Consider the following 108,311-nt stretch of genomic DNA (forward strand, 5'->3'; position numbering starts at 1 on the left):
CCATTATCCAGATGCTTGCATCTCCAATTTTATCCTTAGAATAGATTCCTAACAGTTGGATTTTGGGTCAATGGATATGAATATTTAAAACATCTTTTGCATAATTTGCAAGATACTTTCCAGAAAGTTTGTACATGTTTATAATACTATTATGAGCATACCCATATTATAATACTAACGCTATACTTAAATATTAACATAAAATAAGATCTCCACTTTTACAGATGACAAATGATACCTTGATCTTTTCATTTATGTCTCCTTAAATTACTTATGGAAGACAGTCCGATTTAGGTTTTTCACTGATAACTGGCTTCTGTGAGAGGAAAGGATTCTAGGAGTGCCAATGGGAAGACCCAACCACAAGGCAGGTGAGAGATGATAGTGATTTGAACTCGGGATACAGCATGGCAGAAGAGAGAAGTGGGAGACTTGCCTACGGAGGTCATGGTGGGGCACGAGAGGGAGGGAGGAATCCCATATGCCCCTCCTCAGGTCCAGGTTTGATGGGCTCGGGGGAAGAGAAAGCTGGATGTGGTGGGGAGGATCTAGGGAGGAGCAGGGTTGGGGTGGGGAGGACTGAGGGATCAGCAGAACCTAGATAAGTATTCAGAGGGTGAGCAGAAAGACTGTTGGGCATCTCTCACTCCAGGTGGCCTTTTCTTCCCTGGACCTCAGTTTCCCTGTTTATAAAGTGGGTATGTCACTGACTTGTCCTGAGGAACTCAAGGGTGGGTTTAGAAGCATTTAACTGTTTAATTGTTTTTCCAAATTGTCTTTTTTCTCTTTTGCTATGTTAAGGAGATGCAATTACCACCCTTAACCAGACCAAACCTCACCACAAGAGCTACGCCTATGACCTTTGCCTTATTTTTAATGCTAAGATCTCTCCAGGAGGAGTTTAGGCCTTATTCCTGCAGTGTGTGTGGAAGCATGTTTTCCAGCTGAGCCTGTGCAAGCGAATACCCACCTCTCCCTTTTGATTATTCATTCTGCATCCGAAATAAAAAGTCCCTGCTTCCCTTTGTTCAGGGACGCCATGACTTTGGAAATGATTCCACATGGTCTCCTATTTGCTGCAAATACATCTTACTTTGTGAGACAACTACTTCTGGTGGACAGTCTGATTTAACTTGCCAGGAGGCAAATCCACTTTGGTTTCGGTAACAGGTACAGGAGGTGGACCAAAGGGTTCCTTTGAGATAGACCAGTTTTGCCCCCTAGTACTCAGTGTTGTGACCTCAGCAGTGAAGGAGAAGCCTCATGCCCTCCATGAGGAATCTGGGAGCAGTCACAGATGTGCCATATTCCAGCCCAGCACCCACCTAGCAACTTCTCCTCCAGCACCTGTGCAGGCAGGAGATGAGTTCCTCTGGCAGGTCTCATAGTGCATCCCATCAGCAGGGCCTGGCAACCAGCCTTCTCTTGGATCCCTGGAAGTGCCTGCTAATTGCATTCCTCCCTGACACTCTGCTAATTGCATTCCTCCTGATGGCTCTTCCTTCTGACCCTGCTGGAATTATTGAGGCAGCTCATTCACTTGAGGACCTGGACTCCAGTCCACCACCTGGCTAACCCTGAGGCTGCCAGCCTCAATGGGCCCCACATGATGCCTTCATACAGACGAGAAAGACACAGCCCTTCCTGGTGGCATCAACCTCTCACCAGAACCCGTCTAATGTCCAGCTGAATATGAAGTAAATTTTAGCCCCTGTCGTCCATCAGCCAGCTGCCCTTGTGCAGTGAACAACCTGTACAGCTATACTCAACAGACTTGTTTCTGAAAATGATGGAGAGAAATAGGAGACTGGGTTAGGGGCTGAAAATGTAAGAGAAAGAGGATGTGTTTTCCTGGGCAACTAGATGAAGAAAGTGTGAGCAACTGACATGAAATTTCAAAAAGGGAAGTTTGCAAGTAAAGGAAGTGCAGAGTAGGGATGACACCAGCGCCAACTCCTTGGGTGATGGGACTGGGGAAAGGAGTGTCCTCCCTGGAAGAGTTGGAAGGGAACTACAGGGACAAACGAAGAAACTTTGTAGAAGATAAAGATTGTAGAGAGTTAGAAGTCATCTACCCAGGCTGGGTAAAAACCTGGGGGAAGGTGGTTGACCAGACAAAGGATTGCTTATCAAGGTGCCAAAATGTTTGTGGGGACCAGTCCTTTAATTCGTGGTCTGCATGTCTTTTGTCTGTGGTGTTTTTACCTTCAAATTTATGAAGAGACTTTTTTTAGAAGAAAAAATATTTCCTTGAGAAAACCCCAAAAAATTGCTTATGGAAGTAAATATTTTTATACACCTATAGGTCATTTTATTGTAGTTGTTTTGTGAATTGCCCTTTTACATCCTTTGCTTGCTCACATTTCAATGGGGACGTTTTGGGATATTTTTCCCTTTTTTTGATGTGGTAAATATACATAACCACGTAAAAAACAAAACAAAACAAACATAAAAAATTACCATTTCTAAGCATACAGTGCATTAAATGCATCCACATTGTTGTGCAACAATCACTACTATCCATTCTAGAACTTTTTCATCACCTCAGAGAGAAACTCTGTACCCATTAAACAATGACTCCTCACTCCCCCTCCCCCTAGCCCCTGGTAACCACTGTTCTACTTTCTGTCTCCATGAATGTGACTATTCTAGGTACTGCATATGAGTGGAATCATACAATATCTGTCCTTTTGAGTCTATCTTATTCCATTTAGCATAAGGTCCTCAAGGTTCATCCTTGGCCTTTAGCAGTCTTGGAAGTTGGTATGTTGTAGCCTATATCAGAATTTCCTTCCTTTTCAAGGCTGAATAGTATTTCATTGCATGTAAACACCACATTGTGTTTATCCACTCATCTGTTGTTTTCACCTTTTGGCTATTCTGAATAATGCTGCTGTAGGGGAGGAAGACATTTCCTCTACCCTCTCTGGGTTCGTCTGGCCAGAGAACAAATTAAATTTACATAAGACAGAATAACAGGAGAAAATTAAACAAAGCTTTATAACATGTATACATGGGAGAGGCTCAGGCAAGCTGAGCAACTTGCCAAAATGGCTGAAGCCACCACCTTAAATATCATATCCAGCTAAAGACAAAGGAGGATGTTGGGGGTGGGGGGAGTCAGTTACAGGAGGTTACCAGAAACAGGAATAAGATTATTATGCAGATTTAAGTCCTTGCATTCTGTATTGATAGGCGTTTCTAGAGATAAGGTCATCCCCCTTCTTCCTGGTAGAGAGAGGGAGGGACCTTTACATGTGGAGATTTCCTTTACAATGTAAATGTCTCCTAACAAAGGGCAAGCAAGTTCCACTCCTTAGAGCCTCCTTTTATTAAAAGTAACCAGCCCCAAATAATCCTCATGCCAAAGAGACATACCTTGGGGTGGCCAATGCCGGTCCCCCACACTGCTATGAACATGGGTGTACAAATATCTATTCAAGTCCCTGCTTTCAATTCTTTGGAGTATAAATCCAGAAGTGGAATTTCTGGATCATATGGTAATTCTATGTTTAATTTTTTGAGGAATTGCTGTACTGTTTTCCACAGCAGCTGCACCATTTTACATTCTCATCAACAATGTGCAAGGGTTCCAATGTCTCTATGTCCTTGCTAACACTTTTTGTTTTCCTCTGTTGTTTTTTTTATAACATCCATCCTAATGGGCATGAAGCAGTATCTCATTGCACTTTTGATGGAAGTATTGGGTTTTTCTTTCTAACCTACAGGAGCTCTTTTCTCTCAAAATTTCAGCTGTGTTTATTGCAAATATGTTCCCAGTTTCTTGTTTGCTTTTTAATTTTGTGTGCAATTTTTAATGTAAAGTTTTTGTTGTTTTTATGTAACCAAATCTATTGATCATTTCCTTAGCATCCTCTTACCTTACTTCTAAGTCTTTCCCTCTCCTACTGTCTGACAAATGTTTACCTATACTTCTTGTTTTCTTTGTTATTTAACTCTTTAATCTATCTGAAATTAAAGTAGCGGTAAGATATAAGGTAAAGGTCTAATTGTGTATTTCCCTCACATTGCTATAATAAATTTTCCCAGCATCATTTATCAAATAAGCTTTCCTTTCCCTCTTATCACGGGTACTCAGTTCTTGATATATACTAAGATCTGTGGGTGGTACTGTGAGGTGCCTCCCAGACTCCTTCCAGGAATGAAGAACTTATCCCCCAGCTGCTGGAAGACAGCCTCAGCTTTGGGGATTGCCTCCTCTAAGGAAAATTGCCCCACCCAAGGCTCCACCTCCTTTCAGGAACAGTTTGTTTGCATCCCAAGAGTAGTCAACATGAGCGTTTAAAGGCACAGCCACTTTGCCCCAATGCAGGACAATTCTGAAGGGCCATCTCAGCCCCCATGTGACCTTCAGGTTGGCCAAGGCTTTTGTTGGGCCCTTACCGCAGACCGACTTCTCCCTCTACTCAGTCCTGCTTCCTTCTCTTCTACTCCCTTCCACAGACGTTGAGCCCCAAATCATTCCCTAGTAAACGTTCTACATGACAATCTCTAGAATGTTTGTGGAATTTTTGTTTCATTAATTTATTGAATTTAGCACCATGTATTTCCATTTTTGTAGTTTTAGAATTCAGGGGGCTTTTTGCCTTCTTAGTTATCATCATCTGAATCCCTAAAGTCATGATGTTATGTAGGAAACAAAAATATCATAACACAAAACTATTCACTAATGAATAAGAAATGAGGCCCCACTCAAACAACACCTTTCATTCAAAAGTAGCATCTTTGTTTCCACCTCAACTGCAATGTAAAACAATGCCAAGTGCAGGTACAATGAAAACTTATTGCAAAGTGAAATTTAAAATCTTGCAAAACAATCAGAATGTGATGATGTTTATAGAAGTCATATTTAAATCACCATTTAAATCACCCAAAAAGCCATCAACCAACGAGGAGCTAGTCTAAAACAGCTAAAAATTGAAGAAGGGACAACATGGTAGGCTCTTCAAAAAAGAATGGCCTATGGCTTCCCTGGTAAATTCTACCAAACATTAAAGGATGAACACGAATCCTTCTCAAAGTCTTCCAAGAAAAAGAAGAAGAAGGAACACTTTCTAATTCATTCTATGAGGCCAATATTACCATGATACCAAAGCCAGATGAAGACATCACACAGGTACACAAAAACTACAGACCAAGATCCTTTATGAATATAGATGTAAAAAATCTCAAAATACTAGAAAACTGAATCCAGTGCATATTAAAAGGATCACACACCATGACCAAGCAAGATTTATCCCAGGAATGCACAAGGGGTTCAACATATAAAAATTCATCAATGTACTACACCATATTAACAGAGTGAAGGGAAAAAACAGCACGATCATCTCAATGCAGAATAAGCACTTGGCAAAATCCAACCCTTTTTCATGATTAAAACACTCACAGACCATACTAGGCATTTATGAAAACCCCACAGTTAACATCATATTTAACGGTGAAAGACTGAAAGCTTTCTCTATAACATCAGGAACAAGATAAGTGTGCCCGCTTTTGCCACTTCTGTTTAACATTGTGCTGCAAGTTCTAGCCAGAGCAGTTAGGCAAGGAAAAGAAATAAAAGCATCCACATTAGAAAGGGAGAAGTAAAAGGATCTCCATTTGCAGATGACACGATCTTGTCTACAGAAAACCCTAACAAATACACACACACAAACAATTAGAGTTAATAAACGAGCTCAGCAAAGTAGCAACGATATTCATAATAGCCAAAAAAATGGAAACAACCCAAATGTCTATTAACTAATGAATAAATAAAACAAAATATGATATATCCATATGACAGAATACTATTCAGCCATGAGAAGGAATGAAGTACTGATACATACTATGATGTGGATAAACCTTGAAAACATGCTAAATGAAAGAAGTCAGATGCAAAAGGCCACATATCATGTGATTCTATTTAGATGAAATGTCTAGAATAGACAAATCTGTAGAGACAGAAAGAAGATTAATGGTTGCCAGGGTATGGGAGGAAGGAGGAATTGGGAAGTATGAGGCTTCTTTTTGGGATGATGGAAATATTCTGCAATTAGATTAATGGTGATAGTTGCATGACATTATGAATATCCTATAACCAGTGAATCATCCAATTTAAAATTACTAAAATGGTGAATTTTATGTTACATGAATTTTATCTCAATAAGAAATTTCTTAAAAGAGAGAGAATGGCTCTAAATAGCAAATGATTGAGGAACCCTGGGGAAAATCAATGAAACTCATGTTTCTGTTTTATATTTTGATTTTTCAAAAATGACCCTTACAATGAGAAAGCCAAAACTGAAATGATAGGTGTCCTATCACGTTATCATACAATTTTGTGAGGAAAATTAAGCCAAAAAAATGAAGTGAAGGAAGCTTTGTTCTTCTTGGTTCTAAAAATCAGTGTCTGAGAGGTAGCAGTCCAAAATTAGCAAGAGAAGAATCTGATTGGCTGGTCCAGCTCGTCCTCTCTTGCCACACCTGAGCTATAAATGGGCTGGCCTTGAGTCAGGGCATTACCCTGGACTAGTCATGGATCACCCTGTACAGAAGATAGCCACTTAGGGACTTTGGGGGGGTGGCCAGAAGTACCCCATCAGAGCCAAAGCCCTTGCTCTCACCAACACCTTGCCATTCCTCCCACCATCCTCATCCATCCTGAGAATTAGCCAGTCTCCCCTGGGTCCCCCAGCGCCTACTACCCAGCTGCGGAAGCACTGAGTGTCAGCCCAGCCACCTTCCCTTCCTGACTCCTTCCTGCTCTTCAACTCCCCTCTCTTGCCTCCCCCACCCCCCAATTCTGTCCTGAAGAAGTTTCAGAGAACATCCTCAGTGCCCTGTTATCTGCTCTGGGGAAGTCTAAAGTTCAGGGCTGTGAGCAATTAAGCTCAAAGCCTCTCATCAGCCAGAGATGAATGACCCAGGGAGCGCTCGGTGAAAATGGTTTGAGGAAGCTGAGTCAGCCTGTGTCTTAGTCAGGGGCATGAGGTGATTGACCCTTTGGGTGTCAGTGACCTTGCTTCTTTGTTGTGCCTCTACCTCCATCTTAGCAGGTAATAGGGCCCCTGAGACTCCTGGTTCACTGCATTGTCCTGTTCCCAGAAGTGCACTTTGGGAGGAGGGTGAAAGAGGGAGAGGATTCTGCTTGACCCCTGGGAGATATTTTGAGGTACTTTGGGACAGGAGTAGGGAGTCCTCTTGGCACCACATCAGTAACTGCTTCCTCTGATCGTGTCTACTCACCAGCCCAGCAGGGGCAGGAGCCTCCTCTGCCTTCCTAGAATTGACTCTCTTGAGTCATGGGCCCTTTCCTTACTATCAAAAATCTTCACCCGAACCTCAGCAGAGGCCCTAACCCAGGTCCCTCTGCCTCTCTCCACACCTCCAGAGTTTCCTTTCTAACCTGGTGTCATAACCTCTCTGAAACTCAGTTTCCTTATCTGCAAAGTGGGACTAAAGATAGTATTCTATAAGAGTGATTGTAAGGTTTAAACGAGATAAGGAACATGTTGCATTTCCTACAGCACCTGGTGCACCATAAATGCTTAACAGACATTAGCTGCTGCTGTTTCTGTGATTTTTATTATTTTATCAGTCATGCAACCAATTCACAGGAGTACTGAGTATGAGTCAGGCCCTGTGCCAGGAACCTAGGGTCACTGTGTTTGGCCTCAAATAGGTTTAAATCTATTTGGAGAGAGAAGAGAAATCACCAATCAATAAAATAGTTCATAAGCACATAATTTGGCACAGCTTTTCAAAATCTGTCAAAATGCTCAGAAATCTCACTCAGCAACTCTGCCTCTTAAATACAGCCTCCTTCCCACTCACTGCATCTTTGGCTGCTGTTTGGCTGGATAAGCCTGTCATCAAGATGTGGTGGGCTAGGCTTTGGGAAACCCAGACGGACCTCAGCTGGCTTTTCCAGCTAGTCCTCCCCTCCACATGCCAGGCCAACAGTACCAACACAGTCAAGGCCTCAGCCCTGACTCTCCTGTCTCCAGGGGACCAGAGCCTGAGCTCCAGACAGGTTCCAGGGTGAGGGGTTGCTGACCAGGAGGTATTGCAGAGAGGATTGAGAACTTTGTCCCTACCCCTGCCCTAGAAGGCTCCTTGGTGGGGGATGTAGGATGGGGGTGGGCCAGGGACAAGGGGTGGCCAAAGGCATTTGTGGGAGGGAGGCAGGAGGGACCACACCTAGGGACAGGGAGGAGTCAGGAACCAGGGAACTCAGCCAGCTGAGAGGATCAAATTCCTCCTGGGTGAACTCTGAGATAGACTCTAGGAACTTGTGGGCACAGGAGGCCCGAAGAGGGGAAGAGCCAGAAGAGAAGACCCAGCCACTCCACCTATCTGCAGCCTGGATCCTCTGAGAAAAGCCAGCAGGCAACGGGGCAAGCGGGAGCCTCCTCTTTCAGTGCCCCCACCTGCCCTCCCTTCCTTGCCCTTCGGTGCCTGCTGGGAGAGCCAGGGAGGGAGAGAAGACGATGGAGTCAGGCAGGACGCAGATAAAGCTTAACCCCAGGTGAGTGAGAGCGGCAGGCCCTGAGCCAGAAGCCAGCTGCTAAGCAGCGGCCAGCTGCCCCTATCGCTCTGGCCTGTCTCTCCCTCCCTCCCAGGGCCCTCTGGCTCCCAATACACAGAATGAGATGGGACTGATAATGTTCATGATGTCCTCAAAGACACTGTGGGGTTAGGCCAGTGCGTGACCCCAAGAGCCTTGGCTTTGCCCCTCAACTGGAGAAAGATCCCAGAGGTGGGGACTGTGGGGGGCATGCACAGAATGTTGACCAGCTGGGGACCCATCTCTGGTGCTAAGGGTCCCAAGGCTGCTAAGCTCTTTCTCTAGGACCCCGCTGTTTCTCCCTAGCCAGCCCCTGGGCTGCTGCCTCGATGGAAGTAGAGTGAATGGACTGTGGGCTTTTTGGGCACCTCAGCCGGACCTGCCCGTGGCGTGGGTGGCAGCCTGCCTTACACACTAGCCTGGACCAATTCTCCATTCCCTCGAGGCCTTTAGGGGAAATGGACAAGCTCCCTGAACCCAGGAGTATTTGAGGGAGTGTCAAATAACTAGTGTCCCTTCTGGTACCCTCCTCCTTCCCCAAGTCCCCATATTCTGAAGTCAGGCTGACGTCTCTCCAGGTACACGGCAGATCTTCTGGAGATACTGAAAACCAATTACAGCATCCCCCCTGCCTGCTTCTCAATCCCTCCCACTGCAACGCAGCTTCTGAGAGGTAAGTCAGGGACCCTCCCCAGAAGGAACTGAAAGGAGGAAATGAGCATGCCAGTGGGAAGTCAGCACAGCTGAGAGGAGCTGAGAAGAGGTGGTGCTGAGCTGGCCAGCCTGGAGAGCCTGGGAGGATGGCTGTCCCAGAGTCCATCATGGTTTAAAGCCTTGCAGAAGAGCAACTCCTCAAGGAGCCAGTAGGTCAAAAAAGGGGAATGACAACTCAGCCTGGAAGACAAACCTGCATATGGGACCTCCCACAAATCCCAGACTCAAAGCTCATTCAAATTGGGGACACTGGCCTGGAGCATTTTTCAGACCCCAGGGGCATCCAGGGACTCAAGACTGTATCATTCTAGAGGGGTAGTTACTATGAACAGCATTCTTAAAACTTAGTGAACCTGTAAAAGTATTCTGACAGTGTTGGCCCACTAAATCCAGTACTGAATTGCTTTTGAAAGTGAAAGGCAGAGGATGGGACTCAGTTTATTCCCTGGACACCTAAATCATGAATAATCAAATGAACCTAGCATCTTTATAGCAAATGTGTTCATATCTACGTTTTATTTTGTTTTCCTACTGCACGATTAACTACACCTTAGACACTGATAAATAGGAGTCTGTGTCTCTATGGTATCCTTAATGCTTTCCCAGCCTCCTTCCTGATGTTGTCACCTCAAGGAGCAGACGCTTTCTGAATAACAGGATGTGGTCAATGTGCGTTAGGAGGCAGACATAGGCATGGCCTGGGACAGTGTTCAGCCCTGTTTCAGATGCTCTGAACCAGAGCACATGCCAACTGCCAGAGAGTAACCAGAAATACCTTGTAGCTGTTCTGTGGTTTGTGCCAGAGGGCAGCTGCAACCTCCAGCTCCCGGAACCTCTTGTTCAGAGAGTACAGTTGGTGGTACAAGTCTTCCCTTATATCAGTGGTTGTCAACCAGAGGCAATTTTGTCCCCAGGAGACTTCTGGCAATGTCTGGAGGCAGTTTCAGTTGCTACAACAAGAGGGTGCTACTGGCATCTAGTGGGTGGAGGCCAGGGATGCTGCCTGGAAACAAAGGAAAGCCCCCTACAACAAAGAATTTTTTGGGTCAAAGTGTCAATAGTGCTGAGATTGAGAAACCGTGCCTGACCCTGTGAAAACAGAGCTCACATTGCTTTGCTACAAAGTGTGCAAATAGAGGGATGTTCAAAGTAGGGAGACCATACTGGGTCTGACAGTCGGGCGAGGTGCCTTGCTCCAGGTGCAACTGTCGGTGTTGGTAGCAATTGGAGTGTGGAGAGCAGGCAGTGGGCACTGCTGGAGGGGGGATAGAGACAGAATGAGCAGGCAGGTCCCCCAGACACTGAGCAGCTGGATCTAGCAGGATTCAAGGTTATTGGTGGGAAGTAGGGGACAAGTGAGAGGGCTGGGCAGGAAAGGTGGGGCCTGATGAGTGTCAGGCAGAGGCGTTGTACTTTATCCAACAGATGGAAGGAGCTGGTGAGGGCTCTGGGATTGGGAGGGGCTGAATGGTGCATCTGGACCATTAATCAGTAATCAGGGTGGCTTCAGGGAAGAAGCGCTTTGAGAAGCAGGGGTATAAATGCGAGGTTATTGCCCCAGCCCAGCATGAAGGACAAGAGGCTGAGCCAGGGCAATGTCAGGGAAAGGAAGGGAAGGTTGGGGAATATAGGCATTTCAAAGGAAAAGCAGGCAATCTGGTAAATATCTATACAAGGTAAGTGAAAGAAAAAGAGACTCTAATGATGACTAGGGATCTGGGCAATGGTGATAACACTGACAGAAACAAGGAGTCAGGAAGAGGCACCCATTGGAGGATGTGGTGAAACCCCTTCCTTCTTCATTTGTAAACTGTGTTGTTCCTTAAATTAAAAGCTGTTTAAAGAAGAGCTATTCTGGGAGAACTATTGAACCTTTCAATAATCTGTTTTCGAAATGCCTGTGATATGATTGTAATTATAATCCCAACAGGATTTTTTTTAATGATCCAAACATGTATATGGAAGAGTGAAGGGCCAAGAAAAGCCAAGACAATTTTGAAAAAGTGTAAGGAGAGTACCTGCCCTACCAGAGATTAAGGCTTATACTAGGACTATAGTAATTAAAACAATGAGGTACAAACTGTACCTGATGAGCAGACAAATGGAACAAAATTGAGGGCCCAGAATAGACCCCTGCCCATTCGGGGACTGGCTTTATGAAAGGATGCTACACACACCAGGAGGCAAGATGGATTCTCCAGGAAGTGATGCTGGACAATTGCCTGTCCCTATGGCAAATAAATAAACATGAAAATAGCTCCAGAGTAGCTTTAATTCAGATTAAATACCTAAATGTAAAATGTAGGCATTTTTACAAAAGAAAATATAGAAAGATATTTTTATGATTGGGAGTAGATAATAATTTCTCAAAACACAAGACAGCACAAATGATCACGGGAAAGATTGACTATATAAAGTAAACAAACTTCTGCACAACTGAAAACACTAAAAACAACATTAAAAGCCAAACCATACATCAGGAAAAGATATTTTCAAGCCTCTAAGCAATGAAGGATGAGTAGGCAGTATAAGAAAAATTACCCAACAAAAACTGGCTAAATTATATGAACAGATGATTCATAGAAGAAGAAATCAAAATGGCCAATATACAAAAAGGTTATCTATTTTGTTAGTAATTAGGGAACTGCGAATTAAACAACAAAATATCATTTATTACTATCTTATAGGGAAAAAAAGGCTGATTTTTCCCAAGTGATGGTGAATTTGAGGCAAACTATGAACTCTCATAGACTGCTGGTGGGAGTAAAAAGTGGTGTAGCCACTTTGGAGAGTGATTAGTTATCTGTAACACTCAAGATTCTCATCTCCTACCCCCCAGCAGTTCGAATCCTACGTGTAGGAATAGAGGAATTCTCCTATACGTGCCAAGGAGACACCTCCATGAATGCTTACTGCATCATTTGTTTGTCATGATGAAAACAACCAAAAATCATGAAAACAATGTTGGGTGGAAAAAGCATTTTGCAGGATGGTGCCATTTATATAAACTTTTTAAAGATGCAAAGCAATATCATATGTTGAATATGTACATATGTTGTAAAAATTAAAACATAAATGGAAAAGATATACACCAGCTTTAGAGTAGTAGTTACCCCTGAGGGGTGAGGTCAGGAAGGGAAAAGGATCTGGGAGACATATACAGGGGCCTTGAGATACATCTGTAATGTTTTATTTTTCTAAAAACAACTTTTGGAGCAAAATTGGCAATTTGGTAACACTCTTTAAAATGGGTTATGGTTATATTTACGTTTGCTCTATTATTTTTTTTTAACTTTTTTTTTTTTTTTGAGGAAGACTAGCCCTGAGATAACATCTGCTGCCAATCCTCCTCTTTTTGCTGAGGGAGACTGGCCCTGAGCTAACATCCGTGCCCATCTTCCTCTACTTTATATGTGGGACGCCTGCCACAGCATGGCTTGCCAAGCGGTGTGTAGGTCCACACCCGGGATCTGAACCAGCGAACCCTGGATGCTGAAGCAGCACATGTGCACTTAGCTGCTGTGCCACAGGGCCAGCCCTGCTCTATTATTTCCTTTACTTTTGAAATATTTTATAATTTTAAAAATAATTATAAAAATAGTTTTTGAAAGGCTGTGATGAAATGTTAGATGTAAAAACAGAATACAAAATTTTACAGTATGATTGAAGTAATGTAACGTGTATGCACTTTAACCAGGATATTTTTTTGAATTACTTTTTTATTGAGGAAATACTTCATACCAGGTGCTGTGCTAAGAGATTTAATAAGAGGATACATAACCTGTCCAAGGTCATAGAACAAGCAGTAAGTGGAATTTTACTTTGAACTCTGGTGTCTCTGATTCCAGAGTCTATGCTCTTAACCTCCGTGGTAACAAATATGCAAAAATGAAAATAATTTTTGGCTAGGAACTAGCTAGGATTATGCCTCATACCCCTTTTTCAAAATTTTAAGACTCTGATATTGTTTTCATTATTTAAAAAGTAATCTTAACTATTTCGAGACAGTGGGAAATGTGCTAACTGCTAAAGCTATAATTGTATTCAAAATGGTCAGTGAGACAAGCATTTCCCAAAGTGTGTTCCCTGGCACACTAATCCCAAGGAGTGCTTCATGAAAAGAGTCCACAGAAAAACAAGCTTTGTAAAAGCTGTATTCTATGACATCCTTTTGGAAGTTAATAATATAAATCAGATTAAAAACTTCAGTATGTTCTGAAGGAAAGAAACATGTTTAACTTTGTTTAAGGCATTTCCAAAAATTTTTTGGTGATAGAACACTGTTGCCCCATAATATCTATTAAGTTTCAGAAAAATAAGGTAGGGGACAATCTTCTAAGAAGACAAATGAGTTTGATGGAGAGCAGTGGTGTCAAACTCTGGATGCTCAGGCACTTCTCTCTCTCACATTCTGCGCTGCGGAAGTGGATAGGGGAGCCTGTAGATACTGCAAGTATGAGAAACAATAGAGTACCAAAGCCAGCAGTTACAAGAAACTGCAAAAGCCTTTCTGTATTGAACAGTCAGGATATGCCCCATCCCCACCTTCATAAATTTAACCTTTTAGGTTTGCATTTGATTGCTTCTATCACTCCACACTCTCTCCCATGTCTGTGAGAATACACACCAAGAGTGAGCATGTGTAACAGTTAAGATTATGGGCTTTTCATCAGGACCCCTGGCTTTAAACCCCAGCTCCTTCACTTCCAGGCTGTGTGACCATGGACACGGTGCTTAACAATCTATGCCTAGTTTCCTGAAAAACCCTATAAAATGGAGATGACAATAGCAATCCTCATGGGGTTATTTTCATTCAATAGTCACAGGCAGTTACTGTTCCAGGCAATTGGAGGTAGAACAGAGAAAAAGCCTGACAAATCCCTGCTTTTGTGGAGCTTACGCTACATGGGGAGAGAGATAAGAAGCAAGTTAGTAATTACATAAATCATCTCACTGCGGAAGGTGGAGTGGGGGGGAGGGCAACATCACACGGGGCCCTCGGGAGGCTAGCTGAGCAGGGGCATGTAAACAGAGAGCTCAGTGACGAGAAGGAGCCAGCCACATGGAGCTCAGGGAGAAAAGCTGAACAGGCAGAAGCCAAGTGTAAAGTCCTGGAGGTGGGAACAGCTCACGTGGTTGCTGGGAGTCTGAAAGAGTGGTAGGGAAATCCTAAACCTCTGTAACCAGAGAAGAGCTGAGCTGCCTTGAGCATGATCGGGTTTGGAGAACACAGGGTGCGGGAGAGGAGGAATCAGTAGAAGAGAGCTGAGGTCAGAGGCCGCAGGAGGACTGCGGTTCTGGGAGGCAAGGGCAGGGAGATTTTCAAGGAGGAGAGAGCAGTGAAGGACTGTGACGACTGGGAGTCTTGGCTTTGACGGCTTGCGAAAGTGTAGCTTCCGCTCTCAGCTCTCAATGAGCTGATGAGCACTAGAGTCAAGGGGGCGGGGTCTGGGGAGGGGGGTGGTGCGGCGGGCTGGGTTGGGCAAGGAGAAGCTTCCAGCAGTGTCTCCCCCTCCTAACAATGGACATTGGTTTTAGAAATCTACTGAATTAATTTTGGTTTACACCTATTTGGACTTCTATCTTTCGTCCGTATTCTTTTAAAACTAAACATTTCTATTGTAAAAATAATTCAGGTTCAGTAAAGTAAATATGAAAATACAGAAAAGTAAAAAGAGGAAAAGTCGTATGTAGTCCTACCGCTCAGAGACAGGCACCGCAAATATCACAGTGTAATTTTCTTTTTCTATGCTTTTATTTAACATTAGTAGAAATCATACCCTACCTACAATTTTACTCCATATTTTTACAAGCATGACATCATATAAATTTTTTCACATTATTATATATTTGGCAAAATGTGTCCTTTTAAAAAAACATATTTTTTGTTATAAAATACATGTTCATTATAGAATAATTGTAAAAGATAGAAAAAAGTAAGAGGAAAAGACAGAAAAGACAAAACCACCCACAGTCCCATCATCTAAAACAGCATTGCTAATTTTGTTTACTGTTTCTAGTCATTTTTCTATGCAATGATTTTTTAATGTTTTTATTTTATCAAAGTAATACATGAACTTGGTTAAAAATTCAAATAGTACCAAAGGGCTACTAATGAAAATCAACAATCCCCTGCTGTCTCCTTTCCCATTTCTAATCTTCCTCCTTCTTTTAGCTGATGATTCTTCTGATAGTTACTTTCAAATCACCAATATGTGCACACCATTATCTCCTGGGGTATCAATTTTGGACATCATCTGTGGTACCTCTGTGATACATGAGGATTTATCTCACTTGCGCCAATCTCCTTCCATTCTCTCTATGTAATTATGTCAATATTTTTAGTTATTTTTTATAGTTATACACTATAGCTATAGTCTATTTCTAATTCTGCCGACTATGGACAGTTTTTCGTGACTCTCCATTTTGTAAGATAGAGCTATTAGTGCCCTACTCTTTCCTTCAACTCTTTTTTACCTTTCTCTCCCCAATCAAATCCTTTAAACATGGCTATAATTTTACTGTGCTAGTTTTGCATTCTGCTTTGTTTACATAAGCGGTTTTTTTAAGGTATACATTACATACAGTAAAGGGTAATGATCTTAAGTATATAGTTTGATGAATTTTTATCTATATGTACGTCTGTGAAACGACCACCCAGATCAAGAAATAGAACATTTCCAGCATGCAGTAGAGTCTGTCATACTCCCTCCAGTTAACATTCCTCCAAAGACCACAACTCTAACCTCTGTCACCTCTGTAGATCAGTTTTCCCTGTTCTTCAACTCATATAAACAAAATCAAACAGTATGTACTCTTGTGTCTGGCTTCCTTCACTCATCATTATGTTTTTAAGATTAATCCATGTTGTTGCATGTATCAATAGTTCATTCTTTTTTATTGCTGCATGATATTCCATTGTGGGAATATATTACAATTTATTTATCTATATTCTTGTTGAATAACATGTGGGCTGTTTCCAGATTGGGCTATTATGAATAATGCTGCTATGAACATTATTTCAGTGTTTATAAGCACTCATTTCTTATTGAATATGTATCCAGGAGTGAAATTTCTGTGTCATAGTGTAGGTGTTGTTTAGCTTTTTTTTTAATAAATTTATTTTATTCTACTTATTTTTTTTAAGGAAGATCAGCCCTGAGCCAACATCTGCTGCCAATCCTCCTCTTTTTGCTGAGGAAGACTGGCCCTGAGCTAACATCCATGCCCATCTCCCTCTACTTTATATGTGGGACTCCTGCCACAGCATGGCTTGATGAGCGGTGCCATGTCCGCACCCGGGATCCGAACATGGCGAACCCCGGGCCGCCGAAGCGGAACGTGCGAACTTAACTGCTGCGCCGCCGGGCTGGCCTCATATGTTTAGCTTTAATAGATACTACTAAACTGTTTTCCAAAGTGGTTGTTGATCCTGCCAACAGCAATGTATGAGAGTTCCAGTTGTTCCTCATGTTCACTAGCAGTTGGAATCGTCAGTCCTTTCAGTTTTGGCTCTTTTGGGGAGTACGTAGTGACATCTCACGTTTGTGTTTCCCTGACGACTTCTCTAAGCTTGTCTTTTCATTCTCTTAATGGTTTCTTTTGACAAATGTAAATTCTTAATTTTAAGGAAGTCCAATTTATCAATTTTTTTGTTTAAGATTAGTGCTTTTGTGTCCTATTTTAAAAGAACTTGCCTGTCTCAAAGTCCAGAAGATACACTTCTCTGTTTTCTTCTAAAAACTTTATTGTGTTGACTTTCACATTTAGGTGTTTCTGTGTGATGTGAGGGAGGGGGTCCATGTTCTTTTTTTATCCCTGGAAAGATATCCAATTAACCCATGCATCCTTTCTTGAAAAAACATTCTTTTCCCCTGGATTGGAGTGGAGCTTTTGTCATAAATCAGATGACTGTATGCGTGTGGGTCTGTTAATGTTTTTTTACTGAGTGCTAATAAGTTTTGAAAAAATATTTTTACATATTCTTTGCAAAGACTTTTTATGGCGTCCACAAATTTTTCACACCTGCGTAAAAACTACCTGTTGGGTAGTTTACTTAATAATTCCAATTTTGTTGGATATTTAAGTTGTTTTTTTAATTTAGGGCTGTTAGTCAATAATATTATAAACATTATCTTTTAATAGAACAAAAATAATATATCATTGTTATTTTGCTCTTCCTGACTACTAGGCAGGTTGACTATTTTCCCACATGTCCTGAACGGTGTTAATATAATTTTCCCATTTATTTGCAAGAGCATCCTGTTTTTGTTATCAATTTTCCTTACGTAATAAATATCTTAAACTTGAGTACACTTTTATTAAAAATGCTTTCCTCCAGTCTGTTTGCTGCCTTTTTTTTTTTTAACATTCAGAAGTTTAAACTCTGTATATCAAATTTGACCATTATTCTCTTTGTGATTTCTTGGATTGCTCCTAAGCTTAGGAAGGTTTTCCCTCTTCAAAGCTTTGATAAATACAATTCTCTTTTTTTATCTCTCAATTTTTTGCTTGATTTTTAAAGACATCTCTTTAATCTATCTGGAATTATTTTGATATATGGCAGGCTTTATGTGTATCCCCATGACTGTTTTAAATACACATTTTTGTTGTATAATGGTAAAATTGTGTAAAAAAGTCCTCTGTGATGTTTATCTTTTCAAAGTTTCAAGGAAGAAAAGGTAAAGTCTCTTTTTAAGAAAGGACTGCAACCAGTTTTTTAATGTTTAAAACTTGCAGAGCCTACTGGAGTGGTGTCTGGAGAGGTAATTGAGAAAGAGGCAACAGAGCTAACAGTAACAGGATGCCAGGCCAGAAATTTAGTCCCCCAGAGGGCTGTATCCTAACTAAGTAGAGGTGGGTGGAGGAAGGGATGGGTAGGAGGAAAAAATAGCACAATCCTGTCGTTTTGGCCTGTGATAGGAAGAAAAAATTTACCACTGACTTCAAAAGTCCAGCTTGGGGGGCCAGCCCGGTGGCGCAGTGGTTAAGCTTGGGCACTCTGCTTTGGCGGCCTGGGGTTCACAGGTTTGAATCCCAGGCATGGACCTATGCACTGCTTATCAAGCCATGCTGTGGCAGGTGTCCCACATATAAAGTAGAGGAAGATGGGCATACATATTAGCTCAAGGGCTGTCTTCCTCAGCAAAAAGAGGAGGATTGGCAGCAGATGTTAGCTCAGGGCTAATCTTCCTCAAAGAAATAAAAAATAAAAAAATTTAAAAATCCAGCTTGGGAGCTGGATTCCAAGGTCCACCTTCCACCAAGGGCAGGTCCTCTGTATTGATCATTAGACCATAACTGTGGTCAGAGGTAAAGGGCTCCCTTTGGATAAAGCAAAGAAAGAGAAAAATGTGTGCCCCAAAATAAGAACAACCAGGATGAAGGTGATATTTTTTGACAGAGTCACCTTTGTCCTGGATGCTTCTTGTGAAGCCACCAGAGCCAAATGACAATTCAAGTCTTTAGTGTGGTATTGTCTCCTTCCTCCCTGTTTTCGTTTCAGTGGTACTATCTCTGATTGAGCTGCCTTCAGCCACCAAAATATAGGGCAGACTAGCCAATACCTTCCTCATACTTTACTCCCAATACAGTAGGACAGTGGACTGGGCTCTCACAGTCTTCTCCCTCTTCCACTCATCTAGCCAGTCAGGAGGTGGAAAGAAGAGAGTCTGCCAACTAGGGAAGAGACTTAGATAAATTAGGGTCCAGGCTTAGTCACGAAGGACACAGAACCATTTGTTTAATTGTTGCATTGATGAATAACATGTTCAGAAACACATATTGTGACCATATTAATTTTTTCCTGTTAGCAATGATAAGCCCCCAGGAGCTTCACTGGTATTTGTTAAAATGTTTGTTATCCTCTGACCATTATCAGGTGAGACTGTTAAATATGCAGATTATTGGGCCCATCCCAGATCTATTGAAGCCTGCTCTCTGAGGGTAGGGCCTAGACAGCTACTTTTTAATAATTCCTCAACTGATTGCAATAAACACTAAATAGAGCTACCGAACAACATTTAAGTGTGAGGCCAACATGGGAAGAATGTCTTCGGGGTCTTTACTTGTATCCATTTCACTTTTGTTAAAATTCCTTCCTAATGTCCCAGTTTCGTGACATAATTTTTGAAATAAAATTTAAACAGCTCTTAAGTATCCCATTAATTACATTCTGCTTCAATTATAATGGTAAATGGTCCATGTCTGCTAGCATGACATCTGGCACTGGAGGTAGAAAAGTGAATAGAGGGGCCAGCCGAGTGGCGCAGCGGTTAAGTTCACACATTCCGCTTCTTGGTGGCCTGGGGTTCACAGGTTTGGATCCCGGGTGCGGACATGGCACCGCTTGGCATGCCATACTGTGATAGGCGTCCCATGTATAAAGTAGAGGAAGATGGGCACGGATGATAGCTCAGGGCCAGGCTTGCTCAGCAAAAAGAGGAGGACTGGCAGTAGTTAGCTCAGGGCTAATCTTCCTCAAAAAAAAAGAAAAAAAGAAAAGTGAATAGGTCCTGCCGACTGCCTAATTCAAAATTTTTGGTAACTATGTAAAAACTTTTTTGGTGTCTATACTCTGGTTCAGGTAAGCCTTACCATACCTAGAATTATCTGGTCTATCTTCCATCCATGCAGAAGAATGACTATTTCTTACTCACATGTTCGATACCCTCTGTCTAAGAAAAAGCCATTCTTCTGCATGGAGCCTAGACCAGATAATTATACATATGGTCAAGTAATTTAGACCCAAGTGAGGAAACCAACATCTTCTGCCTCTCGGTCCTGGTCTTCAGCTCACTGGAGTCTGCCCTCTCTTTCCACTCTAGCATTGGGTCCTTTGCAAATTGCCCTCACAGTCATCTTGACCTTGCTTGCCCTGGGCTCGATTGCCATCTTCCTGGAGGATGCTGTCTACTTGTACAAGAACACCCGTTGTCCCATCAAGAGGAGAACTCTGCTCTGGAGCAGTTCTGCACCCACGGTGAGGGCCCTGTACTTGTCCTTTGGGAGAGACTGGGGAGGAGGCAGGGACCATTTTGATAATTCCTCTAAACTCAACAATTCAAGGCAGCAAAGGGTTGCTGCCTTCTCCACCTGAGGGTGAGGACTGTAATCTGATCTCCGTTTGCAATCAGGACTCCATGCTTGGAAGGCCAACAGGCAGTGGGATGGAGTGTTTGGATTCTTAGGACCACAGAGCCAGCTGGAGAAAGTGCTCAGCCCACCAGCGGCCCCACTCACTACTCCCTTGCCACAGTACTGCTGTTAAAAGCAAGCTTCCTGTACAGACAAGTAGTGCCTCCTCAGAGTGTAGGAGGGAAAGAATATTTTTCCAACAGTCATACTCAGCTCTACTCTTACGTTGTAGGCCTTTTTAACTCATTCCCACAGCCATTAGGGAGGCCTTTGGCTTGCTCCTAGGCCATAAGTTGGACTTCTGTTTCTTTGTGGTGAGCTCTGTGTGTCTGTTTGGTGTGGAGAGTAGAGCCCTTGAGGTCCTCTCCTGCCAGATGAAATCTGCCTGGGCCATTGCAAGTCATCAGAGATGCTCTAATAACGTGGGATGTTGAAAAGTAAGGGTTGGATCTTGATCCATTTATTCCTAAAGATGAACTTACCTACTCCTACCCCAGGCATATAAGATAAGATAGTCTTCAAAAGAGCCCCTGTCTCAAGGTGACTTGCTGTCTCTAACCCTAGACCTAGAAGAAACGGACAGCCGAATTAAAAAAAAAATTTTTTTAGTTAGTTGATTTAATTAGTTATTTTTCCAGCTGGACCCTTTTAATAATGGTGCCTCAAATGTTTAGGTTTTGCTTCCTTGGGCGCTTGCCACAAAAGGCCCAGAGGGTAAGCGCAAAGTCTCCTTCCTTGCTCTAACTGGCTTCTTGCTCCTTTCCAAGCAGGTAGTGTCTGTGTTCTGCTGCTTTGGTCTCTGGATCCCTCGTTCCCTCACACTAGTGGAAATGGCCATAATCTCGTGAGTGTCCTGCCCCATCCCTAGCTCTGAGCTGGGTCTACTTCTGGCATTCCCTTCTGCTCACCCATTCACCCAGGACTCCAGAATCTGTGTCTTCTTTTCTTTCATCCCTCTTCCTTTCCATAAATCCCTACAAACCAATTAATTGATCCCGAATCTAGCCCTTTCCAACTTGTGCTAATCCAGGTCTCTTGAACTTCTGGTTCTGTTCATCCTCAGTCACCATTTCATTCCCACAGCCGGAAATTCCCCTTTCCAGACCCCTGGAACCTGTCCTCTTTCTCACTCCTCTTGGGTCACACATTTAGAATGCCTGCTCCCTACCGTGTGATCCCCTGAGTAAACCCCACTCCTTCCTGCTCCCTTTTCAATCTGTCTTTCTTTGGCAGCAAAAGGTGTCCCCTCAGCTGGCTGCTGCCTCCCCTCTGTGCACTCCAGGCCCATCTCTCCCCCTGCCCCTGCTCCAGGTTTTACTCTGTGTGCTTTTATCTGCTGATGATGGCCATGGTGGAAGGCTTTGGGGGGAAGGAGGCAGTAATGAGGACACTGAAGGACACCCCAATGATGATCCACACAGGCCCCTGCTGCTGCTGCTGCCCCTGTTGCCCCAAAATCATGCTCACCAGGTAAGGCGGGAGGGAGAGGCATGCTTGAGGAACAGGTTAGCCTCTTCCTGCACTCTCCCAAGAGCCTCTGCTGGCCCTCTCGGCCCTGCTTCAAACCTCTTGGGATTAGCCTTGTATAGAACAAAGCCAATGATGAAAGGGTGGGCAGCCCACACCAGGACCCACATATTAGGCACTCACCCAAGGGTAGGGGAAGCAGAAGAAGGAGAACTCCAAAATTCCCATCACTTAAGCTCACTGCCCCCTACAAACTTTAGTCACACAGAGCAAACTGGGCCTTGGGCTATTTACTTGCCCCTTTTGCCCATTTTGTTTAGTGAGGTTGGGTCAACACTCTGATAGTTCTTGCTCAGAAGGCAGCATTCTGGTCTGGAGGTGAGTGGGAGATAAGAAAGAGGGTTCCTAATGCTCTCAACATTCTTGCTTCTTCCTATGTCCTCATCCATTTAACCGTTTGGGTGTCTGTGATGGCAGCCAAACTTCAGCCCTGGAGGCCAGTGAGGAAACTGAGAGGTCTTCTTGGGATGGGTAATTTATTGGTTCATGTTCCTAACCCTCTTCTCCCTTCAGGAAAAAGCTTCAGCTGCTGATGTTGGGCCCATTCCAGTATGCCTTCTTCAGGATAACAACGGGCCTGGCGGGCCTGTTTCTCATCCCTGATGGCATCTATGACCCAGCAGACGTAAGCCAGGAGTAAGGGGTAGCAAAGTCCAAGACTCATTTCATACCTCTGAGCTCTAGAAGGAATAGCTAGAGCCAACATCCCCTGATACAGGGCTCCAGGGGTAGGGTGGCCCCAGGGACAGGGTGGTTGCAGAAAAGTAGAGACTCTGGTGGGAGAGGAGACTGGAATACGCCAAGGCTTTGGGGCTCTTTTATTACCTTTCGCACCAGGGGAGAGGAGAAATAAAAGGAGAAGAAAAGGGCTTGCTTCCATCACTGACTACTTTCTGGTCTGGCACCAGATTTCTGAGAAGAGCACAGCTCTATGGATCAACACTCTCCTTGGGGTGTCCACCCTGTTGGCTCTCTGGTCCCTGGGCATCATTTTCCGTCAAGCAAGGCTGCACCTGGGTGAGCAGAACATAGGAGCCAAATTTGCTCTGTTCCAGGTAACTATACCCTGGGAGAGAAAAGATGGTTAATAATAGAGCTGCAAATAATTGGGGTTAGGAGGTGAGACTAATAAAGGCTAAAAGTGAGTCTGGGAATCTTCTTAAGCCTTAAGCCTCCTGTGAGATTTTGAAAATGATCGCTGTCACTTCCCAGTTTTTTCTTTTCTGTGCTGTAATACTTTCCTAGGGCTGCTGTAACAAAATACCACAAACTGCGTGGCTTAAAACAACAGAAATTTATTGTCTCACAGTTCTGGAGGCTAGAAGACAAAATCAAGGTGTCATCTGGGCCATGCTCCCTCTGAAACCTTAGGGGAGAATCCTTCCTCACTTCTTCTTAGCTTCTGGTGGTTTCCAGCAATCCTTGGCATTCCTTGGTTTGCAGCTGCATCATTCTGATTTCTGCTTCCATCGTCACACGGCCTTCTCCCCTCAAGTGTCTGTGTCTTATGTCTCTTTTCCCCTTCTTATAAGGATAACGGTCATAGTGGAATAAGGACCCACCCTACTCCAGTATGACCTCATCTTAACTGATTACATCTAATTAGTTAACCGAAACAATGATGCTTTTTTGAAATAAGGTCACATTCTGAGCTACTGGGGGTTAGGACTTCAACATATCTGTTTGGGGGACACAACTCAACCCATAACATGTGTATTATCAAACCTTAAATTGTTCTACATTAGCTTTTTTTTTCTTTTATACCCATTACTTCTTAAAACCTTATAATCCATCACCACCAACAGTATCACAGCTACAACTATGAACTACCATGTGCTAGGAACTTTTCATACGTTACACTTAAATTTTCACAATAATCTTACGAGTCATTATTATTTCTATTTTACAAATGAGGAAACTGAGACCCAGAGATGTTATGGGACTTGCTCAAAGGCACATAGGGATGGAGCTAGAAATCTGTTAGAGCTAAACTCCCAAACCCACATTCCTTCTTATCACACTGCCTCTTCCTCTTCACGCCTTGTCTGAAAGTTCTCTCAAGGGCACGTTTGTTCACTTTTTACACATTTCATTCTCTAAGCCCAAAGATAATTTTTCCACCAAATGCAATGACATCTAGCCCAATCTAGTTTTCCTTCTCTCTTCATTCTGTCTGTCTCTGTGATGGGCCTGTCTCCTGCTCCCAAGGCGTAGTGACCACTTTATAGTTAACAGAGTGATTTCACATAAATTCTCATTTCATCTAAGCAGATGCCTCTGAAACGTGAATCTCCAGGCACATAGCAGGTAGAATTGAAGGGGCAATGGGAAGACAGAAGAGAGAAAAGCCTGAAATTGAGTCAGAGACTGAAGGGCAGAAAGGATCTGGGCCCCAGAAGCACTTAGGGTGAGGCCACAGCTAAAAGCCCTGTGACTGCCCCATGATTACTGTGGGGAAGCCTGGACAAGCCATGTCTGCCTAGAAGAGGCTGATGCTTCAGGAAAGTATACTCAGGGAGGGCAAGTACTAAGACAAATGGTGCTCCTGGGGCCTCTGGACAGGGATTTTCTTCTTCTTCTTCTTTTTTTTTTTTATTGTGGTATAATATACATAGCATAAAATTTACCACTTTAACCATTTTCAAGCGTACAGTTCAGTGGCATTAAGTGCATTCATCCATCACCACCATACATCGCCAGAGCTTTTTCATCTTTCACACAGAAACTCTGTACCCATTAAACACTAATTCCTCTTTTCCACCTCCCCCTAGCCCCTGGCATGGCAGAGGTTTTTCAAAGTGCACTTTAATGGTTCACTGTCCATCATTCTAGGAGTAGGGATCTCAGGTCCTTGAGCTAGACGGAATGACTCTTCTCTAATTATCCACCCTTTTCATCCATCAAGTGCTCATTAGTAGCCATAGCTGAGATAGGGAAATAAACACAAACCCCCAATCAGTTCTTGTTGTTTCTTATCAGGAACTCTCAAAAAAATATTGGGTAGGGGGCTGGCTCAGTGGCGTAGTGTTTAAGTTCAGGCATTCCACTGCAGCAGCGCAGGGTTCGCAGGTTCAGATCCCAAGTGCGGACCTAGCACCACTCATCAAGCCAGGCTGTGGCGGCATTCCACATAAAATAGAGAAAGATTGGCACAGATGTTAGCTCAGTGACAATCTTCCTCAAGCAAAAAGAGGAAGACTGGCAGCAGATGTTAGCTCAGGGCCAGTCTTCCTCACACATACACACACAAAATATTGGGTAGAAGACGAGATTACAATTTGCCTAAAGGTTAAAAGTCCACTAAATTTTAATCAAGTGTGAGTCTCAGCCCTCTGTAACCACACTGATCTAAAGGTCAGCCAAATGTACAGTGGAAGGACAAGCACAGCAGCAGGCCAGCCGGCCTCAGAGCCATGGATGCTGGGCCCACCCTGCCCTCGCTTCTCTTTTCTGTTTTACAGGCACTCCTCATCCTGACTGCCCTGCAGCCAGCCATCTTCTCAGTCTTGGCCAATGGCGGGCAGATTGCTTGTTCACCTCCTTTTTCCTCTAAGATCAGGTCTCAAGGTGAGCACATAGGGGATCCTATCCCATTCCAGGATAAGTAAGAGGGGGAGGGTCAGGGAAGAGAGGACCTTAGAACAGAGGTTGGGCCAGCCTGGTTTCTGCTCAGAACACTCAGAAAGGGATCTCCAAGAAATCCCAGCAGAGGCTTTAAGGAGACTATGACTTCTCCAATCACAGAGAAGAGAGCTGCAGTCCCATAGCTTGAGGCCAGTCCTTAGCTCCTGGGAGAAGAATGGGGATGGTTGGGAAGCAGAAGGTCATGCTGATAAAAAAAAAAAAAAAAAAAAAAAAAGAGGTTTAATGCTAGCCTTAGATTGCAGAAGGTAAAGAGCCAAGTTCTGTTTCTGGCTCTACCATTAACTTGTTATGTTAGTTACGACAGCTTAGTATCTGTAGGTCCTGGTTTGAGGACAAATTGGAGAAAGTGTTGCTCAACTCATGTGTAAGGGCTGCTGGTGGGATACCACCTCTATAATTTAGCATAACGTACGTTATATTTCACCCTATGCTGCAGTGATGAATTGCCATCTCCTCATACTGGAGACTTTTCTGATAACTGTGCTGACACGAATGTACTACCGAAGGAAAGACGACAAGGTTGGATATGAACCTTTCCCTTCTCCAGACCTGGATATGAGCCTCGAAGCCTGAGACAGATGGCTTGGACAATGAAAGAGACACTTTACTCATTAGATGAGCACAAGATTTCTTCACTGTCCCTCAACCTTGACCAAACAGGGAAGGATTCCATTGTCAGCACAAAATGGCAGATTACCTTTGACTATAGAGATGAAGATGAATTATGCAATAGGATGAAATTCTGTTGGATCTTGCCTGGGAAAGGTATTTTAAGTTTTATAATAAAAAAACAGGATGGGTTTGAAACTCTATAACTGGGTACACTGCCTCTGTGGGTGCCATTATTAGCCCTTAAAGCTTGTATACTGAAAGGTCACTCTGAGCTTTCCCAAAGAAAATGAAAGGAGGAAGAGTATATGGTAGTTTGTCTGGTATAAGAACTGGAGTAGAATTCAGCCAGGCAAAACAGTACAAGCCCCAAGTCTCAAAGAAAGCAGGCTTCTGAAGAACAGATGGAAGGTGCTCTTTCCCTTACTGATATGTCGTTAGGGCACTGATGACATTAGACCTGGGAGATCTGGATCAGCCTCCATTTTGGGGACAATGGCTTTTTGAGTCTTCTATGCCAAGCTGCAAAAGGAATCCCCCAATAATATGGTCATGGAGCTTGATTTTGAGGAGACAAATTAGGACGCAAAAGCAAAGGAACTGAGAGTACAGGTAAAAGCCCAAACACAAAACATAGCACCATGGATAGCAGGCCAAAAACACAGGAAATGAACATTAGGTAAAACCACTTTGCCTTTATTTGGCTAAATGACAAAAGCCAATATAACTCTGAACAAATTAATAACACTCAGACAGGAAAATGATATACTCAACACCGACTGAGGAAAATGTCCCTGTGGATGCCAGCACTGGTGATGGGGCTAACATTCACGCCAAGGGCAGCATTTCTTTCCAAGACGTTTTTTTTTTTCAGGTTCCTCAATACAAAACAATCCAAACAATCAAGTCTCTGTATTCAAAACAGTCAGTGTCTCCCAAAGAAGGGTGGGAAAGCCCACTTTATACCTAAAGGAACACAACCTGAGTCATCCTAATGTTAAACTTAGTACTTTTGTTTTCTACCCCAATCTGAGTACTAACATAAAACTTGAGCAGACAGAAAATCTTCCTTCTTTCTTTTAAAGAAAATTAACAATTAATAGTATAATCCCAAGAACATGTTCTACTTATCTGGAAAAATAGAAGCTAGGAACCACTCTTTATCCCATGACAATCTATTCTATGAGAGAAAACAAGAACAATCATTGTATGACTTTGAAAAATATAGCCTTTAAACATACTTATATTGGTAAGCTTAAAAAATATACCATTAATTAAAAACACTGGTAAGGGAGCTTTTTTTTCCTACCTGTATTGGTTCAGCTTCTGGTGAGAGTGTGTGCTGACAGAAAACATAGAAGCTATGGCTTTTAGGAAATTACAGAAAAGCAGCAAAATATAATTGATCTGGAAAGATTTTAGATAAGGGATCCGGAACAAGATTAAAAAGGCAATGGGGAGGGGGGAAGCTACCCACAAATCAAGAGATTCTAAAAAGAGAATAATGAAAGCATTGTGAAAAATCATTGTAGAGAGACTATCCAGAGACTGCCTGACCAGCTGTGTGGTCGCAAGTAAAATAAGAAAAATAAGCAACTCAGGTGCTGCCTAAGAAGTTATCAGTGATCACAAAAGGTCAAAAGTTCTCTTGACCTCCTTCATATTTTTTCTCCTCTTCAGGATGTTCAACCTCCTCACATCCCCAACCTTCTTACCCAAGTCTCAGCAAAATAATGGTCTTCAGCTCTAGCTATCAGAAGCAGCTGAAGCAGTACAAACGATCCATTTCTATTCCCCTAAAGCTTCAACCTCTATTCTTCAGTGCTCCTGAGTCTAGTGTATGAAAAGAACAAACTTCCTGCCCAGCGCATCTCAAGGTAACTGCTGAAATGGCACCTCCTCAGCACCAGATACAAGGCTTCTGTCTCCATTCTCCTTCTGTCTTGCAAAGGCTCTGAAGCCAATCAACTTTTAAGGCTCTCCCATCTCTGCCACATTTGGCCTATTCAGGCTGACTGCTTTGTGCATGGGGTTCAGAGAAAGAGCTCCACAGCCTCAAATATTAATATTAGAAGATTTATATATCATAGGGGCGGTCATGGTATGCAAACCTCTAACCTCATTTAATTAGGCACAAATGATCAAATAATGCATCATCCCAACAGCTTCTTCCAACCACCCATCCTTGTCCAGCCCCTAGGCTCACATTCATCCCAAAGTACCTAACATGCCACACCATAAAAGTTTTGCTTCCAATCAAAATTATTTGAAGATATACTAGTGTTAGGAGACCGAAACAGTAGAGGCTTGCCAAAAGGGGCAAGAGAGTTTTCCAAGAACATGTGCACATGCTGGCCCCAGCAGTCTCACAGAGCTTATGAGCCTGGAGGTCATATTCCAAGGGCAGGGCATGCCAAAAGCAGCCCACTGACAGAGCAGAGGAGGATGGCCCAAACATTTTGGACCTAGACAAGACAACATACTTGAGAGGAGAGACTGCAGGGAGGAAAACCACATTCTAGGCATCTCCCTTTCCAAATACACTTGGATAACGTGTACGTTGAGGGAACAAGTAGGTGGGCTTCAGTGGTGACTTGTGTTTCTATACTAAGGAGAATAAGACAGAAATAGGCAGAATTCCCAAAGAGGAAAGACTAAAGCAGAAAAATTAAACTATGTGATCATATGAAGCTGAGTAATGTAAGAAAATATTAACTGTTTCAAAAAAAAGAATTCCAAGCCAAAGCTCATGTAAACCAGATTTGATAGCAAAAATAGCACTTCATGAGAAGAGTTAAAAATGTAGTTTTCCTAGGCCATCAGGACAAGAAGTTCCCCCTCTTTGTCCCTCTATCTGCCATGCTCTGTCACTCTGGGTGATCTGAATTTTAAGGACCTAGGGAGTCCTGCTGTGCAGGTAGGCAGTGATTTTAGCCTCTGATCCTCAGGCAGAAGAGTAGGTTTTATCAGAAAGTGTTTAGGAAGGAGACTATGAGATGCTCACAGCCCTAGCAGAGGGACAAGAAAAGATAAAATGTGGTTTTCTTAGCTGAAAACACTAAAACTCCACCCCCACAAGGGGTATTTATGAGTGACAGGGTAGGGCTTGGACATAAGCAATTTCCCTCTGAACTCAGCTACAGGATTACTGATGGATGATGATCTGCTAGGTCATGTAGCTATAGGATGCTGGAGGTTTAAAATGAGCTCACACTCAACAGCAAGTGTTAAGCTTCAGCATTCTCTGATGTGCAATTCAAGAGGTGAATCCCCCTGGGGAATCTAACGGGGAAGGCAGGACCATAACCACCAGGCACACATGGCGAGGGAGAAAACCTACCATACTCTTGTAATGTGAACCCATGCTTTGTGGCCTGCTGGAGGGGCAGTGGAGGAAACCTCTGCCAGCTGCAACTCTGAGGAAAAGAAACACCACGTGGAGCACTGGTTCCAGACAAGAACATTCTTAAGAGGAGCAGAGGTCAAGATAAGGCTTTAGAAAAGGGGGTGTTTCCTTATGCTTTTGCATCTATGTTGTGTGCACATCTCTCTATATATTCAATATGGCTATGAGCAACATGGATTAACAGATCATCTTCAAACTGCAGACATTTACAAAGTACTTTGTAAAAAGCTAGGTAATAAGAATCAAAATAGGAGTAGCAGGGCCAGGGACTTACTCCCAATAGAAAAATTAATCTAAACTGATTTTGTATAGGATTAGGTATTGCCTCACTCCCCTCCTCAATCACAGTAACCAGAAACTGTCCCTTCCTTTAAAGGTAGATTGCAGGAAAGAGATTGATAAGCGCTCCCAAATAACTGGGCAACAGAGTTTTCTGAGAAGATGAACACAGCAGAAAAACCGCAGCTGATGCCATGTGGTCTGGTTCCATCCCCATCAGTGTCTTCATGGACCCCATTGGGTCCAACAGGAAACTCCTCAGGGAGTAAGAAAAGTTAGGCTCAGATCTCCTTCTTCCCACAGCCACATGGACACATGTACCAGCAGTACATTTAGGGGATTTGTGACTGTAACTCAGCTTTTAGCTTTTTTTTAAGGAAACCAAAAATATGATATTTCGCCCCCCAAATCACCCATCAGCATGACTGCTTGCTTGAAGGACTTGGCTAGCCAGTTTGCCTCAGAAGAAGGGGCAAACACTATAGTGTATCAGGAAGAAAAGGCCTCTGGGTATTATACCGCTTCCTTCTGCCCACTCCTCAGGGGCAAAAAATTAGTTCTACTTACTACATTTGAAAGATTAATTTTTAAAAAGTAATAAAAATGATTAATTTCCCTGTCAAGATCATATGAACATAAACAGTAAAGCAAAGTCCATGGAGAGGGTATATGGATGCAAAACAGGCTTCTAAGGTGTAGTCAGCCTCCTTCTTGGTATGGGTGGGTGATGTCTCTTGGAGGACAGGCTGTCTGGTCTCCCCATCCTAGGTTCTCTTGCCCCAATTGTCTTTCCTTTGTAGCTGTCCTTAGGTTTAGTGTTGGGATCACAATTTGGAATTCAACAAAGAGCTTCTGGAGGTGATGGGACAGAGGGAGGGGAGAGGAAAGGAGGGATGAAAAATTAGTCTTCTTCATCCTCACTGATATCATAGGCTGCAGCCTTGTGCCTGGAGAGGTTTGCTGGGGAGGAAGGCGGGGAAGTCTTGCCAGAGAAAGGCCATCGGAAAGAGGGGGAAGGGGAGCGTTCACGAGTGGGGCTGCTGCTGGGACTCTGCTTTGGACTGATGGCCTGCAGCATCCGGCCTTTCCCCTCTTTCAGCATATGTTTCTGGGGAGACCAAAAGGAAGAGTTAGAAAAAACGCTACAGATCCTCCCAAATCACCACTAGAGGATCTAAGACTTCAAATTATCATGAGTGCCCTCTGCAATGTCAAAAATGATCAAGTAAGCCAGAACAGGGACACAGCCATGATTCTGGGCAATTTCCTCCCTCAAGTGGTCTATGCTATACTACTTGTCTAAGAGTTCCCGCCTGCTATCCACAGTCACCAAATCCTTGACTTCTATGTCAAAGGAATTCTTAAAAGGCTACTTGGTCTGTAGTCCAGGCTCCAGGCAAAAACAAAGGAACTAACTCAGACAAAAGGGTACCTATCCTAGTTTTAAAGTTCTCTGAAAAGAAAATTCCATATTCTCCCTGAATAATCTATTCTGGTATCCAAACACCCTCACAGTCAGATCCTCCCTGATATCTAAGCTAGGGCTCACTTGTTGAATAGCTACACATACACCTTTTATTTGGCTTGCAGAGACCTTGCTACTCCTCAAGGACAGAATTCTCACCTTGCCCAGCTATCCTGCAGCAGTTGTTGTACTGGAGGCAGCTTTCTTTCTAATCTTCTTTGTTCTTTCCTTTCCTTCTATCTATAATGTAATGTAGAAGCAAGCTGGGCAAGGTTACTCGCTTACCTGGTCACCAGATTTGGAGGGTGACAGAGAGCAGGCAAAATTATTTAGGAGAATGTATAAATGTTTTAAAGAACTCCTCTGTAAACATTTTAAAGAGCCTCTTGGGGATAGCTGAGATACAGTTCTGACCAATAAGTGGAACAGATTAGACAACTTAATGTCGATGTCCCTTTCTGCTTAAGGATTCTATAATTCTTTCTGCAGCATGAGAGTTCCCTAAATTTCCTGAAATTCTCTAAATTGTCTGGCAAAAAAGAACATACCAGTGCTCCTTCTGGACCAAACATTTCCAGGAAACTTCCAATGAATTCTCGGGATTTCTCTTCCCACTTCTGAATGAGGTCAATGCTTTTTTCCTCTACCTTCTGAACAAATTCTTTTGATTTTTCCTCCACATCTTTCACTTTCTTCTTTACTTTGTCAACTCGCTCCTGCAAGTGGTATTTCTTCTCCTAAGTAAAGAAATAACTGTTTTGAGAAATAATACTCACCCTGACCTTCCTTACAAAAGGGGCAAGAAAAAACATGGTTTGACACTCTATTGACACTATTTTCAATCTTTAGAATTTCACTTTGCTTTACTCTATCCTACACTTCTCTAGCATAATAACAGATAAACATGCTCTGCATGGTCATCTTATGCAAAAGTGTGATAATTCTAACATTGTGGAAGCCCTAGGCTAAATTAAATATATAGGGTAAGCCTGTTAACAGACAGGCATGTAGCCAAATGAAGTCTGATTTTTAAAGACAAAACATAAACATGCCAACATGACCCAAACCCCATTCTAGACGGAGATGCATTGGGAGCAACAAGATCACTGCACAACATTGCCATGAATAAGCCAACTACAATAGGCTGAAAGCAGAAGTTAGATCTTTTACATAATTCATTTATTGTTCTGGATTTTTTCCCCTCTATCACTGGCTTATTTTACAATTTTAGAAGAGTTGTTTGTTTTATTTTTAGTACTTGGGGTCTGTTTGTTCATTCGCAAGACGAAGATGAGACTCTTTGGTCCTATCAGCTTCCCTAAAGATAAGGGAAAATGGTATAAACCCCCTGGGAGTGAGGTGGGAGTGGGGGAAGTCTTTAGCCAAATGAAAAGTATTTTCATAATTTCCGGATCATAAAAGGGAAAGGAATATGATTAGAGTTTTTAAACACCTGAAAATAGATAAAGATTTGTAATAGGTGGTTAACAATAGTTAGGGTTTATCTGCATAGATAAATCATATTTAGATGAAACCAATTCACCTATTCTTATAATTCACAGAGCTGGGAGCAGGTGAGGGAGCATAATAAACTACTTACGTAGAAGATGTAGTTAGCATCTTTCTTCTTCTACTTAACTCAACTTTATTGAGGTAAAATTTATATACAACATATACAGCAGTTTGTTTGTAAAAGGCAATATTAAGCTAAGATAGGCTTTGCTTTCATAAATCAACATTTTGCATGCAATTTCTCAGGGCACATGGTGCTAAGTTTTAAAATTTGTGTGTCACTACCCACAGAGGGAGAGGATCCATAGTTTTCATCAGATTTTCAAAAGACCATCCAATCAAAAGAAAAAAGGTTAAGAATGACCGTTTTAAATGTGTTTGATATAAGTACTGTACTATGTAAGTGATACATTCTTATTTACTTAATTGGCTGTGTACCCTTAGCCCACAAAGGCAGAAAATGCCTCTTTTTTACTCTTTTTGTAAAGAGCTTAGCATAGTGTTATCCGCAAAGAGGCGTTCACTGAGCTTTTGGAGGTAATAATTATAGCAGACTGAAAAGCAAATTCAGCTCAGATGAAGTAGCAGGCACCGTGTATCCTACAAAGCCAGAGAACTCTGGGATGAGGTTGAAACTCACGTTGATAAAGCTGACATTGAGCTCCTTGGCTGTGTAGCCCCTCTGTAGGTTCCGTCTCGCGTACACATCATAGTCCCGGACAATTCGGGTGATGATGTCTGATGTGGAGATACCTTCTGTCCTCTGTGTTGGAGCAAACATGCCTAACCCAAGAACACATACAAACTCTGTGACATTCTGGTTAGCTCAGGCAGGAGAACTAGATGGAAACTGGTAACAACATCCCTCTCCTCTCCTCAAAAAGCAGAATCTGCTAAGTGAAGTCTGGAGATACTGACATACAGGAGGAGGACTGACTAAAGTCTTGGGGTAAGGAAAGAAGGAGCTACACAGCCCTAATCTTAAGAAAAATATGGGGCTAGAAAAGGGTTTCCTGGGGCCAGGCCGGTGGCTGAGTGGTTGAGTTGGTGCACTCTGCTTCAGCGGCCCAGGGTTTCGCCAGTTTGAATCCTGGGTGTGGACATAGCACCACTCATCAAGCCATGCTGAGGCAGCATCCTACATGCCACAACTAGAAGGACCCACAACCAAAAATATACAACTATGTACCAGGGGGCTTTGGAGAGAAAAAGGAAAAATAAAATCTTAAAAAAAAAAAAAAAAGAAAACGGTTTCCTGAAATTAGGAGGTATCAAAAGTGGATGTTTAGACTGTGAATTGATGGATATCAGTGCTATGCTCACCTTAATCTCTTACCCAAAGTATGACCTGAAAGTGGATGCTGAATTTCTCAGTGTATAAATTTTCCTCTCTAAAGTAGCAATGTGGTTGAATCTCTGTCACTGCCCCTGAGACTCCATAAAGTGAGGATGCACATCAACTTACTCACCTGCTTCTTTGATGTGCTTATAAACATCATCGCTCCCAGCAGAAGAATAAGGTATATCATCGTGGGCTACAAAATCAATCTGAAAATAAGAAAACGTCATTTAAAACCCATTTCTGCCATTCATTAAAAAAACCAGTACATACTCTGAGGCCCAGAAGAAAGATAACAAACAGAAGCCAGGGCTCAAATGGACTTTTTCTCTTTATTTCTCTTTGCTTTGGTCAAAAACCCCTCGATTCATTCACAAACCATCCAACCTAATTATTTATGGATCATAAATATGAAGTTAGCCAGTTTCTTTTTAGCTATTTCTCCTGTTCTACTGGAAGTGCTACTCCTACATGGTATACCAGTCACCACGCTGTGGTCAACAGGGCTGGAGGATTTGCTGGTAAGCTAGTTAGTGGGTGAAGCCAAGGAAAGAAGAAAGGACATCTCCCCACCCTCCTGGATCTTAACAATCGGTTAAATAAGGATTTCTAAAAATATGAGAAAGAGGTCACTTTTTTGTTAACTGGTTTCTCTCTCAGTCCATGAGATGAGTAGGAATATAAAAATAGCAACCAAGAGCCCTTTTAATGGAATAGATACATGTGTACTCCTGAGAAATGCAAAACCCAAAACCATAAAAGACCTGTAGGTCTTGGGATCTATCACTTTACTACTGTCAGTATCTCTTGCAACAGTGAGAAGAGGTCAATGGCACTGGGATCAATGATCTTTCTGAGAGCCCTGCTAAACCGCACATATTTACTCTTTCCTGAATAAGCCATAGGCCCTATGCAAATATAATTGCTAACACCACCATACCCAACTCCCAGAAGCTACTGTAGTGTGAAGCATGCTCCTCAGGACTATGTCAGGGACTCTCAGCTAACATCTCATTTACCCATGAACAACTTGTCAGGGATCCATAGGCAGCAAAGTAAACATAAGAATGGCGGGCAAGTGAGGCTCATGGTTGAGGACACACTACCAACAAGCAGAAAAGAGAAGCTGGAAGTTCCTCCAACCTCTTCTGTCTGGGTCTGCCTGGCTGTGTTGCTGACAATAATCTTTCTTATCACCTTTGGTGCCACTAGCTGCTAAGTGTTGATGAAGAAAAGCTAGAGGGGCAGGCCTGGTGGCTTAGCGGTTAAGTGCACACGTTGTGCTTCGGCGGCCCAGGGTTCACCGGTTCGGATCCTGGCTGTGGACACGGCACCGCCTGGCAAGCCAGTCTATGGTAGGTGTCTTACATATAAAGTAGAGGAAGATGGGCACGGATGTTAGTTCAGGGCCAGTCTTCCTCAGCAAAAAGAGGAGGATTGGTGGCAGATGTTAGCTCAGGGCTAATCTTCCTCAAAAAAAAAAAAAAAAAGAAAGAAAGAAAAGCTAGAGAACTATAAAAGATCTATTCTAATCTTAAATAGTTATAACAAATATCCCTTAGCCTCTGGCCTCCCCAAGTACTGCTTTTGAAGCACTTTGGCTAACTTTGTTCCTTCCTGCTCACTGAACAATTCACCTGTAACATTCCACACACTCTTGTAGAAAACTGACAATATGCTTGCTGGTTCCTCAAGCTTGAGGGCCTCCAACCTAGTCTGATAAGTCCTTCTCATCTTTTATATCCACCTTTTGTAGGAAACCTGTTGCTTTAGTGTGAGAGAATTAAAAGGAGGTAAGGGTTTTACAATACTAACTCATTGAGTAAAAAAGAAACATCCCTGGTTTCTGATCCCAGACAACTTCTAGTCCAAAATCAAAGCCCTGAAACTAAATTTAAGTCAACACAAGAGAAGTCTATGTCTATCTTTCTTATTTCCTGGAATATGGACTCCTTGAGAGCATGGCTGGGGCTATGTATATTCTAAAGAGACTGACATTCTATGAGGGTGGACACACCTACAGTACGGGAGGAAAAAACCACGTAACTGAAGAGCAGTTTCTAACCCTGCTACAGTGTAATCTGGAGCAGGTTATTTGGTCTCTCTGGACCCTGTTCTCATATGTAAAATGGAATAATAACTACCACACATGATCATTGTGGGGAGCAATGAAATATAATGGATGTAAAAGTGCTTATAAACCAGCAAACTCCATATACATGTCAGGGATGCCTATTATTAGTAGTAATATCACCATCATCTCCTCTATGTGAAACTTACAGAGAAGATAGAAGTAAAATAGGGCTAGTGGAAAACTAGCGGAAGTACCAGAAGCCTTCAGAGTTGAGGGAAATCTGGAACAAGGAATGGGGACGTGTGCCCAGTTTCTTACCCTGTGTTCTGCCAAGAACTCTGGCGTCAGGGTCCAGGGGGCATTCCTCACCACCTCATCCACGTAGCGGCAGTGCTGCACTGCATCATAGCGCTCATTTTCGTTCATCACTGTGAAGCCTTTGAAGTTGTGCGTTAGCTCATCACTGCAAACTGAGTTCACCACATCATAAAGTTGTAAGTCAAAGTCCCCTTTGCTTAACCACTCCTTAGTCATCAACCTCTCTCATCCTCTCCCATTTCCTAGGACTGTAACCAATCTCCCGACCTGGAGAAGAATCTTCTGGATATAGTTCAGTCTGGGTAACAGTGCTTTTCCTAATCCAAGATACACCCTCAGGAGCAACACTCACTAAATAGTATGTTCACACTTGGGAGAAGAGAGGATACAATAGGCTTTGAAATGAACCTACTGGGCATTTCTGCATCAATTAAGTCTTTAAAAATGTTTTCCTATTATATGTTTATAAGCCTGGACTGAACCACATAACATTTGCTTGGAAGACTTGTATTTCAGAAGATTCAAAATGATAAACTGAAATCTAGAGCAAATGCTCTTCTTAAGGAGGCAATGGGGTCAACATTGCTCCCATGACTGCAGAAACTCAGCTAAAAGCAGTGAGATAAATACTGACCATCTCAGGTCAATGAGCTTGGAGCTCTTCTCTCCAGGTTTAGGTTGCTAGTACTTCATATACTTTATGTTTTAGAGAGGTTGTACTATATCCCTTATTTAAAAACTCAAACGAGGGCCAATGTACTCAGGTTATAAAGATATGAGAGAGAAAAGGACTACTATGATTTTTCTCTGGACAGCACCTAAAGTCATTAGATGTTTTCTTACCTCCCACAATGAGGTATGTATTAGGGAAAAGGTTCTTTGCTTGCATCAGAGCCCGGGCATGACCAGAGTGAAATAAGTCAAATATTCCATCTGCATAAACTCTCACAGGCCGTTCACCTAAATCCAAAGGCAAGAATTTATTACAGAAATAAACTGATTCAACACCTTGCATTTGACAAATGGAAATGGCACTATGTGACCGTTCCATCCTGCATACCCCTCTCTTAAGGTGTTTTCTGGATATTCACCCTAATTTGGGGGTGGATTGGCGTTGTGAGGAATAATATCACAGACTTCCTTGGCTACAAAGACCCTCTTGACATCAAATCCCCTAACTCTCTTTGTTAGCCTGGTTGTACCAAACTCCTCAGGTAACTGGATTTCATGATTTTTCTTCAAGTTATTTTAGAAATGAAAGGGAAGAGTTATACAACATATATGTCCTAAACTTCAAAATTCTCACCTTCAATTTATGTTTAAGTTTCAGTTATGTTTGAACAGAGTGTAGTTAAACCATATTCTGGCTGCTTGCTCTCTCATTTTCAAGAAAGCTGCCTTGATCACTAATGACTAATGCTTTGCTTTGAAAATAAATCTCCCTCCTATTGCCTGGAGAGTAAGGAGTGATCCAGAGGGTTGAGATTGAGAAAGATGGAGGGTAAGTACCAGTTATTGGTTTAAAATTCATTAACTATGGCATGCATAGATTCTTTATGGGTTTATTCTTTGTCTAGCACTGGCATGAATACAGTCAGTTACTTGATTGTTTAACATAAAACTGAAAAGACAGAACGAGATACAGGAGAAAAATGGAGATTAAATTAGACTGGCAAACTTTATAGGCTAATTTGTGACTATTTGTTCTACCCAAAATGCAATCAGTTTGCTGATGGCTTTCTATTGTTTATAACCAATGTCTACAAAGAGTAGCACCACTCTGGGGTGAAAAGAACACAAGGAAGTAAAAACTTAAGTTTTAGCTTCAATTCTGTCACCAATTATCTGTTCTACTGTAGGGGAGACTTCACTTCTTAGTTTCTATGAACTTTAATTTCTTCATTTATATAATGAAGAGACTACAAAGTAGATAATCTCAAAAATGACTTACTTGTAAAATTATATTATTCTAAAATTTTTAAAAATTAGGTTTATTAGTTAGTGGTTGTTAATTATAAGCTTCAAAACTTGGGAACAGCACACTTACACATATATACATTTTATGTACCACAAATGGTATGTGGATAGATTAGCAACAAGCTAGGTAATATAACTAATGTGATGAGTTTGGTACTGCATTCTGAATGTGTGCCATTAGAGAGTACATGAAACGTTCTTGACCTCAACAGGGTCTAATATCACATCTGAATGTGATCCTTGAACTGTTTAGTGGTATTTTGAAATCTGACCTACTACCATTACACCCTGTTACATATAGCCTCTGCTTCTCTTTGTTGTCATTTTACTCTGCACCATTAGCCTGCCTATTACTCAAGTAAGGGGAGCCAAACCCAAAAACTTACATGATGAATCAGAAGGTTTGTGATCAACATGAGCTATATCTAAACACTTTTGCAAAAGGAAAGTATTCTCTGGAATTTTGTGGACCCCAAAATCATACTCCATATAGCCAAGATATAGCCAAGGGGTATTGAGATCCCTGGCCTGACACTGTCCAGCATTCATTTCTATTCCTATTTAGCTACTCCTAAGTTACAACAGAGGGCAAACATACCAACATAATTAAGAAGTAACCACAAATATCTTCTATATACTGGAAATACACAGATTTGTGGCTATAACTGCCTCTTATTCCCTTGTGCTTACTTAAGTTTGAGTCCAGCCCTACATTTACAGAGTAGAGAGAACACTTACCATAGTAATCAGAAGAATTAAAAAAGAATTGGGAAAAAAAGGAGAATTGGAGAATTTATAGAGAGGTAAGGAAAGCTGCCTATAGGGTTTTATATTTCTAACAAATGCTCATGAAAGTTTCTATTTATGATGATCCCTAAAACCAACTGTTCAAAACAGGAAGAATATCTAGAATATATATTAATAATTTATGTGGTCAAAAACTGCTCATTAATTATGTAAACTAAGCATACAAATTAAAAGTATGGGCTTTGAAAATAATATAGTGAGTCAAAAAAACCCTGGAAAATTATAATATCAATAAAGATAAAATTAAGTGATGAGCATCTCCCAACCTGGGATATTTCTGTCCTCTATCAATCAGCAGCATCATAGCTAGAGTACTGACTACTAGAATGTAGGAAGATTACAAGGACAATTCTGAAGGCTATTAAAAATGTGACAGCCTGGGGCCAGCCCTATGGCCAAGTAGTTAAAGTTCCACATGCTCTGCTTCAGCAGCCCGGGTTTGTGGGTTAAGATCCCGGGTGTGGACTTACTCCACTCATCAGCCATGCTGTGGAGGCATCCCACATACAAAAAAATAGAGGAAGATTAGCAGGGATGTTAGCTCAGGGCTAATCTTCCTCAAGTGAAAAAAGAGGTGGATTGGTCAGGGAAATGCAAAACAAAACTACACTAAGATATCACCTTACACCATTAGAATGGCTAAAATAACCAAAACAAAAAATAACAAATGTTGGAGAGGTTGTGGAGAAGAAGGAACCCTCAGGGGCTGGCCCTGTGGCCGAGTGGTTAAGTTCGCGAGTTCTGCTTCAGCAGCCCAGGGTTTCACCAGTTTGAATCCTGGGTGCGGACATGGCACCACTCATCAGGCCATGCTGAGGTGGCATCCCACATGCCACAACTAGAAGGACCCACAACTAAAAATAGACAGTTATGTACCAGGGGGCTTTGGGAGAAAAAGGAAAAAATAAAATCTTTAAAAAAAAGAAAAAGAAAAAGAAACCCTCATAAACTGCTGGTGGGAATGCAAACTGGTGCAGTCACTATGGAAAACAGTATGGAGATTTCTCAAGAAATTAAAAAGAGAAATACCATATGACCCAGCCATCCCACTACTGGGTATCTATCCAAAGAACTTGAAATCAGCAATTCAAAAAGACCCATGCACCCCTATGTTCATTGCAGCATTATTCACAAAAGCCAAGAAGTGGAAGCAACCTAAGTACCCATCAACTGATGACTGGATAAAGAAGATATGGTATATATATACAATGGAATACTACTCAGCCATAAAAAAGGATAAACGTGTCCCATTCACAACATGGATGGACCTTGAGGGTATTATGTTAAGTGAAATAACCCAGATAGAGAAAGACAATCTCTGTATGACTCCACTCATATGTGGAAATTAAAACATGTGGACAAAGAGAACAGATTAGTGGTTACCAGGGGAAAGGGGGGTTGGGCACAAAGGGTGAAGTGGTACACCTACAATATAACTGACAAATAATAATGTAGAACTGAAATTTCACAAGATTGTAAACTATCATAATCTCAATAAAAAGTAAATAAAGAAATAAGAAATAAGAAAAATAAAAAAAATTTTTTTAAAAATAGGTGGATTGGCAACAGATGTTAGCTCTGGGTGAATCTTCCTCACCAAAACAAAAAGTGACAGCCTAACATATTATTGCAAAAATAGACAAGATTATAATCCAGCTTAGACTAATATCTTATTGTCTCTGCTCTGCTGTATCTCATAGTTGTGACGACAGTCCAGGAAGCAAGTATGTACCACTATATCTCAGAGCTATGATATAGCTTGTGACCTGAGAAACAAGTGTACAATAAGAAAAAACAAAATTTTATGGAGTAGAGTTATCCTCTCAAATAGAACAACAAGCAGATGCAAGGAACTCCTCTCCCAAATAGTCTCTGCAGATAAACTGAGAGAAGAATATAGACAGTAGGTATAGATTTGATAAATACAGTTGAATGCTAAAAACAATAGTAAAATAGCAAAGTAAATAGGCATTTACTTACAAGGAGTTCCTCTGCTGGCTTCTTCCATAGTTACCCTGACATAGGGCTTACTAAAGTCTTCTTCAATTTCATCAGAAAAAGGAGCTGGCTGCCGTAAGCCCTTAAGAAGAGGAAAGTGAAAGAAAAGAAAGCTAAATTCAATGGTACAAACTGAAATACTCAAAAAATGGAGCTTTAAAGAACAATCAGTTATTCAGCATGCTGTGATTAAAATTCCTCCTAAAACTTCATAACATAAAAAAGAAAAAAGGCATTCTAAAATGACAAGTAAAAGTTGGCATATTTTACCAAATGAGTAAATCACAGCATGAAAAATAAATGTCTTGCTGGTGATTTCAGGGTAAGACTGAGCAATGAACAAGGTGGCTGGGAACCTAAGCACAGTGCCAACTAACTGGGTCCAGAATGACGGTTCCTCTGTCACATGGCAGAACAGCCAACCCTGTTCTGTGGGACAAAATTGCCAAGGTTCATAAGTGCATTTTCGTACCACTTCAACCAGGGGACTGGGAAGGCAAACAGTTCCTGTGTATTTTATTAAGCATGATTATCACCACGTAATGCTTTACACTGCAAATATGTTCTAATGCTCACGATGGCCCTGTGAAACAAGTAGTACAACAGTTAGTTATCTTCAATTTAAAGATGAGGAAATCAAGGTTCAGAGAAGTTATATGAATTGTATGCAATTACTCAGAGGCAAAGCTGAAATAAAAATGCAGGTATGTTCTTTCCTCTATAGAGGAAAGCCTCACTTAACAGTTTTTGTTAGGGGCTGGCCCCGTGGCCTACTGGTTAAGTTCAGCAGCCTGCATTCGGTTCCCAGACACAGACTTACATCACTCACTAGCAGCCATGCTGTGGTGGTGTCCCACATACAAAATAGAGGAGACTGACACAGATATTAGCTCAGGGCAAATTTTCCTCAGCAAAAAAAAAAAATGGGGAGGGGTTTTGTTAAATTTATTCCTAAGTATTTTATCCTATTTGATGCTATCGTGAATGGAACTGTATTCTTTTTTAAAAAATTTATTTTATTGAGATCATAAATGGTTTATAACATTGTGTAATTTTGGGTGTACATTATTGTTTATCAATTTCTGTACAGACTTCATCATGCTCACCACCAACAGTCTAGATAAAAACTAGAACTGTTTTCTTAATTTTATTTTTGGATTGTTCCTTGCTGGTATATAGAAATGCAACTGATTTGTATGTGAGTCTGTGTGTATAATTTCAGTTGATTTTTGTATACTGATGTTAAGTCCTGTGACTTTGCTAAACTCAATTATCAGTTCCAGCAATTTGTTTATTCGTTTGGTAGATTCCTTAGGATTTTCTACGTATGAGATCATGTCATCTGTGAATAAAGACAGTTTTACTTATTCCTTTCCAGTCTGGATGCTTTTAATTTCCTTTATTATCCCTTATTGCACTAGTTGGAACTTCTAAGACAATGCTGAACAGAAGTGGCAGGGACAAATATGCTTGCCTCCTTCCCAGTCCTAGGGGTAAAGCATGCAATCTTTCACCATTACGTATTATGTTAGCTGTAGGTTTTTTGTAGATGCCCTCTATTAGGTTGAAGAATCTCCCTTCTTTCTGTAGTTTGTTGAGAGTTTTTATAATGAATGGGTGTTGGATTTTGTCACATGCCTTTTCTGCATTACTGAAACAATCATATTTGACTTTGCCTTTTATTTTATTAATTATGGTATATTAGATTAATTGGTTTTAGGATATGTTAAACCAACCTTGCATTCTTGGGTGCAATCTTGAAATCTTGGTCATGTATAAATCTTTTTATAAGTTCATGGATTCAATCTGTTAATATATTGTTAAGGATTTTTGCATTTAAGTTTATGAGGGGTTTTGAACCATAGTTTTCTTTTCCTGTGATGTTTTTGCCTGGCTTTGATATATCTGGCCTCATAAAATGGGCTAGGAAGTGTTCTCCTCCATTTTCTGAAAGTGTTTGCACAGGATTGGTATTATTTCTTCTTTAAATGTTTGATAGAATTCACCAATGAAGCCATCTGGGCCCGGACTTCTCTTTGTGGGGAGATTTTTAATGACTAATTCAATTTTTTTACTTGGGATAGGTCTACTCAGATTTTCTATTTTATCTTGGGTCAGTTTTGGTAATTTGTCTCTTTCTAGGAATTTGTCTATTTCATCTAAATTGTCAAATTTTGGGGCATGAAGTTGTTCATAATATTCCCTTATAATCCTTTTAATTTCTGTTGGGCTACACCGATATTCACTAGAATTTTAAATTCTAAACAGAACACATCACAATTGAGCTGAATCCAGAGACTAGGAAAACATTGCTTTGTTTTACTTTCAGATAAGGTTAAATTTTTTTAGTTAGGTTTTAAAATTAAAACATATTTCTTTTAAAAATCACTCAAGTAAGCTTACTTTAAGATATGCTAAAACTCTAAGATAAGCAAAAATGTTCATTTTTAGGAGACATGTGTGTGTGCTATCCTTTTTTAGAACATTTTTAAAAAGAGATAAGATTAGACCAAGGACCCAAATGTGCAATTTTCAGAAGTTATTAGAGATTCTCCTACAGATTAAACAATTTATTCTCTAGAAGTTAGTACTCAAAGAGTTGCTTAGTAATAATTTGTGAATACGCTATTCACAAAATAATATATATTCTATGATGCCTTCTATACGAAGGTCAAAAACAGGTGCACCTAATCTATGGTGAACAAAAGTCAGAGGACAAAGAAGAAATTTGGGGAAAGAGGATACTGACTAACAGGGGTGTGAGGGAGTCTTCTGGGAGTACTGGTGATTACATGGATGTATACATATGTGAACATTTATTGAACTGTATACTTAAGGTTTGTAAGCTTTACTGTATATGAGTAACACCTCAAGAAACAAACGACATTTGGCCATAAAAAGGGATGGAGTACTGATAACATGCTACAACATGGATGAACCTTGAAAACATTATGTTAAGTGAAAGAAGCCAGCTACAAAGACCATTTATTATATGATTCCATTTATATGTAATCTCCAGAATAGGAAAATCTATAGACATAAGTAGATTAGTGGTTACATTGGGCTGGAGAAAAATGCAGAGTGACTGCTAATGGGTACAGGGTTTCTCTCTGGGGTAATGAAAATGTTCTAGAATGGATTATGATGACAGCTGCACAACTCTATGAATATACTAAAAGCCATTGACTTGCATACTTTAAATGGGTATGTGAATTATAATGGTATATGAATTATTTTTCAATAAAGTTGTTTATATATATAAAATATTAAAAAATATATGAAACAAATAGAAAAAAATGCTTATTAACATTACCTGTAGATGAAAGACTAGCCTTACTGTATCTCTAAAAGTTAATTATCAATGGTGTGTTGAAGTCAGTTATTAAATATTGATAAATTTTGGGGCTGGTTATTAAATCATTGGTAGCTTGAAATCAGCCACACAAATCAGCAAATGCTGCTTATCAGAGGTTTTGCTTTTTCCCCCAGTGAGCCAGTTTACCAAGACACCGCTGGCTATTTTGCATACTTAGAAAGAGATCAATTCAGAGGTTATTATAGGGAGGAGGAAACAGACTTATGGATTTGTCCATTAATATTGCAGTGGGAGTAGAAAGGGTGACAGATAAAAGATTTTGTGAATGAAGAATAGGCGGGACACGGTAAAAAGAAAAAACATTGTCACTTGAGAAAGAGAGCAGTTTACAATAACTGAGTTTTTGAACTGAGGAAAATAGGATTGCAGTATCATTAGCAGGAATGGAGAAGTTTAAAAAAAAAAAAGTTGAGATGAAAGAAAATGAGAACTGAGAAAAGTCTTTTTTTTTTTTTTTTTTTTGGCTCTGAGCTAACAGCTGTTGCCAATCTTCCTGTTTTCACTCGAGGAAAACTGTCCCTGAGCTAACATCTGTGCCCATCTTCCTCTATTTTGTATGTGGGATGCCACCACAGCATAGGGTGATGAGTGGTGTATAGGTCCACACCTGGGATCTGAACCCACAAACCCTGGCCACTGAAGCAGAGTGCATGAACTTAACCACTGTGCCACGGGAGCAGCCCCAAAAGTCTTTTAATTTGGAGATTCAAATGACTGTTAGAGACTTTCTAGAATATATTAGTGAAAGAACACCTGTGCCGTTGAGAAAATTAGAAGACAAGGAAATAGATTAGTAATAATCTCTCATTAGAGATGTATGGCCATAAAGGGAATGAGAAAAACAGAAAGGTACCCAGAGGGGACAGAAGGATCAAGCAGCAGGTTTTTTTTTTTTAAGTTGAACAGATCTGTAAACGTCCAAGACAGAGGAAAAGGAGCCAAAGAGGTTGAAAATACCAGAGAAGGAAAAAATAGATAATTAAGGGAGGAAGAGTCTAGAGGAACAGCAGGGAATGGCCTCAAAAGAGAGCAAGTGGGGGAGATGTTAGCCCTAGAAATAAGAAGGATCACATTTTTCTAAAAGCAGAAGAAATGAAAGTTATAAAATGACAATGTTGGATGTAAAGGAAGAAAGATGTACAAACTTCTATCTGATGTCCTCAACTTTCTCAGTATAGCAAAGAAAGAGGTGAAGTTGTTTATGAAGAACAGGGAGGCTGGAATGAGACTGAAAGCTTGAGGGAAGCAGAAAATATTTGGAATGGCCGTGATGGGAAATGTATTAGAGCATCCAGCAAATGATTAATGGAACTATCAAGCACTATATTCAGCCCAAATCAAGCTAGAAATTTTAATCTTTAGAAGGCCAAGTTAATAGGTCCAGGAAGAGAATAAAGAATTAACAGAAAATGTGAAAAATCTGGGGTTAGACCCTGGTGAATGGAAGGGAAGCAGAAGGGGGAAGTAAAGAGTTAGGGAGACAAAGGGATCTAGACATTTCTCCGAAAAAGATACACTAATGGCCAAAAAGCACATGAAAAGATGCTCAACAATATTAGTCAATATGGAAATGCAAATCAAAACCACAAGATACGGGGCCGGCTCCATGGCCGAGTGGTTAAGTTCGCATGCTCTGCTGCGGCAGCCCAGGGTTCGGATCCTGGGCACGGACATGGCACTGCTCATCAGGCCACATTGAGGCAGCGTCCCACATCTCACAATTAGAAGGACCTGCAACTAAGATATACAACTATGTACGGGAGGGTTTGAGGAGATAAAGCAGGAAAAAAAAAAAAGGAGGATTGGCAACAGTTGTTAGCTCAGGTGCCAATCTTTAAAAAAAAAAAACCCACAAGATACCACTTTACACCCACTAGGATGGCTATAACCAAAAAGACAGGCAGTAACAGTGATGGCAAGGATGTGGAGAAATTGGAACCTTCATACTCTGCTGCTGTGAATGTAACCTGGTGCATAGCTTTGGAAAATAGTTCTTCAAAATGTTAAACATAAAATACCATATGACCCAGAAATTATACTCCTAGGTATATAACCAAGAGAATTGAAAAAACACGTTTAAAAAAATTTCTACATGAATAATGTTCATAACAGCATTAGTCACAATAGCCAAAAAGTGGAAACAATCCAAATGTCCATCAGCTGATGAGTGGATAAACAAAATAGTATGTCCATACAATGGAATGTTATTCACCTATAAAAAGAAATGAAGTATTGATACATGCTACCACCTGGATGGACCTTGAAAACATTACGCTAAATAAAAGAAGCCAGACACAAAAGGCCACATATTGTATGATTCCATTTATATGAAATGTCCAGAATAGGCAAATCCCTAGAGACAGAAAGCAGATTAGCGGTTGCCAGGGGGTGGAGAGAGGAGGGAATGTGGAGTGACTGCTAATGAGTACAGGGTTTCTTTTTGTGGTAATGCAAACATTCTGGAATTAAACAAGTGGTGATGGTTGTACAACATTGTGAATATATTAAAAACCAATGAATTGTACACTTTAAAATGGTTAAAATGATGCCACATCTAGAAGGACCTGCAACTAAGATATACAGCTAGGTACTAGGGAGGATTTGGGGGAGATAAAGCACAACAAAATAAAATAAAATAAAATAATATGGTTAAAATGGTGAGTTTTATGTTATGTGAATTTTATCTCAATTTAAAAAAATACATTAAGTATCCTATCTTTCATAACTATTTCTTCAATCTTCCTCGTATACTGTATATGCTTGAAGGCAGAAGGCAAATGCAGTTGTCCCTCCTGGCTAGGGTTTGTGCTGAATCAATTCCTCCTAAGTATAGAGAATGAAACCTAAGGTTCTTCAGCTACAGCAGATCAGTGAAATCTTTCTCTCTCTAGGGTTTGTCTCCAATTAGTATGAGTAGTATTTTTATTTTTTATTTATTTATTTTTTTTTGAGGAAGATTATCCCTGAGCTAACTGCTGCCAATCTTCCTCTTTTTGCTGAGGAAGACTGGCCCTGAGCTAACATCCATGCCCATCTTTCTCTACTTAATATATGGGACGCCTACCAGAGCATGGCGTTGCCAAGCAGTGCCATGTCTGGACCCGGGATCCAAATTGGGGAACCCTGGGCCACGGGGGCAGAATGTGTGAACTTAACTGCTGCACCACCGGCCCAGCCCCTGAGTAGCGTTTTTAAAAACACACTTATTCTCTTCTCAATTAGAGAACAGTTTCTCTAGAAGCTGAGGTTTATAAAAGTAGGACTAAGTATTTCTACCTATATTCTCTTAAAACATGCCCCCTTCATTTGAACCTCAAGAGAATCCTATAGAATAATATTGCTTTCAAGTCTTTTGACTATCTGGTAGTGAAGTATAAATGAAAGGTCATGGGTTCACAACTTGAAAAAATTTAGATCTAAATCCCAGCTCTATCACTTAATAGCTGTGAAATCACAGCAAGATTCTAAAGCTATCATTTCAACTTCTATAACATGGAAGATAACAATACCTGCCCCACAAGGTTACTATGAGGGTTAAATAAAATAGCATACGCCAAGTAACTAGCATAATATTTCACATATAGTAGGCACTCCACAAATTTAGTTCACTGTGAAAAATGTTAGCTCACTTTCTCTTCCATTTTACAGAACACAAGTTTCACTATGCCAACAAAATTAACTAAATTGTGTTAATCTCAGAGGTTAGCTTCTAAACGCTATATAAAGTTTCTAAACCTATGCAAGTTAAAATTATAACTAATAATGATCATCATCACCCCCCAAATTATGAATGATCTTCTGAATGCAATATTACTTCCATTAAAACTTTTTCCTCATTATATTTACATACATTAACTCACCATTCCAGTGAAAGAGGAGAGATTCTGGTGTCCTTACTAACAGGGAAATGGAGATAACTCAAATAATATAAGACTAGAACTTGATACTGGCCTCCTAGTACTCTTTCTTCTTCCAAGGATTCTTAAACTTTTTTTTCAGGAAGATTAGCCCTGAGCTAACATCCACTGCCAATCTTCCTCTTTTCTGCTGAGAAACATTGGCCCTGAGCTAACATCCATGCCCATCTTCCTACTTTCTATGTGGGACGCCTGCCACAGCATGGCTTGGTAAGTGGTGCATAGGTCCATGCCTGGGATCCGAACTGGCAAACCCCATGCAAACTTAACCGCAACGCGACTGGACCAGGCCCCTTAAACATTTTTCAGCAAAAGAGTTTTAGAATGCCACAGAGAAACATTTTCCTTTTACCCAAACATTCTACATAAATGGTACCAAGTCCTCCTGAGATCCAAATTATTTCACCAATGTCAGGGGAAAGGCTACAGAGTCAAGATGAATACCATGTGGCGTGACAAAGAAGGGATAAGGAACAAAATAGAAAGATTCCACCCCCTAAGGATCTGTTAAAAAAAGAAAAAATAATAATAATTCTCTCTGATTCCTCTTGCCATTTCAATGAATGTAAACAAGGAGTTCATCTATCTACCTACTATTTGGATGTCTCACAGACCTTCTAAATTGAACTTGTACTAAATTAAACTCATCATCTTCCTAAACCAGCTCTTCCTCCTGTATTTCCTATCTGAGTGAGAACCACCTCATCTACATAATCTACCTAGGAGCCATCCTTAACACCTCTCATCCTCTGCATCCCAATAATTTCTGAGAATTGTCTATTTTCTCTCTTAAAAACTTAAAATTGATCTCATCCTCTACATCTACTGTCCTAGTTTAAGCCCTCATCATCTCCAACCTGGATCATTACAACACTCTCACAACTAGTCCTCGGGCTTCTGTCTATCCCTGTTTCAATCTATCCTTTCAGGATGATCCTTTTCCAACCAGGATGATCTTTCTAAATTGTAAATCGGAACACATTACCTATAGGATAAAGTTCAAATTCCTTAGCACAGCATATAAGATGTGCATGTATGCTGATCTTCATGATCAGGCCCTTGTTTACCTTATCCATTGCAGATTCTTATGCTGAACTTTAAGCTCCAGCAATATTACTTGCAGTTTGCTAAACATACTATCATTTCACACTTCTGAACTTGTACTCTCTCTTTTGTCCATTTCTTAAATTTCTACTTATGTTTTAAAGTTCACTTCAGAAATAATCTCCTTGATGAAGCTTTTGTTTTCTTTTTTTCATAATTTTATTTTATTTATTTATTTTTTTGAGGAAGATTAGCCCTGAGCTAAGATCTGCTGCCAATCCTCCTCTTTTTGCTGAGGAAGACTGGCCCTGAGCTAACATCTGTGCCCATCTTCCTCTAGTTTATATGTGGGACGCCTACCACAGCATGGCTTGCCAAGCAGTACTGTGTCCGTATCCAGAATCTGAACCGGCGAACCCTGAGCCGCTGAAGCAGAATGTGCAAACTTAACCACTGTGCCACCTGGCCGGTCCCACTGATGAAGCTTTTCTAAAACCACTGTCTCGACCCCTCAGTCAAAGTTCATCTCTTGCTCCTCTAGACAGCCATTGTACCTCTAACTTCCTTCTATTTGGCACTTTTGTACTGTATCTTAATTATTTGTGGCTGTCTCTTTCCCCTATTTGTCCGTGAGCTTCTTAAGGGCAAGGTCTTTTCATCTTCATGTCTCCAATGCATAGAAACTGGCACACAGAGGTTCTCAATATAGTTGGTTGAAATGAGATTGTGAGCTCTATCTTCACAAGCAGAACTGTGGCCAACTTTCCCCAGTTTAGGTACTTTGTACCTTATTCATATATATGATAAATATTAAGAAAAGCTAAATGTCTTGCTCTTTGTAAATATTTTTATGATCCTTTTGAAACATCTGTATCAGCAAATTCTTTATACTTATAAACTAGCCATAAAATTATCCCTTAATTTTTCTTCCTTAACTCTTTCTCTCTCTTCTATCCAATTCATCCTGACCGACCAACCCAGGTACCTAACACTTGGTGATCCTTCCTATTCCTTTCCCCTGGCAAGACCAGAACTTTTCTAAAGTTAATGAGCTCTCAGTTACAGCTTTACATTATGTTCACATCTCTCAAAAGGAAGGCCTTGTTTATCTTTACACTCCTAGTACTTACTGCCATGCCGGCACATTGTAAGTATGCAATAAAATCTGGTTTGCTCAACCCAAATGTCAACTAATGAATAGATAAATAAAATGTGGTATGTAGTATACAATGGAATGTTATTTGACAATAAAAAGAAAGGAAATACTGATACATGCTACAATATGGATGATTCTTGAAAACATGCTCAATGAAAGAAGTCAGCCACAAAACACCACATATTATATGATGCCATTTGTATGTAATGTCCAGAATAGGCAAATCTATAGATACAGAAAGTAAATTAGTGGTTGCTAGAGGCTGGGGAGGTTGTAAGGAAAAGGGGAGTGATTCCTAATGGGTACAGGGCTTCTTTTTGGGGTGATAAGAATATTCTAAAATTGGTTATAGTGATGGTTGCACAACTCTGTAAATATACTAAAAATCACCGAATTGTACAGTTTAAATGAGTAGATTATATGATCTCAATAAAACTGTTATAAAAAAAGAAAACAATCCTGTTTGCTTTTGCTTCAGAGTTGAAGGGGGCTCAGAAACCAGGAAGGACATAGAGATGTACAGTGTAGATGACAGACAAGTTTATTTGGCAGCTACTCCTCAGTAGAGTTGGTCCAGCCTGTTGAGTGAGTGAATCTTTGACCATTAGCCCATGCTAAATGGCCAATGTGTACCAGAGAGGAATGTGGAACAGGCGGCAAGTTGCTCAAATGATTTGTGACATGAATAAACGAAGCAAAGTAATTTAAAGCATTGAGATTCCTCAGATTCTAAGGACCAAGAAATTTAACGCTTCTCAAAGCCCATTCCACTAAGACTGGCCTTCCTTGCTCTATTCCTGTCTATGATGATTGGATGACAGCATCACCTACTTGGTTATAACTTGTGCATACCCCAAGTAAGATTCATGCATCAGTAGCCACTACCATCTCCTTAATCTGAATTCTCTTAGAAACATTCAGAAATTAACAATGCTCTGTTCTGTTGACTGCTGAGTCATTTTCTGAGTTTACTTGCTGTGGTATGCAGAATAATGGCCCCCTAAAAATGTCCACATCTTATTCTCTGGAACCTGTGACTATGTTACCTTACGTGGCAAAAAGGGCTTTGAAGATGTGACTAAATTAAAAGATTTTGAGACAGGGAGACTATCCTGGATTATCTGAGTCTGTCCAACGCAATCACAAGAAGTCTTTATAAGTGAATGATGGAGGCAGCAGAGTTAGAATCAGAAAGAGATATGATGACAGAAGCAGCAGTCAGAGTGATACAACTGCTGGCTGGCAGCATGAGCAAAGCAATGTGGGCAGCCTCTAGAAGACGGAAAAGGCAAGAAAACAGATTCTCTCTGAGAACCTCCAGCCCTGCCAACGCTTTTATTTTAGCCCTCTGAGATCCATTTCAGACTCCTGACCTTCAGAACTGTAAGATAATAAATCTGCATTGTTTTAGGCCCCTAAATTTGTGGTAATTTGTTACAGCAACAATAGGAAACTAATTCACTTGCCCCCATCAATATCATCAATAGCAGGCCTGGAGCATAAGGCTCCTATTTGTGGAGTCCAGTTACTTTTATTGCTCAAGATAGAGTACTGGTTTGGAACAATTGTTAACTGTCTCACAGTAGAAATGTTTTTCTCTTTGGGCTTTGAAGCTCCAGAACTAACCCAGTGGAAACTGCAGTTTGATCAATGGCTAATGGTCAATATAGGAAAAGAAAATACAGAAACATACAATTCTGTCACTGGGATTTTGAAACATGGATTTCATAATAATACTGTCTATCAATAATAACTTCAATTGGGTATAAGTATTCTTTAACATGTTTTTTAGGGGAAGCTTTAGGAAGGGTACCAACCTGAAATAGGATAAATTTGGAATGGGGTCTTTTATCCAAGGCTTGGCAGTAGTTAGGAGATAAAAAATAATGTCTCAGAGATAAAGAAACATAAGGTAGCAGTAATAGAAAAAGGTTCTTATCTAACATATAACCAGTAATAGAGTGGAGGAATGATACGGGAGAAAAAGATAGTAAGACACAGAAAACTAAATACCATGAAATGAAACCAAGATCAGATCACTGTCCGGAGCCCCCAGTTTCTCTATTTCATTAGTTTGAATTTTATCTTTAGCCTAATATACATACAACCTCCAAATTTTCCTCACATTCTTTTTCCAATTCCAACATAAAGCTCTTGTAACTAAGCTGTGAAAGAAAGCATAAGATTTCCAACAGCTGTGAAGTACTTACTATTCATACTTAACTATTCATTCTCTCCATTATTTAAGAAGATCTGTAACACTGATATCATCAATGTTCTATCAGTTTCTACCCTCCCCCTGCCAGGTTAAGTGTTCAACAAAGAAATCTCTTTACTCACAATTGCACAGCGTGGCATTTTTAAAGGAATTCCATCTTCCTCTGTTGCCCCATTGGGTCCAGGTGCCTCTTTCCTCCTCTTCCTCGTGTTGACTTTGGCTGAACTCTGTGTATCCATCTTCTTTTAACTAGTCATAGAAAATGAAAACGATTTCTTTTTCTTATTGTGGTGGAAAAAATTCTGTCACTAGCATTTCAGAGATGTTAACACGGATACACTCAGCAAAAGATCAATTCCACAGCACACATTTCATCAAGATAAGCCAACTGCATCTGGCAAAAACAGAGCTCCACAAAACACGGGTTCTAGTATAAACACTGAAATGCCTCTCTGTGGAGCAATGGCCACAATTAATCACCTGACCTTAGAAATTATTCCCCTTGACCAATGCAGCCTGTATACTAACTGCTAATTTCATATCCTGAATGCATGCAAAAGATTGGAATAGCTTGGCTGAGAAAGTTAGTTATACAGACTTTACCACTACCCCTTATATCATTCCTGGGACACCTGGAAGTATGACAGGTGCAAGGAAATGTGAAAGGTGTGTCTTTGGTGCAGATGGAGAAAACAGCCTTTTTAAAAGAGACGGCCATCACCAATTCCTGATTTAACAAAGCATGGGTTTCTTAACTCTAAAGGCTCTATAGATTTCAGACACTACCCCACCAGGGTTAGCTCTATGAAAATTGTGGAGTAAGTGTACTGTATCTTTTAAATGTCCTTCCTCTTTCATTTTTAATACTCATTTCCTCTTTTCCTTTCAGAATCTTAGCACCTTAAGCATTTTCAGAGTCCCCAGCTATTAAAACCCCATCCAGGCTTCTCCTTTCCCCAAGAAAAACTTATTAAACTGATAAGAACAGATACTACACTTGATCTTAGCCAAAAGGCTGAGAAGCGATCCCCAAGAAAAAGTTATTACTGTCTCATTTAGCAGAGAGCTTCTAGCAACTAGCTATCACAGAAAAGTTCTGAATATTCGATGTTACATGTTTAAAAGTTGGCTTGTGCTACCTCTCCAACCCCCTACCAGGATATCTACATTTTTCTTGGGTAACATAATTTGCACAGATAAATTAATTTCTTGATAATCATGAAATTTTAGGCATCAGCCAAAATTGGGGACAGAGGAACTTTAACGATCAACTGCCATCTCTGTCCCAGATATGGTATGGTGAAAGATGGAAGATCCTCAAAGCAGACATGGAAAACAAAACAAATGCCGGACAAAATCAGGACATTCTGTTCTGCCTCACTGCCTCCAATAAGCCCTCCCGAATAAGATGTTCATCTAAACACCCACAATTGTGCCTTACTTTCTTTCTTCCAGCTAAAACCCAAGTGGCAATGTGACAAGATTCACAAGAAAACTGACCTAATTGTTAGAGACTGAAAGTGACACCCATGAGTCATGGCTAAGTATTAGGCTGACATGAAAACACATCAGAGTCTAAAGTAAAAGATGAACTCCACCCAGAAACTTCCTTTCATCACAAATGCAAATTAAAACAGAAGACAGGTATTATATGTATAGTACTGTTTTTCCAGTGATGATGATCAGAGCTATTCTTCACTGTTGTTATTAATTATTCTTTCAAAATATCCAGAAGTCAGTATATTTCTCCCATCTCACTCATCTGAGAGGCCTGCTAAGAATGCCTAATTAGTCCAATTAGTAATCATTTCCAATTTGCATACAACAGGACTTTGCTGTAAGTTATCTGTTAAATTCTTCTCAGGGTTGGTAGACAAAATCTGCTATGAAAAATGTAATCAGCTATCTGGTGTCAGGCAGCTCAAGGTCAAGTAGTCAATAATATTGAGTACTTACTGTGTACAAGGTACTACTATAACATAATTTTTAAAGTAAAAACTATTTTCTCAAGAAGCCATTAATCAAGACAAGGAAACCACATACAGAGCCTCACCTTAAAAAATGTTTATGATATAAAAATGCTCCATACTATTCTAAAACCATCATAGGAAAGTTTGTTGAGGAACAGGATATTTACACAGTTTTGAAGTATCTCCTTATAGATAAGAGTTACCTTTATATGTAGTGAAAAAATCTCTTAGCAAAGTGATCAAAGTTAATTAACATCACCAACAATGCCTCCTGGTATGAGGTACTGAGGACACATTACCTGACAAAAATGCATAACCTGTATTGATTTATGAGGTACAAGTTGACAGACCCCAATTAAAGGACATTCTATGAAACAACAAGCCTGTATTCTTCAAAAAATGTCAATCACGAAAACAATGAAAGGCTGAGGGACTGTTCCAGGTTAAAAGAGACCAAAGAAATGACAACTAAATATAATGCATCATTCTAGATTGGGGGAGAAACTATAATACAAGATAGTTATTAACACAATCAGCAAAATTTGAATATAGACTATGTGTCAGATAATAATATGCATCCATGTCAAAATAAACTTCCTGATTTGATATTACACTGTGTTATGTAAAAGACTGTCCCCGTTTTTAAGACAGAAATGCTGAAGTATCTAGTGATAAACGGTCATGATCTCTGCAACTTACCCTCAGCAAAAAAAGAAAAAAATAAGAAGAAAAAAAATGTGCATACTACATACAAAAAAGATAAAGCAAATACGGCAAAATCTTATCAATGTATGAACGTAGGTGGGGCAAAAGGGGTTCATTTTAATCCCCTTGCAACTTATCTATAGGCTTTATGTTTTGTTTTTACAAAATGAAAAGTTTAACTTTAAAAATGCTCCGTAAGAATTTTCTACACAAATAGGCCCTCATATAAGATTGTCTTTTGGGGTCTCAAGAAACTGATCTCTCCTTCCTAACTCTTTGAAACAGTATACATGATACATATATTCCAAGAAGTATGTTTTCATAATCTAAATGTCTTGCAAGGAAGTAAGGTAATAACAGCAACAGCCATAACAATGGCTATCTTTTTTCAAATATTTACTATGTGCAGGTACTATGCTAAGAACTTTATATACACTATTCTCATTTAATCCATATAAGCTGAGAAGCAGGTATTATTAGCCCCAATTTACAAATGAGAAAACTAAGGATCAGGAAGGTTAAGCAACTATCCAAGAGATAACGCAGCTAGTAAGTGCTAGCTGGGAGCGCCAGAATTTAAATCCAGACTTGTCTAATTCCAAAGTCCTTGCCACTATATTCTTCTGTCTCCCAGAAATCCAAGATTTTTAGAAACAAGCTGTCTCCTTACTGCTGCTTCCTTCTATCAAGAACATTCTCTCTAGAGCATAGGTCCCTTAAGTTTTTGCAGACTTCTGTCAGGCCAGCCTAACTAAACAGTGGAATAAAAGGTCATACTATCTAAAGGTAAACAGTGTCCCAGGACCAATCAACTAGAACTGACGTGGCTACTGGCTTGATTCAGAGGCTGCCTGATTTGTCAGCTGTACAGGTGTGCAGATCCTTCTCATTGGAGAGTTTTGCTAGGACTTCCTGACAAGCTTTCAACTCAAGCAATAAAGAATTCTTTAATTTCTGCTCCTTCCTCTTCTGACATTACAAATAGGTGGTATTTTAAAGGCATGTGTACTTTTCATTCATGATACAAAACAGAGTTTTAAGGATTCCATAATGAATCAAGGGGAACGTCATGTCATATTTTTACCAGTCATGTTTCATAACTTCAAGTTAAAATTCCTTAATGTTTAATAGAAAAATACTTAACATGTCCAAAGACACGTTTACAGGAACTTCTCAGAAGTCTTTGCTTTGTGTATGGGAGGGTATGTGTACAAAAATATTTTCACAGCTTTACTGAAGTATAATTGACATACAATAATTACTACTATTACTACTAACAATGAGCACTTATTTAACACCTGTATTTTACCTAAACACTTTAAAAATACTAAAACTCTCTTAACATTCACAACTCTTTGACACAGGTGTATTATTTTTATCACTATTTTATAGATGGTAAAACAGAAACACAGAAGATAAGGTCACACAGCTAGTAAGCAGTGAAGCTAGGAATCAAATTCAGTCAGCCTGGCTACAGATTACACACCCTTTACTCTTATAGTATATGATACAATACGATACTATACTATACAAGAAGGCATCTGATAACTATCTCTAAATATCTGAATGCCTGTCATGTTGGATAGGACAGAGACTTATTCTGTGAAAGTCCAGACAACAGAAAATGGCTCACTGGTTGGAAGATGCAGAGACACAAATTTTAACCAAACATAATAAAAACCTTTTTAGGAACAAGTTATCTGAACTGGGTTACCTCAGGAGGCATTGCATTTTGGTACACCAGGACGTTCAAGCAGAGGTTATGTAGAATTATATTTATTCATTTCATTGGTCATAATCCTGTTGAAGTTCCTCTTGGTTGATCTTTTTGTTTATTGCAATCTGTTAAAATAATTTCAAATCTTGACTGCCATTTATCATATTAGCTGTTTATCACAGCTTTATGTAATCTATCAATTTGAAAAGTATAATAGTTTTTATGTCTCCATCCAAGTCACTGCTGAAAATATTGATCAGGATAGATACATGTCACCATACATCAATGTGACAGTGTGACATACCACCAGAACCTCTCTCCTCATTGAGATCCACCCTTAATACTCTTTAGGTTAGCAGAATGTAAAACACAGTAGAGTTTTTCCTTAGAAAACAGAATAGAGAATATATTTAGAATTCTTAATGATTAGTGTATTCAATCAGATGTAAACCTGTTTCATTGTACTATCACACAATCGACATTTCTCTATCACAGTCTCAAAGATTAGATGATAATAGCAATGATAATAATTATAGCTAACACATATGGTACTTCCTATGAGTCAGGAAGTTATAAACCTTCTGCATATGTTAAATAATTTAATCCTCACAACAATTCTATAAGGTAGGTAACACTATTATCCCTATTTTTCAGATGAGGAAATTGAGGCACAGCTAGGTTAAATGACTTGACTAAGGTCACACACCTAGGACAGGGTAAAAACAGGGTTTGAACCCAGGCATTCTCACTCTAGGGTCTGTGTGCTTAACAACACCACTATGCTGCCTAGTATATAAAATGGTCATACGTGAATTTAATCAAAACCACTTATTGCACTCTGGCTACGTGCAATAACCAGCCAGGCAGGAATTTAATTTCATCTTTCATAAAGACTGGGCTCCCTTCCCACTGGGCATATCACTGACAGACTTCTCAGGCACTCCAGGGGTTTGTTTTGGTTTGGGCCAGAGTAGAAGAGTAGAGGGGGCACTAGCACTAGACCAGGAATCACATCATATAAACTAGCATTTAATTTTAGCTCCTCCCAGTACCTTAACTATAGGTTAAGCTAAGTCCCTTGACTCTAGAAGTTCCTTCACGTGATTAAGGAAGGTTCTAACAAAATGTACTTAATTTCTAAGACATGGTAAGGATCAAATGAGAAATTAGACCACAAACCCCCTAATGAAGTGGGAGCTTTGTTGCGCTATCTTTGATACACTTATAAATTGACAAATACCTGCCCCCTTTCCATCAAACAAAACTAGTGTTCGTGGTGCTTTTCAAAATTTCAAAGGAGTTTTCTATGCTTATTACATTTATTCAAATAGTTATTGAGGACCTACTTTGTGCCAGGTCTCATTGCTAGGTATTGGATGTATTTATTATGATGTTTGTGGTTCCAACTGATAAGAAACCCAGCTTAACTGACTTAAGCAAAAAGGGGAATGTATTGATTGACACAATGAGACAGTTCAGGATCTGGCTTCTCTCCATCATTAGCTTTGGTTTCTCTAGGTTGACTGTTTCCAAAAAGGCTCCTCTGGTTATAGGATGGCCACTAGATGGTCACAGGGTGGTTCCTAGAGGCATGTCTCTAGGTTCAAATCCACAAAGAAATGATAATAATTGTCCAAGTATTCTCATTAGGTGAGTCCTGAAATTCACTCTGATTGGACCAGCCTAGGTCACCTATCACTGACCTCCTCTCCTTCCCTAATCTGTGGCCAGCAGAGTGATGTGCTGCTGGTTTAGGTTTGGCTCATGCAATCTAATGCTAGGGCTGAGGGTGAAGCCTACACAGACCAAATGAGGGTGAGTCTCAAAATGAAAATGGCCTCTTTTCAGAGCAGGAAGATTGAACAGTGGGAAGACAAAATCTGGGTGCTCACATGCACATGCTTGTGTTTTAAAGATGAAAGCCTCCTACAAGTGCAGTTTTAGGAACTCCCACCCAATCCCCTCTATTCTACTTCCTTATTGCTAGTAGATCTAGCAAGTACCCCAGGATGAAAGAGGAGGTGGACTCTGCTTCCTAAGCTATACAACAACTGAAATAGTAGGAAGGTGCAGTCACATATACTCTTCAAGTTTCAAAAATCTAATTCAAACTTGACTGATTATCACACTGAACTATCTGCAAAAAAAGGAGATATGAGTTTTTTCTTTGCATTCTGTTCCTGCTTCCCCCATCTCTGGGCCTACCTTAACTTCCTCAGTAAAACCCTATACGTACTAAGTTTCTACTGGTATACCAATGAGTGAGCAAGCATACCTCATATTTGAGATCTTTATCTGCTTCTACCATTGTGGAGCTTAATAAAGTGGTGCTCTAAGAGACAAGCTCTGTAAACTCCTACGTTAAAGTGCATGTAATACTCTTGGGAATCATGTCATCTGCTGTACATTCAGGTCTTTCTGCAGATAACTGCAGTCAAATCACTCCTTGTGTAAAGGCCCTTGAAGCTTGAGAGAGGATACGTCTAACCCATAGTGGGAGGAGGGACTGGATTCAAGAACCAGCAGACCTCCTAGATGAGGGGTCAGCAAACTACAGCTCACAGGCCAAATATGGCCCACTGCCTGTTTTTGTAATTAAAGTTTTATTGGAACACAGCCACACTCATTCATTGATATAGTGTCTATGGCTGCTTTTGTGCTACAACTGCAAAGTTGAGTGTTGCAACAGAGATCGTATGACCTGCAAAGCCTAATATTTACTATCCCACCCTTTACTGAAAAAGGTTGCCAACTCCCATCCTAGATGAAGTCAGGACCAGTTCCATCAATAATGGGGTGGGAAATTCTACCTAGATTATGCAAACGGTTCTAGAGTAGAAGACAGTGCTAGGAATGGGATTATTTCAAGAAACTGTACTTTCTGATACGGAATTTTCTGATACAGGATTACTGCAGCTTCTGTCACTAACCTGTATATATCACCACATTATATAGAATATGTCAAAAGAATGCCTGATTTGGGAATTCTAAATGTAAAAGTGAATTTCACAGTATGACCTAGACTGACAAGATTAGTTTTAAACCAGAGCTCAATGTTTCTCCTCAATATTTGAGGCCAGTAAATCGCCACATCTAAGATCTTAGCTTCAAACTTGATCTCTTCCCTTTAATTTCTTCAGAGAAACCTTTATTCCATAAACATTGAGTGGGCACTTACTCTAAGCCAGACTCTGGGTTAGCACTGGAACAAAATAAAGCTTATACTCAGGCCTGGCCACACAGCAGAATATTTCAGGAAAGAGATTATCCTAAAAACCACAAAGGACACTTATAATAGTTCTTACAGTTGATGATTTTGCTCTATCGCTATTCTACTAGAAGATTCAGTGAGTTAACCCTGCATTTAGATTGTGTTCTCCCTAGAGTGGGTTATAGAACTTACATCTCTAAGGCAGGATCTATGACAGATTCAGGGAGACCGTGATTTGAAAAAAATTATATCTTTATTTTTACTAACCTCTGGCAAATTCACCATTGCCTTCAATTATGAACATAAGCCACAAGAGTAATAGTAGACTTAGTAGCAAAATAGAGGGGGCCTGCTCTGGGGATGAGTGGTTAAGTTCGCACACTCCACTTTGGTGGCTGGGGGTTCCAGAGGTTCGGATCCTGGGCGCAGACAGGGCACCGCTCATCAAGCCATGCTGAGGCCGCATCCCACGTAACACAACCAGAAGGACCTACAACTACAATATACAACTATGTACTAGGAGTTTTGCGGGAGAAGAAGAAGAAAAAAAAGAAGACTGGCAACAGATGTTAGCTCAGGTGCCAATCTTTGGAAACAAAAAAAAAAGAAAAAGAAAAATAGACTTTGTCACCAAAGAAATCAGATATTTTCATATATTATACTTGCTACAGATATCTTGAAATATTGTTCAAACTCATGATCATTTTAAAATTATGAGTTATAAGACCCACTGATAGATAGTAAACACTATTTACTATGTTAATAAAAAGCACGTATAGTGCTTATCACACATTTAAAAAATATTTTGATAACTATATTTCATATAATTTGTTTCCTTTATAATTCTATGTATTTTATTTTTTGCATATAAAAATATTATTCCAAAAAGGGAGTCCACACAGTTTCGCCATACTGCCAAAGGGGTCCATGGCACAAAAAAGATTAAGACCTCTGCTCTAGGGTCAAAAAATAAACAAACAAACATAATCACATCTAAGGTAATTCTCTATAAATTAAAAAAACTCCCTCTGTTATCTGTCAAGTGCTATACACTCAGTATGTTCTCTAATAGAGAGCAAAGACCATATGTCACTATTTTTAGCAGCCCTCACTTGAAAACTGGTTTGCAAATAGTTGTGAATGTGCTATAACAGCCCAGCAGATGCATGGGTTCTCCTGGCTCACTGGCAGTCATTCTAGTCCAAACACAGAAAGCTTCAAACTAATAGAACTTTCAACTTTCAACAAGAGAGTTACCAAAAAAAAGGAGAAAAAAGAGAAAAAAAAAAAAAGCATGCTATATATCTATCTACTAATTTGGTTTGCAAACAGTAAAATACAGGTAATTCAATCATTTAAGTTAATGAGGTAACGTATGTAAACGAACCTAACCCAGTGCCAAATCTACATTAGTGACTCACGAACAGTTCTTTTTTAATTCTGGAGTGGAGCTCTGGTATATACTGCAAAATAGAGTATGTAAAAGTGTGTATTCCCTTGGGGCCGGCCCCAAGGCCGAGTGGCTGTTTGCGCGATCTGCTGCGGTGGCCCAGGGTTTAGCTGGTTCGGATCCTGGGCGTGGACATAGCACCACTCATCAGGCATGTTGAGGCGGCGTCCCACATGCCACAATTAGAAGGACTTGCAACTAAGATATACAACTATGTACCGGGGGGATTTGGGGAGATAAAGCAGAAAAAAAAAGATCGGCAACAGTTGTTAGCTCAGGTGCCAATCTTAAAAAAAAAAAAAGTATATTCCCTGAATTTACTGACTGACTTGTCGAAGAAGGGAGTTAGGATTTAAATTTTGCCACAGATCATTCATAAAGCAACTAACAAAACAAATCACGCTTCAAATACATGTCCAGGTACCTATTTGACAGGAACATTGTGAAAAGAGAAGTTTAGGACTAGAAACAGAAAGGTTTAAAGCTTAGGAAAGAGTAGGTGCTGAAGTCATCCTCTGAGCAAATAAGCAAGAGAGTTGAGCCTGGAGCCCTGATCTCCTCACTCTCTCCTTCCTAAGTCAATGTTTTTCTAACGTGACTGATGTGGTGATAAAATAAAAGATGTACAAGGAGCCACAATTTTGAGCAAAAAGGAACTGTAGAGTCCACTGATGATTGGGAAATACTCTAACTTTAGAGTTTCTCTAACTGAAAAAATTCCACCAAAAATCAGGACTTCAGAAAACTTTATTCTTTCCAATCTATTTTAGGGTAACACAAACTTTGGTGTAAGAGAGACCTATTTCTGTTTTATTCAGAAGGGGGAATTACCTCTATTAGTAGAAAAGCCAGAAGATCTGGCTTCAGATCAGTTATACAAATACTTGAAAACAAAGGCATGAGTAAGGAAATTACTATTGTTACTATTTTGTCATTATTTATCATTAATAACAATAGAAAATCATTATGCTTGCTTCTTCTATGAATATTTCATAAATTAATTCTCATCAGCACTTATAACATGGAAAAACTGGTTATTCAGCTCCCTAGGGGAATCACATCTAACCTAGAGGTTAGACAGCTCCGTAACGGAATCATGAACAGGGTCAGGTGGTTTACAAACTCCACGAGGTTGTATAAAAAGTTTGATGAGGGCTGGCCCAGTGGCGCAGCAGTTAAGCACGCACATTCAGCTGTGGCGGCCTGGGGTTCACCGGTTCAGATCCTGGGTGCGGACATGGCACCGCTTGGCAAGCCATGCTGTAGCAGGCGTACCACATATAAAGTAGAGGAAGACGGGCACGAATGTGAGATCAGGGCCAGTCTTCCTTGGCAAAAAGAGGAGGAATGGCAGCCGATGTTAGCTCAGGGCTAATCTTGCTCAAAAAAAAAAAAAAAGTTTGGTGACTATGCATATATTTCACATAATTACAGGGCTGTTTAACCAGAAAAACAGCTACCTCTGCCATAGTTAGAAAATCTAAAACAAAAGAAAGTGATAATTCTTCCCACAGTCACAGAGTGAGTCAGTGTGTAAACATCAGATAAAGTAACCTGGCTTTATCTATATAAAGTAATCCAAGGCTTTATCTGACTAAATCATTCTCTTTAAGGGATCACATATCCAAAGAGGAGGACCCCAAGAAAAATAAAACCTAGCCTGATTATGGAAGGAGGTATCATAGGCTGAGGGAGGAATAAGGTTCATTCTTTATCAATCAGGCCATTATACTAGTTTGCGAAGGGAATTTGCAAAGCAGGGTAGGTCAAAAAGAATCATTTCATTCAGAGAACACAAAGGACCCCAGAGGCAGTGCTGCAGTCCCCAAGCCTAAATGTCTTCTCTTCTACAGTCGGTTACCTTAAAGCATATATTGTGTTCTGGAAAGAAATCCTTTAAGATTTTATTTTTCTTTCTTCTCCCCAGAGCCCTCCAGCACATAGTTGCATATATTTTTTAGTTGTGGGTCCTACTAGTTGTGGCATGTGGGACACTGCCCCAGCATGGCCCAATGAGCAGTGCTAGGTTCGCGCCCAGGATCCAAACCGGTGAAACCCCAGGCCCCGGAACCAGAGTGTGCAAACTCAACCACTCAGCCACCGGGCTGGCCCTAGAAAGAAATTCTTGAGTAGTTCTTTTCAGTTATGTAGAATGTGAGCCAAGTAAACATCTAATTGTTCTAGAAAACGGTGTAACCAGCCATTTTTAGCTAAACAAAGGCAATGCCTCACCATTCCCAACTCATTCCCATTCAACAATCTTTCTGAACTCTCTACGCCCATCACAAAGTGTATATGTGTCTAGGAGGTGGGGGTGACTATTATGTTATCAGATAAGTTAAAATTACCTCAAGCTTCTTCTATTAGATATTTTTTTGAAAAAACATTGGGTGGCACAATCAGTAACACCTTCTACAAAGGGCTGTAAGAGAGGAGGAGGTAGTGAAACTCATTTTAGTTCTTTTCATCCACATCATTAACAGGCCCTCACAAAAGGGAATCAGCAGCTAAAGTATCATTTGAATTACCCACAGCACAGTACATCCCCAGCATGCCAGTCTTGGCCTCCAGTGCACAAATCACTGAGCTGGAGAGCTAAACACATTAAAGCCTCTCCCAAGCGGCATTCTGGTCACCACTGTCGACCGTCCCAGCGGCATCCTTTCTTCCTCGTGATGGTCATCATCTGTTTACCACGGTTTACTGCACCAAATCCCATTCTCAACCAATATCTTTTTACTAGCAATTCTCTGTACTTGCAGAACCACTAAATATCAAGATTGAAAAGGACCCTGAAGGTCCTATCTCCCTACTCCCTATTCATTCTCGGCAGAACGTTTTCTGTCTTTAGCTTCAGTTCCCTTCCTGCGCGTGTTCCTACCCTCCTGGAAGCTTCCCCTTCTTCAATGTCTATTCCCAGCAGTTTTTCCTATCACTGTCTCTATATATCCTCACTGCCTCTATAAATAGCACTGTCCCAATTTCAATATAAGTTCTGGTTCTCCCAAGTGAGATCCTGAGTTTCAGTCCTCAGTCATTACTAGTCACCTCAATTGCATTCGAGAAGCCTCCTCCAGGTAAGTCAACCTGATAGACTGTGTTGCAGCCATTGCAGTTTTCTCTATTGCACATTTGTGCTTCCAAACAGGTCCCTAATAACAGAATCATGGCATTTTAGACCTAAAAGAAAACTTGCAAATCATCTGATCCAATGTTTGTCAAACTTTTACCACATTTTATTTCATACATTCTAAGATATATGAAATCCATTTTATGTCTTAATCTCATACGCACATAACTGAAACAAGTTTCATGAAACAATAGCTACCCTTACCATGTGAACACGCTGAAATTTTCTACTCTAGTCCATTCTTTTTAAAAATTTCATCAGAGGCCATCCACTAAATGGATTTCACCACCCAATAATAGGATGGAAGCCACAGTTGGGAAACATTAATCTAGTGCAAACTTCCCACTGACTGATGAAGAAACTGAAGCTCAGGGTGAGGGAGGTTTTCAGCCACAATTACACTCGGGTCTGTCTGGTAAGCCCCAGACCAGTGTTCTCTCCACTGAACACCTCCTCCGCCCAGTCTGCCACTCAGTCACACCCGCGCCCTAACACAAGCCCACCGGACCACGTCGGGCAGGGATCCACGCTCTTCCCCTGCTCAGCCCCGCAAGGCCGAGCTCCTTGGTCAGAGTCCCCCGCAGCCCGGGCTTCCTGTTACCTCAGGTCAGAGTCCCCTCACAGTCACCAGCCATCGATCAGAGTCTCCCCGAGTCACCGGCCCTAGGTCACAGTCCCTTCCAGTCGCTGCCTCATACTTCCTCTGTCAGAGTCCTCTCGCAGCCTCTGCCTCGCGCTCGCCGAGGTCAGAGGCCCTTCGCAGAGCAGTGGCTCTTAGGTCACAGTCCCCTCGTTGTCAGTGCCGCTGGGTCACAGTAGCCTCGCAGCCCCCGCCTCACACTCCCCTCGCTGTCACTGAGCCGCTCTTCCTTCAGTCACTCTCCCGGCGGTCCCAGCCCCACAGTGTCTCCTCTCAAACAGCCGCAAAGACGTGCACACCCCGGGTCCTCACCTGCAGCTCAGGCTCCCGGACCCCCGGCCCGCCGGATTCCTGCCGGGCGCCGCGGCACGGACAAGGGAAGTTGAGGAGGTTGCGGGGAGACGCCCGGGAAAGGCAGCTGACGAGGAGCGGGCCGGAAGTCCCGCCTCCTGCCCGCCCGCTGGTCAATCCGACCACGACTTTCCCCTGAAACCGCGAGCCCTGACACGGTAGTTCCGCCTCCACGGAGTCCCCGGGGAAGGAGTGACTGAGCGGAAAACTCCAGAGACAGCAGGTGAAACGGCTAAGGGTCAGCCTCCACGCGGAACCGGCGTAGGCGGCCACGACGCCTCCCGGCGTGAGGGACGGTGTAACTGTCCCGCATGCTCGCTGGCAGTCCGTCAAGAAGCGTTAATCCGGCGGCTCCCTTCTGCCCAGCTCCGGGCTGGGTCCCGCTCGGGCGGACCCGGCCGCCTGGGTCCCTCCCCCCGCAGCCCCAGCCCCTGGCGCAGGGCCGGGCACCCGTCCCCGGGCGGTCACAACGCAGGTGGCCGTGACGCCTTCCGCCCAACCCCCGGTCTGCGACCGCCTCACAGAGCGCCAACTTTCCCCTACTTGGTGACGTAAAGAGAACTCGCGTCCTCCAGTCAAGTCCTATGAAACCCTGTAGTGGGCCCCAAACCCTCCTCCAGCCTATTTCCCACCCAGGTAGCTCACCAAAAAAATGATCGCTAGGAATCAGCCGAGGGCTAGCTGAGCGGGAGCGGATTCCAGGGAGGCCACTGGTAGGACATCACATGGCAGGGTGTCTGGTGAAGAGAAACGTTTTCCTTTGCGATACTGAACTTTTGCAGGGGTCCCTTTTGCTTCTATAGATGTAAGGCAAGTAGATATCCAATGTTACGGAAGAAGTAGGTAAAAGAACTTTGTAGTGTATTTACTTATTTATTCATTATTATTTTTGTTGATATACTTGAAAGTGACTGAGAAGAAAGAAGGTGGGTAAACTTATGCATCTGCTGAGGAACCTACAGAGAGGAAAGGATTTAAATTGTGACCTTTTCCCTTTTGAGGTTCAAATACTAGTTATTTGAACATGACCATAGACTAAGGTGCTCCAAATAAGGAGAGCTAGCTTGAGAAGACACCAGGGACTCTAAGGGAAACATTACTCCAAAGATAGTGGGACTTAGGATAGTAACTAACATATTATGGGAGAGTCGTAAGGGAGGGCCAATCTCATACGCAGCTTGGAAACTCTCAGACCCTGACACTGGACAAACCCCAGAGAAAACATGTATATGTAAGCTAATAAGCTGTGTAAGGTGTAGGGTAGCAGGAGTTGAGTAAAAACACTGGATGAAAGATAAAGGCAACAATTGAAAATGTAGAAAAAAACCTTTATGCACAATTAAATTCATCTCAGTGTTACTTATGATAATGAAAAATTAGAAATAATCAGTACCTCAATAAGGATATAGCAAAAATAACAGTATAACCTAATGGAATAAATGCAACTATAAAATTCTGCTTGTGAAAATCATAACGCAAATAAAATGATGTAAAAACAATACATGATGTGAAGTGAAAAATCAGGTTATGATATTGTATATATGATATTTTAAAAACTCTGCAAATAAAAAAACTCTGGTAGAAAACATACCAAAATATTTACGGTTGGTTATATTTGAACAGTTGAATTTGGATTTTCCCCTGATTTTTTCTCTACTTTCCAAATGTAATAAAAATATATTATAACAAAATCAAAACATTAAAATATAAGGCCTAAAACTCAACAGACTCAGTTGCCAACCTGCCAACTCATCTTTATTTTGTCAAGATAATTTAACAATATAAAAAAGTTCGTATTTCTTCATGGTCATTTCTTTTCCCAGCTTTCAAAGATTCAATAGTAGAAACAGCCGAATGCCGCTACAACACAGAATAAACTGTCCTAAAAAACAAACAAAACAGAACACACACACTCACAAATCCAGAATGTTAGTACTAATGAAAGACTAAGGGCAGCACAGACCTGAAATTGATACATCTCAGATCTTTGTCAATTTTCAGTCATAAAGACTTCTTCCTTCTTCAAGAAACAAACGGTTTCCAGAGTATAGCTATAAAGTTGCTTACCTCAGGGTAACTACAAAATTGCCTGCTAAAAGGGTAAGATGGGTAAAGAATTAGATTTTCTGAAAGTAGAAATAAAATGCAAACTAATGAATTTTATATAATGCATATTCATAAGTATTCCCATTTTTCCTGATTTACCAAAGAAGTAATAATATTTATCAAAGGAATAATAAGTATGAAATGCTTTGAGTTTCTTGGAGTAAATGCACTAATCAGTCCAAGGAACTATGTTATAATATCATAGACAATAAAAATAACAGCACCTTGTCATAAATTCTAGATAAGGGCAGATGGTCTCTGGGTGTTTGTTCTTAACTGATAAAATTCATTTGTCCATCTTTTAGAATCAACTCAGAGTGCTTTCCAGATCCCAGTTAAACTAGTTAAAACACTTTTTAGGTGTTTATTACAGGAGTTCCACTTGCCTCAGCAACTCCTGACCCACCAACTTCACCTCCAGCCTGGCAGTGATGGGAGAAAATCTGAACTCAAGTACCTGATTATTAACCAAAAGCAAAATTCTTTGGTTAGCCCAGTTCCCTCGCTCCTTAGGTGGGATAACTGTGAACTGTGTTCTACAACAGTGCTGAGGTGAGGGACTTATTTTTGTTTTTGTTTTAATTTCCAATCCCTCATCGATACTTTTGTAAAATACAATAAAAATTAACTAGGAAAATGAAATGAAAAAAACATAAAAATACAGCCTAAACTTTTTATTATTAGATTCAATGGACATAAAAATACTTCCTATAAGAGTTTCTAAACCCTTACACTCAATTTATGGACTTATCTCATCGAAGACCAGTAACAAACAGTTCATGGACTGGCACTGGTCTGTGAACCCAACTTTGATGGCACTGTTCCACAGCGCCGCCCAGAGTTCCCCAGCAGGATTGAGCCCTGGTTATCCACGGCGGTTATCAGCTCAGCAGCATATGCTTTTCTCTCCCCTCTCTCATTTCCTCATCCTCTACTGGTGGTTCCTAGGATCTTCTCCCAAATAAACAAAGTGCTTTAAGCTCTGAAAATGAAACCTAAACAAATACTCAACAAACTAAAGATACAGTAGACTAAGTCAGAAACCTAGACAAGGCTCTCAAAAATGATTTTTAGGCACTGCCCCCACCAATCCTGTTTATTAATCTTTATTAAGTAATAATTGATAACTAAAGTTTTAAATTACATATTTGTTAATTTGAGTATTGTCTGGCCCCCAGTGGTTTATAAGGTCTCTACAGGCAGAAATCATGCCTGTCTCATTCATCATTTTATTCCTAGCAACTCCAGGACAGAGGCTAGCACATAATAGGAGCTCAGAGTTATCTGTTGAATGAATGAATTGACTTGTATAAGGACTCAGAGAAATATACATTTTCACTGCTAAAAAGCAGGGGAAAAAATCACCTTAGCTTTATTCCTCTCCCAGAGAGCTAATAAATGAAGATTTACATAATAATACTTTCCACTGTTCAGCCCTTGACCCCTAGGGTAGTTGAGCATAACATGAAACTGGTAGGACCATAGAATTTCAGAGCTAAAAGATCATCTACACAAGCAGCTTCTAAAGCTGGCAGTAAGCATAATGATGTGGGGAACTTTTTTTTTTTTTTATTTTTTTAAAGATTTTTTTTTTTTATTTTTTTCCTTTTTCTCCCCAAAGCCCCCCGGTACATAGTTGTATATTCTTCGTTGTGGGTCCTTCTAGTTGTGGCATGTGGGACGCTGCCTCAGCGTGGTTTGATGAGCAGTGTCATGTCCGCGCCCAGGATTCGAACCAACGAAACACTGGGCCGCCTGCAGCGGAGCGCGTGAACTTAACCACTCGGCCACGGGGCCAGCCCCTGTGGGGAACTTTTTTTAAAAAAATTCAGATTCACTGATCCAACCCTTGGCTTATTTGATCAGAATGTACTTGACTAGAGCCCCAGCGTCTGTATTTTAAACAAGTTCCTCAAATGAGTCTTAGGCAGCCACAGGCAGTCTTGGGGAAAATCTAGTACAGCTTCCTAATGTTACTGATAAAATCAGAGAAAAGTCCAATGACTTACCTAAAGTCATTCAATTAGAAAGTTACAGAGCTGGAAATGGAACCTCTCTCTTAATTCACTCAATCCAGTTTCTGTTCTACTCTACTCTACTTGAATTATGACTCCACTAATTCACAACCTGGGAGCATTTGTATAGAGGATGGGGTCATTTCTGGAAGCAAGTATAAAATAACAACATATGATTAAAATATTTTAAAAGTTCATGTCAATAACTTACCAATGTTTAAATGAAACCACTTTTTAAAAATTCCTCTTTATTTTTTCTTAGTTTTGAGAAATAACTTTAAGATAAAGTAATTAATTTTAGTATTACTGAAAGAAAAATCACCTTTTCTTATGGAATCCCTGCCACCACATTTCTTTGCAGCTTAGCAAAGTGCTATATATCTATTAGCACTAAACAATATGCTAGTCCCTAATTCAAACTTGTGAAGAGTTATGTCATCTATATACATACAAGTCTCCTTGCCTATAAGCAGCTCAGTAGGTTTCTGCTTTAGTTACACAAAAAGGAGCAGTAAAATCATCTAATCCAGAAGTCTAAGATAAATATCTAAAACTAAAGTGTCCTCGCATCTTTTTTGTTTTAAAGATTTTATTTTTCCTTTTTCTCCCCAAAGCCCCCCGGTACATAGTTGCATATTTTTAGTTGTGGGTCCTTCTAGTTGTGGCATGTGGGATGCCGCCTCAGCATGGCTTGATGAGCGGTGCCATGTCTGCGCCCAGGATCCGAACCAGCGAAACCCTGGGCCACCAAAGCGGAGAGCGTGAACCCAACCACTTGGCCATGGGGCCCGCCCTGTCCTCACATCTTAATATATATTAAGCAATTTGATTTGGAATGTCTGCAAGTCCTTAGAAAGGAAAAAACGGTTTCCAAATAGACTTACATTCATGAAAACATCATGAGTGTAGTTGTCAGTGTCAGCATCCCAGAAACAGCGAGCAGCCATGCTAAAAAGTCCAAGAATGAAGAATTATCAACAATATACAAGGATCTGAACTACATATATCTGCCATAAGCAAAAAATTTCCTTGATACATTCTTATAGATCAGTACTTCCAAACCGTTTCACAGGTTGGCACAGAGAAAACCATATTTGTACAGCAGAGTATACTTGGTAAACTAGAAGGGATCGGAGTCATAGATAAGGCTGTTTGCAGCTGGAGGTGATCAGCCCAGGAGTCTAGCAGCCTCAGACTGACTGGCTACCCGATGGCTGAAGAGGCCAATACCTTGAAGTCTTTGGTGCTCTGGGTGGGAAGCTTTGTTATTGATTACTTCACCTAAGATATTTGTGTGTGACTTTTAGAGGAAATAATACTGAAGACTTATGACTGAAATCGGCTCAATTCCTGCAAGATAAGATGAGGAGGTAAGTCTGGACAGGACCCAACAGATTATTCAGTCCATCTTGATCACTGTATAGAGTCCTAGAAAAGAAAGGGGCAAACTCTGAACTAGAATTCAATCTTCTAACTAATTCTAAATCCAGTGTTATCTCTACAGGATGCTATGCTACTTCTAAATTCTCAAATTGGTCATCCTCCTCTCTCCAGTTCTTGGGTAAGAAAAAATGTCAGTCAAAATAAAAGCCAATTAAAAAATAGAAAAGACATAAATGCCCAGTAGTATTGTATTGGTAAATGAAATTATGGTATTTCTTGGCAATGAAACTCTATGCAGCCATTAAAGATATTTTTTACAAAACAAACAAGGACATGAAAAGATGTTCATAATATAATGTTAAGTAAAAAAAGTAATCACAAATGTTTTACATCTTTAATTAAATGTATGTATGTGATGCAGCATTAACATTGATTGAGCACTTACTTTGTGCCAGCTATACATGTATTAACTCACTAAATCCTATGAGGTAGGTACTATTATTATACCCATTTAATAAAAATGGAAACTGAGAGTCAGAGATAGTAAGTAAATTTGTCCAAGGTCACTCAAATAGCAAGTGACAAAGCTTGGCTTTGAACCAAGGCAGTTCAGCTTTAAGTCCGTAGAGAAAGATATATATATAGACCATATTATATTGGTTCATTTTTGAAAACTTTTTTTAAAGTTTTAAATAAAAGAGTCCCCTCCAGCCTAATATTTCACACCTTCTTTTTTTCCTTTTTTTTTTTTTTTTTGAGGGAGATTAGCCCTGAGCTAACATCTGCTGCCAATCCTCCTCTTTTTGCTGAGGAAGACTGGCCCTAAGCTAACATCCATGCCCATCTTCCTCTACTTTCTATGTGGGATGCCTACCACAGCATGGCTTTTGTCAAGCGGTGCCATGTCCACACCCGGGATCCAAAATGGCAAGCCCCAGGCCACTGAAGCGGAACGTGCACACTTAACCGCTGTGCCACCGGGCCAGCCCCTCACACATTCTTAAGTCAAAAAAGTTCCACCTATTTCCAAACTGTAACATTAACAATATGAAATTAAATTAATCTACTTAATTGACCAATCAACAAGTATTTATTTAGCAACTACCATTTGTCCAGAAAGAGTAAAATCTGGCTCTATCCTCAAACATTCCCCATTTAATTATGTGAAAAAATTAACATACATCAAAAGAAGCAGAGAATGTATAGCTGATGCTATTGTACAGGTTATTAGGATTAAAAGGGATTGTAACGTCTATCTAGTTCAAGCCTTGAAGGACAAGTTGCACAATATTTGAATTAAACCTGTAGAAGTGCTACAGAAATTTAGAGAATTCAGAGAAGAGAAAAAGCCAAAGAAGACTTCATGAAGCAAGTGGTACTTAAGCTGAGTACAATCAAGTGAAGACATGAATATAAAAATTTATTTAACAAATATTTGTTGAGTATCTATTACGCATGATCAAAGTGCTAGGTGCAAATGATACAAAGATGCATAAAACACAATCCTTGCCTTCAAACTGTGGTCTCTTTATACCACTTCCCAACAAAAGGAACCAGAGCTCCTTAGAGAAATGGCCAATTCCAGGTCTAGGACTGGACATTTATAAGATAAACCTGCGACATCTGGGTCACATCAAAACCCCAGGCTACATCAAAAAGAAATACACACACACACACACACGTATGTATAAAGTTGTCGCAAAAGGACTTAGAAGAAATATGATGGAACAGCTTGTGGCAGGCCAATGCTCCCACCAGGATCAATCAGAAAAACTGGATAAAATGAATCAGAGAGCTGCTGAAGTAAATAGGAGTAGAGGAACCAAAATTCCAGAGAGGCGAACCCCAGGAGGTAAGCTGATATTCTGCAGCAGCGTCCTCCCTGGGGCATTTGCCAACTCTGGGCACAGGGCTAGAGGCTGAGAAGCTGGGCTTTGCCCAGGTCAAGGACGAATTACTGAGAGAAAAAGGACTAACCGCAGTTTTGCAGGGCTAGGGAGATAAAACTGGAGACTTGAGGGACCAAGATCCCTGTAAAAAAGTAGAGAGTAGAAATGAGCCTGTCACATAGTAGGTTTCCCCTCAAGACACATGCTGAGCTCTAAAACTGTGTAAGCAGGAACCTAAAAAGCTAAGAGTGGTAAGCAAAATAATAGCCTCTCACAAGATATGTCTATGTCCTAAACCCCAGAACCTATGAATATGTTATATTACATGGCAAAATGGGTTTTACAGATATATGATTAAGTTAAGGATCTTAAGATGGGGAGATTATCCTGGATTCCCAGGTAGGCTCAGTGTCATCACAAAATCACTGTAAAAGAAAAAGGGAGGTGGGAGGGTCAGAGTCAGAGAGAGATTCGAAGATGCTATGCTGCTGACTGTGAAGATGGAGGAAGGGTTTATGAGCTAAGGACCTCAGGCGGCTTCTAGAAGCTGGAGCGGGCAGGGGAGTGGATTCTCCCCTGGAGCCTCCAGAAGGAACACAGCCCTGCCAACACCTTGATTTTAGCTCAATGAAACTCCTTGTGGATTTTTGATCTCTAGAACTGTAGAATACTATATTTGTGCTGTTTTAAGCCTATGGGTTTGTGATTTGTTACAGCAGGATTGGAAAATAGTACATTAAGGAAAAAAACTCTGAACTGAAGAGCAGTTTTATGCTGAGGAGAAAAGAACTAAAAGTCAGCACCTGCTGGGGGTGGGGTTCCAGTGAACACTCCACATTCTTGGTTGAAACATCTGGAGGGCTACATTCAAGAAAGAAGGGTGAACTGAAGATAGAGCCTTATCCAAACTGCAGCCCGACCTTAACTCAGCTCAGTACCTGACTGGATTAAGGTAAGCAGCCCATACTCTACTGAATAGCAAAGGAAAGGGTAAACTATCTCAGGAAGAAAATAATATTATCTGGAGGTTCTACAATTTTTTTAACACGTCTGGGATTCAAACTAGGCATGCCAAGAGACAGAGCCATATGAAGGATTATCAAGAAAAAAATAATCAATGGAAACAGACTCATACATGGTCCAGATACTAGAGTAAGCAGACAATGACTTTTAAATAACTGCTATGACCAAAACGTAAAAAGGGAGGAGAGAGGGAGGATGGAGAACATAGATAAAAAATAAAGAATTTCACTAGAGAATTGGAATCTATAAAAAAGAATTAAATGGAAATTCTAGACCTGAAAAATACAATAACTGAAATTAAGAATTCAGTAGGTGGGTTTAGCAGCAGATTTGACACAACAGAGATTAGTCAAGTGAAAGGTCAATAGAAAAATATCCAAACTGAAGCACAGAGAGGAAAAATGAAAATGCAGAAAAGAAGATGAGAGACACATGGAATACAGTAAAAAGACCTAAACACATGTAACTGGAATCCAAAAAGGAGAACAGAGAGCAAATGGAGCAGAAGGAATATTTAAAAAGGCAATGGCCACACCTAACACCCAGATCTTAGTTTCTAGTACAATTCTCCAATAAAATGAACGAGGGAGGGCTCCTTGGCGAAATGGCTGATTCTAGGGCTGGGGCAGTGAATGAATAAGCTGGAGCATCTTATAGTGCCAGTAAGTAAGGAAGCGTTCAAAAAACCCCACAATAGTAGGTATGTCAAAGGGACCAGGAGTCAATGGAAAGAACTCCCAAGGGACAAAGCTGGAACAATCTGAGCAATAAATAGCGTAGTACTGGATTATAATCCAAAGTATAAAAATCCATGAATCCATATTGAAGTAAATAAATGACTGAATAAATAAATGGGAGAGAAGAGACAAATCTCCTGTGCCGAAAAATTACAAATAGTTTATGTAGATGCTCTGCCCTCAATGAGATGGAGCATAACTCCCTGCTTCTTAAGTGTAGGCTGCACATAGTGATTTCTTTCTAAAGCATACATTATGGAAAGGGGAAGGAAGAGTACCTTTACCATGGGAAACTTGACAAACACTACCTCAGGCAAGTGATCAAGGTCAACATCAACAGTAATATTGACGTTGATAATATGCACCCTGATATGATATGATGAGAACAGCACTTTACCTCTGTGATCTTCCTCCCAAAAACCTATAACCCCAGACCAATCATAAGCAGACAAATCCCAATTGAAGGACATTCTACAAAATACCTAACCAGTATGTCTCAAAACTGTCAGGGTCAATAAAACCAAGGAAAGTCTGAGAAACTGTCATTGCCAAGAGGAGCCTAAAGAGACAAGTAATGTGGTGTCCTCCACAGGATGCTAGAACAGAAAAAGGACATTAGGTAAAAACTAAAGAAATCTGAAAAAAGTATAAACTTTAGTTAATAATAATGCATCAATGTTGGTTCATTAATTGTGACAAATGTACCATACTAATGTAAGATGTTAATAATAGAGGACACTGGATGTGGAGTATATGGGAACTCTCTATACCATCTCTGCAACTTCTGTAATCTAAAACTATTCTAAAATACAAAGTTTATTTAAAAAAAGAAAAAAGATAACGGCTAAGAATTTTCCCAAGCTTATACAAAACAGATTCAAGAGCCCACAGATTCAAGAGGCTCTGAGAACCCCAGCAAAATAAATACAAAGAAAACCATATACATCTGAGTAAAAAGACAATGAGAAAAACATTTAAAAGTGGCTAGAAAAAAAAGACACAAAACCCCCAAAGGAACAATAGTCAGACTTAAAGCTGACTTCTCAACAGAAACAATGGAAACCAAAAGACAATGTCATCACACCTTTCAAGTTCTGAAAATGGGGAAAGGCGCACACCCCTTTCCTTCGATTCCCCTCCCTTAAGGAATGTAAATGCAGCATTGAGCCATCTTAAACCTGGCAGATGAGGACACACAGAGCAACAACTGAGGAGAGCCTATTTCCGTGACACCAGTGAGGCACCACACCAGGCTTTACACTTCTACCTGGTATGTTTTGAGAAGAGAAATAAAGTTTCTGTTTCGTTAGGAAAAAAAAAAGAAAGAAAAGAAAAGAATCAGGAGTTAACTTGAAGAAGCTACCAATGGCCAAAGATGGGACAATTTGAGCATCAATAAGGTAATAACTGCAGTGGATTCAAGCACATCACATATATTTTAAACCATGGGTTCATAGATAGAAAAAAAAACCTCATTGGTAACCTTTGGTGGATGCTAGGGAACCAATTCATTATTCTGAAAATTGGTAAATGTATCCTTCCTTTCCTGTACCAATCATACCTCACTGTAATGAAACAGTTGAAAGAAAAAAGAAAAGTCATTCTTAACAGAAGAATTCCAGCTAATAAATGAAGAACAATGATAGAATTAGAAGACCACCATTTTGTACCCTCTGATGAATACTGGATCTAGGACAGACAGCCAAAACCGTTAATGGCAAAGCTGCCAGGGAATTTTATAATAGATGGATCCATCTAACAACATCTAAACTCTAGGACTAAGCTTAACAACAAAAAAAACGACAACCAGACATTTTTGTGCCTCTTGATGAGATGCAATAGGATGTATACTAAACATCTATGTAATATTCTTGCCAAAAACTCAAACCTATGACTAACACTAGATCTAACTACTTATTTATGAGAAATATAGGAAATACAAGACATTAAACAATAGTATGGGAATATAATCAGCAAATGCCAGAATGTAGGAAACTCTACAGGACAACCAACCCAATTTCTTCAACAAGCAAATGGCAAGTTAACAAAAAGAGAGATAGAGAAAAAAAAAAAGGAGTGAAAATGATAGATTAAAAGAAATTTAAGACACATATCAACCAAACGCAACGTGTGGACTTTGGATCCTGATTTGAACAAATTGTAATAAAAATACATACATAGATATACATACACACACATATATATGAGACAAGTGGGGATATTTGAACACTAACTAAATATTTATAAGATTAAGGACTGAAAATATTTAGATGTGATATTTTACTATGTTAAAAAGAGTCCATATATTTTAGAGATACATACTGTCGTATTTACAGATGAAATGGTATGATCACAGGAATTTGCTTTAAAATAACCTGGTGGGGACAAGGAGAGTAGGTGGCGATATAAATGAGCATCAGTTTGTGCTGATAACATTTGAAGCTAAGTAATAGAAATGTGGGAGTTCCTTAGTCCCTGCACTTTTGCATATGTTGAAATTTTAGATGATAAAAGTCTTAAAAGCGGGTGGGGGAGGCCTCATATGCCATGCTTTAGAGTTTGGCCTGATCACATTTAACAAAGCCAATCATAGCCAGTTTAAGGAGTTTATACTTGACAGGATTTGAAATAAACTCTATAGTTTATGGCAAGAAAGTGAGGTATACTTCTGGGAGATTGGTCCGGTATGCAAAATGAATGGTAGAGGAGAAAGAGCAGAGTCAGGAAGTGCTGATAAGGGGCTGCTAAGTAACCCTGGCATCCAGATTACAGCGCATGCAACAGGAGAGAGTAATGGTTAAATAAGATAAAAGAGAACTCCCAGGTTTTAAGCCTGAGTCAAGGGAACCTTGGTAATACGGAGAGAGACAGAGAAATTAAAATGGCGGGCTGATTTAAGGAGAGGAAGGGAAAAGAAATTTGGAATTCTATTTGAACATGTTGAATCTGAGGTAACAGAATAAAATATTTTTTCATCTCTCTGTGGTGAGGAACTCTCCAGAAGCCTTTTGACCAAACAGCAGAGGGCACCATGGTGAAGAGAATGCGCCGGTATCAGAAGGCTGGGCTCTACTAGTGACCCTGACACCAGCGAGATCTATAATTTTGGGCAAATCACACTGACCCTCATAAGTGTCATCATAAAATAAGGGAACTGGACACTAGAGAATATCTGTAGTCCCTTCGAAACCTAACATTTTATAGTGAAAAATCTCAGTGATAACATCTACAAGGTACTTTTTTTCATTCATTCAACAAATATTTTACAACTTTCTTACAAAATACTATACCAGGCACTGTTTACAAAAGGAAACAGGAGATTAACACTTGGGCATAGGAAAAGACAAAGAAATACAGATTTTGAACTCACCAATACAGGAATGACAGTTTGAGGTCATGAGAATGAATGAACTCACTGAAAAAGCATAGAGAAGAGCAGAAGGATAAGAACTGAGCCTTGAAGAAAGCTCACAGGTAGGGATGTAGGGGGGCAAAGAGGAACCAGTGAAGGAAAGAGAAAAATCACTTAGAAAAACAGGAGAGAAACAAGTCAGATAAGTGACATCAGGGCCAAAAAAAACAGAGTGAATTTTAAGAAACAGAAGCCCAGGCCAATAACAAGAGCGAGGAAAGGGCTATTAGACTTGCTAATTAGGAGGCCTCAGACAATTTTAAAGAAATTATTTTAGGAGAATGGTAGGACCAAAAACCAGGCAACAAGGAATATGGAGGAAACATATATACATAATCCCACACGCTCTTTGGGAACATACATACAGAAACCCTAAAAGACTTACTAGCCTAGAGACTACAAAAAGTGCGTTACCCCATGGAGCTCACCCAGACTGCACACCTCCCTGCTCAGGACCAGCATCTCTTCGGGTCACAGCTGCATTTTGTTATACTGTGCTTTCCTCTCACTTTTGCAAAGACACCATCTTATTGAATTGTCAACAGGATGAATACCTAACAAGAAACACACAAGAATAAAAACAAGAAGGAAAAACCAACTACTCACAATACTCCTTCACCTCTTTGTTCTCCAATCACTACTTGCACCACCATTTTATATCGGTCAAATCCCATTTCTAGAAAGAAAAAAGGAGAAAGTTATCTATAAGTAAATATACGGTAAAATTACTTAATGAAGGTAAATTTGCCTAGAAATGGACATAAGCATTCAGTCTACAAGCACTTCCTGAGCATGACGATAAGCTTGGGAGTCAGAGAGAGTTAAGAACAAATCCTAAATGTAAGGTTAGTCAGTGTGTAAACTTAGACAAGTTAACTTTTCAGTTTAGGTCTCACTCATCTGTTAGATGGGAATCTCTTAGTTACCTCCTGGAGAGCTGGGAAGTGTTGTGAGGTTAGATGAGATAAGCTTCCTCCTTTCTCTACCCATTTCTCTTCCATAGCATCTCTCAATTGATCTTAGCCTCCTTCCTTTCTTCCCTATTCTAAGTCAGGTACCTTGAGCTAGGCCCTCAAGATACAGAGATAAATAAGACACTCTTCTTGCCTTAAAGAACTCACAGTAGTCAGGAAGGAAAGCATGAAAAATAAAATGAAAATGCAATATACTAATAATTCAAAGAGTGGCATGTATAATATACATTAGGAGGACAGAGCTAGGCAGCAGGGAAGGGATGACCCAAAAAGACTTGTTGGAGGGTGTGATAAATGAGCTGAGCCTTGAGAGATGAATGGGAATTTACCAGGTGTACAATGTCTCTCCACTCTAGGGAGAAAGAACAGCATGCGCAAAGGCATAGGCATGGGGTCTTCAGGAAACTGTAAGCTGCTCAGTAAGTTAGAATAGGAAAAACCCATAAGATTCTGGAGTATACTGGGGTGGCCCACCACAACGCAGCTGCTTCCCTGGAAACTATACTGCCAAAGCTGCAAAATCCTCAAAATTCTCACTAACACCAAATCTGGAGAGAAGAAAACTGAATGGGCATTTTTATCTTCCCCCTTTTCTGACCAGGGAATAGTGGAAAAAGTTAAAAAAAGAAGATGAAACAGGCAAAGTTAAAACAGAGTCAACTCTCTTTGATGAAACTAAAAGCTCCAAGATTTTACAGTAAATTAGGCAAACAATCTGAACCCTACGGGTACCCTCCCACGTTGGACATGAACCCTAATTCTCAGAAAATTCTCAGAAGAAGACAGAACTCAAGTTATTCTGAAAAAACATTGCACACAGCTTAGCTGAGCTTCCTCTTTTCTTTACCGACTTCTCTCCTTCCTTTTCTCATACCCATGCTTTAGAAATGTGGCTAGAATATTAAATACCCAGCCCTTAAATTATCATTCTGAGGGAAAAATAAAATAGTCTCAGATACAGTGAGAGGAGAGTAAAAAAAAAAAAAAAATCACCCCACATCACATCAGAGCAAAATGAAAAGAAGGTGAACAGCAACATGAAAGGTGCAACAGCAAAAATAAACAAAATAAGGAGAAAGAAAGAAATACACTCTTTAAAAGACAAAATAACTCAACCTGGAATATAAATCAAGGAACAAAGAGAAATTCCTCACAACATAGAACAACACAAGCTCATAAATTCATTAAAATAAGAACTCAATCAGATTATAAAACAATAGAAAGATGAAAAGGGAGATTATAGCCCTAGGAAACAAACTGAATACCTACACAATATCAGCATACAGCTAATAAATTAAAATGGTAAGAGACAGGACAGACACAGATGAAAACTGAATCACTGGCTTAAGATAATCACAAGTAAATATAAAGAAAAAGAAGAAATTACAGCAGAGGAGAGTTAATAGATATGGAAGACAAAAATGATTCAACATATCAATATTTGGTGTCCTGAAGAAGAGAATCTAACAAATGGAACAGGAAATGTATTCAGAGATACAAGAAAGTTTCCCTGATATAGAAAAAATAAAATCCTCAGATTAAAAGATTTAAATAGCATTTGGGGTGCTTTTTCTAATTCTATTAATTTTTCTACACTGTTTAAATTTTTTTGTAAAGAGCATGTATTTTTTACAATAATTTTCTTTTTCAAAAGGCTGGGTGCCTTCAAAGACTTTGGGCAGCCACACACCTTTTTTTTTTTTAAGTATGCTTTTTGGTGGGGAAGATTGGCCCTGAGCCAACATCTGTTGCCAATCTTCATTTTTTTTTTTTCTCCCCAAAGCCCCAGTCCATAGTTGTATACCCTAGCTCTTCTCTGTGGGACACCACCTCAGCATGGCTTGATGAGCAGTGTGTAGGTCTGCACCCAGGACCCGAACTGGTGAACCCCGGCCTGCCGAAGCAGAGCACACAAATTTAACCACTCAGCCACGGGGCTGGCCCCCCTACAATAATTTTTACAGTGAATTTTCATTAAAAAGTCTGAAAACAAAAATGCTAATATGCTAACAGTTAATTTGGGTGGTAGAAATACATAGAATTGCTGTTTTCTTCTTTGTACTTTCCCACATTTTTTTCATTTCTAAAAATTAAAACAAATTTTGAAAAAGAAGAAAATAAGCCAAAACATTAAATAGTAACTACCTTTGGGTAAGAGGATTTGATAAAATTTAAAAAAATTTTATGTGTATCGTCCAGGCTTATTACAATGAAAATGGATTACTATTACAAAGACATCTCTTCCCTCCAAAAAATATCTTTAAAAAACGGTAGATAGAAAGAAAAGACTTTTCAGATAGTTTAACATTATTAACAAAAGAGAGAGACAGACAAAGAACAAGGAGAGAGAGCACAAGATCTGCTCTGTAGACGCAGGGTTCGGCAGTAGAGGGTTGAGTAGGGCAAGGAGTTAAGGATTCAGCTGGAGAGACGGACTGAAGTCAGACTGTGAGGGCGCTGAATGGCAGGCTGAGGAGCTCATGTCTTGGTAGCAAAAACAACCAAGAATTTTGGGGGGAAGGAGGCCGGGTACCTCCTGGTCTTTCCACATCCTCAGATTTCTTGGATAGTGGTTCCACACAATGTTTTATTTCACATTTTTACTCTTTCCCACCGTCTGCAAAAACCTACACAAGTAAAAGTTACCAAATAATTGAGAAGATGGACAGTGAAGAGAAATTTGTCTTTAAGAGAATCCACCATTTATGTCCTTTGTTTAAAGATAAGGAAGGAGACAAACGGGATTGTTGAATGTTTGAAGGGAACAGGTCATTTCCAATAATCACCACTATTACCTTTTAATTTATCTTTAATACTTTCTGATAAATGTTTTGTGAGCTGAGGCGTTTCTTCTGGAGAGTATTCAGCATTTGCCAGTTCCTCCTTGAGCACAGCATGGATACAGTCTTTAACCACGGAGGGTCGGAACCTAAATGAAACAGTTCAACGAAACAGTTCAAAACATCTAATTGGTAACTCTAAAACCAAATTACCTTCACAGCTCAACATCCCCCAGCTTTTCATTATTAGAACCATTTAATCCTTCTTTTTCACTTTTTTTATTATAAAAGTAATAAAAGCAAATTAAGAGAACAAGTCATATTCAAAATTTATATCTCCAGCCTGGACCTCTCCCCCGAACTACAGGCCACATATTCCAAAACATATTCCATCTGGATGTCTAGAGGCAACTCAAATTTAATACATCCAACACAGAGCTTCTGATCATCTCTTCTCCCCAAACTAGGTCCTCCTGCAGTCGTCCCCATCTCAGTCAACGGTTACTCCATTCTTCCAGTTGCTCAAGCCAAAAACCTTGGCCTCAGTCTTGTTGCCTTCCTCTCTCACAGCCCACAGCCCATTCATGAGCAAACCTTATCAGTTCTACCTTCAAAATAATCTAAAATTCAATCACTCTCACCACCCCACTGCCACCACCTTGCCCTGAGCTACCATTACTCTTGCCAGCATTACAATGCCCTCCTAACAAGTCTCTCTGTGCCTGCCTTTGCCCCCAAATCCCGTTCTCAACACAGCAACTAGACTGGTCCTCTTGGTCCTATCCATGTCAGATCATGACTCTCCTCTATTCAAAATACCCCAAATATTTCCCACCTCACTCAGAGTAAAAGCAACACCCCAACTGTGACTTGCCATGTCCCATATGGTCTACCCTACCAAACTCCCTGACTGTGTTTTCTACTACTTTCCCCCTAGTTCTCTCCACTCAGCCCACACTGGCTTTCCCTGTGCTCTTTGATCGCACCAGGCACGCAAACCTCAGTGCTTCTGCACTTGCTGTTAACCTGCGCCTGAAGTTCAGTTCCTCCCGTTATATGCAGAGCTAGCTCCCTCACTTCTTTCAAGTCTTTATTCAAAAGTGACTCTCCCTAGCCACCCTCTCTAAAACTTCAAGCTACCCTCCTACCTCATCACTTTATACCTCCCTTCTGAGGACTTACTGCTCTCCGATACACTATATAGGTCACTTATGCCTTCATCTTGTTTGTTGCCCTTCTACCAGCTAGAATGAAGTTCCAAGAGGGCAGGGATCTTTGTCTGTTTTGTTCACTGTTATAGCCCCATTTCCTAGAACAGTACCCAGCACATAGCTGACAATATTTTTTTAAGGAATGAATTATTGAACAAATGAAGACAGGAAAAAAAAGTTTCCCCTGGGGCAGGCCCCGTGGCCAAGTGGTTAATTAAGCTCCCGCGCTCCGCTTCGGCAGCCCAAGGTTTCACCGGTTCCGATCCTGGGCGCGGACATGGCACCAGTCATCAGGCCATGCTGAGGTGGCATCCCACGTGCCACAACTAGAAGGACCCTCAACTACAAATGCACAACTACGTACCAGGGGGACTTGGGTAGAAAAAGGAAAAATAAAAATCTTTAAAAGAGTCTCCCCTAATTTCACCACCCTAACAATACCATTAGCATTTTCGTTGTATTGATCATATATTACAACTTAGGTTCCTTTTCTGGGCTATATATTCTATCTATGTCTATATATTATATATTATATCTATATATATGATTTGTCTATCATGTGCCATGTTAACAATGTTTTAAGTTTTGAGCTTATAATGTGGTGCAATATTTGGTAGTATTAGTGGCCCTGTATTACTTTTTAACAGTATTTTCTTTGCTTTCTTGCCTGCTTATTCTCACAGATAAACTTCTAAATCATTGACAAATTTCCACGATTTGATCTGTTCAAAATGTGATCTTCCTATTAACAAACATACAATATCTGATTCTTCCCTTAAGCCTTTTCCATTCTCAGTAAAACGTTAATAAAATTTTTCTTCAGGGGCCACCCCATGGTGCAGTGGTTAAGTTCAGCACCCTCTGCTTTGGAGGCCCAGGTTCATGGGTTTGGCTCCCAGATCCCAGGTGCACACCTATACCAATCATCAGCCATGCTCTGGCAGCGACCCACATATAAAAAAAAGGGTACTGGCAACAGATGTTAGCTCAGGGCGAATCTTCCTCAGGAAAAAAGAAACATTTTCTTCAAACAAGTCACAAATAATCTCATAGGATTATTCCTATATAATATATATTTGTTAATCTTGTTCTGCACTGTTATACAATAGAAACACAGATGAATGGCATTCTAAGCATTTAGAAACTTTTACCAAGATAACTGAACGTATCTCTTTTTTTATGTCCATTCTACCCACGGGAAAACTGCTGCATGAAATTTTTTATCACATTGTAACCAAGGGAAGTTTCTGGCTTCCAGCATTTGCCAAGCATTTGATTCAGCAATCTAGTTTTAAACAACAGACTAGAGGCTTGGGAAATCTATTTTTTATCTAATTTTTTTACCTTGTGAAGATGAAGTTATTGATGGATCCTACAGCCCTAGCAGAATGTCTTCTGCACTACACTGTGTTCCTTAATTTTGGGAAGGTATGGGGGTGGTGGGCCAAGGGCCAAGGGTCTCGGCATGTTACTTGGGTAGGACTTTGTATACATACAGGTCCCGCACCCTGCAGAGGAGTAAGCGTATTCTGCCACACGTACGCACACAGCAACCTTCAAAAAGAATACTGAATGGCATTCCATGCAAGCCGCTTGTTTTCTGCCCTTCTCTCTATTCCATCCATCTCCTCTCCCCTGTGCCCAGGTCCTGAGCCTCCCGGAACCAATCATCCCCACTGTGCGCTCCCAGCGCTTTAACACTGCAACTGCTCATCTGGTCCTCCGGGGCCCTCTGCTACTGGAACCCCAAGATCAGCGCCCCGCCCTCCCGAGTCGTCCCGCCCTCCTCAGCCCAGCCCCGCCCCCTCCCCGCCCTCCCTCTCCAGCCCCGCCCCGCCGCCTCCAGCCCGGCCCTCCCTCTCCAGCCCCGCCCCACCCCACTGCCCCGGTGCCCGCGCGCTCCTTCCAGATGCCCAGGCTTCCAGGTGAGCTCTTCCTTCCCGACCTAGCAGTCTCGCACGCCTCCGCCACAACCCGTCCACCACTCGCCTTTGCTGGAAAATGGGCCGCAGAATATAGGTGTTCTCGGACTCCGCTGCGTTCTTCTCAGTCTCAGGCAACGAGTCAGCCACAGAGAAGGACACACCCGCAGAAAAGGACGCATCTCTCGGGGCGGCCATGGCCAGGACTTCTTGGCCCGATGTGTCTCGCGACGAAGGCCTGCCGGTTGCAGCACGGGGCTGGGAAACGGTTGCCAGGACACCGGGGCCGCCCTTGGCCGTGACGGGACGCGGCGGCGCGCTCTGCGCAGAGCGGCCCGCCCCTCTGCGGACTGTCGCCGCTTCCCCCGCGCCTGCGCACCCGCTGCTGGGCGGGAACTGGCGGAGCGAGAGCGCCGATGACTTCGGCCTAGGTTGATTATCTCCGTCCGGTTTAGAGAACAGTTTAACGCGCGTTGGCTCTTTTATTAACTGCGCTGCAAGCTTAGGAAGTTGACACAGCATGATGCCCATAGAGGTCCCGGGATACCCAGCGAGAGAGCAGTGGGGCCCTGACTCTAATTATGTAAAGGGTCTGCGTACGTGGCCTCCCGGCCTAATCCAGCCCACATCCTGCTGTTATGACTTGTGAACGAGTTTTACATTTTTAAATGATTGAAAACAGTCAAAAGAATAATATTTCATGCCACTTGAAAGTTACAGGAAATTAAAATTTCAGTATTCATACATAAAGTTTTATTGTAACATAACCATGCTCACTTACGTATTGTCTATGGCTGCTTTGCTATATTAGCAGAATTGAGCTGTTGCAACAGAGACCGTATGGCCCTCAAAGTCCGAAATATTATCTGGCCCTTTATAGAAAAAATTTGCAGTGCTCTGCTCTAATCCATAACTGCCAACCCACACCCTGCTCCAGTGCAGAAGTCAGAAAGGAGCGGACTTAGGGTGCATTCTCTGCTTATGAGCACCAGTCTCTGGTTCTGTTTTAGAAAGCTGTAGTATCCTGGCCTCTGCTAGCTTCAAAAACTGAGAAAAGCAATTCCCCCAATATCCATCCATCCTGTTGGTTGGATTAACAAGTTCCAAAACTTGCTTATATAAGATGCAAAAGGGATAGTTTCTATAAAAGTATATCGTTGCAAGCTCCAGTAGAGACCAACTAATTTTACTATTCCAGATTTTGGTTTACACAGTGTTTTCTTGATAATATTGCCTGGATTGGTCTTCCTGGCTCCAATAAACTCCTCTCAACCTCATTTTCCCAGTCCACGCTTCACGCTGCCCCAGAATGGTTTTCCTTTGTCACAACTCTGCTTGAAATCTTTTGATGCCTCCTTATGGCTGTGCCCCTAGCATTCGCACTTCTTTGCTTGCAAATAAGAACCTTCCTCTTGGCGCTGGCCAGCAGACTGGGGTCTGTGCAAGGGCCACAGGGGCAGGCGTACACCCAGCGTCGGCTCAGTGCTGCCTCAGCCACACCCTCTTTAGCAGCCCTTTTGTTCAGCAGCACCAGCCCCATCTCTGGCTGGGGTGGTGCAACCACAGCCTACCTGGCACAAGAGTCCAATGTCTCCCAAGGACAGATAGTATGTTTTCTCCTTGCTGTTTCACCAGCTTTAAGAAATTATACTCCTAGCACACAGACGTTTCCTCACTTTTTATTATTTCTTCAACTGTGTTTCTCTCACCCAATCTACTGTGGTCCAACTAAAAACCCAGACAATTCGGTGTGTAATTCAATAAATATTTAATTATACCCTCTATTCTCGGGGCTGGAGATACAAAAATGAATTGTCAACTTAAAAGGCAAATTCCCCAGTTCTTTTACCCTCAAAATGAGCTTATTCAGGAATAGCCAAAAGAATCACAATTTGGGATGTGCATGCAGTGGGGAGTACGGATGGCTGTTCTAAAGGAAGACCTACTGGGAGAAAGGAACAGTTCAGGGTGGCAACGGCTTCTCATTGGCCAAGCTGCGGCATTTCTCATTGGCTGGGCTGTTGTGAGTGCAGAGAGAAATCTACCTATAGTAATAGTTTTACTTCCTGTTGAAGATGCAAGTGTCTCTCTCTTCCTGTTTGGTATAATTGATGATGTGTGATAGGATGTGAGAGCTCCCCCTACAGGCCTTCCCAACTCCAATTTAGTTAAGCTTTCTTTTATTAATTTCCGCACACTAAAACCCAGGGCTTGTGCTAAAGAATGAACAGATTTGGCTGGGACACAGTGGACCAAAATAATTATTACTAAATAGAGTTCCACTTAACAAAACAGAAAGCTGAAGGACAACCTATTCCAAAGAAGGACCTACTTTTCTCTGAGCGGCATTATAAGCAAGGCACCATCTTCTTCATTCCAGGATAATATTCAAGAAGGCACACGCAAGGTAAGGGACAGACAACGTTTCTTCTTAATAAAAAGTTTACTTAACACCATTCTGATGAACAGACTAGCATCAGCCCCTCTGCCCAAAACTTGGTTGGAAGCCAAGCCAAGAGCCAAATGTAGCTTTTGTTTGGGGAGAGAAAAACCAGGTGAAAGCCCCTTCTGAGTGTGAGGTGATCCTGGGATGTAGGTAGAAGGAAGGGGATGCAGGTGCCCTCTGGAATCCTACAGAGGGCAGCCAACAGCCAGATGTGAAGGGCTACCGGCCCGAGGTAGAATGAATGCAGAACTCCCTCCCCTCCCCTCCCCTCCTCTCCCCTCCCCTTCCCTCCCCTCCCCTCACCTCTCCCCTCCTCTCCTCTTCTCTTCACTCCTCACTTCTCTTCTACTCCCCTCTCCCCATGGCCTCTCCAAGGCCCTCTCCCTTCCCCCTGCTTCTAGGGCCCTAAGTTGAATTGTGAAGGGAGAAGATAAGTCTGCTGCTCTACTTCATCTCTAGAGTCAGGCACGTTGCACCCTCACCTGGTGGAATTGCACTTCAAACTTGGGGAAGGGGCTGTGAGTTTTACTTCCAAACTTCCATTTTTGATCTTCTTCACTTTGAGATCTATGAGTGTCAGCAGCCAACTGTGGGAGGATTCACCCTAAATGTGCACAATCTGAAGGAGAAAACCATCAGCCTAGGTGGAGAAGAGGTCGGAAACATTGTCCTTTGAAGTCCTGTCAAGTTCTACAGTAACGTCAGTCTGAGGTTCCTAAAAGAACGGAGGAGACTCAAGTGAGAAAGAGTCAACTCACCACTGTGAATTGTCTTGGTGCCAAGGACTGACCCCTCTGGCTTTGGTGTCCTGCTGAGCCACCAAAGAAAGTAGGACTGAGCCAGGATGGCGATTGGGAACCTGGCATGTGTGTGAGTGTGCATGTGTGTGTGCCTAACATGTCCAAAACTAGATGCAAATTATCTTTCAATTCTCCATTAATTATGTGGAGGTATCAGTACCTTCCCCTGCAGGAAAAGCTTCTGTGGTCAGGCACACCCTAGCCATGACCCTGAAACTAAATCAGCCAACACGAAAGTGTGAGACAGACACAGGCAATGCTTCTTGGACTCTGTATGTGGGTATATGATGTGCTGTCTGGACCTCAGGACTCCCTGCCTGCTCAGGAGGCTGTGCCTCTTTCTGTCCCTGACAGCTCTGTCTGTCCGCCTTCCCCACATTGGGCAGGCCTGCTGCGCCAGCAGCTCTGGAGAGGAGAGGGAGGGACCTGACTCCTACAAGCTCTGCTAATTCGACGAACCATGCTCCTCAGCCCTGCTCAGGAGTCCTAGGAGCAGAGGAATTGTTTATACTCTGGAGGCCATTGGTGATTCAGCAACTCCTCCCTGACCTGGGATAGAGCTGGGGTCCAAGGGATATAGCAGCACCTGGACCCCCACATTTCCTTCCTGGCTTTGTCCACTCTATGGCCCCAGAGCCTGGGGTTCTCTAATTCATTTCCTGGACCTGCGCACTACCTCCTTCCCTGCCAGTACCCATCTTCCTGGTTCTTCCCAGGCTGCTTCTGCCTGCTTCATCCTCTTCCCTATCCATCAGACTTTCCCACCAGGATCTCCTTCATCCCACCTGACTCTACTCACCATCCAGCACCACTTCCTGACCAAAGATCCTAAAGTGGGAGAGAGGGAGGTCCCCTGCTGTCCACATTCCACACTGAAGCAGCTGTGACATCACAGTTCTCCACCCACACACACCATCCAGTGTCTGCTCTGCATACCTTTGAGTGTGCTGTTTCCTCTACTGGCAAAACCCTTCCTTCCCTCTTTGCTGGGCTAACTATGTCAAGAATCAGCTCAGGGGCCAGCCCAGTGGCGCACTGGTTAAGTTCTCATGTTCCACTTCAGCAGCCCTGGGTCTACCGGTTCAGATCCTGGATGCAGACCTATGCACTGCTTGTCAAGCCATGCTGTGGCAGGCATCCCACATATAAAGCAGAGGAAGATGGGCACGGATGTTAGCTCAGGGCCAGTCTTCCTCAGCAAAAAGAGGAGGATTGGTGGCAGATGTTAGCTCAGGGCTAATCTTCCTCAAAAACAAACAAACAAACAAACAAAGAATCAGCTCAGACAGAACTGAAGGCTTCCTTGATCTCTCACGGATCCTCTCCTTGGAGGTCCGCTACTTCTCCGAGCTCTCACTGCACCCTGTGTTGATGTCGGACGTGGCCCTGAACATATGACATTCAGATTATTGGTCTATGTGTTTGTTTCCCTTACCTGACTATGAGCTCTTCAAGGACAAGGCAGAGCCCACGGGCAAGGACCGTGTCTCAATCATCTTTGGATGTGTGGCATGCATGGCAGTGCCAGGCACACTAGCGCACACTCAGTGTATACCACTTACTGAACTGCACTGAACACTAATGAAAAGAACACGGGTGGATTAGTCAGCTCGGGCTGCCATAATAAAATACCACAGACTGGGTGCTTAAACAACAGAAATTTATTTTCTAGAGGCTGGAAGTCCAAGATCAAGGTGCCAACAAAGTTGATTTCTACTGAGGCCTCTCTCCTTGGCTTGCAGATGGCCAGCTTCTCGCCATGTCCTCACATGGCCTTTTCCTCTATGCTCGAGTGGAGAGCTCTGGGATCTCATCTTCTTATAAGGACGCCAGTCCTACTGGATTAGAGTCCCATCCATATGAATTCATTTAATCTTAATTAGCTCCTTAAAGGTCCTATCCCCACATGAAGTCACATGGGGATTAGGGCTTCAGCCTATGAATTTTGAGGGCACACAATTCGGTCCATAACAACCAGTGAACTTGAATTTAGAAGATAGGGGTTCAGGTACTGACTTTACCTGAACCAAGGGGAGTGCTTTTGGGCAGCAAGTCCATTATCCTCTAGGAGCCTCAGTTTATCTGTAACATGTGGCCAATTCCACGGAGTTGTTGAGAGGCTGAAATGAGATCATGGCTGGAGAATAAGTTATGGACGTATAAGTTCCTACAAAATAATAATGACTTAATTATCCCTTCTTCTAACATATCATCTTGCATTTTACAGTGTGACTTAAAATTCATTCTACTATTCAATACACGTCCAAGGAATTATCACTGTTATTATTACTACAGAAATACCTAAAAGGGAAGCTTGTTTATAATTCATACCCACTACTTGCAGAAAGAATTCGAGGCAGCTTATAATGAAAACACTCGTGCATGAAAGGCCGTTACCTGTCACTCCTCACAGAGGCTGCAGAAAAGGCCCAGGAAGCTGTTGACGAAATGAATGACCACCAGGAGAATCTGGAGGACGCTGATGCACAGAAGGGTGGAGAAGAAGGACACATGCCAAACGACGGCTTTAGACGGCTCCAGGCAGACAGAGTTCCAGAGTGAATGGTCATACAAATAATTCCTAGCCCAAAAAATACGGACACCAGGAGTTGAGGAATAAGTAAGCAAAGCCAAATAAGCCACCTGAATAGAAAGCTGGGGCCTTCCCCAGCTCAGGTCATAGAGCTCGCCTCTTCAGGGTGACTATTACTGCTGCATTTGCAATTTTCTGAGAATCAGAGGATAGAGATGCTAGAATGCATGACCAAAAGGAGTTTGTAGTCCATCTGTGTGTCTTTGTGTCTTTTTCTCTTTCTCTCTCCAGAAAGGCTACAAATCCCAGTCGCCATCCATTTACCTGGTATGCAGGTCTTTGAATGGGTAACCATATTTCCAAGGTTGCGTCTGATTGGAGGATGAGACATCAAACACGCAAAAAGGACCATCTTTCAGGGCTGCTCCAGAAGTGATAAAGCAAATCAAGGCTCCAAGCAAAGCCAGGCCACTTGACGACAGAGCAGTGAGCATCTGCAGAGGGAGAGAGGAAACACTGAGCCTGAGATGGGGTTGTGACTAGATGACTTGTGGGGCGATCTGGACCAGTCTAACTTGTCTGGTGCTTGGGTTTCCCCCCATCATATCACATGGGGATAATCCTACCCATGGCGCCTCCTTTAATGCATAACTAAGGTGGGGTGGCTGATGAGGGGTCACTGGGTAGAGCCAGGAAGGGGTGAGGAGAAAGGACTGAGAATGGGGAAACACTGGCTCTTGGATCTGGATCACCCTGACTCAGCAGGCTCTTGGGAGCCTCTCAGCAGGTTGGCATCAAAAGCTTCTACACCCAGGGGCTGGCCCCGTGGCCGAGTGGTTAGGTTCGTGCGCTCCGCTGCAGGCGGCCCAGTGTTTCATTGGTTCGGATCCTGGGCGCGGACATGGCACTGCTCATCAGGCCACGCTGAGGCGGTGTCCCACATGCCACAACTAGAAGGACCCACAACGAAGAATATACAACTATGTACTGGGGGGCTTTAGGGAGAAAAAGGAAAAAAAATAAAATCTTTAAGGAAAAAAAAAAAAGCTTCTACATCCAGACTGCAGTCGTTCAGCCTCAAGGTTAAAGGGTCAGAGTGGTTATTGCATGCCCACGTCTGACTCTTTTAAGGGAAAGCTATATTTTCAAAAGTTCCTAGCTCCCATCCCAGATTCCTCTCTTTCTCAAATCAAGCATGAAAGGAAGGAAGGGAGGAAAGAGGGTAGGAAAGAAAGGAGGGAGGGAGAGACAGAAATTTCACTCAACTCTGAAATGACTCCATTGCCATTGACTTCTGTCATTGTACTTTTCTAGTCTTTGTACCACTCACTTCCCTCCCAAAAGATAACAATGAGTTTATTTCCTTGGCAGGATTCTAGTTTGCTTCCAAATTGGCTCCTTTCTCAGGATACTAGATTTTTCTCCAAAGAATACATATTTTAAGAATTTAAATAAAACATATATATAGTTTTCATACAGAATCAGAGTCGTTTTCTCACTGATGTCAATCTGCTTTGGAGCTTGGAAGGGGCCAGAGAAAGATACATGGTAAGTTCTGACTCTAAGTTAAAAGATTCAAAATGAATTAGTCTGGTAAGCCTAGGACAGTGGTTCTCAAAATGTGGTCCCAGTTCCAGCAGCATTGCATCACTTGGAAACTTGTTAGAAATGCAAATTTTCCGGCTCCACCCCAGACCTACTGAATCAGAAAGTCTGGGGGTGGAGCCCGGCAATGTGTTTTCACAATCCCTGCAGGGATGTTGATGCACACTCTAGTCTGAGAGCCACTCGCCTAGGGGAAAACCAGACGTGACTGAGAACAGATAGTGAATGAAATGTGTGGGTGTTTATATTTAATTCTTTAACATATAATTCTGAATCAGTGGAGTTCCCAATATGTGGGCTGCAGATATCAAAGCAGGCTGCAGAGTTACTGTAAGGGGACCACAAATTCATGTGTCTGAGACTGAGTAAGCAATATATCTTATCATATATGTACTGAGATTTTTCAAATATATATAGATGCTGCTTTAATTAATAAAGTGCACATTTATTCTGGGCCTCAGTGTCATTATCGGTAAAACAGAGGAGTTAGACTAGAATCTAGTCATTAAATGACCTCTGGAGAACCTTCCAGCTCTAAGAAAAATAGCCAGGAAATTCTCTATCAATGACACATGATTACAGTGTACATAATTCATGTCCAAATTGTTCAATAGGCTAAAAAAGAAATAATAACAGCTATTCACATTTATATAGACATTTATGGTTCATTAAGCACTTACTCCCTTGACTTGATCCTGTTAACTCCCATTTTACAGATGAGCACCTGAGGCTCAGAAAGGTTGAGCAACTTGCTCAACAGCTTAGGGTTATTAAGGGGCATGGTCAGGACCTCACTTCAAACTCCAACATGGAAATTGTCTCTTTACCACTCGCCTCTAAATAGAAGGTGGGGACATTCTAGGTATTAGGAGAGTGGAGTCTGGTGCTTACCCTTCGGCAGGGCCCACTCTTCCTGAAGCAGCCATATCTCCAGCCTGTCAAGGAGATGAGGGTGGCTGCAGTGAGTACCTGGGACAGGAGGAAAGAGTGTTAAGAAGAGATTGGGTAATTTACATTTCTAGCTGCCACCTGTGGCTGTTGACATACAGTGGTGGGGCACCTCACGTGGACTTGATTATCCTGTCTTTCCCAGAGAGTTTGGCTTTGACTGTCAGGACCCAATTTTGGATGACTAGGCTGATCTGACTCTCGGGATGGCATCGTTCACACCCAGCCTGCCTAGTGCCAAGCCAAAAACCCAGCAATCCTTGACAAGTCTTCCTAGAGTCTCCCATGCTTTGGAGCTGCTGTAGACATAAGACCAGCTTGTTAGATCAAACCTTTTTGCAAGGAATCAGAACACTCCTCCTTCCCCACCTCCCCGCTCCTCCCCAGAGGGCACTTTGGGAGTTCGCACCCAGGGAACCCTGGACACTTACCATGAGGCCTCCTCCCCAGAGCCCAGTGCCCAGCTTGGCATGCTTGCCAATGAGGCCCCTCAACAGGTAGGTGACATCCCAGTTAGGAAAGAGGAGCACCACGTTGGCCCCAGCAGCAAATAGAGCTGTAGTCCCGAGGCTCAGTCCCAGGATGCAGGAGCAGGTCCGTGAGCATGCCATCATGCAGGGAGGGGACAGTGTCCTGGAACCAATGGAAGGAGGGTCATGGTAGCTCTGCTATTAGGAGCATGGATTAGGGGAACTGCTGTAACATAGGGTGGGATGGGCAAAACAGACTACAGATACTGTCACCTCCCAGAGTTAGATCAAGAGGAGCCAAGGAACTTGTTTAAAAACTCTGCCTCTTATAAATATTCCCCAATGGATATGACTTAATTGCTCCATTTTCTGCCAATCTCCATTCACACAGACACACTCCTCATCCCATCATATTTTGCTTGTACCTCTATGACAGCCAGTGATTATTTCTATTTAATTTGCAAATTAAAACCAAAATAAGATACTACTACACATCCACTGGAATTGTTACAATTAAAAGGTTGGACTATAGGGGCCAGCCCAGTGGCATAGTGGTTAAGTTCATGTGCTGCACTTTGGTGGCCTGCAGTTTGCAGGTTTGGATCCTGGGTGTGGACCTACACACCACTCATCAAGCCACACTGTGGCGGCATCCCATATACAAAGTAGGGGAAGATTGGCACAGATGTTAGCTCAGGGCCAATCTTCCTTACCCCCCCCCCCAAAAAAAACTGGACTATACCAAGTGATGGTGAGGATGTGGATCAACTGGAACTCTCATAGGTAGCTGGTGAGAATGCAAATGGTACAAACACTTTGGAAATTAGCTTAGCAGTTTCTTATAAAGTTAAATATTCGGTAACCAATTGATCAAGTAATTCCACTTCTACATGTTTATCCAAGAAAAATGAAAACACACATCCACACAAAGGCTAGAACTTGAATGTCCATAGTAGCTTTATTCATAATAACTAAAAATTAGAAATATGGAAGCAACCTAAGTGTCTACCAACAGATAAATGGATAAACAAAATATGGTATATACAGACAATGGAATAGTATTCGGCCATAAAAAGGAATGAACTTCTGACACATGCTTGAAAACATTATGCTAAATGAAACAAGCCAGACATTAAAGGACAAATATTGTATGATTCCACTTATACGAAATATCTAGAATTGGCAAATTCATAGAGACAGAAAGTAGATTAGTGGTTACCAGAGGCTGGGGCGGGGGGAGGAATGGGGAATTATTGTTTAATGGTTACAGAGTTTCTGTTTGGGGTATTACTACTAGGTAATAAAAAGAATGAACTACTGATACATGAAACAACATGGATGAATCTCAGAAGCACTGTGCTAAGTGAAAGAAGCCGGAAACAAAAGACTACTCACTATGATTCTGTCTATATGAAATTCTAGAAAAGGCAAAATGAGTGACAGAAAGCGGCTCAGTGGTTGCCAGGGGCTGGGAATGGGAGAGGGGATTAATGCAAGGGGCATAAGGAAACTTTCTGAGGGGATAAAAATGTCCTATATCTAGATTCTGGTGATGAATACACAACTATATGCATTGACAAAACTCATCAAACTGTACCCTTAAAATTGGTGAATTTTTTTGTATTTTAATTATATATCAATAAAGTTGATTAAATATTAAATATCATGTCTAGATAAGTTGTAAAATGCCTCCGCCACACCTTTACTTATAGCCATTTCTCTCTTTTATATTTTCACTGATATGTGAACTTATCGTTGTTGTTTTTTAAAAATATGAATTAGAATAGAACTAGTGATATTTGAGTAGACTCGTGTCGATGTGGATCTGAAAAAGACCAGTACCATGACATCCCCAAGAAGTGGCCTGTTGCCACTTTGCATGTGTGTCTCACCTTAAGGCTCTTGACACTGCCCTCCTAACACATAGCTTGCACATAATCAGAAAATATGTATAGATCGGAGTCCCCTCACCCCATCTCTGTCTTAGACATACAGCCACACATACATACATAGTGAAATATTTCAGTTTAAAGAAATAAACAGAATGTATATAATATATTTGTACTTGTAAGTTGTATGGAATGATTAAACAACACCCATGTAAATACAACCAGTTTACGAAATAGATGGTTATCAATAATACTCTCGAAGCCCCAGGTGTGCCCTCTCTAATCCTACCATCTTCCTGATCTCCTTCCTAGAAACGACTATCCTAAATTTTTATTTTATCATACCTTTTAAAAAACAATTTTACAACTTATGAATTCAATTTTTCAAAAAAACTTGATTAGCCTAGCATTTTCTATTTGTCCAGACTGCAGTTTGTGGTAGAGCCTGCTGCTGGACACAGCATGGAGCAGGCCGTTTGGTTGGGGGTGTGCTCTGGGCCTCAGCCCTTGGTGACCTCTGCTTCCCCGAATCTCAGAGCCCATGCTTGTCTCCTGCTGCTCCTCCCAACAGAGAACTTCTTGCTGCGGTGGCTAATATTTGGGTGCCATGTGTTGCCTTTACCATGTGCCCTCTCCACAGGGTATTTGCTCTCTAAGCCATGTTGCTCACAGTGAACAAAATAACTTGTCCCTGATGAAAGGAAGTTCAGGTCTTTGGCGGGTCACACTTTAGGGGAGTTGGGGGTAGGATATGAAGGAACAGTGGCCCTAACCCCATAGGTAGAAGGGTCCTGAAGGGAAGGATGGGGATCAGGGATTAAGAGGGATGGTGTGTCCTTTCTCCTCCCCGCTTCCCCAGCTGGCCCACCACACGGGGCCTCTTTTCCTGAAGTAGGCCTCCTGGCACCAGCGGCTTCCTCCTCAGGTCCTCAGGGTGAGGAGTCTGCCCTGCTGTCAGGAGGCAGGGCACCTATAGGATAACAGTCCTCCCCACCGTCCGTCATGGTGATGCAAGAGCATGTCTGGGCAGCCTCCCTCCCCAGACCGTCCCATCGTCGAATGCAGGGCTCTCAGTTTGTGTCTCTGTGTTGGAGTGAATTAGCAGTCGAGGGTGTTAGCAAATAACAACTTTAACCCACACCCCTCCCAGATGACTGACATTTTGTCAGGGGCCCAAATGAGGACTGGTGGTGGTTGGACTGTCAAGCACGCTCTCTAGACCACGGACTGAGAGAAGCTTCTGTTCAGGAATGCCTTCAGCTGCCTTTGAATCATTCCACCTATGAGTAAGGCCTGTCTAGACAGAGATCACCAAAATAAACCCCCCTGACAATCGCTTCTGTGGACATTTTTCCTACCAGGAAAGAGTTTTAGAAGGGAGACTAAAAAATATGGACACACAGAGGCCTTTAATGAGTGGAATCCTGGCTGTCCCACTAATCTTACACCCAAAGCCCTTGCTGTGCTGCTCCATCTGGGAGGGCTGTGGCTTAGTTCAAACTTCACTTCTTCTCCCTGACTTTGTTCCCCCAGAAATCACAACATTCTGAGAAATGCTTCCAAAAATGTGAGCCAGGAGATTAGCAAAGAGATTGGCTAATTTGATATCTGAAGAGACAAACAGGTTTTAAGGTAAAACCTTAAAACCAGGCTTTAGGGGAGGCCCCGTTCTAACCTGAGATCCTGGCTGGGTAAACAGATCACCGGCTACATGTTTGGGCAGCAATATAAGTGATCAGCTAAGTTACATGGGGAAGAGACTGCAAATTCTCTGTGCATCTATCTACCTCACTCACCACTAGCCAGGCTTTTCTTTCATTTCTTCATCAGTTAAATATTTATTAAGTGACCACTGTCTGCCAGGCACTATGCCAGGGGCTGGGGATACGATGGTGAATCAGAGACAGTCTCTTCTTTTGAGGAACTTAAAGTCTAGTGGGGACAGTGACAAGGCAAAAAGTCAGTGCCGAGCAGAGGTGTCCGACTTGAGGTGCAGTGGAATCTCACAGAGGAACACTTGTTCCTGTCCTGCAGAAGCAAGGTAAAACCCTCTGGAGGAAGTGCTGTCCACGCTAAAACTTGACCAACAACAAGGCATGCAACGGGCAAAGTTGGGGAGGGAAAAGTATTCTAAGCTTGTGTAAAGGCCTGAAGTTGACGGAGAGACGGAGGCAAAGAGAAGTTAAACGAATTGCCTGAGGTCATACTCAGGCCCTGGAAGAGCTAGCATTTGAGTGCAAGCTTGTGCTCCTAACTACTAGGCCAAACCATTCCCTGGCTGTCACCTCACTGGGCCCATCCATCTCTGCTTACCTGCATTCGGTGGCAAGAATCAGGATGCGAGAGAAAGAACCTGGAGAAGGGCTCCGTTTTCAGAGTGGGCCTGTGCTCCCTCAGCTCCAGCTGGCACTCCTGCAGGGCCCAACACAGAGCTTCCTCTTTCAGGACTCTCGAGGAGGGCCAGGGAGGCTCCATATATATGTAGAGGTCACCCAGGCAGGTGCCCCCACACCACTGCCCACAGGCCTCCATCAAAGGAGCTTTCCTCTTCCGGGAGAGCCCTCTCCTAATGGCCCATTCTCTGCTCATTTTCATGTGACCCTAAGGAAGGAACCAGGAAGTGTGGCCTCGTGAGCTAAAATGTCTTAATGAGTCAGAGGATGCACCCATGAGAAGTACTTTATCCTCCCTTCTTTCCCAAGAAGCAGCACTTTCTCATGCTCTAGCTGCCCATATTCATTCCACTCATTGCAGAATTTGGGTTCTCTGGAAGAAGAGCACTGAGCAGAACAGCTGCCATTTTTTCCTTGTGGCCCTCTTTACTTTGCGCTTGGCTGACTCACAGTGTTGCATGATTTTTTTACTCTTACATAGTGCCTAATAACTTTTTTGTTCAAGTCCCAGGCCACCATCATCTTGTACCACAGTCACACCAGACTGCTGAGCGTTTTGTGATGCTCTCTGCATGGGAGACCTGTGACTGCCCTTTTGACAAGCTCCTTTCCAGATCCAGTTTCAATACCTCCAGGGAAGTCTTCCCTGATTTCTTCACTCACAGTTAGACACTTCTTTCTCTGTGCTCCCATTGCACTTTATTTTTTTTTAATTTAGGTGTTGCATACACACAGTAAAATACACAAATCTGAATTATAAAACTTTATGAATTTTTACACGTGAACCCAGGGTAACCACCACACAGATCAAGACATAGGACATCTCCAAATCCCCAGAAGGTTCTATTGTGTTCATTCCCATTGTTATCCCTAATCCCCACTGTTAACTTTCATTCTGGCTTTTATCATCCTTTAGCTTTTGGCTGTATATGCATATATATATGAGAAGGCATATACATATGCATATATATGAGAAGGGATAATTATAACTGGCTATTACATTCTTTTAAACTGCATTTTATATATTCCATTTCATACAAATGAAATCATACAGTTTCTACTTTTTTGTATTTGGCTTTCTTCACTCAATATTATATCTGTGAGTTTCATCCATCAAATAATTCATTCTTTTTTATTGCTGAATATTATTCCAGTGTATGACTATATAACAATTTTTCTACTGTTGATAGACATTTAGATTATTTTCAATTTTTGCCTATTACAAATAATGCTGCTATGAATATTCTTATACATGTCTTTTGGAGGTCCCATGCACTAATTTTTCTAGAGAATATACCTAGGAGGGGCAGGGCTAGGTCACATGATTGGTGAATCTGTAATTTTGGGAAATGGTGTTGCCAAACAGTTACGCAAATTGGTCCTACCGATTTACACTCCCACGAGCAGTGAATGAGAAGTCCAGTTGCTTCACAGCCTCACCAACATTTTTAATTTTAGGCATTCTGGCGGGTGTTTAGTAGTATCTCATTGTGGTTTTAATTTGCATTTTCTTGATAAGTAAGCACCTTTTCGTATACTTATTGGCCATTTGGATATCCTTTTTTGAGAATTGCATGCTCAAGTCATTTGCCAGTTTTTATTGATTCTTTGTCTTTTTCTTACTGGTTTGCAGATCTTCATAATTCCACATATGAGATCTTTGTCAGATAAACGTATTATGAATGTTTTGTCCTGTCTGTGTTTTGCTTTTTCACTCTTAATGATGTCTTTTTTTTTTTTAAAGATTGGCACCTGGGCTAACAACTGTTGCCAATCTTTTTTTTTTTTTTCTGCTTTTATCTCCCCAAACCCCCCTGTACACAGTTGTATATCTTAGTTGCACGTCCTTCTAGCTGTGGCATGTGGGACGCCGCCTCAACGTTGCCTGAGGAGCAGTGCCATGTCCGCACCCAGGATCCGAACCCTGGGCCGCCGCAGCAGAGCGCGCGAACTTAACCACTCGGCCACGGAGCCGGCCCCTTAATGATGTCTTTTGATGAAGAGAAGTTGTTAATTTTAATTAAGTTCCATTTATGAATCTTTTCCTTTATGGTCACTACTTTTTGTGTCCTGTTTAAAGAATCTTTGCCCACTTCGCAATGCATTTTATTTACCTGTGCTATTTATATGCCACTTCCCCTACAACTGTGAGATCCTCGAGGGCACAGGCTGTATCTTATTCAGCTCTGTATCCCCAGAACCGAGCGTAGAGCTTGGAATACGGTAGGAGTTCAAGAATCACTCGCTTAATAAATTAATTCATGCACTGGATGAAGTAACACACATAGTCTCTGTGCACAGAGATTTTACTTCTAATGATGAAATAAACAACATTGAGAAAACCCTTGATGCACATATATGAAAAGGGATCATTATCACTGGCTTTTCCATTCTTTTGAACTTCATGCGAGCTGCTTTCTATGTTGAAATCTCTATGTATGCAGTTGTAGATATGCCTGAAGCAAAAGCTGGTAAACAACTATTGAAAAGTTCATTAAATAGGATCTAGTTTTCATCTCCATTGTAAAAGGGAATCATTTAGAGCCTAAATGAATTCTTGCATCTTCCCAGAGAATTGAATTTCAATAGAAGATACTAGGCTGATGACTCACAAAGATTTATAAGAAGAAGAAACATTTATTCATCTTATAAAACATATTTACAAACTATCTCATTAGATCTTTGCAAAGACCTAAAGCAAGTAAAATAAATGTTAGGTTAGCTTCATTATGCAGATAAAGAGATTCCAGAGGAATGTGACTTGCGCAGAGTAACAGTGTGTGAGGTTGACGAAATGATCCTATGTTGTCTGACTCTACACTCTGCACAGTCCCACACATTGATGCTTGAGACTTTTTTTCCTCAATCTAGATTCTACCTACCTTAAGGTATTTCTTCTTGGAGGCAGTACTGTGGTGCTGTGGCACCTGAGAGACCAGGGTCTCAATTCCTGCTACAAATACCTACTAGCTACATGAACTTGGGTAGTTCACTGAGCCTCAGTGATAATCTGAGCCTCCCTTTCTCACTTATAAAATGATGCCCTACCTCACAAGTTCATTTTGAGAATTAAATAAGATGCAAGATGCCCAGAGTGGGTTAGTCCTCTCCTCTGTTCTTGGATCTCAGCTTAGAAAAAAGGATTTTATATGCAGTGTCTGTTAGAACATCTTGTAGTTAGGCAATTAGAATGATCCGATGGTTAACTGCGAGATATCACTCAGATTTTTAGAAGGTATCTCTGTTCCCAACCCAATGGCTTATCTAACAGCAGACACTCTCATATGGATATCATGAAAATGGTGCTTGTGGAGCAAAGGAAAGTGCTGGAATTTGGCTTTAACTCCTTAAAGTGCCAAACTTAGTTGGGGTTGGTGATGGGTCTTTGTTCCTTTGGGTAAATTTGTGACAATTAAAGCAATAATTAACCTAAGGAACAAGATGTTTCTTTTAGAAACTATATACTTGCAATAAACAGTTTTACTAAGTAAGGCCAGCTTTAGGTCAAGTTCTTCACGTCCCTGTTGTAAGCCCTCTGTGGTAACAGAGGCCTGGTCCCTGCCATGAAGGAACTAAAGCATTACCTTTCACAGAGGTGTTAACAATCTTAGATTTTGGCTCTGTTGGAGACGCAGCTATTAGTTACTTCCTCGCTGGTTCTGGAGAATCAAATGGAGTCTGAGGTCACAAATTAAGAATGGGGCGTGGGTGGGAAAGTATTTTGCCTAATGCCATAAAAGGCTGACAGGCTTGGGAGAACGCTATAGACAGATGTTCCATTCTGGGGGATATTGTGGGGTCTCGAGGTGGGATTTGGGCAACGAATAGAGGACAATGAAAAAATGGAATTCACTGGCGGAAGGGAATGGGAAAAGATGATGGCAATCCGACCAGTCTTCCTCGAAGAATGACAGACTAATCAGCTTCCTTGTGGGTGGGCCCCAACCTCAACTGACAGCTGACTAAACAAGAGAGCACATTCCCTTAATTGGAAGGAGAAAAAAAGGAAGCTAGGAGATGTTGAAAGAACTCCCATGCATACCAGTCCACTAAAGAGGAAGATTTTTTTTCTTTTTTCTTCATTAGTATAAAAGTATTACAAGCTTCCACCCACTCTAATTAGGCTTCCATCGCCAAAAGCATACTGAAACTGTTCTTCGTCTCCAGTGACTTCTTGTATATAACGGACACTTCACCGTCCTTTTTACTTGACCCCTAGGCAGAATTAGATATAGTTGGCCACTAGATCCTTCTTGAACATTCTCACTCTTGGCTCCCTTGACACCCTACTCTGGTGTTTCTCCTCCCTCACTGGCTGAACCTCCTTAACTGGGTCTCTTTACATTGGTGATCTCCACGCCTGTGTTCTGGGCCCCCTTTAATTTGCCCCCTAGGTGACCTCACTCTTTCTCATGGTACTAAACTCCATCTGTAACACTGATGATTTCTCAAAACTCTAACTCAAGCCCACCTCTCTTCCAAGCTTCAGACTCACATGTCCAACTTTCACACCTGCCCTTGGAAGTATCATAATGAACACATCCAAAATGATTTCTCCTCCACAAAACCGGCTTGATCCACCCATGTTCCCACCTCAGTAGTTATACCACTATGTACCCACCTGCCGGAAACTTGAGTCATTCTTAATTTCTCTTTCCTTCATCCTCCTCACATCTAATCCAACAGAAAGTCTTGTAATTTCTACCTTCAGAATGCATTTCTAATCTATACACTACTTCCCAGTTCCATTGCCACTACTGGTCCAGGCGACCTCTTCTTTGTACCTTGATCATTGCAATAGTCTCTATTATTGATCTCTTCCAATCCACTCTCCACATAATGGCTTCTCGTTGCACTTGGAACGCTATCTGAGCTCCTTACCAGGGTCTAATTAGGCCTTGTATGATCTGGCTCTTACTCATTTTATGCCACTCCCTTTGCTCACTACTTGCCAGACACATTGGCCTTCTCTCAATACTTCAAAAACTTTCCTGCTCCTCGGCCTTTACATTTGTTGTTCTGCTTGCAAGTTTTCCTCCAACTGTTAGCATGGGCCATCTTCTTTTCATCTTTCAGGTCTCAGTCTAAATGTCAACTCTCCAATATCTTATCTAAAGCAGAATTCTCTACCTGCTCCTTTTCTAGTTTTTTATTTTTCACAGTATTTGAATCAGATCTATATTTTTTCATTTGCTTAGTATCTGTATTCCTAACTAGAAAGAAAGTTCCTTAAGGGCAGAGGCAGTGTGTTTTGCTCATCACCATATATCTATTATTTGGTACCTAGTGAGACTAGTTAAGGCTAAGGATAGGGAGTGTGGCTGGAGGAATGGGAAAGGTACCTTATCACCCAATGTAGGTAGGGTGCCCAGCCCTTGAACAGTCCATGTGGCCAGGGAGACAAGGTCTTGGAAGAAGATGGCAAGTCCTATCAGGATATGTTGCTGAGGCACAGGGATGAGAAGGAAGAGGAGTAACACAAACAGGTCCCTGGGGTTACTGTTTGCTAGGCAGCAATTCCAATTTCTACTACACAATATAATCATGTCTTCTGGCTTTTCTCCCATTAATTTAGTAATTACTTTTTTCCTTTACTTGTTTAAGCTGAGTTCTTAGTCACCAGTCATTATTGCTGGTCTGCAAGACTATAAACACTTGAATTTTCCAAATATGCCAAATACGCCAAATACAGCATTCTACTTTCCTAACAAGGCAAGCTAACTCAATGATTTCATGACAATTTGACCAATATTTATAGAGCACTTGCCATAAATGTTCAACATACTACTAAGAGCAGAGAAGAAGCTAACAAACATTCTCCTTGACAATAAGACTATGAACTAAACCTTGTCAATAAATACAACAGCGTTGTATGAGAATGTGAGGGGAAGCTTTTAAGACCTGAAGTGTATTAATAGAAGTAATATCCAGAGAGTCTTATCTCACAAAAATAATTAAAAAAACTAATACTGAAAAGTTTTTGATTTTATTTCCAAGATCAAATATTACAACAGGACATTTACATGTATTTATAAAAAAATGCAGCAGTTGAATTTATAGATCAGAGGTTTCCTTGAGTTTGGTCCCTCTCTCAGCACAGTGAGCTGATGTCTTCAAAAGACTTATCGTCCCACTCCCCTCCCTCCCCCACCCCAATTGTCCCACCCCCCTTCCCAATTCAAGTTGCAGTATCAATATAAAGCAACTGGGTACAACACAGCAAGAATATTCACAATTTGGTACAGCCAAAACCAGAGGATCACCAACTGAGGGAAAGATCCTCATTTTATAAAGTATTTACCTATAGACTATGTGTATCTATAGATACATCACACCCAGTTATCTAAGATTTCCCTGGTTTTAGAGCAAGTGGAAGTTCCATTGAGTCTTAGCCAGCAGTTACAGCTCTATTTTATCTATGGCATGTTTTTCTCCTCCTACAACTTTAGATTTTCTATGGTCTCCATGTGTCTTCAAATTTAAGGCTTTCCCTAGCACCTTTATTATCACTTACTAGATACACAGGAGGGTCTCTAGTGTGTCTTGAATAAAAAAATTTAGTGGATGATCCAGTTGCCCCTTGCTTACTGGTCCCAAAGCCTTCTTCTCACTTTCGAGAAGAGCTGCAGACACAAATGATATCTCCTAGCACCATGGGATTAAAAGCTCAGAAAACTGAGGATTATATGTGCATTTTAAGGAGCACTTGCCAGAAACATTACAATAGGAGCACTGTCTCTGTCCATTACTTTCTTGGATTCAAATACAAAGTTACACTACAGATGAAATTGAGAGCCTGTCCTGCCTGAAGAATGCAAATCTCACTAAGACCACCACTTTATCCAGAATAAACTGAGTACACAAACATCCCAGGGAATCTCTAAATACTGTTTAGGAACTGCTTGAGAAACACTTTAAAGTAAATACCCCAAGTTGACTTCACTCAAGTCCCCAACCCACCCCCATCCCTATCCCCAAACAAATTTCATTCCTTGATTAACCTCTCTGAATAAGATGGGAAGTAAGGTTTGGAAAATGACATGAAAAATGTTTAAAAACACAATTAGTGAAGACATGCCAGAATTGGACATCCTAGATGATTCAAAACGCATTGTTCAAACTGAACTCATACAAAGCATGCACAGAGCCTACAAACACTCCTGAGAGTTTCCATGGAACAGTCAATACCTACTGGAAAAAGGACTTTGTTTCTTAAAAAAAAAGACACCAGATGCTTAGAAGTTGTTAACAGTAAAAAGGAAAACCGTTCTAGAAAAAAGATTCTTAAAGGAGTGAATAAAATTTTGTCTAACAGATTCATGCCAAAGCTTGGATGGAAGCCCCTCAAAGTCTTAAGTATGTTAGCATCAACTGGTACTCATTTCTCTATCTCTAAGACTAGAGAATTATCTCATAGCTTTACTGTCTGTTTCCCAGCAAGTGTTTTAAATAGCCTTTCCAAACTGAAGGGACAAACCTAAGAAAGTAATAAGGCCCAAATCCCAAAATGGGTAAGATAAACAGCCCCTACTACAAGCTTGCTACTCATTAACTGAAAAGCGGAGGTCACATACTACTTTCATTCTAATTAGCAGGTAAAAGGGAATTTTCTGGTGGCAATTGTCGCTCTATGTGAGGTTTAACGTACAGGACAATAAATTATCAAAAAGTGATTGTTAAGAGCATATGATTAGTGTCAAAAACCTATTTATATTTTGAATCACACCATTTAATTTATTGATATTTTCCATTAAGAACACAGAAGCTTTGAGAAAGCATACTATAAAACCATTTTGTTGAAAACAGCAAGATATCCAACTGAGCATCAACATTCCAATGTCATTAACTTGAGATCCTTGTGACATGTACTCTAAAGCCAGCAACCTTAAAAGAGGAAAAAACAAGCAGAATGGCAGGGAATGGTTCCAGATCAAGAATCTCTCCCTTATCAGTTAATATGCCCACATTGAGTCTATGAAAAAAGCAAATAAAAAATATTTTAAGGAAGGGAGAATTCAATTCTGGGTCAGTTTATCTAATGATTTGAAATGTTTCCCATTTTATCTACTATGTCTAATAAAAGAATGATTCATACTAGCCCACTTAGATTAATAACTTCTTTTGATGGAGATAAATTTTTTCTTATGTTCAGTCCAGCTTAGCTTGACTATTCTTTCTATTTGAAAACCCAAGTGACCTTATAAGAGATAAAATCTTAGGGCATTCTGATCGCTCTAGAGGAAATACCATTAAGCAAACAACAAAAACTTGCTGTTTGTTGCAACAGAATTAAGTACAAAAAGGCAACTTCTCATATTGATAGTTTAGTAGGTGATTGTTCTTAGGCAAAATTCTACCATTGGTATTTGTATCTCTAATCCCACAAGTAAATCTGGTTATCTTTTGAACATACTTTACAAAAATTCTAAATTATATTTTGTGAAAGTAGTTCATATTGAATTGCCCAACTCTACTTTGAGACCATATGGCAAACAAAGGCCTGTACCAAAAATTATCATGTTTATGAGAATGACTGAGATTCTAGGCAATACAACAGTATTCTGTAGGCCAAAAACCTGGGGAGGGGAGTCCTGGAGCTAGCCAATCTATACTTGGAATAAGAGAATTCTTAAGTAGAGAGAAAATGATCTATTAAAACGATGCTTGCCTCAAATTCTTCCTTTGTATATTAATTTATTAAAAAAAGAAAAATATTACATATTAAAACCTAGAAATGGAATTTCATATACATAGGCAATTTCATTAAAAATCATGACGGATGTCAAAAATCAAGAATAGAGAATGGAAAAGTAAAAAAGAAAGCATTAAAAGATTTTTCTAATTAAGGGTCTCACCACTACATCCAATAACTTTAACAAGTTCACTTCATGAGATTTAAACAACTGAGGTTATCACTATCTCTATAAAAAAATACTCTTGATGCTAAGTTGCCTCTCTAGCAGGATTGACATAGGTGAGTCAAAGACCAAAATAACCAGTATTGAAACACTGAATTTCTAAATAACAGAAGAAATCAATATATTGGCTTGGTATTCTCTGTTGGTTGTTTTCAGTGCTAAAGAACATTCTTGTCACTATTCTAAAATGTGTACAGTGCAATACTAAGTTTCATGGCAAGACAATAACTGAAATGCTAAGCAAGGCAAACCAATGAAGTTGAATGTTTGTAGTACACAGCTGTCTGTAAGTAACCTTTTCATCAAGGCTCGTATTATTAGAAAATTGCCACATTCATCAGAAGGGTTGGTTCTTCCTACTCTCATTTAATTTTACACGAGACATTACTTATTCATCAAGCTGCATCCCATGATTTACTATTGAGTAGTTAAAGGAAAGCGGGTCAGAGAAAGAGAGAGAATGACACAATGGAGATACAGTCTATGGGATAAGAAATATTTTTAAAAGTCCACCTAATTGAATCTGAAAAAGTTGTTTTTGCCAAAACCAAGTGTGAATTCTACAACTTACACAAATTAATTTCCTAACAATTGCTC

At 41.1% G+C, this 108,311-nt stretch overlaps 4 protein-coding genes, 1 long non-coding RNA gene and 1 pseudogene across 11 annotated transcripts; 2 read left to right on the plus strand and 4 right to left on the minus strand.

Annotated features, from left to right (window-relative positions):
• Positions 1 to 8,306: 8,306 nt before the first annotated feature.
• SLC51A (solute carrier family 51 member A) lies at positions 8,307 to 26,413 on the plus strand. Of its 2 annotated transcripts, none has more exons than XM_014868113.3 (9): positions 8,307 to 8,530; positions 9,148 to 9,242; positions 20,110 to 20,264; positions 21,190 to 21,263; positions 21,731 to 21,889; positions 22,460 to 22,571; positions 22,855 to 23,001; positions 25,408 to 25,513; positions 26,028 to 26,413. In XM_014868113.3, exons 1-9 carry the CDS (start codon positions 8,493 to 8,495, stop codon positions 26,162 to 26,164), a joined length of 1,023 nt encoding a protein of 340 aa, XP_014723599.1. In that variant the 5' UTR covers positions 8,307 to 8,492; the 3' UTR covers positions 26,165 to 26,413. The 2 variants fall into 2 exon arrangements, with proteins under 2 accessions (XP_014723599.1, XP_070365209.1); XM_070509108.1 differs by having other exon boundaries at positions 8,345 to 8,530; positions 21,187 to 21,263.
• A 462-nt stretch (positions 26,414 to 26,875) lies between these two features.
• On the minus strand, positions 26,876 to 66,728 carry PCYT1A (phosphate cytidylyltransferase 1A, choline). Of its 3 annotated transcripts, none has more exons than XM_014868108.3 (9): positions 66,222 to 66,728; positions 53,209 to 53,335; positions 41,358 to 41,457; positions 37,437 to 37,553; positions 36,594 to 36,745; positions 34,332 to 34,410; positions 33,503 to 33,645; positions 31,899 to 32,087; positions 26,876 to 30,993 (listed from the first exon to the last, which is right to left on the minus strand). In XM_014868108.3, exons 2-9 carry the CDS (start codon positions 53,323 to 53,325, stop codon positions 30,787 to 30,789), a joined length of 1,104 nt encoding a protein of 367 aa, XP_014723594.1. In that variant the 5' UTR covers positions 53,326 to 53,335; positions 66,222 to 66,728; the 3' UTR covers positions 26,876 to 30,786. The 3 variants fall into 3 exon arrangements, with proteins under 3 accessions (XP_014723594.1, XP_014723595.1, XP_070365208.1); XM_014868109.3 differs by having other exon boundaries at positions 65,871 to 66,344; XM_070509107.1 differs by lacking the exon at positions 66,222 to 66,728 and adding an exon at positions 57,476 to 57,598.
• On the minus strand, positions 53,948 to 54,113 carry LOC123286183 (U2 spliceosomal RNA; annotated as a pseudogene).
• A 1,265-nt stretch (positions 66,729 to 67,993) lies between the features above and the next one.
• On the minus strand, positions 67,994 to 86,258 carry DYNLT2B (dynein light chain Tctex-type 2B). Of its 2 annotated transcripts, none has more exons than XM_014868112.2 (5): positions 85,780 to 86,258; positions 82,595 to 82,728; positions 79,432 to 79,501; positions 71,266 to 71,329; positions 67,994 to 68,142 (listed from the first exon to the last, which is right to left on the minus strand). In XM_014868112.2, the coding sequence occupies exons 1-5, from the start codon at positions 86,241 to 86,243 to the stop codon at positions 68,095 to 68,097; spliced, it is 780 nt and encodes a 259-aa protein (XP_014723598.2). In that variant the 5' UTR covers positions 86,244 to 86,258; the 3' UTR covers positions 67,994 to 68,094. The 2 variants fall into 2 exon arrangements, with proteins under 2 accessions (XP_014723598.2, XP_070365210.1); XM_070509109.1 differs by lacking the exon at positions 67,994 to 68,142 and adding an exon at positions 70,954 to 71,120.
• On the plus strand, positions 85,636 to 91,920 carry LOC106848315 (uncharacterized). The gene is made up of 3 exons (XR_001402410.3): positions 85,636 to 85,715; positions 88,008 to 88,119; positions 91,783 to 91,920. It is a non-coding gene; the product is annotated as an uncharacterized lncRNA (long non-coding RNA).
• TM4SF19 (transmembrane 4 L six family member 19) lies at positions 90,596 to 99,009 on the minus strand. 3 transcript variants are annotated; one of them, XM_014868111.3, is made up of 6 exons: positions 98,717 to 99,009; positions 94,476 to 94,677; positions 93,988 to 94,065; positions 91,816 to 91,985; positions 91,356 to 91,539; positions 90,596 to 91,078 (listed from the first exon to the last, which is right to left on the minus strand). In XM_014868111.3, exons 2-5 carry the CDS (start codon positions 94,656 to 94,658, stop codon positions 91,359 to 91,361), a joined length of 612 nt encoding a protein of 203 aa, XP_014723597.3. In that variant the 5' UTR covers positions 94,659 to 94,677; positions 98,717 to 99,009; the 3' UTR covers positions 90,596 to 91,078; positions 91,356 to 91,358. The 3 variants fall into 3 exon arrangements, with proteins under 3 accessions (XP_014723597.3, XP_070365212.1, XP_044627304.2); XM_070509111.1 differs by having other exon boundaries at positions 90,607 to 91,095; positions 98,717 to 98,960; XM_044771369.2 differs by having other exon boundaries at positions 90,989 to 91,125; positions 98,717 to 98,960.
• Positions 99,010 to 108,311: the final 9,302 nt, after the last annotated feature.

The sequence above is a fragment of the Equus asinus genome, chromosome 5, assembly GCF_041296235.1.
Source record: "Equus asinus isolate D_3611 breed Donkey chromosome 5, EquAss-T2T_v2, whole genome shotgun sequence".
Lineage (NCBI taxonomy): Eukaryota > Metazoa > Chordata > Mammalia > Perissodactyla > Equidae > Equus > Equus asinus.

Bases quoted from the DNA above. Each gene is read 5' to 3' on its own strand.
- SLC51A (XM_070509108.1), top strand. From the start codon at position 8,493: ATGGAGTCAGGCAGGACGCAGATAAAGCTTAACCCCAG. The intron at 21,890-22,459 runs GTAAGGCGGGAG...TTCTCCCTTCAG, and splicing joins CCCAAAATCATGCTCACCAG to GAAAAAGCTTCAGCTGCTGA. The intron at 23,002-25,407 runs GTAACTATACCC...TCTGTTTTACAG, and splicing joins CCAAATTTGCTCTGTTCCAG to GCACTCCTCATCCTGACTGC.
- PCYT1A (XM_014868108.3), bottom strand. From the start codon at position 53,325: ATGGATACACAGAGTTCAGCCAAAGTCAACACGAGGAAGAGGAGGAAA. The intron at 41,458-53,208 runs GTGAGTAAAGAG...CCTCTTCTTAAG, and splicing joins AAATGCCACGCTGTGCAATT to GGCTTACGGCAGCCAGCTCC. The intron at 30,994-31,898 runs GTATGTTCTTTT...TGGTCTCCCCAG, and splicing joins TTGGTCCAGAAGGAGCACTG to AAACATATGCTGAAAGAGGG.
- DYNLT2B (XM_070509109.1), bottom strand. From the start codon at position 86,243: ATGGGCATCATGCTGTGTCAACTTCCTAAGCTTGCAGCGCAGTTAATA. The intron at 82,729-85,779 runs GCGAGTGGTGGA...TGTTTCATTTAG, and splicing joins CGGCCCATTTTCCAGCAAAG to GTTCCGACCCTCCGTGGTTA. The intron at 79,502-82,594 runs GTAATAGTGGTG...TTTTCTTTCTAG, and splicing joins TATTAAAGATAAATTAAAAG to AAATGGGATTTGACCGATAT.
- TM4SF19 (XM_014868111.3), bottom strand. From the start codon at position 94,658: ATGATGGCATGCTCACGGACCTGCTCCTGCATCCTGGGACTGAGCCTC. The intron at 94,066-94,475 runs GTAAGTGTCCAG...CTCCTGTCCCAG, and splicing joins TCTGGGGAGGAGGCCTCATG to GTACTCACTGCAGCCACCCT. The intron at 91,986-93,987 runs GTAAGCACCAGA...CTCCCTCTGCAG, and splicing joins AGAGTGGGCCCTGCCGAAGG to ATGCTCACTGCTCTGTCGTC.